Source organism: Oncorhynchus masou, chromosome 1 (assembly GCF_036934945.1).
Source record: "Oncorhynchus masou masou isolate Uvic2021 chromosome 1, UVic_Omas_1.1, whole genome shotgun sequence".
In the NCBI taxonomy this organism is placed as follows: Eukaryota; Metazoa; Chordata; class Actinopteri; order Salmoniformes; family Salmonidae; genus Oncorhynchus; species Oncorhynchus masou.
Window position 1 is genome coordinate 31584308 of NC_088212.1, and position 121007 is coordinate 31705314.

General features: G+C 43.4%; 3 protein-coding genes and 1 pseudogene across 8 annotated transcripts; 3 read left to right on the forward strand and 1 right to left on the reverse strand.

Moving 5' to 3' along the window:
* Positions 1-6068: 6068 nt before the first annotated feature.
* LOC135542003 (MOB kinase activator 1A) lies at positions 6069-12135 on the forward strand. Its single transcript, XM_064968562.1, has 6 exons — positions 6069-6277; positions 6837-7003; positions 7246-7339; positions 9483-9616; positions 9726-9889; positions 10142-12135. The coding sequence occupies exons 1-6, from the start codon at positions 6264-6266 to the stop codon at positions 10217-10219; spliced, it is 651 nt and encodes a 216-aa protein (XP_064824634.1). The 5' UTR covers positions 6069-6263; the 3' UTR covers positions 10220-12135.
* Positions 12136-12434: 299 nt separating this feature from the next.
* Positions 12435-24416, forward strand: LOC135542015 (TRAF-type zinc finger domain-containing protein 1-like). Its single transcript, XM_064968573.1, has 12 exons — positions 12435-12716; positions 13086-13122; positions 13217-13352; positions 13489-13542; positions 13648-14089; positions 14286-14585; positions 14766-14830; positions 20522-20776; positions 21035-21173; positions 21786-21993; positions 23602-23653; positions 23745-24416. The coding sequence occupies exons 2-12, from the start codon at positions 13088-13090 to the stop codon at positions 23781-23783; spliced, it is 1725 nt and encodes a 574-aa protein (XP_064824645.1). The 5' UTR covers positions 12435-12716; positions 13086-13087; the 3' UTR covers positions 23784-24416.
* Positions 24417-26510: 2094 nt separating this feature from the next.
* On the forward strand, positions 26511-116260 carry LOC135542020 (smoothelin-like). 6 transcript variants are annotated; one of them, XM_064968598.1, is made up of 21 exons: positions 26511-26969; positions 53261-53424; positions 55135-55213; positions 55462-55540; positions 59385-59464; positions 69070-69172; positions 74205-75070; positions 76048-76093; positions 82744-83394; positions 88458-88528; positions 105337-105531; positions 105817-105892; positions 106263-106295; positions 107275-107457; positions 107584-107646; positions 107767-107842; positions 107976-108125; positions 108209-108335; positions 108624-108775; positions 110762-110943; positions 112577-112666. In XM_064968598.1, the coding sequence occupies exons 1-20, from the start codon at positions 26919-26921 to the stop codon at positions 110907-110909; spliced, it is 3393 nt and encodes a 1130-aa protein (XP_064824670.1). In that variant the 5' UTR covers positions 26511-26918; the 3' UTR covers positions 110910-110943; positions 112577-112666. The 6 variants fall into 6 exon arrangements, with proteins under 6 accessions (XP_064824670.1, XP_064824660.1, XP_064824704.1 ...); XM_064968588.1 differs by lacking the exon at positions 110762-110943 and having other exon boundaries at positions 112577-116260; XM_064968632.1 differs by lacking the exon at positions 106263-106295.
* Positions 116261-116811: 551 nt separating this feature from the next.
* On the reverse strand, positions 116812-117897 carry LOC135509129 (selenoprotein M-like; annotated as a pseudogene).
* Positions 117898-121007: the final 3110 nt, after the last annotated feature.

Genomic DNA, 121007 nt, shown 5'->3' on the forward strand with positions numbered 1-121007 from the left:
CATCAAATTCAGGAACGTAAATGCCTGCTTCTGTGCGCACACTATCTGGGTTCTTGGATCCATCTGTGAAAAGTGGTAAAAAAAGCATAAAAACTTCTACCAATGTAATTTTCAAACAGTGTCCCTATTTCACTGACTTGACCAATCTGACCAATCTTTCCTTTTCTCTACCAAGGAGATCTGAGACAATTGAACATGTGTAAGCAATACCACCAAAATCCCACCAAGCCTATCGAAGGGTAAGGTGGAGCTCTCACCATGCCACCACCCCTCAATCCCTCTCAGATCTCCACAACTGTCTAGACTCTGGGCAATAGGGGCTAGGGGTTGTTAGTGCACATGCCATGGGTATTATGTTAGTCAGTCAGTCAGTCTGTCAAAAAATGTTAATAGCGGTCAAATACTTACTTCCTCTGTCCTTGGGAGATTCTCAAATTCATTTCCTTGATTCGTTGCATCCTCTCTCCTCGTCTCTTTCTCAAAACCCATTGGTTGAGGTCAGAGGTCCCTCCCCTCTCACCTTCTTATCCAATGGGTTTTGAGAATTAGGCGAGGAGAGAGGACTTGAGGAATGAAAGAAATGCAAAGCACATTGGGGAAGAAGAGGCAAGGAGTGGAGGAAACCAGGACAGAGGAGGCAAGAATGTGATGTCTAGTTTTCACACACGTGTATACACACACACACACACACACACACATTGCTTGAAGTATCATTATTTCATTATTGGTTATTATTGTCATTTATTTTACTGACAGAACACATTGTATTATATTGTATTATATTATTATATCAGTGGGGCAAAAAAAGTATTTAGTCAGCCACCAATTGTGCAAGTTCTCCCACTTAAAAAGATGAGAAAGGCCTGTAATTTTCATCATAGATACACTTCAACTATGACAGACACAATTAGGGAAAAAAATCCAGAAAATCACATTGTAGGATTTTTAATTAATTTATTTGCAAATTAGGGGAGGGTTTGGTCGGCAGGGATGTTCTTGTCCCATCGCACTCTAGCGACTCCTGTGGCGGGCTGGGCGCAATGCACTCTGACACGGTCGCCAGGTGTCACGAGAATTTCTATCCCAATGTTCTAACTGAACTATTTTATATCTCCGTCTAATTCCTGAAGGTTGTAAAGCTCCAGTTCAAAGAAATAGACAAAGTTTCAGCCTGCAATAGATCAATTATTTATTCAGAGAGCGCTCTGTCTTCAAAATGAGAACATAGGCTTTTTATAGCACACACACAAATTAACTCACATCAGTAGAAACTCCACCTCGCTTTAGGTGGGCTGTATTTTTCCACAGTTCACATATATTGTTTATCACACTTCTGCAACATGTTTCATTATCTTCTGCAAGCCATTTCTAACAGTTTTTCTCCTCCCTAGGTTGGGGAGGCCTCTTTCCAGTTATTAGTTTCACCGTTATCACAAGTCGACAGTTCAGTTGTCCTTGAATGTCTCAACTATATCCTGCTCATGTTGCGAAATAGTAACACAATGGCCTAGTCTTAAAAGGTCAAGTCACACACATTATTGGATTATGACTCTAACACATTTCATACAATTGTATGGTTTCAGGGTGGAATACTTTAGTCATTATCTTAAACATACAAATTCTTCTATCACCAGGTGAACAGTGTTTCCTCCGACATATTGGTGCGGTTGGTTTCCTGGTTAAGCGGGCATTGTGTCAAGAAACAGAGCGGATTGGCTGGGCAGACAGTATCCTCGATGGGCCCATTGGCTGGGTTGTGTTTTGGAGGATTTGCTCTCGATTACATTGAATGAACTACAGGACAAAATACAAACCTTTCAACACAAAAAGACCTGTGGTGTTGATGGTTTTCTAAATTAAATGATAAAATATACCCCAATAACTAATGTGGAGTATGAAGCAACAGCAACCTTGGGAAAATCCTCTGCATTATCATTAACGGCAGACTCCTACATTTCCTCAGTGAAAACAATATCCTGAGCAAATATCAAATTGTCTTTTTACCAGAATATCATACGACAGACCATGTATTCACCCTGCACACCCTTATTGGCAAAAAACAACAATAAAAAGCCAAATCTTCTCTTGCTTTGTTGATTTCAAAAAAGCTTTTGCTCAATTTGACATGAGGGTTTGCTATATATATTGATGGAAAGTGTTGTTGGCGGGAAATATATGACACTATAAAATCAGTGTATGCAAATAAGAAGTGTGTGGTTAAAATTGGCAAAAAACACACAGAGCCCCATCCTCTTCAACATATTGTATATATCAATGAATTGGCATGGGCACTAGAAAAGTCTGCTGCATCCAGCCTCACCCTACTAAAGACTCTGAAGTCAAATGCTTACTGTGTGTAGATGATCTGGTGCTTCTGTCTCAAACCAAGGAGGGCCTACAGTTAATCTCAGTAAAACAAAAAATAATGGTGTTCCAAAAAAAATACAAATTCTACCGAGACATTGTTGCTCTAGAGCACACAAAAAACTAGACCTACCTCAGCCTAAACATCATCACCACATTTAACCACAAAGCTGTGAACGATCTGAGAGACAAGGCAAGAAGGGCCTTCTACGCCATCGAAGGGAACATACAATTTGACATCCCAATTAGGATCTGGCAAAAAATACTTTAATCAGTTATAGAACCCATTGCCCTCTATGGTTGTGAGGTCTGGGGTCCACTCAGCAACCAATAATTCACAAAATGGAACAAACACCAAATTGAGACTGCATGCTGAATTCTGCAAAATAATTCTGCAAAAGAATCCTCTGTGTACAATGTAAAACACCAAATAATGCATGCAGAACAGAATTAGGACAATTCCTACTAATTATCAAAATGCAGAAAAGAGCAATTAAATTCTACAAGCACCTAAAAATAAGCGATTCTCAAACCTTCCATAACAAAACCCTCACCAACAAAGAGATGGATCTGGAGAAGAGTCCCCTCAGCCAACTGGTACTGGGGCTCTCTTCACAAACACAAACAAACCCCACAGAGCCACAGGACAGCAACACAATTAGACCAGCAAATTATAAGAAATCAAAAAGATAATTACTTGACACATTGAAAAGAATCAACAAAAAAACAGAGCACACTGTAATTTTATTTGGCCCTAAACATAGAGTACGCAGTAACAGAATACCTGACCACTGTGGTGACTGACCCAAAATTAAGTAAAGCTTTGACTATGTACAGACTCAGTGAGCATAGCTTTACTATTGAGAAAGGTCATCATAGGCAGACCTGGCTCTCAGGGGAATGAAGTCTATGGGCCCACTGCCCACAAAATGAGGTGGAAACCGAGCTGCACTTCCTAACTTCCTGACAAAGTTATGACCATATTAGAGACACATATTTCTCTCAGATTACACAGACCCACAAAGGATTTGAAAACAAATCCAATCTTGATGAACTCCCATATCTATTAGGTGAAATTCCACATGTCACCACAGCAGCAAGATTTGTAACCTGAAGCCACAAGAAAAGGGCAACCAGTGGAGCCCAACCAGCATTGTAAATGCAGCCTATATTTATCTGTTTATTTATTTTCCCTCTCATACTTCAGCTATTTGCACATTGTTACAACACTGTACATAGCCAATAATATAACTTTTGAAATGTCTATATTATTTTAAGACTTTTGTAAGTGTAACGTTTACTGTTAATTTCTGATTGTTTACTTCCCTTGTTATTTTCCCTTTTGTTTATTCTCTATTACACTTGCTTTTGGCAATGTAAACACACGTTCACCATGCTAATAAAGCCCTTTGAATTGAGGCAGTTCTGCAACATCTTTAATTGAGCCTCTCATTTTCCTTAATTTCTCTTTTATAAATAGCCCCTAAATAGCAGCTAAATATGGTAGGCTACAGTATATAGCTATCGATATTAGGCTACCCTGCATAATAAAACAATCCCTGGCATTAATTAATAGACTGGTTTTACGCACAACAACTTTCTATCCAAGCTGGGAGAGAGCACGAGACCTTGCAGGGGTCTGTAGAAACTGCTTTACGCCAGTGGCCTCCACTACATCCTCAAACACATAGACAACCCAAAGACATATGCAAGGCAAGGATATTGTTTGTGGACTTTAGCTGTGCGTTCAATACCATCATCCCAGAAATGCTACAAGACAAACTCTCCCAGCTGAGCATGTCCAGCTCCATCTGTCAGTGGATCACTGACTTCTGACCAATGGGAGCAAAACCCGTGAAGCTGGATGCATGCTCTCTCCTCTACTCGACTCACTTCATACCAATGACTTCAACACCAACAATGCATCTGTCAAACTATTTTGCAGATGACACCACCCCGGTTGGTCTCATCACTGACAGCAATGAGTCCATGTACCGTGGGAAGTTTGAAAAGCTGGTGGCCTTTTTCATTCGTAACTGACTTCAGAAAAAGCCCCCCCCCATCAATCCCCCCCCGAGATAGCAAGCTAAGCTGTTAGCACGGCTGAATCATTCAAATTCCTGGGGACCATCATCTCCCACAACCTCAAAGTGAGAGGACAACATCACAGCGGTCACCAAGAAGGCACACCAGCGGATTTATTACTTGCGGCCCACTCCAAGGGCAAATTGCAACGCATTGTCCAGTCTGCAGAGAGGATCATAGGCTGCCACCTGCCCTCCATCGAGGTCCTGCACAACTCCAGGGCAAGGAAGTGTGCAGGAAAGATCATTGCCTCCCACCCTGGTCATAGACTTTTCCAAGAACTCTCCTCTGACACGGGATTCAGGTCAATCATGACCAAAAAAACACCCGCTAACTGAATAGTTTCTTTCCCTGTGCTGTGTCCCTGACCGACCAGCCATCTGGCCAATAGAGCCTAAAGAACTATGTACTCTATGCTGCAAACATCATCAAGCCTTCTCTGACCTGTACACAAAATAACTGCACTATACTGCAGTTGTGCACTCTGTTCATCTCATTGCATCTGTCTGCATTTAGATATATTTATACTGATATTGTACATTTGTACATTCACTGTATATCCACTGTATATATGTACTGTATATCCACTACTCATTACTTTATAGCTCTATGTTCACTCTACCTATTTGTATATAATGAACTTCTTTCTCTAAATCTTGTATATCACTAGCAGCACCACATCACCAAGTAAAACTCTGAGTATATGTACTTGGTGAATAAAATTTATTCAGACAAAATGTATTTGGAGTCCAGATGAGGGTGACATCATGCATATCAACCAGAGCCATATAAACTAAGTATACCAAACATTAGGAACATCTTCCTAATATTGAGTTACATTTTACATTTACGTCATTTAGCAGATGCTCTTATCAAGTGCATACATTTTCATACTGGCCCTGGGTGTAAATCGAACCCACAATGTTGGTGTTGCAAGTGCCATGCTCTACCAACTCAGCCACACAGGACCTGCACCTGTACTGGTCCCCCATGGTAATCAAACCCACAACCCTGGCGTTGCACGCAAAATTAGCAGATTTGCATGAAATTAGTTATAAAATTTCTAAACTTCTCTCCGCCCCATTGTGAAATGAGTAGAATTGCATGAAATTAACTTTAAAACTGTAAATGTTCTCTCAGCTGTCAAGAGGGGGCCACTAAAATGTTTTGCGCATGATGTGGGGCGGCCCACAATCAAATCTCGCTTAGGGTCCGCAAAGGATAGGACTGGCCCTGCCCATAAGTCTTCAATTGGGTTGAGATCTGGTGAATGAGATGCCATGGCATATGGTTTAAATCATTTTCATGCTCATCAACACATTCAGTGACCACTCTTTCTCTGTGGATGGGTTCATTGTCATCCTATGGAGGTAGCAGTGGTAGCCAAAATAATGGCCTGTCCAGTATTTTAATACATTTAAAAAAAGGATATATACATATACATTAACTTAGGAACCACATCTGTGTGGAAGCATTTGCTTTCAATACACTTTATATCTATATTTGACTCAAGTGCTTCCATTATTTTGGCAGTTGCCTGTTTACCGCTCTGGCGTCAACATGCCGAGGAAGATTCTCGCGAGAGAAAATGTTGCGCTATCTACGTAGTTACGTACAATTTTTCTTTCTTTTCCGTACATCTTGCACGACGACAACACACTGACAAGTAAGAGGTTTGCAAACTTCGGAGAATTTTCACCAGGGCAGTGGAATCTAGAAACACTATATTTTCACCAAAAAGTAGTGAAACCTTGGAAACGACAGTTTTGCTTATATCTACGATATTCGTTGGTCTACACACGGAGTTTTCAACGATGAGCTTCCTATTGTAAGTAACGTTTGCTAGCTAGTTAACGCGTTAGCTTTGTTGGGTTGTGCTCGTAGCTAGTTCGCTAATTAGCAAGCTATGCTGTTAGCTATATTTGCATAATTTACGATTCAGACTAAGACTAGCTAGAAATGCTGTAACCACAGATTATCATAATATGTGTTGAAACTATTGATCATTTTAGTTAACGGTAGCTAGCTTGTGACTGACTAGCCACTGACGTAACGTTCCTAGCTGGGTTGAGAACATTAGCTAAATAACAACAAAATTGTTAGCTAGCTATGTGTGTCACATATCAGGGGAACTAATAATTTACATTTTTTTTACCATGTAGCTAACTAGTAAACAAGTCAGTGGCAAGCAATTATAGATAGCCTGGGTGCCTTCCTGTTTTGTTACAGTCAGCTAATCAGAGGAAAGTGTTAAACAGGAAGGTTCACACAGTATGATTTCATGTCTTGAGTAGTGAGCACATAGCTACCATCTATTCATCACAGTAGCCACAACTTAGAGTAATATCAACAGTGATATTCTATCTCCCCCTCATCCCTTCATCCAGTGGCAGTCGTTCCTCTAAAACCTTCAAGCCGAAGAAGAACATCCCAGAGGGCTCCCACCAGTATGAGTTGTTGAAGCATGCGGAGGCAACACTGGGGAGTGGGAATCTGAGACAGGCTGTGATGCTGCCAGAGGGGGAAGATCTCAATGAGTGGATTGCTGTTAATAGTGAGTGAAAGGGGTGATTGAGGGAGGAGAGCATGAGAGATTGAAATGACACAGACTTCATGGCCTATAGGCTGTAGCACAGTGTCTATATATGTGGCCTGAGATGAGATTTGAGTCTGACTGTTCAGTCTGTGGTAATTGCCTCTTTCATATCAAGTACTTTGTCATTGGGCATTTAGTTGCCTGTTCATTTGTACTCTTACATGAAATAATATGGGCCTTTGGTCTTCTCTCTGTTTCAGCTGTGGACTTCTTTAATCAGATCAACATGCTCTACGGCACCATTACTGAGTTCTGCACTGAGACCAGCTGCTCTGTGATGTCTGCCGGCCCCAGGTAATACAGGCAGACAGAAAATTCAAATGGAAAAGGAAGCTGCACACTCATCTATCTTTGCTGTGGATTTATTTGACCAATGATTCAGCTAAAGAACCTTCATCAGGGTAACATACAGACATTTGATGCATGTGCCGTCTATTTCAATTCTAGTATTCTCTGAAATTGCCTGAAAAGAGTGATGAAAATGTTTATTTATCCATAAGCTACTGCTATGGTCAGCCCAGCACAGACTATCCCCACATAGACATGTTTTATTTTGGTCCCGAGTTTTAAACTTTGGTTCAGTGTGTTGGTTTCACTTCATGTTTTTACAATGTAAGTGCATTACAAAATACATAGTTTCTGGAGGAGGCCCGTATTCACAAAGCATCTCAGAGGTGTGCTGATCTAATCATGCAAACTTATTCGTTACGATATAAAAGGAGATGCTGATCCTAGATCAGCTGTCCTTCTCTGATGTGCTTTCTGAATACTGATTCCTCTGTCAACTGAATCCACTTAAGTACTGTCGTTAGTTTAGTGGTATCTAGTTTTGGCACTTCCTCAGTTCCTCCCCCTGCTCTATTTTTGGTCTCTAATCGGGAGGCCTGCCTGCCATAGATGGAGCCCCATCTGTGCAAAAGACTACCATTTTGATCCTGTATGAAATCTGTTTTTCATCAATATAGCCACGTAGAACACTGAACGTCCCCTATGTCATTGCATGCTTGGGAATTGTGAGCCAGAACAACATATCCTCGTGAATACAGTCACCCGACATGTATAGGGAACAAAAATCAATGAATGGCCGTCTCGGCCCTCACAGCTAACGTCAATTTAGAGAGCAAAAGCTGGGGAGTTTTTGAGTTGTTCAGTCAGAGCATAAATTATCTAACAGTCTTAACTGACAAAGGTATTGATGTGAGTTTCTGTGCCTGTCTTGCCACACATTGTTTTCACCATATCAATTGTGGCCCGTAACATCAGTCTCTGCAATAGTGTGTGGTTTCATAGCATAGCGTGCCTAGCTACTCATCGTGGGAATGATTCAAGTGCTGCCTTTTCCCATGATCAAAGGGCGCACTCTGGCTGAATTTTGTCTTTTAGGTTTGAATTATTTTCACTTAGGTTTTTAAGATTAACCACATTACAATGATTTTGAGAGAGATACATTTTGTGCTCCCAATCGGCCCGTAGCATTGTTACCGGCTTGCTCTATCCAAACGGTGCTGTCCCTTCCTCTCTCCCGTTTCACCGTTTTCATTTGGTGGTGGCGCGGGCACCTACTCAATGAGTACCATTCTGGCTTTTTTGCGCTTAGGCTTTGGTGGTTCAGGTTGAGGCTCAGAAGAATAATCATCAGAGATGTCATGATTAATTTCTTCCCTGCCATCTGAGTCATTTTCATTCAGATTTAGTAGCGATGCTAACACAGCATGTGCATCCATTTGTCTTGGGCTTCTTGCCATTGTAAATTCCTCACGCTCTCACTGTGTACTCCAAGTAGACCAGAGTAGACTGAGAAGACTGCTTGGATTTGGTGGGCTGATATAAGGTACATACCATTTTGAGATTAGAAATGATAATGGATCAACACAATAGAATGGCCCACCCTGTTCTTCATTCACAATTAGGGATTACATAACGATGCATGTTCACTTCCCCTTGTTCATCAACTCACCCATCATACTTAACTTTCATCTGTTATGTGTGAAATTAGTTTTGGTTTAGTTAAGGTTTAGTTTTGAATAAATTATCGGGGTGATTATCAACTGGGCACAATACTTTCTTCAACTGTCTTGAGAAGGAGGGGAGCAGCAGGCCCTACTGTCAGGAAAAGAAGGGCAACGAGGAGGAAACATTGCAAAAAATGACATGCCCTCCTCAATCTGGTTATTACTCTGGGTTCTGTTTTTGATATTAAGATTCGAACAACTACCGTGTGTTATATAGACTTATTTTGTCTTCATAAAGAGGGGGTTTAATTAAATGGCAGAGTAACATTTTTTGTTTAATTCATGAGCAGTCCAAATGACTGCTTTAGCAGGTCTAGTATTAAGCCATGTGTGACATTGTCCAACAATCAGTGATGTTGAATCGTGCCAAAAACAGAAGGAGTGAGAATTGCATGTTATTAAAATTCCATCTCACCTCCCTCAAGGTATGAATACCACTGGGCTGATGGCACCAACATCAAAAAGCCCATCAAGTGCTCTGCTCCCAAGTACATAGACTACCTGATGACCTGGGTGCAGGATCAGCTGGATGATGAGACACTCTTCCCCTCCAAGATAGGTTAGTTGAAAATTCACATTTGTGCGGATGAATTTTAAACCTTCACAACCTTAGCCTAGACCTTTTGGCTTTGAGACAATGATAGAACTCCTCTGCTCTGTCTCCTCAGGAGTGCCCTTTCCTAAGAACTTCATGTCTGTGGCCAAGACCATTCTGAAGCGCCTGTTCAGAGTCTATGCCCACATCTACCACCAGCATTTTGACTCTGTGATGCAGCTGCAGGAGGAGGCCCACCTCAATACCTCCTTCAAACACTTCATCTTCTTTGTCCAGGTGACACTGCTAATACATTCGAAATATCAAATATTCTCTTTATTGGTGGTTAGAAATGATTGTCATGATTCTATCACAGGGGTTTTTCATGCTTCCATGGATATAGTATTATATTTCCATTGATGCATTGTGCAATTATTATTCAGTTAACAGGTGTAATTGTTACTATCCTGTGTAAATATAGCAGGAACCTTGATTTGATATCCTATCACGGTTACATATGGTTTTTACCTTGGTTGTGTGTCTGTTTAGGAGTTCAACCTCATTGATCGTCGTGAGCTGGCCCCTCTGCAGGACCTCATTGAGAAGCTGGGCTCCAAGGACAGATAAACTCCTTCCTCTCTCCATCTCGCTCTCTCTGTGCCTACCACCTCTCTGGGTTTCAATAATTGTCCACTCTTTCACTTTGTGCCTTTTTCTTTCTCCCTCCATTCATTACCTGTATGTTTTTGTTGTTCTGTTCCAGTTTCTTGCTCTCTAGTTGTCTGTCCGCTTTGTTTTAGAGCTTGTATTGTTAGAGTGAGCTCTATCTAGTCTTTCACGAAAGATACCAGAGTGTAGTATGTAAAAGGTGTATTTTGTAATTTTGGTAAACAAGCTATATAATTGGGACCTACTGACCTGTACTGTCGACCAAGATGTTTAAAGAGTTGAAATTGACTCCAGCATTTCTTTCCTATAAGATTTGGGTCAGTTTAAAGTATATCTATATTCTAAAACAGTTTTACATGCTTTCTTTTTTTTTTTTACTCGTGTTTTCAGTTGAAGTTTTGGTCAATAATGTACTTCGATACAGTTTTTTGGATCTGTGTCTGACACGGTTTTAGATTTGTAGATTTTTGCAAAAGAAGTTGCAAAAGCCAGGGAATATTGATCAATAAATATTTGCTGTGACACTTGATATACTTGTGAAATAGATAATCCTCCATAGTTCATAAACAATCAGTGATCATATTTGTATGCTTTACTTGACTACTTAGACATTATAATATATGGTATTTTAAGAGAAATCAATCAAAGTATCAGAGGATACATTTGAAAATGTATATGAAATGTCAAAAATGAAATGTAGTATAATGTGAATATTTAGATTTGAGTCATTCTGTCATTTCACTCAAACAGCACACATGTGCCTCTGATGTTTTAACTGTGTCAAATTACTTGGATATCTTTGTCCTACATGCTGGTACTTAATTTTAATATCAGTATCAAGTCAAACATTGTTTTATTGTTTATTAAACAATTTTACTTTAGTCATGTATGCAAAATGCAATAATAGCAATAGTGCTTGCACCGATACATGACAAAGGTCAATGTACAGGATATACTTTTTTTTGTTGATATTTTCTGTTATTTGTCTTATCTGAGTGTGACACGTTAATTCACCCAAGTCATTATATGTTCAATCTTGGCACACAGGGCTAAAGCAGCAGGGCTGTTTGTTGTGCCACCTTGACACATGCAATTTTGATCACCAAAATGGAATATTAGGCAATGTAAATACATGTTACACTGCTTATCTCTCTTTTGGGCCCCAGTTTGGAAAGTACATCCTTGTAGAAATATGGTCTACTAGTCAACATTAAGCAGTTGTGAGATTGGCATGTCTTTTCAAAACCCCAGCATGTTTGTGATATTCATCATCTTTCCTAATATGTGCTCATATGTTTGATCTGTCTGGATAAAGTGACCTAATATACCGCCGGTATGTGTACTTAACGATTTTATTGCATTCAACATTGTAATTTTGAATGTGGAGTTAGTCCCCATGGGTAATGAGCTGTTGGGAATAATAAGACCATACACACTCCATATGTTTCTGGAATGTATCAAATGTAGTTTTATTTTTTGGGGAAAAGATGCCTACTTTTGGTTTTTATTTTGATCTCATGATTTATTTTACAGATTTACTTCATTTTCTCTACCTTTTTCTCCCATATATCTAATGCCATAGAGTTAAAAAAAACATTTTTTTTATTGCTGTAAAATGAATTGTAACTTTGAGTAAAGAATTCAAAAAGGGTTAGACTTTTTATATATATTTAGATGGTTATAGACCTGTTGGAGGTAGCCTAATTTGTGGGAAATGAATGTTACAACTGTGAGTCCAATACTCTGCTGTAAATAAGATAATTTACAGTACATTATGTGAACAAAACTGTGCCTTAGAAAAGAGAAAATAATGTGTCTGAAATTACAGTATTGATGGCACAATAGTTTGATAAACATTAAAAGGAATTTGTGGAGATTGCATGTGTCTGTTTTGAAAGTTTTAATTGTGTACGAGAGCCTCACAACAATTTAATTGGTTGCTCAAAGGATCAAAAAGAGTAGGGAAACTAAATGACACTTTTCTTGGTAACTTTGCTTGATGTAAGATCGCATCTACTATTCGGAAGTTACCCCATTGAAGTTTACATTTATAAGGGTTAAGGTTAGATAAGGTAGGGGTTAAGGATTTAGGATATGGACGTGCCATTGATCAAATGAGAAAATTCCACTCGGGTGATCTCATTGGTCAACTGTCTTTCGATGACTAGCGCATCAGAGTTGTGCGTCACTAGTACTTTCAAGAAACGCTCTCACTTCGCTAGCTAGCACCCTAAAAATGACTTGCATTAACGAGCTTGGAAAGTAGCTAGCTCGGGTCAAAATCATACAAAGTTAGCAGCAAAATAGTTTTATTGTCACCCTAGAAGTTTACTCTGACATTTAGCTTTTCAAATGGCGATTTAAAGCCGCCCTCCATATTTAGCTATCGTCTAGAGATACCTGAAGTTCCGTTAGCCAAGTACAGTAAACAAACAAGGGACTGAACTCCGCACAGGTAGCTATGTGACTTTCTCATTTATAGATACCGGTACAATCTGTTAAATCGAAACTACCAGCATCGAACTGAAACAATAGCTAGCTACTTTCAATGTTCGCATGGTCATTGTCAGCCAAATGACGATACTAGCTAAATGGGGACGTTTTCTAGCTAGCTAACGTTACTATTTAGTTTGGACAGATTGCTAGCTAGCAATAATGTGGGTTGTGGGTCATTGTAACGTTATCTGTACATTCTGTAGTAAACTTGTTTTAAAAGGCGATATTTGATGCCACAGGTTTTCGGGGGATTGTTTGCCGCCAGAGTTTTTCAAATGCCTATTGACAATTTCAACCCCTTTTTCTTTCCTTCTTATTTCAATGCAAGCCATGGCAGATGAAAGCACAACGTTCTGTGCCAATTGGTAAGTGTGAATATTCAGGGAAGTTGAGGGACAATGTGGATAAATGCACATTAGGGCTCTTTCCCTCTCATTCTTTCTTTCTCTCCCACTCTAGTCAGCATGACATTCCAGAGGCTAATTTCACTACTCATGAGATTCACTGTTGCCGGAATATTGCTCTGTGTGAGGTGTGCCAAGAGCCAGTGCCCCGTTCAGATCTTAAGCAGCACAAGGAGCAGGAGCATATGCAGGTACAGTGCTAAACATGGAGAGGGCGGGAGGTGGTTAGGCTAGTCAAAAGTTAGCATATTCAAAGCTAGGGAGACATCCCTAAGTTGCTGTACACTTGTTGCAAAGGAGGCTTCAAACTTTTTCTTTAAATTTCAGGTGAAATGTAAGTGTGGTTTAAAGGTTGAGAAAAGCCATATCGAATCCCACCAGGTATGTGAAACTTGTATCAGGATGGAGACCTCATCTACCTGACGTGATGGTCATGTATTACAAATTCAACTGAGACGTGGCTTTTATCTGACCTCTCTTTTTCAGAGCTCTGACTGCAATCAGCGGATGGTGCCATGTCAGTACTGTGACCTGGAGGTGGTTTTCAGTCAGTCTAAGGAGCATGAGGATTATTGTGGTACGCGCACAGAGCCCTGTCCATTCTGCATGTGCAATGTAATGTTGAGGGAGCAGGCTGTCCACCCAACCTGGTGTGGTAGCCTCACGCCTCCTCAAGAGAGGAACAACAGCCGGGCAAGTCACAGCCCAGCAGAACCCCAGTCCCCAGGAGCCTGGTTTGAAGCCTACTCCATCCGTAACCTGTTGAGGGCCAAGGAGGGAGGAGGCCACAAGAACAACAATGCCAGTGCATCTGACCGCAGGGCTCTACCACGGCCCCTGGAGGCCAGAGTGCACAACAGCACCCGGGGGCAAGTGGGCCTGGGAGGAAGGGGGGACATTGCCCCGAGGAATACAGACTTCAGCCACTGTACGTCAGCCAATGGCTCATACAAAGTGTTCAAGCTTTTCTTGTCCCTTTACATTTTCCAAAAAACATATTAGAATTTATATTCTGGTATTGACAAACTTCCCTGGCCTATATTAAAGTGGAACATTGTTTAATTGGAATATTTTTTTTGTGTGCTTTGTAAAAACATATCTCACTTGTGGTTTTACCTCCCCAGTGCTGGAACAGGAAGCATCAGTGATGGCCAACAACAATTACAGCATGGCATCATTGGCATGGCCTGCAGGCCAATCACTGGGAGAGGACTCTGCCAACCTGGACTACCTGCTGGCCCTCAGCCTGCAGAGTGATGGGGACACTGGGGATCTAGGGGGAGGAGAGGGGGCCTTGTGGACGGATGTTTGGGACCACAAACTTGGAAGGATGTCTAACACCGGCTCCCTCATCTCTCCCATCTCTGCCCCAAACAACTACCAACATATCATCACAGGCACCAGTACAGACCTTGACCAGACAGGTGAGATACTATACAAAATACCACTTATTGTCCCAGTTTGTTTTCATGTGAGAATTATTTTCTGTTACAGTATGTTGCCCTCCTCTGCCTTTTACATTTTGACACTTCCACCCCTCTTCTGAATAAATCTTGTGTTTTCTACTGTACCCATTATTCCTTTGCTCTTTTTCTCCTATTTAGACACCATGTTGCCCTGTGAGTTCTGTGAGGATCTGTTTCCTGAAGTGGACCTCATTTTACACCAGGTTAGAAGGATCTTTTGACTCTTAGCCTACAAGTCAGGCTAACTCAATGGTGGCTGAGTCTGACGAGACCTGGGAATAAATGTCCTTTATAGGCTGCATCAGTTAGTTATAAACTCAGCCCCCCCTTATTTCCTTCCTGTGGATGTTTCTCTTTTGTTCACTCCCTCTGGTCTAATTTCCTAGTTTTCCCTCCTGATAACAGTTCATACTTGGTCACCGTTCATTTTGTCTTGCACTTGGTATTAGGATTGGGCGATGTCAACCTTTGTCCTATTGTGATTATGTACTTATAAAACGTGATGTACGATGGTATTTCTCCCTTTTGATTCAGAGGGGTTGTGTTAAATGGGGAAAACACATTTCAGTTTAATGCATTGTTGTGCAACTGACTAGGCATCCGCTTTGTCCTCCAAAAATACATTCTATAAAAACGGCTGAAACCACAGTAATGCTATAGCGTGAAATCACATGCTACAACTGGATGAATCAGGAAGAATGATAATGTTATTGAAAGCCTTGGCAGAGGCGAAGTGCAGGCAAATATTTTCTAATATCCCTTTCTGGTGGAGCGTGTGTGTCTGTCTCATGCACATGATGGAGCAAAGTGACAGTCAACTGATAATGCACAGGCGGTCTTACCTTAGTCAGTTAGGTTATAGTCCATGAGCCAGGGCGTCAGTCGGGCTGACTTGGGGCCGACGATGTCTCAGGGATTTCTTTGAATGTCTAGGTCTCTAGAGGTGGACAATGTTGGATAGCAGTGCAGCAATCGTAGCTCTCTTTGTGCTATCACGCTTTCTTTCATCACTCCATCAGATGCGTTTTTTTCCATAGGGATTTTACCCTATGACAAACAGTCAGTATACAACAAGCTATTGCTCACTTAGACACTTTAGTCATATCATTGTAAAGCTTAGATTCATCAGGCACATTTTTCAGAACTTTGACCTGTTAAATATCATAATTACCTGTTATAAATGGATTTAAAAAGCAAACCATGATACATCTTCAACTTTGTTTGACAAGTGGAAATTGTATAGATACACTAGCATTCAAAAGTTTGGGGTCACAGAAATGTCCTTGTTTTTCAAGAAAAACATTTTTTTGTCTATTTAAAATAACATCAAATTGATCAGAAATACAGTGTAGACATTGTTAATGTTGTAAATTGTAAAAAAATTGTAAATTTTTTTTTTTTAAATCAGTCGTTTCCAGCGTGCAGAGGCCCATTATCAGCAACCATCACTCCTGTGTTCCAATGGCACGTTGTGTTAGCTAATCCAGGTTTATAATTTAAAAAGGATAATTGATCATTAGAAAACCCTTTTGCAATTATGTTAGCACAGCTGAAAATGTGTGCTGATTGAAGAAGCAATTAAACTGGCCTTCTTAAGACTAGTTGAGTATCTGGTGCATCAGCATCTGTGGGTTCGATTACAGGCTCAAAATGTCCAGAAACAAATAACTTTCTTCTGAAACCCGTCAGTCTGTTCTTGTTCTGAGAAATGAAGGCTATTCCATGTGAGAAATTGCCAAGAAACTGAAGATCTTGTACAAAGCTGTGTACCACTCCCTTCACAGAACAGCGCAAACTGGCTTTAACCAGAATAGAAAGAGTGGGAGGCCCCGGTGCACAACTGAGCAAGAGAACAAGGACAAGCCTTAATTTCTCATCATAGTGATGTAGAAAACACAACCATGTGTGCCAGATATATAAAGATTATTCACAGAAATGTGTTAATGTTCCCAGAAAGCTGTCTGAATCACTGATTTCTGAAGATGCTACGATCAACAATTGCAATATTTAATCTTCAACCATGGTAAATGAATACATACATCTGAATAGTCATGGATGTGATTTGATTAAAATGACATACGATGTAGCTGTTTTCAGTATGAGGACTAAACCGTGCATTCGGAAAGTATTCAGACCCCTTCACTTTTTCCACATTTTGTTACGTTACAGCCTTATTCTAATATGGATAAATAATCAAAAAATATTAATCAATCTATACACAATACCCCCTAATAACAAACTAAATACACGTTTTTAGATATTTTTGCAAATGTATTTTTGCAAATGTATTAAAAATGCAGTCCCTTTACTGTGAAACTCAAAATTGAGCTCTGGCGCATCCTGTTTCCATTGATCATCCTTGATGTTTCTACGACTTGATTGGAGTCCACCTGTGGTAAATTCAATTGATTGGACATGATTTGGAAAGGCGCACACCAGTCTATATAAGGTCCCACAGTTGACAGCGGATGTCAGAGCCAAAACTAAGCCATGAGGTCGACGGAATTGTTAGTAGAGCTCCGAGACAGGATGGTGTTGAGGCACAGATCTGAGGATCGGTACCAACACATTTCTGCAGCATTGAAGGTCCCCAAGAACAGTGGCCTCCATTATTCTTAAATGGAAGAAGTTCAGAACCACCAAGACTCTTCCTAGAGCTGGCAGCGCGGCCAAACTGATCAATCGTGAGAGAAGGGCCTTGGTCAGGGAAGTGACCAAGAACCTGATGGTCACTCTGACAGAGTTCATCTGTGTAGATGGTTGTCCTTCTGGAAGGTTCTCCCATCTCTGCAGCACTCCACCAATCAGACCTTTATGATACAGTGGCCCGGCGGAAGCCACTCAGTAAAAGGCATGTGACAGCCTGTTTGGGGTTTGCCAAAAGGCACCTACAGGACACTCAGACCATGAGCAACAAGATTCTCTGGTCTGAGGAAACCAAGATTAAACTCTTCGGCCTGAATGCCAAGCGTCACGTCTGGAGGAAACCTGGCACCCCTCATCACCTGGTCAATACCATCCCTACAGTGAAGCATGGTGTTGGTAGCATCATGCTGTGGGGATGTTTTTCAGTGGCAGGATCAAGGCAAAGATGAATGGAGCAAAGTACAGAGATCCTTGATGGGTCTTAGACTGGGTCTAAGGTTCTTCTTCCCATAGGACAACTACCCTGAGCACACAGCCAAGACAACATAGGAGTGGCTTTGGGACAAGTCTCTGAATGTCCTTGAGTGGCCCAGCCAGAGCCTGGACTTGAACCCGATCGGACATCTCTGGAGAGGGCTGAAAATTGCTATGCAGTGACACTCCCATCCAACCTGACAGAGCTTGAGATGACCTGCAGAGAAGAATGGGAGGAACTCCACAAATACAGGTGTGTGATGCTTGTAGTGTCATACCCAAGAAGACTCAAGTCTGTAATCACTGCCAAATGTGCTTCAACAAAGTACTGAGTAAAGGGTCTGAATACTTATGTAAACGTAATATTTCAATTTTTTATTTTTAATACATTTGCAAACATTTCTAAGCCTGTTTTTGCTTTGTCATTATGGGTTATTGTGTAGATTTGAATCAATTTTAGAATTAGTCTGAAACGTAACAAAGTGTGGGGGAAAGTGAAGGGGCTTGAATTCTTATCGAATGCACTGTATCCCAAATACCTTACATTCCATTACAGTGTCGTAAAATCCAATGTTGTGCCTGTTGGCTTATTACATTACTTTTAGTATTCTATTAACGGACCAATCTGCTTTGGCCCCATAGTAAGAACTTTAATGAACTACAAATAATAGTTTGTTGCTCACATCAGGTGAAAACGAATTGGCATTCCAATGGAATTTTACATTGTAATGTATTTAGCAAGTGTCTAGTCCTCTACTACATTGCTGCACTGCAATCACACATTTTCCAACTCTATGGACATAAAAAGAAATGTGGGCCCAAGTGAGCCTGATGACACACATTTGTGGGTTTGGCTCATGGACTATTATAAATCAGGGTCTGGATAGAAGTAAAGTCTACGGTCTTCAGAACTGGATAATTGCTTTGCATCGTCCTCTTAAAGGAGAATTTACCCAAAATCAAATAACTCCAAAGGGATTTCATACATCGAAACTATTTCAGTGGAGTTAGCCCTCTCTCTCCCTGTAGTGCTGTATTGAAATGGCTGCAAAAACGGGACTTGTGACCTTGCTCTGCTCCGTTGCCAGTGAATTTTATGTTTCAGAAATCTGCAAAATGTGGACAAATTCGTTTTATTGAAAGTGTTCGGCCGAATGAGCTATTTTTGTCATGTGCTATCGCTTTTGAGCCACTAAAGGTGTACTTTACCACCTAAATCGTTTGCAGTGTAATGCTCATGTACACCGTCATGGGGAGACACTGCTACGTAGAAATGTCATGATATGCCCTTATGTGGAGCTTGAAGTCACTTTTTTTTTTAAATGGGGGGGGAGAAGGAGCTGGAGCGAAAGTTGATTTTTAAATTAGGCATATCGCAGGTAAAGTTAGTTATGCAAAGTGGGGGGAAATATGGTAGAGAGCTGTTATTCGGTCCCTAGCTGTACTTTATACTGGAAATCAAAGGAAGAAGGCACCAAATATCACTGTTTTCTGATAAAGATACAGAGAGATGCAGAAGATGGTTATTAGCAATTCGATATTAGTAAAAGTAAATAATTATACGACCAACCTTTCATTGCTCTGTATGTGTGTATCCAGCACTTCATCAACGATGGATATGAACGAGATATCCAATCTGTATTTATGGGGACAGAAAACCAAAGGATCCTAAAAGATAGGGAGAGAGCAAACTCCACTGAACTAGTTTCAATGTATGGAATCACTTGGGAGTTTCTGGATTTTGGGTAAACTTCTCCTTTTAATGGGCATAAAGCTGTGATTGAGAGTAGCCTAAGCCATTCGAAGCATGCATGCACAAAACAATGAAAGCCTAGCCCAAAGTCATATTAATATCAAATGGAGAGACAAGGGAATATAGCCTCCTTTTTTTTAAACAGTTAAGCACAAGGGTAAATCCACTTGAATTCAATCACTTTTTGACAGCACCCCTTTTGATTTGAACAAAACCTTCCATACATATTTTTCCATTGTAGAAGTCCTCAGAAAATGACCTTTTGGGCTTGACTGCCAAAACATTCAGGAAATAAAGGTGTTCAAAGTTGACTTATTTTGCATACCATACCATGAGACATCCATGTACCTTTATCTCATGAATGTTTTGGCATTCAGGTCCAAAACGTCCCTTTATGACCACTCTTTCTATGGGTAAACGTATGCAAAGTTTTAAAATCAGGTTATTCTGACAAAAAGGGATTGAATTCAAACGGATTGTGTCTGTTCTAAAACAAATTCTCGGTTTCAGCTATAAGGCCCATGCACCCGAGAGAGAGAGACAATATTTTCTGACTGGACATTTTGCGCCTCCCTGTCTAGCCTATATTCCTCTGTTCTGTAGGCCAATATAACATGTGCGATTCATTGAAATAGGACAAGGCAGATTACTCAATGTCACTTGTGTGCTGCCCTTGCCAGTCAAGTTCAAATAGGATAAACCATTGTTCGTCACATCACAATGTCGTCACCATCGACGATGCCTGTCAATCATCGTCGATAGACGATACTATGGTAATATCACTCAACCCTACTTGGTATCCCACCCCCGCACCTTTTTAAATGCACAATTATGTAACGTCGATAGTTATGGTGGAATGCCACAATATGTAAATGTTTAGAACTGTTAGTCATTTTCTATCTGAGGGCTGATTTGATAGTGTGGATCATGTGGTAATTACCTGAGGGTAGGTAGCAAGCCACCTGACCTATCTGGTGAGCAGAAATACATTTTTCCCACCATGGCTGTTTTTGTCTTTCAGACTGGCTGTAGTCCAGCCTCAGCCTTTGCATCTTTCAGCAAGCGTCCTCCATCTCCACGCTGTGATGACAGGATTGCTAGGGGTGCTGTTGGTCTTCTGCACTTACCACCTGACACCCCTAGCTTCCCCACCTTGCCCCTTTCAGTCTCCCCGCTCTCCTACAGTTCACCTGCCAGTCCACTAGAGGGGGACGTGGTTATTCCCTGTGAGTTCTGTGGCGTGGCCCTGGCGGAGGCCGTTGTCTTTCACCACCAGGTAGGCCTATGTTATTTGCTCTGCAAGATGTAGTACTGTAAGAACTGAAGATCAAAGAGTGTATGCCAATAATTTTGAAAAGTCCTTAGTCACAATACAAATGAGGGAGAAAAGTCCTTTTGACGGGTAGAAAATCTGGTAACTTTGCTCCTATACCTGTGTATTAACAGTGCAATAATACTTGAGTAATTACCAACATGTTGCTCCATAGTAATTTCCTAGTAATCGAGTAGAGCATGACACTTTTTTTTTTTACAGGATAAGTGTGACCTCCGACCCTGCTCTGTTCACTCAGTGGATAAGGTCAGCAAAGTGTCCTTTCAGAAACCATCTCTTCCTCCAAAAGAGAGCTGTGGACAGAACTCCCCTGAGGTGCAGAGGAGACTCAAGCACCAATGTAAGACATTGAACCCCATGTTCACCAATGCTCAATCATTTTTAACAAAGTCAATGTTGCTTGGGTGACATCTATCCACCTATGTTTTATATTATTATGTTATTTTACAAGGATTGAAAACACATTCTCATTTACAGCAATGACATGGGACATAGTTGCAGGGGAAAGGGAGGGAGATGAATAAGTCAATTGGAAGCTGGGGGTGATAAGGTGGCTATGATGGTATGAGGTCCAGATTGGGAATTTAGCCAGGACACCGGGGTTAACACCCCTTCTCTTACTATAAATGCAATGGGATCTTTAGTGACCACAGAGAGTTAGGACACCTGTTTAACATCCCATCCAAAAGACTGCACTCTACACAGGGTAATGTACCAATTACTGCCATAGTGTATTGGGATATATTTTTTTAGACCATAGGAAAGAGTGCCTCCTACTGGCCCTCCAACACCACATCCAGCAGCATCTAGGCTCCCATCTCGGGACCAGCTCTACTTCGCTTCAGACAAGGCAGCAGTGGGATGCAGGGTGGTATGCTGCTATGTGAAATTTATACATCAAATTCAGAGAGACTGACTAATTTTGTGTGTGTGTACTCGCTTGCATCTAAAGTGGACTCCTTGAGTGGGCTGGACAGAGAGAGGCCCCTGGTGCGAAGCCCAAACGAATGGCAGAGAGACCACAGTGGGCTGCCCATTACAGGGAAGATCTCAAACTGTGATCCCCAGGTGAAGAACAGGCTCCAGCATGGCAGAGAGACAGATGGAGGCCACTCACTTTTCAGTGAAGGCCACAAATCCAACTCTGCAGCAGCTGTGGGGTAAGAACAATGACATACCTTCCATAATGTAATTTTAACAAACAATTTGTTTTGGTACAAAAACATAATTTAAAATGGTTTGGAAACCTAATATCTGGATTATGTTTTGTGTTACAGAATTAGTGTTAAGCGTTTTCTTTAGTATAATATAGGGATGGTAATTAAAGGATGTAACGATCGACCAATACACATCGCTCCCTGGTTCAAATGTTTAATATATGAGTGCACATGTAGGAGCCCAAACCGATCCACATTAAGCATGCATCGGTTAGAGAAAAATGACTCAAACCTTACAAATCGCCTATTTACCAATGTTTTTACTCATTGTTTTATTCCAAAAATACCTCTTATCTGTTGTGACTGAATTGATGCCGCCTTCAGTTCAGTAGCCTATCGAACTTTCATGCATGTTCTGCATATGACTGTCAGATAACAACTGTGTACATTGTGCAGGAGACACAGCTGCACGCGCAAACGAGAGGTAGACCTATCCCCTGTTCTAATATCTGACACTTCAGCATTCAGATGCTTGTACAATGGCTTTCACAATGTCAAATGATAGGCTTTATTAGTTACAACCTATGTAGTTTGCTGTGTCATTGTTACCGAATGCACAGTAGAAAGTTTTTACCGGAGTTGTGTAGTTTACCAGAGTGGATGTGTTACGAATCCCTTTTGGCCCGACAGTCTAGGGGGGATGGTAATGAGACCCGTAACATAACTCATGCAAATTATTATTGTGACAAAGTAAAAGTGTGAACGAAATAACCACGACAACAGAAATCTACCGTCAAACTCCAGGTTTATTTATAAACACACGGTAATGGGGGGAGCAGGAAAAGGGGCTGAGCTGGACCCAAGGAAAGAAACAATAAGTATACAAAAACACCCCTAAGCTAGACTAGCCTACTTTAACAACAGCTAACTAACTAACCAAAAATACAGTGTGTGGTCCGCCCAGTTCTAACTAGTGTATTTGGTCACTTTTATCCAATACTTCCAATACGGGTACTACCTTTCCTCCGGCAATATCGTTACCCATTATAAAGGTCACACCTTTCACTGGCAACATAGGGCGTACCCCCACTCTGAATATTCCACTGATTAACTCAGTGTACTTTCACAAAGTGCAATGGCACTGGGACAAAACCCATTTCAATACCCTGCACTAACACACTGGAACCACAGTATGTATCGTCAGATAAGGGCAACACATCAGACAACATAAACGACTGCGCCGCACCAGTATCTCTAAGGATTTTAACCGGTCGTTGAGACGCTTCGTCATTCGTTAGGGACACAAACCCCTCCAATGAATGGTTCATAACTGCGGTCGGGGACTGAGACTTTCAAACTACAGTTACCCTGAGGCACCTGTTTTGTTGCAGACCTCACAACCGTACGAATTAGAGCAACACCTGTTGGTGGCAGACAGATCCACCTCTAACCGAATTGCACCGAATCATTTCAAACTAAAAAGTATCGTTCCTGTATCATATTGGAGCCAATGCATCTAGATAGGTGTCAAATCGTTCATGAAAGGAGAGATGCACGTCCCTAATGATAATGCTTCCAAATTAAATTAAATATTTTACCTCTATCCACCAGACCACCCCTAAGAGAAAATAATGGGGGAAGAAGGAATGCAGGGCCATCAAAGGTAAACAAACAATCATTGTTTCTTTAGAGCTTCTATGGGGGTCATCTTTTAAGTAAATTTGAATGTTTTCTGTGACCACATTCATTTTTAGGTGCCTAAGAAGCAAAACAAAGAACATGACGAGGAGTGAGGTCGAGACTGTCGATGGGAAGAGCACCAGGCAATCACCAAATGCTTTTCGTGTGAGCTGTGGTCTGTCACGCTAAAAGTGGTGTTTCTGGCTGACAACATTGAAGACACCTCCGAGGTCTCACCATGCTTAGGTTGGTGTTTAACACTGATGCCCAACTGCGCAGCAGATTACGTGGTGCACAACCAGTGGTTGAATCAATCCAATATAGTTGGCCTAAAACACGACCCGTCTCTTTATTGCCTGTGTGTCGGTATGTATCAGTCGCTCTACCTTTATACTTTTTTTTTTAAACAGTCAAACTGACATTTTTGTGATTCCAATATTTTGTTATAACTTTAAGCTTATTGTAGTCCTTTCAGTTTTAAACTTTTAATATAAATTGTATAGAATCTAAAACCCACCTTATTATATTCTTGAAAAAACTATGTAAAGAAAAAAAAAGTATATGTAAGACATCTTGAAGCACCACAAAGTAATTGTACTGTTCTCTGAATAAGGGAAAATCAATGACAAATAAATACATTATCTAAGCATTATTTGTATTTCAGACTGCACCTATAAGTGTTTTTATTCAAATACACTGATGTCATCTTCATACTTTTAATAAATCCTAGTATTGATGCATATGTGCTTGTTGATCACTCTTAATGTAAAATAATGTTCTCAATACAAAGTATTTATTCATCACATGGCCATCCTAGAATTGTAATAGGCTAAAATTCTTTGAAACCTTCACATCACCTACACATATCACATTGGTTACTGCAGTATGACCAGAGAGTGAGATTTGCAGAGATTCAAAATTAGTACTTGGTCAATGGTCCTCTATTTTCCCCACCTGTAAAAGTTTAGTTTGCAGACCATTGGCATTCATTTCTTCAGTTCAGTGTTGGCTGTATCCCTCATTCAATAGGTTAAACATAATCTCAATTATACTGAACAAAAATATAATATAACATCCAACTATTTCAAAGATTCGACTGAGTTATAATTCATAAGGAAATCGGTCAGTTGAAATAAATTCATTAGGCTCTAATCTATGGACTGTATATGACTCAGAATACAGATATCTTAACAAATAAAAGGGTAGGGGCATGGATCAGAACCAGTCAGTATCTGGTGTGACCACCATTTGCCTCATGCAGTACATCTGCTTTGCGTAGTGTTGATCAGGCTGTTGATTGTGGAATGTTGTCCCACTCTTCAATGGCTGTGCGAAGTTGCTGGAAATTGGTGGGAACTGGAAAACGCTGTCGATCCAGAGCATCCCAAACATACTCTATGGGTGACATGTCTGGTGAGTATGCAGGCCATGGAATAAGTGGAATGGTGTACAGATCCTTGTGACATGGGGCCATGCATCACGCTGAAACATGAGGTGATGGCAGATGAATAACACGACAATGGGCCTCAGGATCTCGTCATGGTATCTCTGCATTCAAATTGCCATTGATAAAAAGCAATTGTGTTCGTTGTCCATAGCTTATGCCTGCTAATACCATAACCCCACCTACATGTGGTGCACTGTAGCCTAGTGGTTATAGCATTAGGCCAGTGACCAAAAAGCTGTCGTTCTGCCCCCGAGCAAGGCATTCAATCCACTGTTCCCTGGGCGCTGAAGACGTGGATGTCAATTTAAGGCAGCTCCCCGCACTTCTCTGATTCAGAGGGGTTGGGTTAAATGCGGAAGACACATTTCCGTTGAAGGCATTGTTGTACAACTGACTAGGTATCCCCCGTTCACACGATGCCAAACACGTGGTCTGCGGTTGTGAGGCCGGTTGGACATAGTGCCAAATTCCCTAAAATGATGGAGGCTGCATATGGTAGATAAATGAACATTCTATTCTCAGGCAACAACTCTGGTGAACATTTCCATAGTCAGCAAGGCAATTGCACGCTCCCTCAAAACTATAGACATCTGAGGCATTGTGCTGTGTGGAAAAAAACAAACATTGTAGAGTTGTCTTCTATTGTCCCCAGCACAAGGAGCACCTGTGTATTGATCATGCTGTTCAATCAGCTTCTTGATATGCCACACCTGTCAAGTGTATGGATTATTTTGACAAAGAAAAGCTCACAAACATGGATGTAAATATTTGTGTGAAAAATTAGAAAAGCTTTTAGTGCATATGGATAATTTCTATGATATTTTATTTCAGCTCATAAAACATGGGACCAACACTTTACATGTTGTGTTTATATTTTTGTTCAGTGTAAGTCAAAAGTTAAGCGTTGCCTTCTGGTAGTTCACATATTGTTCACTGGTGGGCAGGGTCTACTCATCTATTTCTGCCTTTGAAACAATTCAGCACCTGAATGTCTACGAAAGAGGTTCATGAGGTTCACATGATATATAGCCAAAGATACCATCACGTTTAGGCGAAACAATATTTTCCAAGCCAAATTTATTATAGCCTACTTTATTGACCATATCTAGTAGATATTGGATTTCAAAATTGTTAGATAATATTTATAAAATACATGGTATCTAATGAAGGCAACATAATGATATTGTTTATCTAAATATTTTTGTCCTCTTGGCCTAGTTTTTTTTTTCAGAACTTATTTACGTCTATTACTTATTGACTAATAATTACATCTTGAGTACCCACGAAGGGCCGCGGTTTTGAATATGTTATTCAATTGGTCGATGAGTATTTCAGGGGCGGGGCAGACATCAAATCTAGTGGGATTCTGTATTTCAAACTCTGGTTCGTTTATTCTAAACATTTTAGGAGTGAGAGAAAAGTGAAGGAAGCCAGAGAGTTGAGGTTTTTAAATGTTTTTAATCTCAATCACTCCAATCGTTTTTTTATTGACATAATCCAAAAGTTATTTTGAGGCAGGGGTTTTCATTGTGATCAGACTCTCATAAATTATTTGTAAAGTTGCTTTGAAGAAACTCCGATTCGAGCAGGTGGAGCATCTATTCCGACACGTCAAAAGGGGACTTGGATCTTCTTTTGGGATATAATTGTTGCCAGCATTTGTATGCTACTGGCCTACGTTATTACATTGATAGGTCAGTTATTTGTTTGAAGGACGTTTCCAAAACAAAAGCCGGCTTTTTGTTCGTCGTTGAGTTTGCTCGTTTTACCTTTCACCTGTCATTATAGCCTAAGACCGAACATGTCTGCTGAAAGGTTTTCAACTTTGGATGAACCGTCGCTTCGGAATCTGGTGAGTGTGGTGTGAAATAAATACTGCTTTATTTGTGTAGGTACTTCGGCTCATATTACACTTTACTAGAGGCTAATATGAAAGTTTTTTTTTTTACACACCTGAGAATAATTGGGCATGGAATCTCAGGTTATCCCCAGTACCTATGAAAAGGGCGCGACAATGATTAGCCACAATAGTGGAATCTGCGATTTGCCTTCAAAATAAGTCACGCATTAAGTGATGCATATGGATACAAATAGTGTAATCATGCCATGTTTGGACTAGAATTATAAATTGTAATGTTACAATTTAAATTGGAATCCAATTCATTTTACAATAAACAGAACGTTGAAATCACACTGTGGATGTATTAGACTGCATAATTGCATTGGGGGAATAATTAGTGTCAGAAAGCATTCCACATTTTGTTGTTACAGGCTGAATGTAATATTGATTATATTTAGATTTTGTGCCACTGGCCTACACACACTACCCCCATACTATGAAAGTGCAATTATGAAAACATTTATATTAAGTTGCATGGACTCACTGTGTGCAATAATGGCGTTAACATGATTTTTGAATAACTACCTCATCTCTGTACCACACAAATACAATTTACTGTAAGGTCCCTCGGTCAAGCAGTGCATTTTAAACACAGATTAATCCACAAAGAAAAGGGAGGTTTTACATTGCCTCGCAAAGAAGGGCACCTATTGGTAAAAAAAAAATGACATTGACTATCGCTTTGAGCAAGGTGAAGTTAACAATATACCCAGTCACTACAAAGATACAGGCGTCCTTCCCAGAGTAAGGACACCACTCGGGGATTTCACCATGTAGCCAAAGGTGACTTTAAAACCGAGTAATAGGAGAAGAACCTAAAACACAAGGCTGGAGTTTCTGAGTGGCCTAGTTACAGTTTTGACTTAAATCGGCTTGACAATCAATGGCAATTCTTGAACATGGCTGCCTAGCAATGATCAACATCCAACTCGACAGAGCGTGAATCATTTTTAAAAGAATGTGCAAATATTGTACAATCCAGGTGTGCAAAGCTCTTCGAGACTTAGCCAGAAAGACTTCCAGCTGTAATCACTACTAAATGTGATTCTAACACTCCAATACCTTGACTTTGTTGTCTTTAAGGCATTTTGCAACAACTTTGGAAGTATGCTTGGTCATTGTCTATTTGGAAGACCCATTTGAGACCAAGCTTTAACTTCCTGCCTGATGTCTTGATGTTGCTTCAATATATCTACATTTTACTTCCTCATGATGCCATCTATTTTGTGAAGTGCACCAGTCCCTCTTGCAGCAAAGCACCCTCACAACATGATGCTGCCACCCCTGTGCTTCACGGTTGGGATGGTTTTCTTTTGATTGCAAGCCTCCCCCGGTTTCCTCCAAACATAACATTGGTCATTATAGCCAAACAGTTGTATTTTTGTTTCATCAGAGCAGAGGATATTTCTCCAAAAAGTAAGGTCTGTGTGCCCATCTGCAGTTGCAAACCGTGGTCTGGCTTTTTTATGACAGTTTGAGCAGTGGCTTCTTCCTTGCTGAGCGGCCTTTCAGGTTATGTCGATATGGGACTAATTTTACTGTGGATATAGATACTTTTGTACCTGTTTCCTCCAGCATTTTCACAAGGTCCTTTGCTGTTGTTCTGGGATTGATTTGCACTTCTCACACCAAAGTACGTTCATCTCTAGAAGACAGAATTCGTCTCCTTCCTGAGTGGTATGATGGCTGCGTGGTCCCATGGTGTTTATACTTGCGTACTATTGTTTATACAGATGAACGTGGTACCTTCAGGCGTTTGGAAATTGCTTCCAAGGATGAACCAGACTTGTGGAGGTCTACAATTGTTTTTCCTGAGGTCTTGGCTGATTTCTTTTAATTTTCTCATGATGTCAAGAAGAGGCACTGAGTTTGAAGGTAGCCTTGAAAAACATCCACAGGTGCAGCTCCAATTGACTCAAATTATATCAATTAGCCTATTAGAAGCTTCTAAAGCCATGACATCGTTTTCTGGAATTTTCCTAGCTGTTTAAAGGCACAGTCAATTTAGTGTACATAAACTTCTGACTCACTGGAATTGTGATACAGTGAATTATAAGTGAAATAATCTGTAAACAATTGTTGGAAAAATTCCTTGTCATGCACAAAGTAGATGTCCTAACCGACTTGCCCAAACTATAGTTTGTTCACAAGAAATTTGTGGAGTGGTTGAAAATGACTCCAACCTAAGTCTATGTAAATTTCCGACTTCAACTGTATCCCTCGAGCTCAACCCTGGACCTCGAAGCCAGTTCCACTCTCATCAGAGACTGATTTTGTCTTGGGACACCAGGTGGGTGCAATTTTAATTAATAGGTAGAATAGAAAACCAGCAGGATCTGGAACTCGTAGGGTAAGAGTTGAATACCCCTGGTATTTATGAATGGACAAAGCCATCGATCACGTGACACCAATTATTGCTATGTGAAGACTCAATATCGCATTGAAACCAAATGAAGTCGGTTGAGATGGCGTCTCATTGACTCCAGCCACCCAATCCCATAGACTGTTCTCGCTGCTCTGCAAGCGTTACTGGAGCTGCCTGATACCAAGAGGCTCCTGAACAGCTTTCTATCCCCAAGCCATAAGACTGCTAAATGGCTAACAAAATGGCTACACGCACGGTCTGCATTGACTCTTTTTTTATTTAAAATGTTTGCTCTGACCATACATATTTAACCCTACCATTCCAGTATCCCGGCACATTGTAAATATGGTATTGGCATTGTCCCTGTATATAGCTAGCTTACGTTCTCCTGTTCTTATTTATATTTCTTGTGTTTTTGTTCTTCTTTACTTGTTTTTTTTTCTATAGTACTATACATTACAGTGTTGGGAAATAGCAAGCGAGAAAGACATTTCACTGTGCACATGACAATTGAAACATAACATGCGCAGTTTGAGTTACTCCAGGATGTTACGTTGCAGGCTAGCTAGTATAAGATGGCGCTGCAGTGGATAGCAGCCGTTTTACTCTATTTTAAAAAATAAGAATTTATGCTGAGCCTTACTTTTTTTCAACATAATGTCTCCGTCATTTCCTATGACCAAAAACAGCTTCTGGACATCAGAACAGTGATCACTAACCTCGATTTGGATGACAATTTCTACTTGTCGGCAGCTCTGGACGTTCTGCTTACCAGGCCCTAATACCCAAGACTCTAAAGAGAAAACAACGGCGCACAAGATGCAAATGAGCCGGCATCCTGATGTGACTATGTTGGCGAGCAAAAAAACTGCCTCTACCCACTGTTCTATTGGCGAACGTACAGTCATTAGAGGACTAACTGGACGAGCTCTGCTTGAGACTATCTTGTCAACAGGACCTGAAGAACTGTAATATTCTGTTTTTCTGAGTTGTGGCTGAACAAGGACATGGATAATATACATCCCTGTTTTTTTTCATGCCTTGTCTCGACCGGACAGCAGCCTCTGGAAGGGGGGTGTATCTCTTTGTTAACAGCTGGTGCACAATCTAATGTTAAGGAAGTCTCGAGTTTTTGCTCGCCTAAGTTAGAATACCTCATGATAAGCTGCAGACCATACTATTTACCAAGAATTGTCATATTTTTCGTAGCTGTCTATTTACCTCCTGAGTCAAACTCATTCCAAGGAGGGGCGAGAGTTTGCAGGTTTTCACTCCACCCTTGTACTTGACTGGGTGCTTCTCTTGGCCTCTGATTTTAATGCAGGGGAACTGAAATCCGTTTGATAAACTTTGACCAGCATGTCATTGGTGCAACTATATGCGACACAACTCTTGATCACCTTCACTCCACACACACAGATGTGTACAAGGCTCTCCCTCGCCCTCCCTTTGGCAAATCTGACCATAAATATCCGCCTGATTTCTGGTTACATGCAAAAACTCAAACGGGAAGTACCAGTGACACGCTCAATACGGAAGTGGTCAGATGAAGCGGATTCTAAGCTACAGGACTGTTTTGCTAGCACATACTTGAGTATGTTCTGGGATTCATCCATGTGACGGTTTGTGCCATCATTCTGTTACCAAACTTAGCATCTGCACCGTTTTTAATTACAAATTTAACATTAAAAGTCATCCTTGTGCATCGAGTTGTAAGGTTTGTTTAACTTTTGTTTTGGTTTGGCATATAATCAGATTCCCAGCATCATTCTGTTCCAGTGGAATTGCCATTAGCTAATGTGGCTCACGTCACAGTGGTGTCAAAGTCCCGCAATAAGGGCTATGATGCTAATATTTGTGTGCACTCTTCAGCGTTGTGTTTTCTGGGTGTCACTGAGTAGGCTGATGCCTATGGAGTGTGCACACATAAAATGGTGTAAGGCCGTACAGTTCAATATGAATGTTGACTGGGGCACTGATTTGCATAGTCAGTTCTGCAATAAGAACTATGATGCTAATATTTGTGCAAACGCTATTCCATGGAGTTGTATTCTGTGGGTGTCACTGAGTAGGCTGATACCTATGGAGTGTGCATCCATAAAATGGGGTAAGGCTGTACAGTGTACATAATTATGCCACCTATGCAATTATGCAGTCCAATACAGTGCCTTCAAGAAAGTATTCACACCCCTTGACTTTTTGTTGCGTTAGCCTGTATTTAAAATTGATTAAATTGAGATTTTTTGTCGCTGGCCTACACACAATACACACAATACTCCATAATGTCTAAGTTTTTGAAATGTTTACTGAAATGTCTTGAGTCAATAAGTATTGAACCCCTTTGTTATGACAAGCCTAAACAAGTTCAGGGGTAAACATTTGCTTAACAAGTGACAAGTTGCATGGACTGTATGTAATAATAGTGTTTTAACATGATTTTTGAATTACTACCTCATTTCTGTACCCCACACATGCAATTATCTGTAAGGTCGAGCAGTAAATTTCATATTGATAGATGGTTAAAAAAGAAAACATTGAATATCCCTTTGAGCAAGTTATTAATTATACTTTGGATGGTGTATCGATAGACCCAGTAATACATAGGTAAAGGCATCCTTCCAAATTAATTTGCCTGAGAGGAAGGAAACTCAGGGATTTCACCATGAGGCCCAATGACTTTAAAACAATTACAGTTTAATGGCTGTGATCGGAGAAACAGAGGATGGATCAACATTGAAGTTACTCAACAATACTAACCTAATTGACAATTTGAAAAGAAGGAAGCCTTTACAAAATAAACATTTCCAAAACATGTATCCTGTTTGAAACAAGGCATTAAATCAATACTGCAAAAAAAATGTGGCAAAGCAATTCACTTTTGTTCAGAATACAAAGTGTAATGTTTGTGGCAAATACAACACATTACTGAGTACCACTCTCCATATTTTCAAGTATAGTGGTGGCTGCAACATGTTATGGGTATGCTTGTAATCGTTAAGGACTGGGGACTTTTTCAGGATAAAAATGGAATGGAGTTAAGCAAAGGTAAAATCCTAGAGGAAAACCTGCTTCAGTCTGCTTTCCACCAGACACTAGGAGATGAATTCACCTTTCAGCAGGACAATAACCTAAAACACAAGGCCAAATCTACACCCAATTCTGCATTTTTGTTTTATATATATTTTTCAAACATTGTTTTCTTAAAGATGAATGTAAATGGGCTACAATTTACCTATGGAGATTAAGGTGAGTCTCAAAATGTTCAGACGACAGTGTAGGTCTATGCTTGATGTATGGTAGATCCTAGCCTACATGTCAATGTCAATTTTCTATAGACTAACATAGTAGTTTGGTGAGCACGTAGTAGTGCTTGGGAATTTTGAACTGTTTTGATGAGCACACACATTCCTCAATGCACCCCTTGACCCCTTAGGATGCACGTATTTGTAGCAGTTTGAGCTACTGGTTCTAGACACCTGGTTCTAAATACTTCTAAATGAGTCTAGACACCCATTTAGAAGTATTTTAGCCAGATTGGTATTGCCTTGCTGAACACTAACAGACGTTACCTTTAAAAAAAATCCCAGTTGTGGTGGAGGTGACATGACAGACAATGTTGCTCAACAGGCTTGGTCATAAAATCTTCCAGACAGAAATGCTGATGGACAGGACACCTAGAGACAGGGCTTAATGGTGTTTACTTAAAGGCCCAGAGCAGTCAGCATTCAGCTTTCCTGTTTCATATGATATTGTACAACAGCTGATGACACCAACTGTCAAAGTGTGTTATTTTCTGAGAGTTGCTGGTTGAAAATACAATCTACACAGATTGTATCAGCTGGTTTGCATGGGGGAGAGTTCTGGCTTTTCATGGTGACATCACCATGCGATAAATTGGTTATTAGACCAATAAGAAAGAGTTCCAAACCTCTCTGCCAATAGTTTTCAGCTTTCCCCTCCCCACTCAAACCACCCCGACATTCCTTGCAAATGTCTTGCTTGAAAAAGTGTTTTGCTAAAAAGCAAATTTTGCCTATTTAAAAAAAAATGGAAATCTGTTACAGTAAATTACTTAATTGTTTCCTAGAAAATGTGGTATTGATATGAAAATTGCTGCAATGGGCCTTTAAGGAAACTGCTGTAACATTAGTGTCTTATGCCTCATAACACCTGTCTGTGTGTGATCATTGGAGATGTATTAGTCACCTGGACCTTATCAGACACTCTTACTCTGTATCTCCCACACACATACAACCATACAACCAACTACTGTACACACTTCCACACTCATTACACCTTGGAATGAGGATGGTATAACTGCTCTATTTCCAGCATGTATTCGAGGAACACAAAATTACATCAGTCATATCAGTATCTAAGTCACTGGTAATAATCCCCCAGTGACATCTGATACTGCTGAAAAAGAGAGAATCCTTGCCTTGTCTAGTGCTGTTCTGTGCTGGTAAAACACTTAACATCTGGGCTAGCTGAGGTCAGTTTGATTAGCTGGCCAGCTATCAGATGGGGCTCAAGTTCTCCTTTTGTGGCAAGAAATAATGCTCAGGGTTGTTATCCTTATAGGCCACTTTCCCAAGAATTGGTGTTCAGATACAAACACAGTCTGTCTACATGAAAAAGCAAAAAGGCCATCTTAAAATAACATGATTTGCACTGTTAAAATTGCTCATTTTGGTAGAGGAATGCAAGCTGTTTGTGCAGAGGTGGATAGGGGTGTGATGATTTGTTGACCTGCTCAGGTTTATTTGATATATTTTCCTGAATGCCGTGACTCATGAATCCCCTTCAGAAATATCAGATGGGAGGTATTGTCTAGGCAGGGACTGTGTTACTTTATCCTCGTAAATTTCGAGAGGGCAAACTTTTACCACAGGCAGGAATCTGGCAGAATGTTAACAGGACTAACATAATATTCCATCTCATGACGTTCTTTAATGTCCTCAGCTTGAAAATGATCTGAATTCAGTATGGAATATATATGGAATAGTTAGAGACGGGAATATGCACATCTGTAGCTTTAATCGTTTTTCCTCTTCGCACTTCCACACTTCCCGCGTCACTGACCATATTTCCCAAATGAAAGGCGTATGTATTTTCCAGGATGGGAAGAAGATTGGAGGTTTACAAAATGTTGATCAAACCACAGCAGAGGAGGAATTGGAGGAACTTTCCTATACAAATGTAAACCCATGAGCCAGTAGAACGAAAGTAGACTGACAGTGAAGGAAAATATACCCTAAGAAATATACAATATCGACTGAACAAAAATATAAACGCAACAGGTAAAGTGCTGGTCCCATGTTTCATGAGCTGAAATAAAATATCCCACAAATGTACCATACGCACAAAAAGTTTATTTCTCTCAAATGTTGTGCACAAGTTTGTTAGTGAGAATTTGTCCTTTGCCAAGATAACCCATCCACCTGTCAGGTGTGGCATATCAACAAGCTGATTAAACAGAATGATCATTACACAGGTGCACCTTGTGCTGGGGACATAAAAGGCCACTAAAATGTGCAGTTTTGTCACGCAGCACAATCCCACAGATGTCTCAAGTTTTGAGGGAGCGTGCAATTGGCATGCTGACTTCAGGAATGTGCACCAGAGCTTTTGCCATATAATGTAATGTTAATTTATCTACTATAAGCTGCCTCCAATGTCGTTTTAGAAAATGTGGCAGTAGGTTCAACCCGGCCTCACAACCACAGACCAAGTGTAACCACGCTTGTCCAGGACCACATCCGGCTTCTTCACCTGCGAGATGGTCTTTGACAAGACACCCGGACAGTTGATAAAACTGTGGGCTTGCACAACAGAAGAATTTCGGCACAAACTGTCAATAAACCGTCAAAGGGAAGCTCATCTGCATGCTCGTCGTACTCACAAGGATCTTGACCTGACTGTAGTTCTGTGTCGTAACCAACTTCAGTGGGCAAATGCTAACCTCAGATGGCCACTGGCATGCTGAAGTGTGCTCTTCATGGATGAATCCTGGTTTCAACTGTACCGGACAGATGGCAGACAGCGTCTGTGCGAGCAGTTTTCCGATGTCAACGTTGGGAACAGAGTGTCCCATGGTGGCTTTGGGGTTATGGAATGGGAAGGCATAAGCTACGGACAACGAACACAATTGCATTTTATCGATGGCAATTTGAATGCCCAGTGATAACGTGATGAGATCCTGAGGCCCATTGTCTTGCCATTCTTCCACTGTCATCACCTCATGTTCCAGCATGATAATGCATGGCCCCATGTTGCAAGGATCTGTACACAATTCCTGGAAGCTGAAAATGTCTTTTCCATGGCCTGCATACTCACCAGACATGTCACCCATTGACCATGTTTGGGATGCTCTAGAATGACGTGTACGACAGTATGTTCCAGTTCCCACCAATATCCAGCAACTTTGCACAGATATTGAAGAGGAGTGGGACAATATTCCACAGGCCACAATCAACAGCCTGATCAACTCTATGCGAAGGAGATGTCTCGTTGCATGAGGCAAATGGTGATATCTTTTTTTTAAGGTATGCATCTGTTGGTGACAGATCTGTACTCCTAGTGAAATACATAGATTAGGGCCTAATGAATTTATTTCAATTTGACTGATTTCATTATATGAACTTTAACTCAGTAAAATATTTGAAATTGTTGCATTTATGTTTTTGTTCAGTGTCGTAGATCCATTTGGTGTATTTAGGCTGATAATGGCCATTATAATCACATAATAACAAAGAATGGAATTCTATGTCTCTCACCAGACCCCAGTGCAGTATGTATGGGACTAAGTTAGGCCTTCACTGGTGCCTGTCCCCCATGGCTCCCGTTGTCCTCCCCCCCTCATCTCAGATGTGACCACAAACAAGGGTCGCAGAGCTCCCAGCCACCCCTGAGCTCTACAAAGATGCTTGATGTTTTAAGTGTCACTTTTTTCCATGGAAGAATCATCTCCAAAGGAAACAAAAGGCTGTTTGGGGCTTATTGCTCCAGTTGAGTTGTTTATATGGAGGTCTGATCTGATTTGGCCCTGCTGTTGGAGAGAAGGATGAATGGCGCCAAATGTTTTTTTTTTCTTCAGCTGAATTTTTTTCTCTCCCAATAAAAGAGAGCCCACAGCATCCAAATAAAAATAAAAAAAAGACTCCAGCAGCAGGGTAGCAGTTTGTGAACATAGGATTTGTAACCTGTTGCTACTCAGGAAGATGCTTAAAAAAAACAATTGACAAGAATTTAACGGTAAAACTGTGATTGGCCTATATTTACAACAGGCACTGTGTAGTCTGGGGTGTGGTTGCTACAAAAACACATTTGGAATAACCTCATACACACACACACTGCTGTGCTTAATGAACTAAACAGCGAGGAGGTCATATGGTGGTCTCCTTAACGGTACTAATCTCATGAATACTCTTCAATTCAGTCCACTGCCAGCTGCCTGCCTGCTGCTATATTGCTCATTTGTTCCCCTCCACAGCAACCAGGAAAAATCTTTTCAGTTGGACTCAACTCCTTGAACACACACACAATCATCAGTTGGTGTCTTCTCTGGCTTTTTGACACCAAACTACTGGATGCTGGTTCCGAAAGCTTAAGTACATCTGTCTAGTGTGAAATGCAGAAAAAGAAGGACATGGTCACAGAGCAGTGACAATTGCTAGGGTCAAGATTCCTTTGAAAATATGTCCTCTAATACTCATAAATGAACATGGAGTCATTTTTCATTTCTGACCTGAGTGTTTGTGCTGATCTGAAATATTTATGAAAGCAGCAGGGGGGAAACGCTAAACTTGTTATTGCTATGTCTTTCATGATTAGCTGCCCCAAAGGAAAGAAAAAAGGAAGCTGTTTAAGAAAATTGGGAAACAGACATGTTTTTTTCTGCCATGCGTCCCCATAGAACCATTTTTTGATTACAAGCAAGTGTCGCTTTCGAGTGATGTGTGCATCCCGGCACCAAAAAGCTCTGTAGCAGGATAGCTAATGCTAAAGTCAGTACCTTAACAAACTTAAAGATGCACTTTGCAAAAATTGCTCCGCCATTTCCTGGTTTCAAAAATTTGAATAGTTCACATAATTTAAGTTTTCTGTGACCAATACAAGCAAGTATAGTGTAGAGAATCATTGTACCATTTTAAACCATAATCCAAAATAATGTAATTTGAGCTGTTTGAAGCTGGTGTACAAACACAAAAACTAAACTTAAGATTGGGAAGCATAGAAATAGTGGATATAGAACAGATCAACTGCTTCTTGGACTTGCTTTTTTTAATGTAACCTTTTTTTAACTAGGCAAGTCAGTTAAGATCAAATTCTTATTTACAATGATGGCCTACCGGGGATCAGTGGGTTAACTACCTTGTTCAGGGGCAGAATGACAGAGTTTTACCTTGTCAGCTCGGGGATTCGATCCAGCAACCTTTCGGTTACTGGACCAACGCTCTCACCACTGGGCTACCTGCCGCCCCAATGAGAATGATAGATTAATAACACCCATTTCTATGTTAATTTGCTTAAACTGCCATTTAAAGTTGCATTTGATTGTATCAAAACAAAGATGTTTCTGATGACAAGCCGCATGCGCAACTTTTTATTTGAACCTTTCCACGCGGCTGGGAAATGGGTATATAATAATCCATGATATCAAATAAATAGTGACCCAGTTTTTCAGTTAAGCTGGTTAGCTGTGTATGATGATTGTTAGTCATTATGCTCTAAGCTGTGAGCCAATGTGACAGACCTGTAGGATGGGCCAGCCCACAGGTGTTTTAGACAGGGGTACTGTCAGTGCTGCGATCCCCTCCCTCTTGCCAGGGGCTGCTTTGTCACACCAGCACAGGAGGCAGGGCGCACCTGCTCACTCACATGAGATTGACAGTCTGACAGATCCCTGGCATCAAGCAGCCTACCCACTCTTTCTGCGATGCTTTGACCATGCAGCGGTTACTCTCTCCCTCCTTCCTTCTGTGCTCTAGTCTGTGTGTGCAGGTGATCATCTGGTGAACAAACCTTTTATATCTTATCTCGGAAGTTCGGATAATTAGCTGAAGATAGTGTACAAGCTTGGGCACTGAGCTCAACTTTCTCTTTGAACTGATGTTGGTGGTAAGATGGCACCTTCTGTGTCTCTAGTGCCAGATTTACAATACAGGGCTATTAGATTTTCTTTTCACATTGTTCTTGCCAGCATAAATCCAGCAACTATGGGCGACGCCTAACCAGGCCAGTCCAGTACAGCTCGGTTCTGTTTTGCTCAGTAGCGTGAAAAGCGTATTAATCTGTATTGTGTTTTGTGACCGTGATGCATTTTTTATCACTGGATAAAGGGAAGGAAAAGGGGGATACCTAGTCATTTGTACAACTGAATGCGTTCAACTGAAATGTGTCTTCCGCTGTTAACCCAACCCCTCTGATAGACATGATTGATATGAGGTCTCTCTGTCCCAGGCGCCATGTGGGCTGATCAGCCATGTAGGATGCCCTGCATGGTGATTTGTGACTGGGTTTGCAGGCTCTGTGACTCACCCTTTCTCTCCAGCGAGATATTCACATGTTAAAAATAGAGTAATTACACTGTGTGGTTCAGGTCCAGCGATATATGGGACCCCTGGGCTGGAGGTTTATGGCTCTCTGGGCCCTTCTGTGTTGACAGGGGCTTGGGAGGTAAAGGGTGGAGAGAAGGAATGGGTTTGTTTTGGAGACTCACACACCAGTCCCATGTCCTCAGGTCCCAAGAGGCCTGCTCGGAAATGCCAGCTCCATCATCAGAGAAAATTGGAAGAATTACACAGAATTATAAAGTCAGTAATTATTTATATATGTTTGAGATAAAAGTGGGTATTCTGTTTTCATGTTTGTCTTTCACAGTAAGTCTGTTACATTCAGAGGCCAAGATTTTGGTTACAGCACACTGGCATTGGAAGGATATAAATTAATTTTTGACTGAAGCCAACCTTTGAGGCATCAAGAAAACCAGCCCTGCCCTGGTTTCCCTTCTGAGGGGCTGCGAGAGGCTGAGGGAAGATGGTGTAGTTAATACTCCCGTGTTTTCCATGTAGGCCCCGGTTTCAAGCTGCTGCCTGCCTTACAGACACTCTCACAGCTCCAGGCTGACACACATGCGCGAGCCGATAGGATTCCAGGTAGTGTCCGAGCAGAAACCATCGAGTCTTAGTTTACAACAACCCAAACAACTGCTGATTAGTAGCTGAAATGACTTTTGACCTCTGGCTGTTTAGAACATTTTATGGCTGGTGTTTTTCTCACCCAGAGCGAGCATAGCTGTAAATTATGTGAGCAGAGTTCAGACGGCAGACCTGATTCTCCAATGGACCTATTGTCATTGTCAGGCGTTACTAGTCACTTTATGTTGGACAGAGCGCCTCTATTAGTATTCCGATTCTCAAGTAGAACAAATGTATTCTCTACCTAGTGGCCACTGTCTTACATCAGACAATGCCCAATGACTGTGTTGTCATTGGACTTGTGTGTGTGACAGCCACAATGCTTTGTCCCACTACTTAACTGACAACAGTGTATCAGGTCATTGACTGACAGCAGTGTGGTGGTGGTGTCGTACATACGCTCTGACTATAACGTTAGAACGCACTGGAACCAGAGCCAGGGAGATGAGGCAGAGCATATTTATTTGATAAGAAGGGACATTTCTGTCTCTGCCAAGTGCTTAAAATAGTATTTTTGGCTCAGAAGTGGTGAGAAAAAATGCAATGAACTTTGAGATGGGCTATATTTATAGTGTGGGTTATTTTTAGTCCATTGTATTGCACAATGTTTGATACAAGAACAATTGCTTTGAGTAAATATAGTATGGATGTTTAGTTTCATTTAGTAATACTATGTGCTGTAGACTTATGTATAAATTGAAACAAAATACCATTATATTCAGTCAAATTTTCTATTTGTAAATCGTGACTCCTTGTAAACCATAAGTGTACATGAAGTTCTTTATATATTGGCAACAGAATAAGTTATGTTACCCATTTGTCCTGCAGTTCCTGGAGAGGTAACAGGAAACGACCAGGCTTGAGCGATAAATTGAGGCTTTGGTCCCTTTCACTACCTGTCTCTCGGTGCTCTGGATATCTGTGTGTATGTGTTCCTCCCAGTCTGACTATGATTGCTGCAGTTCGGTGCAGTGTTGACAGACTAAAGGGAGGACATCCAGAAAGCTGCAGGTTGAAAAGCAAGAGAGACCTCTACACAGCTGGTCTCTTCTGCAAGACTCTTAACCTGAACCACATCTGTAAGTGGCCAATGCATAACGGCATGTAATAATAAAACATATGTATAATCCCTCTTGAGAGAGGGGTGTCAGACAAGCTTTTAAGTACTAATTGATAGGTTAGTTAGCACTAAATCTTAGTCTTAGAGATATTCCACTGTCAGGGCTCAGCCCTGGTCTGGTCTGGCTCTATAAAGTGAAGCAGCAGGCAGGGCTTTGGGGGCTGCTCCCTGCTTGTCTGCAGCAACACCCAGTCAAATGGAAAGCTCTGGATAAGGGATCTTCTTCTCCTAGACGGATGGATAGGGATCTGGTTTGGCCCAGTGTTCCCAGTCTGACTTCACGCTTTGGGGGTGTTGAGTTTGGAAATAATGTCTGTCTTCTGCTTTCTCTGGCAAATACCTGCGTCAGATTCATGGAGCAGGTGTTGTGATCCCAGTGGGGACATTAAACAGATATTTAGAGTCCTGTGTGACAACCCTCAGCCAGCCGTTGTCAGTGACTGCTGGTCCCCCAGCTGCCCTCTCCCCTCAGCCTGGCCATGACAGCCCTGACACTCCATGCCCAGCCAGCCTGGAAACTTACTGCATTTGTGGGGGGAAATTATGATGGATGCAGAACTCTCCCCTGTCCTCTATTACATTATCTTGTCTCTTTTCATCACTTCTAGGATAATCTTTGGCTATAGCTCCTTATCAGCTCTCCTCTCTTCCACCAGGAGCTGTATATCAGACAGGCCTGTAAAGATCATCTCCAGGTGTAAGATGGGGATTTGCAGACCCCCTGTGACACACCACACACATAGTGATGTCATGGTCTCTACCCTCACTTGCCATAACCAATGTCAAGCATAACGTATTAACATGAAAATACTTTTGCAAAAGAAGCCATAGTCAAAACTAAAAACAAACCGGACAGACAGGCTAGTTATTTACAGACAGGGAGAGAGTGAAAGCACATAACTGTGGTTTTAGCCTTCATGTCTGGAATCCCTCAGGATAGAGACATTTCCTGAGATCCACCAAAGATGTCCTCGAGCGGATGTTGATATTTTGCTTTCCTTGTTACAGTGTTTAAAATGGTGGCGCTCCCAAAATAAACACAGCTGATTTGTAGATTGTGGTTTTTTTTCTGTCTGCCTGCCACTCTCAGCTCCTGTCCATGTTGCGGTGGAGGAGAGGAGGAGACTGGACTCACTGGGTTTATGCATCCAGCTGATCACCATGTTCCAGTTCTAGAACCTACCAGTGTGCTACAATCTCTGTGTTCCATCCCATGGTACTTCCCTCTGTTGCCTCCCTGATTAAGACAAACAAGTCAGTCGTGCAGAGCTACCCATCATGCTCCAGCTGGTCCAAGTTGCCATGCTCTGGGACTTTAGAGTGGACAACGTCAGCAAGAGTTAAGAACCAGGCCAGCTTAGAAAGCTAATGTGACATGGTGTACAATGACGTTCTTTACAAGATGAGGGGTCCTCTCCCTTTCTTTTGTGCCTGTCCACTCCTCTAATGTAAAGGCATGATGACAGCATTAATACGTTGCTCTAAGCTGCGTGTAATTGTGAACTTGGCAATACGTTTAAGATCAGGTCGACTTGAACTCCCCTCTTATGTGCTGCACAATACGTTTAAGATCAGGTCGACTTGAACTCCCCTCTTATGTGCTGCACAATACGTTTAAGATCAGAACTCCCCTCTTATGTGCTGCACAATACGTTGATCAACTCCCCTCTTATGTGCTGCACAATACGTTTAAGATCAGGTCGACTTGAACTCCCCTCTTATGTGCTGCACAATACGTTTAAGATCAGGTCGACTTGAACTCCTCCTGCACTTATGTGCTGCACAATACGTTTAAGATCACTTGAACTCCCCTCTTATGTGCTGCACTTGAACTCCCCTCTTATGTGCTGCACAATACGTTTAAGATCAGGTCGACTTGAACTCCCCTCTTATGTGCTGCACAATACGTTTAAGATCAGGTCGACTTGAACTCCCCTCTTATGTGCTGCACAATACGTTTAAAATCAGGTCGACTTGAACTTATGTGCTGCACAATACGTTTAAGATCAGGTCGACTTGAACTCCCCTCTTATGTGCTGCACAATACGTTTAAGATCAGGTCGACTTGAACTTATGTGCTGCACAATACGTTTAAGATCAGGTTGACTTGAACTCCCCTCTTATGTGCTGCACAATACGTTTAAGATCAGGTCGACTTGAACTCCCCTCTTATGTGCTGCACAATACGTTTAAGATCAGGTCGACTTGAACTCCCCTCTTATGTGCTGCACAATACGTTTAAGATCAGGTCGACTTGAACTCCCCTCTTATGTGCTGCACAATACGTTTAAGATCAGGTCGACTTGAACTTATGTGCTGCACAATATGTTTAAGATCAGGTATGGAGATAATGGTTAGAAGTAAGTGATAGCAACAAAGAAAATGGAATTCGAGAACATGGTGATTTTGAGTGGGAGGCAGAAGATTGACACCAGTGAAGATGAATAGATATCTAAGACAAACTAGGCAGGTCTGAAATGTCTTTACTTGGGGGAGGAATTGGATAAGGATATAAAGCGGATATTGGACTGGACAATGAATGCTAGTGTGATATTTGAGGGAGGAAAATGAGGATGAGATATCAAGATTTTATGTTAAAAATAAAGAGATGGTTGAAATCAAGGAGGGAGGTGCAGAAGACTAAGGGAGAGGACAGTGAATGTGAAAATGTCTGAGGATTGTAGGGATGGGGATATGGCATGGAATAGAACCGTGTATCCTTGAACTCTCTTAGTTTGCCTGTACACCAGAGGAGGCTGGTGAGAGGAGACATATTTTTTAGAGAGTTGGTCCAGATCACGTGAACCATGTTTTCATTGGACATACAGTATTTAGAAATTCTATACCCCCCTTGGATTTCTTCACATTTTATTGTGTTACAAAGTGGTATTAAAATGGATTTAATTGTCTTTTTTTGTCAACTATCTACACAAAATACTAATGTCAAAGTGGAAGACAAATTCTATAATTAGAATATTAATTAAAAAAAATAAACTAATATACACTACATGACCAAAAGTATGTGGACAAATGCTTGTCGAACATCTCATTCCAAAATCATGGGCATTCATGTGCAGTTGGTCTCTCCTTTGCTGCTATAGCAGCTTCCACTCTCCTGGGAAGGCTTTCCACTAGATTTTGTAACATTGCTGCGGGCACATAGGCCTGGCTAGCAGTCGGCATTCCAATTAATCCCAAAGGTGTTCGATGGGGTTGAGGTCAGGGCTCTGTGCATGCCAGTTAAGTTTTTCCACAACGATCTTGACAAACAATTTCTGTATGGACCTCGCTTTGTGCATGGGGGCATTGTCATGCTGAAACTGGAAATGCCTTCCCCAAACTGTTGCCACAAAGTTGGAAGCACAGAATCGTCTAGAATGTCATTGTGCGCTGTATCATCAAGATTTCCCTTCACTGGAACTAAGGGGCCTAGTCCGACCCATGAAAAACAGACCCAGACCATTATTCCTCCTCCACCAAACATTACAATTGGCACTATGCCTTGGGGCAGGTATTCGTCTGTCAGACTGCCAAGTGGTGGAGCGTGATTCATCACTCCAGAGAATGCATTTCCACTGCTCCAGAGTCCAATGGTGGCAAGCTTTACAGCACTCCAGTTGATGCGTGGCATTGCACATGTTGATCTTAGGCTTGTGTGCGGCTGCTCGGCCATGGAAACCCATTTCATGAAGCTCCAGACGAACAGTTATTGTGCTGACGTTGCTTCCTGAGGCAGTTTGGAATCGATAGTGAGTGTTGCAACTGAGGACACACTTGTTACGTGCTACGCACTTCAGCACTCGGAGGTCCCATTCTGTTAGCTTGTGTGGTCTACCACTTTGCGACTGAGCCGTTGTTGCTCCTAGATGTTTCCACTTCACAATAACAACACTTACAGTTGACCGGGGCAGCTCAAGCAGGGCAGACATTTGATGAACTGACTTGTTGAAAACGTGTCATCTTATGACGGTGCCATGTTGAAAGTCACTGAGCTCTTCTGTAAGACCATTCTGCCAATGTTTGTCTATGGAGATTGCATTACTGTGTGCTAGATTTTATACACCTGTCAGCAACGGGTGTGGCTGAAATAGCCAAATCCACTAATTTGAAGAAGTGTCCACATACTTTTGTGTATATATAACTCCCTGAGTCAAAACGTTATAAACACCTTTGGCAGCATTTACAGCAGAGTCTTCTTCTGTAAGTCTTATGAGAGATTTGCACACCTGTATTGTGCAATATTTGCCTATTTCTTTTCAAAATTCTACAAGCTCTGTCAAGGTGTTGGGGATCATGGCTGAACAGCAATTTTCATATCTTGCCATATACTATATGTTCAAGCAGATTTAAGTCAAAACTGTAACTCTGCTAATTAGGAACATTCACTGTCTTCTTGGTAAGCAACTCCAGTGTAGATTTGGCTTTGTGTTGTAGGTTATTGTCCTGCTGAATGGAACATTCCTCTCCCAGTGACTGGTGTAAAGCACACTAAAGCAGGTTGCTTAGCTCCATCCATTTCTTTCATCCCGAAAAACTCCCCAGTCTTTGCCGATGTCAAGCATACCCATACCACGATGCAGCCAGCCACCACCATGCTTGAAAATAAGGAGACAGTTACTCAGTGATGTGTTGGATTTGCCCCAAACATAAGGCTTTGCATTTAGGCCAAAAAGTGTATTCCTTTGCCATGTTTTCTTTGCAGTATTACTGTAGCACCTTGTTGCTTGCATATGTATGTTTTGGAACATTTTTATTCTGTATATTTGTAGTCTTCTTTTCACTCTGTCATTTAGGTCATTATTGTGGAGTCACTACAATGTTGTTGATCCATCCTCAGTTTTCCCTAAGCGGTTAACTTTCTGTCCTGTAGCTCAGTTCAAACAGACTACTGCATCATGTGTCTGGGTGGTAATACATCATCCACAGCATCATTATTAACTTGACCATGCTTAAATATGTATTCAATGTCTGATTTGTTATTGTTACCCATCTACCAATCACTGCTCTTCTTTATGAGGCTTTCGAAAAGCTCCCTGGTCTGTGCTTGAAATTCAATACTTGACTAAGGGTCCTTATAGATGTTGTATGTACATGTATGGGGGACAATCCCTATTATTTCACACTGAGTGAGTCCATATAACTCATTATGTGATTTGTTAAGCCAAATTTTACTTTCATTTAGGGTTTGCCTAAACAAATGAGGTGAATGCTTATACAACCACTATATTTGAGGTAATTATTATTTTTTTATTTTTTTTTATTTTCACTTTCACATTATGCAGTGTTTTGTGTAGATCAATGGCAATAAATTACAATAATCTATTTCAATGCCACTTTGTAACACAAGAAACAGTTCAAGGGGGTGTAGACTTTCTATTGAAAGGTTTGCATTGGACCTTTGAAGATGCCCTCGCTGTAGGACTGAACCTACAGTGCAGCTGGGGGCACTGACCTCACGTCAACACTCATGCCGGTGTGCCTCGCTAATGATTGACTACCTGCACATGCAACACTACCAGAACGTGTGACTGTACTTTGGACCCTAACACACCCAGCATGATCAGGCCCACTTGACAGATCACACAATAGCATGAGGTCTCCAATCCTCTCTCAGTGCTTCATTACTCTCCCGTAGGGCTTTCCTTCATATCCTGTACCCTCCTCTGACACACACACACACACACACCTACCTATATCTACCATCTCTTTATTCATGCTCTCCAGAGTGGAAAGAGGGACACTGTTCCTCCTGGCCTGGCCTTCTGACTGTCCTGCCATGTAGCTCTGAGGTGGGATATTTTCCCGCTTGCGTGGAACTTCCCTGACAACACAGGCCTGCACGAAGAGGATCTGTTTTCCCTCCCTCTTTCATATCTCATCTCTCTTTCTTGCTCTGTCTTCCCCCTCTCCAGACAATGGCTGCACAGTATAGTGAGGTGCAATCTGACCCTGGATTCTTCGGTACATATTAGAGGCCTTTGTTTTGGGTGTGGTGGTACTGTATGTATGACTTGAGTTGTTTGCTAGTGGCAACAGGGAATGGTTCATAAGGTTTTACTTGTCTTTTATGATGGAGTTTGTTCTCTTTTATGACCGTCGATGGCTAGTGGAGGGATGCCAAGGTAATAACATGATGTTGGAGAGCAGGACGACCAAGGCCCTCCAGTTATATATGTTGTTTATCTCTGTTGTCTCGATCACTCTCTCCTCTTGTTTGTTTGTTTCTGTCTATCTCTTGGCTTGTGCCAGGCTGGCTTCCTCAGTGGCAGCTGGTAATCTGCTTAGGCTCTGACTCTCTTTGAGTGTCCTGTGACCTTATAAGGACAAACTGATTCTGTGCTAACACTGGATTCTAAAGCAATGATCCGATCTGCTGCTTTGGCTGCACTCTAACCCCCGTGCTGGAAATTATTACACCCTATCCACCATACACACAAACACCCGCACACATTTGTTTTTAATGTTTTTCAGCCGTACTCACTTGAGTTCTTGCTGGCTGCCTGTCAGGGTTCCCACCCTAAACACTAATTTTGATATACCTGTCAAATGAACTAAGTAAAAACAGTTGAACTGTAAATGAGAAATACTTTTTCATTTACAAACAACCGCTGTCAGTCAAAAGGTTAACGACACAGCCTGAGGATCTGTTGTGCTCTGAGACAGTTGTGGGAGGAGGAGAGGGGGATTCCTGCCAGACGTAGGCTGTGATGTAGCTAGAGACGAGTGGAGAAGCAGCATGACGTTGCTCAGGCCGTGTGATTGTGAGTCACTCAGTACCATGGAGAGGCTGGTGGCTGGTCCTCCTCTGCCCTGACTCACAGCAGTGAGACACTGTGTCTTTGTCAGTCTGCTTGCCTGGCCGTCAGCCTACAGGGAGAAGGACCACAGCAGGGCTATATGTCTTTTGGTTAAGACACAGACTGCACTGAACATAAGTGTAGAACATTCAGTCCTAACTCCTGACTGTGTCTTTCACGTTGTGGTGGTATGTAGATGCTCTGGTTTGTTTTTCCTACTGTAGTGTTTCACCCCAGGCAGAGACTGGCATGGGCTGGGTGCTGGGCATCCTCAGGAGCCTTTCCCCAGCTGGTGGGCATTATGAGCGGGCTCTGGTGCACCATAATCACCCTCTATTTGACCGTTATTGATTGAGCCACAGCTGAATGCCTTTATGGACAATTTGGGAGTTTTAATTCTATGGAGATGTATTTATTTGGTGTGCTGTTAATCTACAGGAAGTTGACTCACAGAGGGCTGCGTGCCTTAACGAGGTTTCTTATGAAAAATTAGGATTGTCTGTTTCTTTTCCTCGTGTTTACTACAGTATATTTACAGAGTCATTTGGCAGGTTTCCTGTGGGCCATTCAAACAGGGTTCTCAACTTTGCTCATAACTTCAGAGGTTTGATGGAGGAAATGAAAAGTGTTGAAATGTCATTTGTTTGCTACTTCAATAACCTGACTTCGAAGCTACATGGTAGAATCCACTGGCTATCACATGATTGGCTGCCTGCCCATCTTCGTCACCCTCTTCTCTCCTGTCTGCGACACCCCCCCCCCCTCCTGTTTCCTAACGCATCACTCCTCGTGCCCAAACCCTACCCCTAACCACCTGAATCAGGAGACTCCACCAAGGCCACAGTTCAGTTTCCTGAGAGACTGGTTGTGTCATAACATGTCTCTCTCTGTTGTGACTCAGTGTGCTGACGTTCTAATGATGTTTACTGTAGCTTTCTACTGTGTGTGAGCCATTGCTAATCTCTTGTACTTAACTCATGCACATTTCCTCCGGATGTCGTGAACTGTGACATAGCATTTTGGCTTCCTTCCCTTCCCACCAGTGTCACGGTGCTCAGGACAGAACAATCCGGTAGAGCGGAGTGCTCTTGGTCCAGCAGAGAGCTCAGTACTGGCTACAGAACATTCAGTCCTGTGAGCATAGTGCCTTGGCTCAGGAAACACTGCCTTCTCCATCAGTATTGTTTGGTTTGACCAAAGTGACGGTTGGCAACCCGGGAGCAACAGCGGTTCAGTTTGATAAATGCACGTTGGAGCAGGTTCTGAACTGTGGACCTGTTCAATACTTTCCTTCTTTGATTCTCCCTTCTCTCCTGCCATATTCCACTACAGTGGGTTCCCTGTATATGAGTTATACACCTCTAGGGGTCAAAAGTCAAAGAACTCTGTGTGTGTTTCCATGTCTGGTTTTGCAACAGTTATTGTGTTTTTCTTGGCAGACTCCCAAGTGAAAGGTGTGTTTTATTTGCTTTATCATTACTCAACCTTCCTGTACCGGCCCAGTCATTGGCCTGCTGCCAACAGACAGTAATATCCTCGCCCCCGCATGTCTGGACCAATCAGGGATGATGTTAGGTTAAGCTTGTCAATTTACTGGCCAGTTGGAGGCTGTTTGGAACCCACCTGATACTGTTAGCTGTAAGTGCTGTGGGCATGGGGGAAAGGTCAGAGTCCTGATGATCACAAGTTGTGGATTATGTTTCATCTTGTACCATCACCTTGTGATCTTAATCCCTGTCTGTCTGTTTGTGTTGGGCAGGATTGGGGTAATTCATCTGGGCAGCTGGTAATGCCAGCCAGACCACTGTCAATCTGCAGTCCATCACATTCTCTGTTCACCGGATTAATACCGTTTTTTTTATGGCATTCTTCATATTGGTGTTGTTTTTTTAAACGGATCATCATCAGAAATGGATGTAATTTGGAAGTATTTGATGACCTCCCTCCCACACAGGCAGCGTGTGGTGGAGGACTTGGTGTGCTTGATTCATGCTCTAGCTAGACTACCTCTCACCTTTTGTCTCACATTTTTCTCCCAGGCTCCAGGCTCTTTCTCTGTTATCTGAAACATGTATAAATACATCTCTAATCACAAGAAATCGATCACAACATCTTGGTTAACAACTTGGCAGCATAATGGGACATGTAATCAAATCATGGCATTCGTGCAGCAATAAGCTCAATTGTGCAGAAAGGGAGAGCTGTCCGTGGTGTGTGCGAGAGAGAGTGTGCGAGAGAGAAACAGAGTGGAAGTGACAGTGTGTTTTTCATTTACTCCTCTTCCTTCTCGACCCTCTCCTTCCCTGGCCATGCTTCCAGCCCATGTGCATCTATGTAGGCCTGCCTGCCTGCCTGTCTGCCTGTCTGTCCCAGTGCCTGTCTGTAGCTGATTTCTCTCTCCTCCTGAGTCAGCAGGAATGTGAGGAATGACTGAACCTTTCCCACCCTACTCTTGTCTGCCCATTTTTAGGCATGACCGACTCTCTCTTTTTGCTTCATTCCTCTCTCTCCCTCTGTCATCCTATCCCACCATTAACTACTAATGTATTTTGCCTCCCACCTCTCCTTCCCTCCCCGTCATCCTTTCTCTTCTCTTACCCTCTCTCTGTCTCTACTCCTCTTACACATTTTCTCCTCGGTCAGCTCAACACTCCAAATTTCTCCAAATTACATGCGAGCTCCCTTGAGCGAGAGGCGCTTAGCTCTATATTCTACCAAACCGCAGAGAGGCCTCGAATCCAGCGACCCCGTACCCCCCCCAACCCCGTCCCTCCCCATGAAGAGTACTGTATCTCCTCTGGTTCCTCCTTTACGATTCATAGGGCTGTTCACGGGTGGTCTGTTTGATCTCCGGTTTACAACCCCCATGCCCCCACACTACTATTGTAAGTTAGTACACCATTATGACGTGGCTGGGCCATGTGGGCTGGTCCAGGAAAGTCTCTGCCAGAGGAAATGGTGCTTTTCATCCCTTGTGCGTTTGTTGACCGGTTCCTTCAGTCAATGCTGGAGTAGAGCTCTGCTACCTGTCATACCTGACAGAGGACGGCTCCCTCTCCTCCCTTTTCTCTCCCTACTCCCTCCATCACTTTGTGCTGCTATCACTCACATTAATGCAGGCAGGTTGATTGGGATGAATCGTGTCCTGGAGACAGAGCGGAGCAATTTCCACTACATGGGCCACCTGCAAAGTCAAAATTGACTATATATCCTAATAATTCATGAAAGCAAAAATGTGTTTTTTGGTCTTAATTTAAGGTTAGGTATAAGGTCAGCAGTGTGGTTAAAATAAAATCAGATTTTATGACTTTGTGGCTTTGCCGGCTAGTGACTACCCTGCAGAGCTGCCTCCAGTACATGAGTCATCCCAATAAATGTCAACCTGCTTAAATAATGCAGTTGGCTTTCCCGGCTTCTGTGTGTGTTTGCACACATACAGACACATGCACACATGTACACTTCCTGTCTCTGTATAATAAAATAACTCTAACAGATGGAGCAACTTGAGGATGGGCACACACAATAAATTCTCGAGGCAAGCCAAAGTTGATAGCCCAAGTCTACACCCCTTCGTCAGTGATTATACAACAGTAGGGATTCTTTAATGACTTGTTTTGTCATTTAACAACAGACTAATTGTTTTCATGCACATTTTTCACTTGAGAAATACTGCACCAAACATCTTATTTAGATGTAAAATTGTGCGACTAAGATCCCCATGGCAAAAATGTAAAACATTTATGACAGATTTCTTGAGTTGTCTTAGATTAATTCAGACTATTTTGAGTAAGTGTAGACTGGTTACAGCATCTCAAAATGGACAACCAGTACTATTGCTGCTTTTTTCTCATTTTTTCAACTGAAGGCCTTTTAAGGGAGTATACAAGCACACTAATTCAGCTAGGCGTCAGTAGACTGAAGCATGCTAACGCCTTCTGCCTGGCCCAGACTCCCTCCTACAGTCCAGTAGGTTTACAGTCAGCCTGGCCCAGCCTCTCTCCTAGAGCCCAATAGGTTTACAGTCAGCCTGGCCCAGCCTCTCTCCTAGAGCCCAATAGGTTTACAGTCAGCCTGGCCCAGCCTCTCTCCTAGAGCCCAGTAGGTTTACAGTCTGCCTGGCCCAGCCTCTCTCCTACAGTCCAGTAGGTTTACAGTCAGCCTGGCCCAGCCCTCTCCTAGAGCCCATTAGGTTTACAGTCAGCCTGGCCCAGCCTCTCTCCTAGAGCCCAGTAGGTTTACAGTCAGCATGGCCCAGCCTCTCTCCTAGAGCCCAGTAGGTTTACAGTCAGCCTGGCCCAGCCTCTCTCCTAGAGCCCATTAGGTTTACAGTCAGCCTGGCCCAGCCTCTCTCCTAGAGCCCAATAGGTTTACAGTCAGCCTGGCCCAGCCTCTCTCCTAGAGCCCAATAGGTTTACAGTCAGCCTGGCCCAGCCTCTCTCCTAGAGCCCAATAGGTTTACAGTCAGCCTGGCCCAGCCTCCCTCCTACAGCCCAGTAGGTTTACAGTCAGCCTGGCCCAGCCTCTCTCCTAGAGCCCAATAGGTTTACAGTCAGCCTGGCCCAGCCTCTCTCCTAGAGCCCAATAGGTTTACAGTCAGCCTGGCCCAGACTCCCTCCTAGAGCCCAATAGGTTTACAGTCAGCCTGGCCCAGACTCCCTCCTACAGCCCAGTAGGTTTACAGTCAGCCTGGCCCAGCCTCTCTCCTAGAGCCCAATAGGTTTACAGTCAGCCTGGCCCAGACTCCCTCCTAGAACCCAATAGGTTTACAGTCAGCCTGGCCCAGACTCCCTCCTACAGCCCAGTAGGTTTACAGTCAGCCTGGCCCAGCCTCTCTCCTACAGCCCAGTAGGTTTACAGTCAGCCTGGCCCAGCCTCTCTCCTAGAGCCCAATAGGTTTACAGTCAGCCTGGCCCAGACTCTCTCCTACAGCCCAGTAGGTTTACAGTCAGCCTGGCCCAGACTCCCTCCTACAGCCCATTAGCTCAGCAACAGCTGGGAAGCTGTATGTTTCTCATCCTCTGCTCCATTCTCAGGTGGTCCTCACTCTGTGCTTTATTGAAGTTAAATCACTTGTCGCCAAACTATAAAAGCTCATGTAAGCCCCACTGACCCCATGACTCCCCACCACACTCTGTAAGCTAAGCCACAGCCCACCTGCAGCAACAGCACAATGCTGCCTGGCTCTCACAGACATACTACTGACACTTCCTTCTGCTCATGCTCCATGAAATTAATTTTGACTCATTAAAGTAGAATTCCATGTAACTTTGTGGTCTACGACTGATCAGAGATCAGGGATAAAATGTTCAAGATGCAGGGGATTCTGCCGTGTGTACTCAGCGGGGCAGGGGCGCCAGAACTCTGGCCTCGTGTAAACGCACATCTCTTAGCGAGCTTAAGAGTGGTTTAATTACAGAGGGCCAGAGGGCTACCATGCAAAGCAGGCTGGGGAGAAGAGAACAGGGTAGGGCCTGTTTCCCATGGAGAGACTGGGATGAACTTGAAGAGGCAGTTCCAGAGGGGCTTCGACTGCCCTGCCTGCCATAGTGGTTTGACTTTACAGGACAGAGGACACGGCGTGATATAAGCCGAATTCAATATAATTCCAATGCAAGAACTTCCCTAAATTGTGCCCCCGCACTGATTTCAACTGCCCCCTTAGTAACTTTATCCTGGTGCTGAGTCTGTCTCTTAGATGTGTGTGTCCCTATGTGCTTGCTCTCCATTGCTGACACTCCTGCTCTTCCCCTCTGTGTGTGTAGCTGGATGGGACGATGGACCTGGATGAGCGGCGGCTGATCCGTTCAGCCATCAGAGAGCTGAGGAGGAGAGAGATAGAGGACATGGAGGCAGCCCTGGCCAGCAAACGCTTCCGGCACAAACGCCTCAACCAGAATGACGACAAAGAGAACCAGCTCACAAATAGGTCAGCCTCCTCAATCTGAATACACACACACACACACACACACACACACTCTTGCATACAGACCCATTATCCATGACAGATTGTAGCAGTCCAGATGAGCTGCCTGGAAACTCTGAGACAACAAGCACAGAAACCCAGATGCAGCACTCCCTCTCCTTCTCCAGGGAGGCCTTCTGGGAAGTTGGGCCACAACAATGCAGATCTGGAAAAACCATGACAGAGTCCATAAAAAACAGGGGAGGTAGAAGAACTCATATGCAATATTTTGTTATGCAAATACACACCTGTGTAGGCATAACGTTTAATAAGTTGTGTGTACTGTATGTATTCTCATACATTTACTCATACCTTTTAATTTCATATTCCTAACAGTATCACTGTCATGTAGCCTACAGAGGAATCCAGACATTCTATTGGTCGGCTACCAGCCACATCCCTGGAAGTAAAGACGTCAATACAGTCGTTTACCTGTTTTTTGATTTCTTTTGTATTTCATTAGTCTTTATTGACCCGTTACAGCAGGCTTGAACGTTTTACCGGTTCAGCGATGCGCGGCCGCCAGAACCCGTCACGCCGCGCAGCCATAGCAGACGGAAAAACTGACGAGTCTGCAGTCGTTGCCTCCTGTCATCTGTTTTTTTACAGCTGTTTGTTTTTCATTACAACCCAATCAGAAACAAGACTAACAAGACAACAACATCCCTTCGTGTGCCAATCATCATCACCATTGTACTTTTTACCGGTTTTCATTGGGCTGTAATGGTAGTGAGTGAGTTCAGGCTGGAGTGTCTAGGCTCAACCCTGTGGGCCATGCTGGCTTGCTGCTCCTCTCTGCTAATTAATGACTGGCTCTACTACAGCAGCTTACTGCAGCCAGCCGGGGAGGGCCCCAGCAGACAACTGCTCCTAGTTGACTCGTGTTCTGGCTGCAGATCCACAACATGAGGGGGACGCTGGCCCTCCTACATCTCTGTTCCTACTGGATCACATTAGGGACAATGACTGTTAAATGGGATCCGTTTGCTGGGTAGTTGGATTACTTGGGTTACATAAATAACAGAGGTGCCCCTTTTTAAAGCTGGAAGAATATGTCTATTTTCCACATGCACGTGTCCATAGAGGCTTGCCAGCACACACACACACACACACACACACACACACACACACACACACACACACACACACACACACACACACACACACACACACACACAGCCTCCTGAAAGCAATATTATCCTTTTCTACTCACTGCGGGAATGTCAAATATTCTATTCCAAGTTCCACACATCCTCCAATTCCAATGAGGCGAGGAGAGAGGGAAAGGGAGGGGGAATGAGTCAGAGAGGAAGAAAAAAGAGGCAGAGAAATGGAAAGCTATATGAGGACAGAGAGGAGGAAGACATTTTTGCCTGGCAACGTGCTTCTCTCTCCTTTACATGTCTATCATGCTGTCACTTTTTCAAGGCTGGATTTGGGAATCTTTTTCGCAGAAAAAAAAAAAGTTTTGTTCCCGGCCAAGAAAAACTGTCTGGCGTCTTGATTTACTCCAGGAGTGGAGCCAGTGAGGCACACAACACTGCAGGATGCCTCTGAATGTGGATTACACTGCCCTTCTGGCCACCTTAACACATGAGCAGGGTCAAGCATCACCAACTACCATGGAGGCAGCACTCTGATGTGTCCGTGTGGGTTTCTGTTTCTGTATCTCAGGTCAGATTTGGGTGACTCCCTAAACATGCTCTCTGTGAAACTACAAGCCATCCAGGACATGGAGGAACTGACTGGACTGGTGAGAACAGTGATGTACACCACACACATTACTTGTGAATTTACAGTTAGACATCATCAATATCAATATTTCACAAATCTCTATGCACATACTGCCCTAGATTAGTAAATCAATTACACATCAGCCAGTCTCACTCATCTGTTTCTGCATCTCTCTATGTGGCCCTCTGAGTTTGTCTCCCCATCCACATGAATGGTTCTGAGCATCACTCTCCCTGTGTTGATGGCTGTCCTGTCTGTGTATTCCAGCTGCGCGGGGCCACTGAGTATGAGGAGAGGAAACTGATCAGAGCTGCCATCCGCCGCCTCCGAGACGAGGAGCAGCAGGGTGAGTACGGAGGAGGAGGAACAAAGATGGAGTTAGAGGAGAAGGAACAGATTTTTTATTTTACCTAGGCAAGTCAGTTAAGAACAAATTCTTATTTTCAATGATGGCCTAGGAACAGTGGGTTAACTGCCTGTTCAGGGGCAGAACGACAGATTTGTACCTTGTCAGCTCGGGGATTCGAACTTGCAACCTTTCGGTTACTAGTCTAACGCTCTAACCACTAGGCTACCCTGCCGCCCCTAGATGGAGGTAGAGGAGGAGGAGAAGGAACAGAGATGGAGGTAGAGGAGGAGGAGAAGGAACAGAGATGGAGTTAGAGGAGGAGGAGAAGGAACAGAGATGGAGTAGAGGAGGAGGAGAAGGAACAGAGATGGAGGTAGAGGAGGAGGAGAAGGAACAGAGATGGAGTTAGAGGAGAAGGAACAGAGATGGAGTTAGAGGAGGAGGAGAAGGAACAGAGATGGAGGGAGAAGAGGAGGAGAAGGAACAGAGATGGAGGGAGTGAGAGGAGGAGAAGGAACAGAGATGGAGGTAGAGGAGGAGGAGAAGGAACAGAGATGGAGGGGAGAGGAGGAGGAGAAGGAACAGAGATGGAGGGAGAAGAGGAGGAGAAGGAACAGAGATGGAGGTAGAGGAGGAGGAGAAGGAACAGAGAGATGGAGGGAGAACAGAGATGGAGGGAGGAAGGAACAGAGATGGAGGTAGAGGAGAAGGAGAAGGAACAGAGATGGAGGAGGAGGAGAAGGAACAGAGATGGAGGGAGTGAGAGGAGGAGGAGAAGGAACAGAGATGGAGGTAGAGGAGGGGGAGTTGGAACAGAGATGGAGGTAGAGGAGGAGGAGATGGAGGTAGAGGAGGAGGAGATGGAGGTAGAGGAGGAGGAGAAGGAACAGAGATGGAGGTAGAGGAGAAGGAACAGAGATGGCGGTAGAGGAGGAGAAGGAACAGAGATGGAGGAGAAGGAACAGAGATGGAGTTAGAGGAGAAGGAGAAGGAACAGAGGTAGAGGAGGAGGAGGAACAGAGATGGCGGTAGAGGAGGAGAAGGAACAGAGATGGAGGTAGAGGAGGAGGAGAAGGAACAGAGATGAAGGAGAAGGAACAGAGATGGAGGAGAAGGAACAGAGATGGAGTTAGAGGAGAAGGAGAAGGAACAGAGGAGGAGGAGGAGGAGGAACAGAGATGGCGGTAGAGGAGGAGAAGGAACAGAGATGGAGGTAGAGGAGGAGGAGAAGGAACAGAGATGGAGGGAGAAGAAGGAGAAGGAACAGAGATGGAGGGAGAAGAGGAGGAGAAGGAACAGAGATGGAGGTAGAGGAGGAGGAGAAGGAACAGAGATGGAGGGAGAAGAGGAGGAGAAGGAACAGAGATGGAGGTAGATGGAGGTAGAGGAGGAGGAGAAGGAACAGAGATGGAGGGAGAGGAGGAGGAGAAGGAACAGAGATGGAGGTATGGAGGGAGGGGGGAGTTGGAACAGAGATGGAGGTAGAGGAGGAGGAGATGGAGGTAGAGGAGGAGGAGATGGAGGTAGAGGAGGAGGAGAAGGAACAGAGATGGAGGTAGAGGAGAAGGAACAGAGATGGCGGTAGAGGGGGAGAAGGAACAGAGATGGAGGAGAAGGAACAGAGATGGAGAAGAAGGAACAGAGATGGAGTTAGAGGAGAAGGAGAAGGAACAGAGGTAGAGGAGGAGGAGGAACAGAGATGGCGGTAGATGAGGAGAAGGAACAGAGATGGAGGTAGAGGAGGAGGAGAAGGAACAGAGATGGAGAAGGAACAGAGATGGAGTTAGAGGAGAAGGAGAGGAGAGGAGGAGGAGGAACAGAGATGGAGGTAGAGGAGGGAGGAACAGAGATGGAGGTAGAGGAGGAGAAGGAACAGAGATGGAGGTAGAAGAGGAGGAGAAGGAACAGAGATGGAGGTAGAGGAGGAGGAGAAGGAACAGAGATGGAGGGAGAAGAGGAGGAGAAGGAACAGAGATGGAGGTAGAGGAGGAGGAGAAGGAACAGAGATGGAGGGAGTGAGAGGAGGAGGAGAAGGAACAGAGATGGAGGTAGAGGAGGGGGAGTTGGAACAGAGATGGAGGTAGAGGAGGAGGAGATGGAGGTAGAGGAGGAGGAGAAGGAACAGAGATGGAGGTAGAGGAGAAGGAACAGAGATGGAGTTAGAGGAGGAGGAGAAGGAACAGAGATGGAGGGAGAAGAGGAGGAGAAGGAACAGAGATGAAGGAGAAGGAACAGAGATGGAGGAGAAGGAACAGAGATGGAGTTAGAGGAGAAGGAGAAGGAACAGAGGAGGAGGAGGAGGAGGAGGAACAGAGATGGAGGTAGAGGAGGAGAAGGAACAGAGATGGAGTTGAGAAGGGAGGGAGGAGAAGGAACAGAGATGGCGGTAGGAGGAACAGAGATGAGGTAGAGGAGAGGAGAAGGAACAGAGATGGAGGTAGAGGAGGAGGAGAAGGAACAGAGATGGAGGTAGAGGAGGGGGAGTTGGAACAGAGATGGAGGTAGAGGAGAAGGAACAGAGATGGAGATAGAGGAGAAGGAACAGAGATGGAGGAGGAGGAGAAGGAACAGATGGAGGAGGAGGAGAAGGAACAGATGGAGGTAGAGGAGGAGGAGATGGAGGTAGTGGAGGAGGAGAAGGAACAGAGATGGAGGTAGAGGAGGAGGAGAAGGAACAGAGATGGAGGGAGTGAGAGGAGGAGGAGAAGGAACAGAGATGGAGGTAGAGGAGGGGGAGTTGGAACAGAGATGGAGGTAGAGGAGGAGGAGATGGAGGTAGAGGAGGAGGAGATGGAGGTAGAGGAGGAGGAGAAGGAACAGAGATGGAGGTAGAGGAGAAGGAACAGAGATGGCGGTAGAGGAGGAGAAGGAACAGAGATGGAGGAGAAGGAACAGAGATGGAGAAGAAGGAACAGAGATGGAGAAGAAGGAACAGAGATGGAGTTAGAGGAGAAGGAGAAGGAACAGAGGAGGAGGAGGAGGAGGAACAGAGATGGCGGTAGAGGAGGAGAAGGAACAGAGATGGAGGTAGAGGAGGAGGAGAAGGAACAGAGATGAAGGAGAAGGAACAGAGATGGAGGAGAAGGAACAGAGATGGAGTTAGAGGAGGAGAAGGAACATAGGAGGAGGAGGAACAGAGATGAGGTAGAGGAGGAGGAGAAGGAACAGAGATGGAGGTAGAGGAGAAGGAACAGAGATGGAGATAGAGGAGAAGGAACAGAGATGGAGGAGGAGGAGAAGGAACAGAGATGGAGGTAGAGGAGGAGGAGATGGAGGTAGAGGAGGAGGAGATGGAGGTAGAGGAGGAGGAGAAGTAACAGAGATGGAGGTAGAGGAGGAGGAGAAGGAACAGAGATGGAGGTAGAGGAGGGGGAGTTGGAACAGAGATGGAGGTAGAGGAGGGGGAGTTGGAACAGAGATGGAGATAGAGGAGATGGAGGAGGAGGAGAAGGAACAGAGATGGAGGTAGAGGAGGAGAAGGAACAGAGATGAGAATGAAGAGGAGAAGACTTACAGTACATACATCTCTCCAGGGGGGCAGGCATACAGCACTCCCCTGCTACCTGATAAGTTGATGGACATGTTTGGATACTACTCTATAATAATCCTGTCCCCTGTTGGCCAGAGGTTCTCCCTTTCTCTATTTTCACCCTCTTGTTCTCTGTCCTTCTCACCCTATCTGGCTTGTTCATTCAGTAGTAAACTCCTGTCTTGACAAATAAACCACTTTAGCTTCTCCATAAGTGTGTCTCCTCAGCTCCCATTGGAGATTTGATAGGTTTGTATTGTCTCCCCCCTCATCAGTCAGTGTGTAACCAGTTGGATATGGTGTGTGTTTCAGGTGCAGGGCAGAAAGGGGGAACCACTGGCCGATGCCTGGAATCTGAGGGCCTGGATCTCCTAAACAGCCTGGAAACAGGGGTGAGTGAGTGGTGAGTGAGTGAGTGAGTGAGTGAGTGAGTGAGTGAGTGAGTGAGTGAGTGAGTGAGTGGAGGTGGCAAACAAGTTTGATTATGACAGCTGTATGATCTGACTGACTGTCAATGCCTCACACTTTTTTTATATGAAGAGAGATCATGTTGCAACTTACACGTCAACTTTAATTAGCAGCACAGACTCAGTTGTGGGTGTTGAGTATATGTTTGCAGAGAACAGTGACCATTTTTTCTGCCACAATGAAGAATGCAGACAACAACAACACCCAGGCATGTGACTCCGTCAGACACTGTCTGTCTCATGACTGTGTCTTCTCTTCACCATGTTCCGAACACATAAACTGACAGACACGCAGGCGAGCTTGCGCCAAAGTGGCTGCCACGACGCAAGGAATGTATTTTCATTCTTCATACCTCATTCATTTCTGGCTAAGTACACCCAGAGACTGAGAGGAGAGGAGATTTGTTCAGGCTCTGGTGTTTGGTATAGGCAGTAAATCCTTGGTGATAAGAACACCTTGCGAGTCAGGCCTGTCATTCTACACACTACTGGTTACCCAGGCTGTCACTCTCCAAACTCTCACATCACACTGAAGGGAAATGATTATGTTTTGATTATGTGTGGCAACCAGAACTTAGGCACGCACAGACACGCCCATCTGTCCATCTGTCTGTCGGAGATTGGAAGGAAAGTGTGATGGTAGTCTCTCTCCCATTCTATATTTCTCCTTCTCACCTCTCTTGTTTCTTCCTCTTTCCCCCTTTCAGATTTGAAGCTTTGCATGTCAAAGCCCTTTACACATTTGGTTAGGAGAGGCCCCCTTGTGGTCAGTGAAGTGAACTACTGTATTCGTAACCCTAATAGCTTCAGTTAATTTCAATATGACAGTTTCCTGTGAAAGCATTGCAGATTGACTGATGAGTTTATGTGCTGATAATGCTGAAAGACGTAATAGTAACAACGTAATCATTTTTCAGAACTGCTTGCCTGGGTCTAGATGCTATCTTATCACTGTTGCACGATCAGTTTGTCTGTACTCCCTGCTCTGTTTTCTAAAGACAGGATCTCTGTTGGGTAAAGTTAATTCCTATTGTATGCCGTCATTCCTGTACGAATTGGGTTGGTGATGCGGGTTAGGCTGCATGCTCAGCCGGGAATCTGTACCAACATGAAAAAAATACTACAGTTTACTATAGAATACTACAGTACTTATTATAGAATCCTATAGTAAACTGTAGTATACTCTAGAATACTATACTACAAATTGTAGTATCCCTCGATCATGTGTTGTACTTACTATAGAATGTTAATACTACAGTATTATCTGCAAAAAAGCATTGTTGTAAATACTATAGTAATGTCCAGAAAAACACAACAGTCTGTAAAAACATGACACTTTTAGTAGTGCTGAGTAAATTGGTGCTTCTTTTAGGTTAGTTCGATTTCAGTTTGATTATTAAAATGACTTTCATTAAACATTTCAGTTGTTTTGTATCAGACCTCAGGATAAGACCCAGATGCAGACAGTTTGAAAGTAGCAAAAGTGTATTACTAGAACGGGGCAGGTAGAGGTCAGTAATTCAGAGCAGAATCTGAAAGGTACAGAATGGCAGGCAGGCTCAGGGTCAGGGCAGGCAGAGGTCAGTAATTCAGAGCAGAGTCTGAAAGGTACAGAACGGCAGTCAGGGTCAGGGCAGGCAGAGGTCAGTATTCAGAGCAGAGTCTGAAAGGTACAGAACGGCAGGCAGGCTCAGGGTCAGGGCAGGCAGAGGTCAGTAATTCAGAGCAGAGTCTGAAAGGTACAGAACGGCAGGCAGGCTCAGGGTCAGGGCAGGCAGAGGTCAGTAATCCAGAGCAGAGTCTGAAAGGTACAGAACGGCAGGCAGGCTCAGGGTCAGTGCAGCAATACTCAGTTTGCTGCACTGAAAGTAAAGGGGCTGAATAATTTTGCACGCCCAATTTTTCAGTTTTTGATTTGTTAAAAAAGTTTGAAATATCCAATAAATGTCGTTCCACTTCATGATTGTGTCCCACTTGTTGTTGATTCTTCACAAAAAAATACAGTTTTATATCTTTATGTTTGAAGCCTGAAATGTGGCAAAAGGTCGCAAAGTTCAAGGGGCCGAATAATTTCGCAAGGCACTGTAAATAAGAATATGTTCTTAACTTTTTTTTTTATATGCTAGTTCTCCTTTACTACAGTATTTAAACTATAGTTCATTGTAAATACTACAGTGTACTACAGTAAATCCTACAGTAAAAAATACTACAGTATACTACAGTAAAGTCTGCAAAAACACTACAGTGAATACTATAGTATTTATACCATATTTTATTTATTCCATAGTATAAAAAAGTATGGGAATGTATAAACTCAGTAATGTGCTCTGGATAAGAGCGTCTGCTGAATGACTAAAATCTCAATGTAAAATGTAAAGTACTTGTGGCTATACAGTAACTATGATGTAGCAATGCTTAACGCTCTAGTAGTCTTGTGTTGCTTCCGAACAAAAGGCTTTAAGATTAGTTTGTCACCTTTCGTTCCTTCGTAAACTGTATTTCCTTTAGGTCTGGTTTTGTTTGTCATATATTTTGGCAACATATACTGGATTTAGTATTGTGTGAAACTATGCAATTGTAAAAAGTTGGAGGTAACAATTCAGACCACACATCTAGCAGATAAGAATTATTGGTTAGAACAATCTAGAAAGGTTGTATGATATACTCTGTATGTGTCTGTTCTTGTTCTTGGCTGTCTAGTTGTCAATGTTGGAGTGGGTCCCATATGCATTGGATATCTGAGCCAGTGTCTGTGTTTCCTTGAGTCTGTATGTTTGGAGTCTGGCGTTCTAGTCAGGAAGAAGCAATAGCTTTTTTCAGGTCATGTGGCACAATGCCTGCATCCTCTCAGGTGGAGGGTCTGACATGGCCCTCGTGCTGTCGGAAAGGGGCTACAGGTGGGGTGGATGGGGTGAGGTGATGGGGGCAGACAGACTCATCCAGCCCACCAGCTGTGCTCCAGCAGTCTGTCTTGAGTCAGTCTGCTCTGTCTGTAATGGGGCTGTAGCCAACAACAACAGCAGCAACTGGCAGCAGGGCTCCTTCCATACATCACAGGAGCGGATCTCTTTGAGCTGCGATCAATTGTCCCCAGGCAGATGGAGGCCCCAGATAATGGTCTATAGTTCACATAGATATACAGTACCAGTCAAAAGTTTGGACACACCTACTCATTCCAGGGTTTTTCTTTTTTCTACCATTTACTACATTGTAGAATAATAGTAAAAACATCAACACTATGAAATAACACATGGAATCATGTAGTAACCAAAAAAGTGTTAAACAAATCAAAATATATTTTATATTTGATATTCTTCAAAGTAGCCACCCTTTGCCTTGATGACAGCTTTGCACATGTTGGCATTCTCTCAACCAGCTTCATGAGGTAGTCACCTGGAATGCATTTCCATTAACAGGTGTTCCTTGTTAAAAGTTAATTTGTGGAATTTATTTCCTTCTTAATGCGTTTCAGCCAATCAGTTGTGTTGTGACAAGGTAGGTGTGGTATACAGAAGATAGCCTTATTTGGTAAAAGACCAAGTCCATATTATGGCAAGAACACCTCAAATAAGCAAAGAGAAATGACAGTCCAACATTACTTTAAGACATGAATCTGGCTCACATGAGGACCGCCACAGGAAAGGAAGACTCAGAGATACCTCTGCCTCAGAAATTGCAGGTCAAATAAATGCTTGACAGAGTTCAAGTAACAGACACATCTCAACATCAACTGTTCAAAGGAGACTGCGTGAATCCGGCCTTCATGGTCGAATTGCTGCAAAGAAACCACTACTAAAGGACAGCAATAAGAAGAAGAGACTTGCTTGGGTGAAGAAACACAAGCAATGGACATTAGACAGGTGGAAGTCTGTCCTTTGGTCTGATGAGTCCAAGTTCGAGATTTTTGGTTCCAACAGCCGTGTCTTTGTGAGACGCAGAGTAAGTGAATGGATGATCTCTGCATGTGTGGTTCCCACCGTGAAGCATGGAGGAGGAGGTGTGATGGTGTGGGGGTTCTTTGCTGGTGACACTGTCAGTGATTTATTTAGAATTCAAGGCATACTTAATCAGCATGGCTACCCCAGCATTCTGCAGAAATACACCATCCCATCTGGTTTGCGCTTAGTGGGAGTGTCATTTGTTTTTCAACAGGACAATGACCCAACACACCTCCAGGGTGTTTAAGGGCTATTTTACCAAGAAGGAGAGTGATGGAGTGCTGCATCCGATGACCTGGCCTCCGCAATCACCCGACCTCAACCCAATTGAGATGGTTTGCAGCCAACAAGTGCTCAGCATATGTGGGAACTCCTTCAAGACTGTTGGAAAAGCATTCCAGGTGAAGCTGGTTGAGAGAATGCCAAGAGTGTGTAAAGCTGTTATCAAGGCAAAGGGTGGCTACTTTGAAGAATCTAAAATTCAAAATATATTTTGATTTGTTTAACACTTTTTTGGTTACTACATGATTCCATGTGTTATTTCATAGTTTTGATTTCTTCATTATTATTCTACAGTGTAGAAAAGATTAAAAATGAAGAAAAACACTTGAATGAGTAGGTGTGTCAACTTTTGACTGGTACTGTGTGTGTGTGTGTGTGCGTGTGTGTGTGTGTATATATACAGTGTGTGTATATATGTATACAGTACACACACACACACACAGCGAGAGAGAAAAGGTCTATGGCAGCAAACTAAAGACACACGGAGTGTAGTGATCAGCTGCTGACACATAGTATATGTCAAACAGTGTATCTCTTTCAAATGAGAAATATGTATATACATGTTCAAGAATGGAGGGAGTTTTTATTTTATTTTGACTGTTGATGTAAGCTTAGTTTTTTGCCAGACACCATTAGGCCTGCTAGTGGTTATTGATGACTATGTTTATAATGAATGTGCTTGAATTGAGAGAGGATAGCTGAGGTAACAGTTTCCATATGGTAAGGAAAGAGAAGTTTGCACACCTAGCAGCTCAAAAATGTAATTACATGTATGGGTGAAGGAATGTTGGCAAGAAAAAAACAACTTTTTTGTGGGACAAAAAAAAAAGTTTTTTTGTTTGGTATTCAGCAGTGCAGCTGTTTTATGCTAAATGTATATTTTGTCTGAAGTAACATGCCAATTAAGGCAGACTCAGTAATCATAAAAACAATGGAGTTTACCTTGGTCAAAAGAGCGTGTCAAAAGTTAACTTGGCAACCTGCTAACCTGTAAAGCCTGTCGGATGTTTCCCAGTCAAAACTGCATATTTTGTGATGTTTTTGTTAATTTTGGTGTTCGGCAGACTGCGACCACCTCTGCAAAAAACGTAAAAATTAAATACAGATTTCTTGATTTATTTTATCTTGATTCTGACTATTTTGAAGAAGTGTTACTGGCTATGTTGTTGCTACAGTAGCTCAAGGGGGACCAACAACAGTAATAGTGCCATTTTTCAATTGAAGGTCTTTAGGGAGTATGCCTAGAGTTCTGCTAGGTGCAAACCCAACCTATGTATGCAGACGTCTTAAGGATTGCGATATCGAGAGGAAGGAGAGGGGGAGGGAGACTTAGAAGGAGCCCTGTAGAGACAGAAGGGGAGGGAAGGGAAGTGGAGGGAGTGGCCTGTTGGTGGGTGTGTGTGGTATGTAGGAGTGTGTGTGGTGACTGAGGGAGTGGAGAGGTAGAGTAGAGGATGTCATGACTACTAGAGCGAGAGCAGAGCGAGAGAGAAGACAGACAGACAGGTAGCGGAGCCAGTGAAAGAAGGTAAATGACACATTCTAGTTCTTCCACGCTCACAGACCTCGTTCTCCTCTGAATGCCTGTCCTTTTTTCAGACTTTGTTCCTCCTTATCAAATTCCATCTACTTCTCTTTGCACAATTTGTGCCTGTTTCTTTTTGTTTCTCATTGCGCTGAGACCCGAGGAGCTGCCTCTAAGGTTTAATGTTTCGTATAATTGGGCAGTCATTTAGACAGTTTCTATCAGTTGGTTTCATAAATCCATAGTTAATAGTATACAGGTGTGTATTTTTGGTACATTGCAACTTTAGAAAATGGTAATGTATCAGATCTGCCTCCATGGCCAGGTGTGTGTTGAATGGAGCAGGTGAGGTAGACCAGACTGGGGGCAGAGACGCTGGTTGTTTACTAATCTGATATGATCATAAACCTGTAATAAACTGAGACTAGCAGTTTATGATGACAAGCATAATGGTAAGTAAGATCTGCTGTAGTGAGAGGATGGATGATGGAGAAAGGGGAAAGAAACCGACACGCAAAGGGAGATAGATGGCAAAAATAGTTGGATGGAGGGAAACGGCTTTAACTGGACTTTGAATGATGTGTGGGTAAGTGAAAAACGGGTGTCACGATCGTCGTAATGAGTAGACCAAGGCGCAGCGTGAATAGCGTTCCACATATTTTTAATAAACTGAAATGCACCAAACAGGAATAAACAAGCATAAATGAAACGTGAAGCTACTGGTGTGCACTCAGGCAACTCAATGTAGACAAGATCCCACAAACACAAATGAGGAAATGGCTACCTAAATATGATCCCCAATCAGAGACAACGATAAACAGCTGTCTCTGATTGGGAACCATATCAGGCCAACATAGACATACAAAAAACCTAGATGACCCACCATTGTCACTTTCACTCCCCAACCAACATGCAGAATAAACAGCTTACTATGGTCAGGGTGTGACAACGAGGCTTATGGGTGTGTGATGCAGAAAGGATTGCTACTTCATTCCTGCTAATGTATTTCACTTACTGGAGGTTGGCCTTGTGTGTGGTTCCTCAGGCTTTGCCATGAAGTCATGGAAAAGGACCCTGTCAGACTTCCCTCAGAGAGCCATGGAGAGGAGAGCCTGACCTCATCGCATTCTGATCTCATTTGCACAATAATGGATTCTGCTTCCTTGGAAAATGTCCATTCTTACCCAGGTAGCTGAAGTAATCCCTTGTTTAGTTGAGCTGCCTCTGCTATGCTCTACTCTGGGTGGTGCAGTAATCCGTAGTAGTCTACCTCTGCTCCGTGCCTGTTTGTTCCGCCTGATTGTTGTTTCTGTGGCTCTGAGTGTTCAGATGAGTCCAGATGGCCCACGCCTTGGCTGTGGTAAGGCCAAAGGACAGTTGTCATTTTTGTGCATTTACAAGCCAGAGCTTTCACAATTAAAATCATGACCGACCCAAACACTCGTGAACCCGTATGGTGAGGCCACGAGCACTACAGGAGAGAAGCTCAGCTCCGATTCTGAGGCCTAAGAGCTGATGAGGCCAGGGTGCTGCAGTGGGACTGCTTCGGTTCCATTCTGTCAGGTCTGCACTGTCAGCCTGGGCCAGAGGCCAGTGATGACAGTGTGGGATTGGCAACAGGTCCTGGGATGGGATTATCTTGGGTGTATTCATTAGTCGCAGACCATTGCAAAATGTTTGGTCTGTTTCATATTTTGCAACGAAGACCATTTACCTCTTGCTAACAGAAGCAAACGGAATAAAACGGAACGAAACACGGAGGGACCTACCTGAATTTGTCCAATAGAAACGCAAAGCAATTTCCGTTTGGAGTAACGGTGTCCGTTACAAAACGTTTTGCAACATACCAAACATTTTGCAAAGATCTGCAACTAATGAATACACCCCTGCTCTCTCTCTTTCTCTCTCAAACATCACTATCAATGCTTTCCTTCTTTCTGTCTCTGAGAAGTATGTTCCCTGTGGTATAAGCGAGTTGTGAAATGATCACTGTCTGGGTGTTTGTCTCCTGTTCGTGGCAGCTGAGGGGAGGAAAATGAAGAAGAGGGATAGATGTGGAGGAGGGGGGGGGTATTTCCAGCTGAAAAGTCATTGTTTCCCCTCAGCTTCTTTGAATGAAGAACCTTCCTCGGGGAGAGAGTATTTTAAAGTAACTTCTCTCATTCTTCTACATTTCTTCTCTTTGACATTTTCTCTGGATTAGCTATTCAGGTTTGGGGTGCTTTTTTTTTTTTTGCTATAGTGACTGTCTGGTCCTGGCTCATCAGACACAGGCTAACAAGTGATTAAGCTCTCCTTTTACATCTCCCTCCCTCTCTTGCTCAGGTGTGTTTGTGTGGTACCAGGCTTTGTGTTTGTTCACTCCCTTACCTTACACTCTCTCACTTCTCTCTGATCACAGTCTGATTTGATTGACTCTACTCACAAGGCTGTGATTTTTAACCTCCTCACTTCTGACACCTTTATCAGCCCCAGGATAACGTACATTAAGCAAATGTGCCGTGTTTGTTTAAAGATGGTGGATTTGAATCAAGTATGCTCCAGGCCTGTGTCTTGTAATTCACGTGTGTGTGTGTGTGTTTTGTTACACTGGGTATACTGGGTATACTGGGTACACTGGGTGTATTAGTAGTGGCACTCTGCTGTAATTCTGGCATTATGTTGTTTCAGGGCAGAGTATTTCTCATGATACCCGTTTATAGACCAGTGAACCAGACACAGATCTGGTTGGACTATTCTTGGATGCAATATGCCAAATACCTTGTGGTTGTAAAGAAAAACTGGGAAGTTATTTATATATTTCTAAATAAGTGTGTGTAGAAAGCCCATAAAACCACCCAATCCTTTTCCACACAGATGCACTTCAGTGGAGAGGTTTGGGGTGCACTGGAGGGAGAGTGTGGTTGTGTGTGTGTCCGTGCGTGTGTTGGCCTTGGTGTTTGTACAGCTGCTCCTCCTGTAGAGTCTCTCAAGGTCAGGCAGCAGGGGTCTACAGCAGTGGCAGCCTCTACATCGCTCCCTTTCTCTCTCCTTCTGTCTCCACCTCCCATTTCCTCTCCATATGCCTAAACGTTGTGCTCTCGATTCTACCGTCTCCCTCCTACTGTGTCTTTCCTCTCTCATGGCAGATTTTGAGGCCCTGTGTGTTTCTCATGTCTGGGCTGGCTGTGCAGTGTGTACTGCTCTGTCTGTACAGAGGACCAGATGTTACTGACACGGCAGCCCAAGGTGGAGGAGTGAGGGGTCAGAGAGGGCAGGCAGATGCTAACCCAACCCAGCAGAGTTCAATCATTACCCCCAACAGAAGGCCATGTCCATACAGCTGGCTCACTTACTCCCTTGGTGTAGAATCCAGCTTCAAAGTATTATGGGATGGTTGATTTACCTGCCTGGCTCTCAGGGTGTGTTGTGCTACGCTGTCTATCTCCCGGGGTGAACAGGGACAGGGTAGAGGCAGCCAACAGCTGTCTTATCATCTCATCTGTAGGCAGGGCCTCATCATGGCCTCTCTCTTTTGAGGAGCGTTTGACCCTGACACACAACACTGTTCTGATTGGCCTATACAGACAGAGGACTTTGTGCACCTGATGCTTCTACATATCTTCTGATCAGACCACTGAGAGGGATGGGTTCAGCTCACTGTTGTGGCTGACTGACTGTGTTCTGTCTGTCATACTGCCAGTGAAAATAACTAAATGCCCTCGTCTCGACTCCGTTGTCTCTGCATTGATGCGATGATGTATTGAAAAGCACCAAGTGTCTCTGATTTACTGTTGTTTCTGCAGGACACAGAAAGGGAGAGCTTTGGTGAGCGACAGAGAATCAAGTCACAGATCCGGGAGCTGCGCAGCCACCAGACGCAGCAGGGCAGAGAGCTACATAGGACAGGTGAGCAACGTCAAAGACCATCTGAATGAGTGGTTGACTGTTCCTTTCCTCTCAGCCTGTCCATAGGTCCAACACCACACACACACACACACACACACACACACACAGGTGCACTCAGACACATACAGTTTATATGCTTCCTGCCATTTAAATCTCTGTTCTATATATGACATGCTTTTTTGATAACGTTTGCATTAGTTTAAGGGTCAAGTTTGGATTGGCAATTTTACTTAAACACAACATTGATTGAAATAATTTCTGGGATTTCCACACTTATGCACTTAGATGCAATTTCCTCTGGCCTGCAAGTGAAAATAGCCAGCCAATAGAGCCATACTGCTGCAGGGGAGTGGAGCTGAGGTGGTCGGTCGGTCACATTGGTTTAGCTCCTCCTTTTTATTTTGAGGTTAGAGGCACCACAGTCATGGGACTAACACTCTGGTTTTGGGTGTGTAGTCATTTCATTAACCAATGTTAGCAAACACAGTGAATGCTTTACTGTAGGTTGGCTAGCTTCATCCATGACCTTTTGACTTGTACACCCACTCCCTACACAAAGTGATCGAAATGTAAATGTTTAAATGAGAAAGGACCAATAAAGGGCTAGAGTGAAAGAGCAGGATATAGGAGAGAGGAATATTTGAGTGAAGCATGCAGTAGAATAGATCATTTGTTTACACCCATACTGATTTGAATGCCTGAATGTAAAGTGAGTATTTGTTGAACAAATATACCCGCCTCTAATACTTAAATCATTGTAGGCGTCCCAAATAGCACCCTATTCCCTATATAATGCACTACTTTTGACCCGAGCCCTACAAGCCTATGAGAATAGGGTGCCATTTGGGACGCACAACGAGTGGTCTGGCCTGCCCTTGGACCTCAGCATCCCACTCATCAGCCAGTGCCTGGTAGTAGTGGGGTTATGAGACGGAACAGGAATATCATCTGTTCAAGGGGGAACACACAGCCAGTAGTGATACCTCTGCTATTTAAACCACATACCAGAACTAGAACAGAATCCTTTCTTGACATGGACCAGAAACACCCAGCTCTCCTTGCTCTGCCCTCGCCCTACAATTTGTACCGGGTTGAAGTCAGGGCCAGCAGCTGGCAGTAGCAGACCTCCACAGAGCAGAAGGATTGAGGGTAGGAGCTGTTTGAAATGGACGCCGATACACAAAGACACAGGAAGTTAGAGGCTGGGAACAAACAGGATAGGGTGGGGTGGGTTCTGCCAGTGGCGAGGGGGGTGAGATGTCCTTTTTAACAGAGAGAAGGAGAGAAGTGGCTAGAAAGAGAGAACTTAACTTTGAAGATTAGGGGGGTACAATGGCACACACATACCTCTCTCTCCTTTTTCTCTCTCTCACACACACACACACATGCTTAAATATACAGCAGCATGTCTTGCACACGTATACATGCTCACAGTCCACAGTGTTGGTGACAAGGCTGTGATTTAGGAAATTACCCGTTTGAGAGACATGGCACGTTCCACTGAGCCACTCTGAGTGACAGGGAGCCAGACTCCTCAAATTTGAACTTGTCACTGAAAAGACTGCTTTTGTTGTTGTTGCTATTTAAAGAAGGGTTAGAGGAGGGGGGCTCTCTGCTTTATGCATGAGTGTGGTTATTTAAAACCATTCTCCAAGAGCAGTAGGGGTTTTCCCAGAAACCCTCACAACAGGGCACAATGGACTGGACAAACAACATCCCTCTAACTTTAGTTCTCTTTTCATTGGAGTTGACTGGGGCCTTCATTAGATCACGTGGTCTATTTTATAGGGCCTCGTGTGAGAAAGGCAGCCATGTTGTGATTTTTGAAGTGAATGCCTATAATAGGCACGTTTCTTATTCAGACCCCAGTCAATAACTATTTAATCAACCAATCAAGTGAACCTCATCCTGCTCCTGGCTCTGGGATGGCTTTCGAGGGTCTTGAAAAGGCTGTGGAGGCTGTGGACGTCTTAGGCCAGAATGGGGCTTTCCCTCACTGATTTGGTTTGTAAATGACAGACCCGCACGCTTTGTGAACTCTGGATTGAACACATGGCTAGGGTATGCAGAGATGTGTTATCATACAATGATGTGTCTCTTGTAAGAACACTGTGATTTTCCACTTAGTCGGTGTCTTTTACGCAGCTTGTCTGTGGTCTCTGTACAGCCACCCAGAGTTAAAGGCACTGAGCAGTGAGCATCACAGGGTAAGAGTTAGGTTGAGAGAGCGAGAGACGGAGTGAGATACTCTGGATCTAGGAGGGGGAGGATGTGGGCACTGCAGTGTTGTTTGGAGTGTGGTTTCCTGATGAATGGAGGAGGAATGGAGGATGTTGGATAGGGACCGGGGGAGGGGAAGTACTTATCCAAGTCTCTATTTCACCACTTCCCCCTACACTTCCTACTGCTCGGTTACCACCTACTGTTGTGGCGCTTTCTCTCTCACATACGCACATGCACACGTAGACATCTGGTCCAGGAATTGAGTCAGACCTGGAGGAAATGCCTACATCCCATTATGTCTCCATGTGTCTCCTCTCGTATACCCAGTGACGCTCACATGTCTCTCCCACGCTCTTGGGGATTTGGCATATGCAGAAACCTTTCATATCCATCAGCAATCCACAAGTTCTCCAGCAACCAACCTCTCACGTGACCCCACATTCCATCTTTTTTTTATGTTTGGTCAGAGAAACAAAAAAAAAATGCAAGAACAGAATTGTACAGAGCAGAGTTGTATTTCCATAGTGTTCCTCTGCACTATAATCAAATCAAATTTTATTGGTCACATACATATGGTTAGCAGATGTTAATGCGACTGTAGCGAAATGCTTGTGCTTCTAGTTCCGACAGTGCAGTACAGGAGAGGGCTGAGAATGCGTCTTTGTGGGGCCCCAGTGTTGAGGATCAGCGGGGTACCTTCACCATCTGGGGGCGGCCGTCAGAAAGTCCAGGACCCAGGTGCACAGGGCAGTGTCGAAACCCAGGGTCTCGAGCTTAATGGCGAGTTTGGAGGGTACTATGGTGTTGAATGCTAAGTTGTAGTCAAAGAACAGCATTCTTACATAAGTATTCCTCTTGTCCAGATGGGAAAGGGCAGTGTGATTTTGCGATTGGGTTGTCTGTGGACCTATTGGGGCGGTAAGCAAATTGGAGTCAGTCTAGGATGTCAGGTAGGGTGGAGGTGATATGATCCTTGAATAGTCTCTCAAAGCACGTCATGATGACAGAAGTGAGTGCTACAGGGGGCGATAGTCATTTAGTTCAGTTACTTTAGCTTTCTTGGGAACAGGAACAATAGTAGCCATCTTGAAGCATGTGGGGACAACAGACTGGGATAGGGATCGATTGAATATGTCCGTAAACACACCAGCCAGCTGGTCTGCGCATGCTCTGAGGACACGGCTAGGGATGCTGTCTGGGCCGGCAGCCTTGCGAGGGTTAACACGTTTAAATGTTTTACTCACCTTGGCCACGGAGAAGGAGTGCCCACAGGCTTTGGTAGCGGGCTGTGTCAGTGGCACTGTATTGTCCTCAAAGCGAGCAAAGAAGTTGTTTAATTTGTCTTAGAGCAAGATGTCGATGTCTGCGACGGAGCTGATTTTATTTTTGAAATCCGTGATTGACTGTAGACCCTACCCCATACATCTCGTGTTTGAGACGTTGAATTGCAACTCTACTTTGTCTCTATACTGATGCTTTGCTTGTTTGATTGCCTTGCGGAGGGAAAAACTACACTGTTTGTATTCGGTCATGTTTCCAGTCGCCTCGCCACGATGAAAAGCGGTAGTTTGCACTTTCAGCTTTGTGTGAATGCTGCCATTAATCCACGGTTTCTGGTTAGGGAAGGTTTTAATAGTCACAGTGGGTACAACATCTCTGATGCAGTTGATAATAAACTCACTCACCGAGTCAGCGTATGCGTCAATGTTATTGTCTGAGGCTACCCGGAACATATCCCAGTCCATGTGATCAAAGCAATCTTGAAGCGTGGAATCCGATTGGTCAGACCAGCGTTGGATAGACCTGAGCACTGGCATTTCCTGTTTTAGTTTCTGCCTATAGGATGGGAGCAACAAAATGGAGTCATGGTCAGATTTGCCAAAGGGAGGGCGGGGGAGGGCTTTATATGCATAGCATTCGATATGCTGATAGAATTTAGGAAGCCTTGTTCTCTTATTAGCTTTGTAAAATCCTCAGCTACAATAAATGCAGCCTCAAGATATATGGTTTGCAGTTTACATGGAGTCCAGTTCTCTCAGGGCCGTCGAGGTATCTACTTAGAGTGGGTGTGGGGGGGAGATAATGTGGACGGTATTTGATTGTAAGGAATTCTAAGGTCCGGTGAACAAAAGGACTTAAGTTCCTGTATGCTGTTATGATTACACCCTGAGTCGTTAATCATAAGGCATACACCCCCACCCTTCTTACCAGAAAGATGTTTGTTTCTGTCGGCGTGATGCATGAAGACACCTGGTGGCTGTACCGACTCTGACAACATGTCTCGAGTGAGCCATGTTTCCGTGAAACAGAGAATGTTACAATCTCTGATGTCTCTCTGGAAGGCAACTCGTGCCATATTTTCACCCACCTTGTCTTCTTATTTGGGGAATAATATACTTGAAAGCGGTGGATGGTGTGCTTGCCTTCTAAGTCTGACCAGTAGGCCGCTCCGTGCGCCTCTCCTGCGGCGACCGCGTTGTTTTGGGTCAGTCTCTGAGATTATATCCCATGTCCAGAGTGGAGGTCCGAACAAAGGACCCGCTTCAGGAAAGTCGTATTCCTGGTCGTAATGTTGGTAAATTGACGTCGCTTTTATATCCAATAGTTCTTCCTGACTGTATGTAATAACACTTGAGATTTTCTGGGCTAACAATGTAAGAAATAATACATAAAAAAATGATTTACTGCATAGTTTCCTAAGGACCTGAAGCGAGGTAACCATCTCTGTCGGCGCCATCTTGCTCTCCAACTAGATCATGGGTATGTTCCACTGTGTCCACTCACTGATTGTGGTGGTTGTGTTCCGTAGGCTCCAACTCAGGCATGGTTCTAGTTCTGGACCCCCTGGTGAGGAAAGAGGTTTCCGGCCCTCTGCTGAACCACCCAAAGATCTGGGACCCTGTGACATCATCAGAGGTGGATGTGGTCCTGTCCCACCGCCAGTGCTCTGACTCGACATCCTCGGACCACACCCTGGCCTCCAGGCCACGTCTCGACTCAGGAGCCTCAGAGAAGAGCCTGGGTCTGGGCTCAGCCTTCAGAACCAGGGTGGACTCAGGAGCGTCAGAAAAGAGCCTGGGTCTGAGCTCAGCCTTCAGGACCAGGGTGGATTCAGGAGCGTCAGAAAAGAGCCTGGGTCTGGGCTCAGCCTTCAGAACCAGGGTGGACTCAGGAGCGTCAGAAAATAGTCTGGGTCTGGGCTCAGCCTTCAGGACCAGGGTGGACTCAGGATCGTCAGACAGAAGCCAGTGTTCAGTCCACAGAGGCAGACTGGACTCTGGGGCCTCCGAGTCCCGCTTCAGACCGAGACTAGACTCTGGCACGTCAGACTCCAGCACGGGACCGCCAGCCCCTCTAGGCTCTGAGACCTCTGACAGTGCAGGGCTGCTGTCACGGAAACGACTGGACTCTGGGACTTCTGACCTGAGCGTGGGTGTGTCTTCTGTTGAGCGGGGCCGTGTGGAAGAGCCAGAGGTGACCATGAGTAGCTCCTCCTCCAGCACAGATTCAGAGGCTGAGAGCACCAACCACCATTCAGCCCAACCCCGCCAAGACCGCTCCACTACCAACTGTGATCAGCCTGATGGGGCCGTCCTATCCAGGAAAGCCTCAGACTCCCACAGTACCCTGCTCAATGGCAGTTCCAAGGGAAAAGGAGACATCCAGGAACAGAAGGTACACTCTTGTTTAATCTTCCAGGGTGATGCTTGCTGGTATGATCCGATGTGTCTCTAGGTCGAACAGGAGAATATGTAGGTATATGTACACCACTAGAGGGGGATGTTGAGCAATGGTGATGAGGCTACAATGTTCGCTCACTTTCCTAGTGTCCCTCTCCTACACCTCTCTGATTCAGAGGGCTTGGGTTAAATGTAGACAACACATTTCAGTTGAATGCATTCAGTTGTGCGACTGACTAGGTATCCCGTTTCCCTTCCCTTTCCTTCCATCCCTCCCTCTATTTTGAAATACCAGTTCTCAGTACCTTCATCACGTCAGCAACTATAAACATTTCATCTTTCTCTGTTTGTCTTTAATAGCTTCGTTAAGCTATGGTTAATTTACTACACAAATAAACTCAGCACCTCAGAGCCGGGCCCAAGTCCTTTATTGTGCTCAACTGGTTCTGGTTCCCCTCAGATCTGTCTCCCTCACCTGCTGTCAGAGGGAGAGCCGCTGGGGCTGGCTAGAAACAGCCAAACACACAGGCAGGAGAATGCTGCCACATTCTGAGTCTCTTTATTGTTTGCTCAAAGCTCTCATCAGGGACTTGGGTCACCATGACACCACATCGTCGCCCTTATCGGGAGTGTTTACCCAACACAGACTACAGGCTCTTTTATAGGGCCCTGCAATATAATATGCTTGTGTTCTGTATGTTTACATTACGCTGTGGACGTTCAGGCACATCATGGCCCCTTGATCAGCCCAAAAAAGAACAGAGACACAAACTTGTCTCCCTCGCTCCAAACACTGTTACATAATGCAAACACTACCCTGGTCACCTGTATGTGTGTGCATGTGGTTGCCACCATGACCAGTTTGATCCTCTATGCCCCCAGTGCCTTGTGCCATCCCATGGATCTACACTATTGCCCTGTGATGCTGTTTTATTTTCATCTAAACTCTCTCTCTCTCTCTCTCATTTTTAGGTCAGAGATACTTTATTCACTACTCTCAGCAAAGCAAGCAATGCAGGTGAGCATGTTTACAGATAAAACACTGAATCTATGTGTGTACAGTGCCTTTAGAAAGTATTCCTACCCCTTGACTTAATTGACACTTTGTTGTTGCAACCTGAATTCAAAATGGATCAAATATATTGTTGTCACCCATTTACACACAATACCCCATCATGCCAAAGTAAAAACATGTTTTGAGAAATATTTGCTTATTGAAAATGAAATACATAAATTTCTCATTTAAATACTGTTCCTATTCACACGCCTTTGCTAGTACAGTCCAAATTGAGCTGCATCCAATTTCCTTTGATCACCCTTGTGATGTCACTACAACTTGAGTCCACCTGTGGCCAATTCACTTGTTTGGACATGATTTAGAAAGAAACACACCTGTCTATATAACGTCCCAATGTTGACAGTGCATGTCAGAGCAGAAACTATACCATGAAGTCCAAATAACTGTCCGCAGAGCTCCAAGATATTATTATGATGAGGCGTATATCTGGGGAAGGGTATAAAACAATTTCTAGAGTGTTGACAGTTTCCATGAGCACAGTGGTCTCCATCATTGGGAAATAAAAAAAATAAGGAGCTACGAGTCTATGCCTGGTGCTGGCTGTCGGACCAATCTGAGAAACCGGGAAAGAATGACCTTTGTCAGGGAGGTGACCAAGAACCCAATGACCTCTGTTGTAGTCAGTTTCTATATTTATTTGGTTATGCAAATATTTGTTTATTATACAACGGGTGGGTCTAATCCTCAATACGGAATGGTTTAACCTCTCTGGTACAAGTGGGACGATAGCGTCCCATCTCGACAACAGCCGGTGAAATTGCAGGGTGCCAAATTCAAAACAACAGAAATCCCAGAATTAAAATTCCTCAAACATACAAGTATTATACAGAATTTTAAAGATAAACCTCTTGTAAATCCAACCACAGTGTCCGATTTCAAAAAGGCTTTACGGAGAAAGCACACCATGCGATTATGTTAGGTCAGCACCTTGTCACAGGAAACCCTACAGCCATTTTCCAGCCAAGGAGAGGGCTCACAAAAGTCAGAAATAGCGATTAAATTAATCACTAACCTTTGATCTTCATCAGATGGCACTCACAGGACCTAATGTTACACAATAAATGTGTGTTTTGTTCGATAAAGTTAATCTTTATGTCCAAAAACCTCAGTTGAAATTGGTGCATTATGTACAGTAATCATTGTCTCAAACAAACATCTGGTGCAAATGCAGAGAACCACATCAAATTACAGAAATACTCATTAAAGATAAAAGTGTTTAACATACATTTAAAGATATACTTCTCCTTAATGCAACCACTGTATCAGATTTCAAAAAGGCTTTACGGCGAAAGCACACAACGCGATTATGTTAGGTCAGCGCCTAGCCACAAAAACTATATAGCAATTTTCCAGCCAAGGAGAGGGTTCACAAAAGTCCAAAATAGCATTCAAATTTATCACTTACCTTTGATGATCTTCATCTGGTGGCACTCCCAGGTCGCCATGTTAGACAATAAATGTTTGTTTTGTTCGATAATGTCCCTCTTTATGTCAAAAAACCTGTTTTGTTGGTGCGTTTAGTTCAGAAATCCAAAAGCACAATGTGCGCTCTCAACATCAAGACGAAAAGTCAAAAAAGTAGAATAAAAGTTAGTAGAAACTTGTCAAACGATGTTTAAAATCAATCCTCAGGTTATTTTTGTCATAAATAATCAATAATATTTAAACCGGACAAAAGCTTAGTCAATAGAAAAGGAGAAACAAGAAATGCGTGCTAACAATCACGTGCAGGACTCATGGCTGGAAATTTCCACTGGCCTCTCCTTGAAAGTGCTGGATCTCCCTTATTTGTCAGAGTAAAAGCCTGAAACAATGCCTAAAGACTGGCCACATGTAGAGGAAGCCATAGATATTCGTGAACAGGGTTGTACATCTTTGTATGGTGGATAGGCATTCAATGGAAAAACAGCCTTTCATAATAATAGTACTCCCTGGTTGGATTTTCCTCAGGTTTCGCCTGCCATATCAGTTCTGTTATACTCACATACATTAATTTAACTGTTTTGGAAACTTTAGAGTGCTTTCCTGCTCGGTGCATGTTTTAGTTTTCACCTTAGTACTACACAGCTTATTCAGATAATCAAAGTTTGATGATGCCTTGGTTATAAATCCGCTGTGTACTGCCAGGGGGGGGGGGACCAAGTTTGGGAAACCCTGCTTTACAGAACTTCACCAATCTGGGCTTTATGGGAGATTGGCCAGATGGAAGTCACTCTTGAGAAAAAGGCACCAGCTTGCAAAAAGGCACGTTAAAGACTTTGAGAGCACAAGGCAAAAGATTAACCAGGCACAGCTTATCACCCGTCTAACACCATCCCTACCGTGAAGCATGGTGGTGGCAGCATCATGCTATGGGGAAGCTTTTCAGCAGTAGGGACTGGGAGACTGGTAAGAAGAGAGGGAACAATGAATTGATGAGAACCTGCTTCAGCGTGCAAACAACCATAGACTGTGGCAAAGATTTATGTTCCAACAGGACAATGACCCCATACAGCCATAGCAACACTGGAATGGCTTCAGAACAATAATGTGAAAGACCTTGAGTGGCCCAGCCAAAGCCCAGACTTGAATCCCATTGAAAATTTGTGGAGAGACTTGAAGATTGCTGTTCACTGCCGCTACCCATCTAATTTAACAGAGCTTGAGGAAATCTGCAAGGAAGAATGGGAGAAATTCCCCAAATCCAGACACGCAAAGCTGATACAAACATACTCAAGACGACTCAAAGCTGTAATCGACGCCAAAGATTATTCTACAAAGTATTGACTCAGGGGTGTGAGTACTTACAGTGCCTTGCGAAAGTATTCGGCCCCCTTGAACTTTGCGACCTTTTGGCACATTTCAGGCTTCAAACATAAAGATATAAAACTGTATTTTTTTGTGAAGAATCAACAACAAGTGGGACACAATCATGAAGTGGAACGACATTTATTGGATATTTCAAACTTTTTTAACAAATCAATAACTGAAAAATTGGGCGTGCAAAATTATTCAGCCCCTTTACTTTCAGTGCAGCAAACTCTCTCCAGAAGTTCAGTGAGGATCTCTGAATGATCCAATGTTGACCTAAATGACTAATGATGATAAATACAATCCACCTGTGTGTAATCAAGTCTCTGTATAAATGCACCTGCACTGTGATAGTCTCAGAGGTCCGTTAAAAGCGCAGAGAGCATCATGAAGAACAAGGAACACACCAGGCAGGTCCGAGATACTGTTGTGAAGAAGTTTAAAGTCGGATTTGGATACAAAGATTTCCCAAGTTTTAAACATCCCAAGGAGCACTGTGCAAGCGATAATATTGAAATGGAAGGAGTATCAGACCACTGCAAATCTACCAAGACCTGGCTGTCCCTCTAAACTTTCAGCTCATACAAGGAGAAGACTGATCAGAGATGCAGCCAAGAGGCCCATGATCACTCTGGATGAACTGCAGAGATCTACAGCTGAGGTGGGAGACTCTGTCCATAGGACAACAATCAGTCGTATATTGCACAAATCTGGCCTTTATGGAAGAGTGGCAAGAAGAAAGCCATTTCTTAAAGATATCCATAAAAAGTGTCGTTTAAAGTTTGCCACAAGCCACCTGGGAGACACACCAAACATCTGGAAGAAGGTGCTCTGGTCAGATGAAACCAGATGAAATCACCCTGAACACACCATACCCACTGTCAAACATGGTGGTGGCAGCATCATGGTTTGGGCCTGCTTTTCTTCAGCAGGGACAGGGAAGATGGTTAAAATTGATGGGAAGATGGATGGAGCCAAATACAGGACCATTCTGGAAGAGAACCTGATGGAGTCTGCAAAAGACCTGAGACTGGGACGGAGATTTGTCTTCCAACAAGACAATGATCCAAAACATAAAGCAAAATCTACAATGGAATGGTTCAAAAATAAACATATCCAGGTGTTAGAATGGCCAAGTCAAAGTCCAGACCTGAATCCAATCGAGAATCTGTGGAAAGAACTGAAAACTGCTGTTCACAAATGCTCTCCATCCAACCTCACTGAGCTCGAGTTGTTTTGCAAGGAGGAATGGGAAAAAATGTCAGTCTCTCGATGTGCAAAACTGATAGAGACATACCCCAAGCGACTTACAGCTGTAATCGCAGCAAAAGGTGGCGCTACAAAGTATTAACTTAAGGGGGCTGAATAATTTTGCACGCCCAATTTTTCAGTTTTTGATTTGTTAAAAAAGTTTGAAATAGCCAAAAAATGTCGTTCCACTTCATGATTGTGTCCCACTTGTTGTTGGTTCTTCACAAAAAAATACAGTTTTATATCTTTATGTTTGAAGCCTGAAATGTGGCAAAAGGTCGCAAAGTTCAAGGGGGCCGAATACTTTCGCAAGGCACTGTATGTAAATTAGATATTTCTGTATTTCATTTTAAATATATTTGCAACAATTTCTAAAAACATGTTTTCACTTTGTCATGGGGTATTGTGTGTAGATGTGTGAATTTTGAATTTTGAATTCAGGCTGTAACACAACTAAATTTAGAATAAGATCATGGATTTTTTGTCCTGTAAACTTTGTAAATTAATAGTTAGGGTGAAATGGTGGACAATGTGCACAATTATCGATATATTTTATACTAGTTATCGTCAAATAATTATTTAAAAACCTCTCCCATGGCTGCACCCCTGCCCAGTCGTGTGAAATCCATAGATTAGGGCCTTTAAATTGACTGATTTCCTCAGTAAAATCTGTTTATTTTTTGTCAGTACCTGACCAAATTCACATAGAAATGTGTGTTATATATATGTCATTCTCATCTAAGAAGCGGTAGATCTGTTTTATGTGCGCTAGTTCTATACTTACCATTATTACATTTTGTTTTTGCTTTTCAATTTTGGTTTTGGACACCAGCTTCAATCAAAATACAATATTTTTGGTTATAGAAAATATATTTCAGTGGTTTAGATGGTACAATGATTCTCTACACTGTACTTGCTTGTTTTGCCACAGAAACTGTAACTAAGTGAACTATTAGAATTTTAGCCACCGGGAAATGGCAGAGCGATTTCTGCATAGTGCGTCTTTAAAATATTTCTGAGATATGTGATTTAGTTGTTTTATTTTCTCAAGCCTAAATGGTCAACAATGTTTTTTTTTGTGTGTGTGTGTACTCTTATCATTTATTGGACTGTACAAAATTTTCTGTACATTCTGTCGCAATAAAAGGGGTGTCCTTTCTACTCAGGAGCACTTCTAGTTTCCAAATCCACAGAGTTTTACACCCCAGTCATCGCTGCTAATTTTGTGGCCCTTAAAGCCCCCATGCAGTCTTTTTAATTGTGGTTTGAAATCATCACTCTGTCTAAATCACTCTGTGTGTTTATTTCATGAAAATATCTCCAATATATATTTTTTTATCATTTATTTCCCTGAGCCTCTTTTGGCCATTGGAATGCTCAGTCTGATCATGTGGGAGTTAGGAAACAAATTTGAAGATATTTACATACTCAGCCCTGATTTTGTCATTATGGGGTATTGTTTGTAGATGTAACAAAACAAAATATGGATTAAGTCAAGGGTTATGTTATACTTTCTGAAGGCACTCTAGATGTAATAACCTGACATTTAAAGTGGGAGCCAGCCAGGATGTGTGCCTCATTACTTGTGCTTTACTGTTAAACTCCACCGGCAGTGTTGATAACATCACACCAGAGGACCTGTGAGCTGGAAGCCCTTGGTGCTGCTGAGTTATAGCTGTTCCTCTAATATCAAGACGCCCTGCTCCCTAAGTCCTATCAGTTGAATGGCTTCCATTCGAAGGAGCCTTCCGGGGCCAGCATGGCCGTATAGGGCCTTTCATACAGGGGAGGATGAGGGTGCACCGATAGAGGACAGGATAGAGATAGAATATGGAAGATACGAGTGCACAGGATCGTGTGTGTGTGTGTGTGTGTTTTGTCTTTTAACTCTCTATCCCGTGTAAACACTGGTCTGTGTCCGCAAATGTTTTGCCTCCATAAGGGAGACGTTGTCTTTCGCTCCCTAGTGCTTCTTTAGAATCTCCTCTCTGTGGCCCCAGGCTCCTAAAAGCTTGTGAATCTCAAGCACACTAAATCGAGATTATTAAGCGGGAGGAAACTGCTTCCCTAAAAGAGTGTGTAGCTTTTCGCTATATGTGATGAAAGCAGACCATCATTTTACTGTACATAAAGGAACAGGAATCCAGAAACACTCAGGCAACCTAGACATCTGTCAGCTTATGGCCAAAGCTGACGCACTGAAAAAGAGGGAGAATGAGGGAGGGAGGGCGAGTGAAGAAAAGGAGGGTGGCTGGGAAAAGGAAGAGAGAGAGAGGGAGTGTGAGAGAAGGGAATTAAAATCAAGGGATTTGTAGAGAGCTTTAGGATGAGGAGACAAAGGCAGTGAGTGTGCTGCTTTGAGTTTTGGGGATTTTAGTCATATTGCCCTGCTGAAGACTTTGAAATGTTTCCAGTCTTTGTGTGTCAGCTGTACCGGGGAGCTGGGTAATTAACTACTGAGTTTGTATTACTTGACTGTGTCTGTGGTCCTCTGTTATTTGCTACTGTGTGTAAGTCATTTCCACTAATGTGCTGTCTGTGTTTTGCAGTGCCTGAAAAGGAGCCGGTTGTCTTGGCCCCGTTTGGCCGGGCTAACTCTGTGCGGGACCGTATGCGTAAGTTTACAGAGCCCAGCCCAAGCCCCAGTGTCCCGTTCCTGAAGAGGGGCTCTCAGTCTCTAAGGAATGGGACAGCCCCCAGTGCCCGAGTCCTAGGCAGAGCCACCGAGCTGAGTGAGGGACGAGCAGCAGGGCCAGTCAACCAAACAGCAATGACCACAGCAGTATCCATCAGATCCCTTACAGACAGGCATGGGAGACCCCATGTAGGTTCTACATCGTACCCTTCATCTTCCTCCTCCTCAGAGAACCTTGTCCAATGCCAGGGCACAATTCAGCCAGGGGGCGTGGCCACCAAAGATCTGCAAACCACTGCTCATTCCATGAGCACTGTAGGCGGGGCGAAGCAGCTGGCTAAAAAGCTGCAGCACTCCTCGGGCATCTCAAAGGAAGACAAGACCCCAGGGAACCAGGGAGAGGCAGACCCCGACATGAAGACCTTCCTAACTATCGAGATCAAAGATGGACGCACCATCACCTCCTCCTCCTCCTGCTCCTCCTCCTCTTCCTCTAGAGGCAACGTGGCCTCCATGACCCCCATGGCCCAACGCATCACCACCAACTCCCTGGGACAGAGAGCAGGTAGGAGCACTGCCTAATGGATGCTAGATAGACTTCTGGTTCCAGATTCTTTATATGTACAGACCATAGCTTTTGATAGATTTGTGTTAAATCCAAAAACAGTTGATATTTGAAATGATGCATTACCAGTGGTACCAGGCGGACTGAGTGCCTTGAGCCTACATCAGTCATAGACTTGCCTTTAAATCTTTTTTTCCCTTTTTAAATCTTAGAATAGATCAGAAAACATTAACAGTGGAGCCATTTTTCATCCCTTCAGCCCAGTGTACTGCATAGGCACTGTGTCTGTTTGTGGAGACAGATTGTGTAGATACTGGATGTTTCCTGTTCTGTCCCAGCTCCACCTCTGCATGCTAATGTCAGCCTTGAGATCAGGGACAGGGGTCAGTCCATAGAAATAGAATGCATTTGTATGGGTAAGTCAGCAGGGCTGAACCCCAGGCTGGGGACAGATCAGGGCCAGGGTTAGGGCCAGGGAGTGTATGTGTGTGTGTGGGAGCAGGGTTCTGCTGTGGACGAGCAGCATTGTCTCTATGATGGGCAGGCACGCTGTGTGGAGGTGGAGGGGGTTGGAGGGTGGTATGGGATCAAGGACACACAACAATGGGCAATTATTGAGTAAACTGTATGGTCTAACAGCACAATACACTGTAGTCTTTCTGTTGCATTCCTGCAGATTTGGCGACATCCACAACAGACTATGGTCTGTATACCACTCTGTAAATGTCATACAAACACTCACACTGTACTCTAGTACTTGGGCATACATTGTCAACACAAACGTTGAAAACAGGTGTTATCGCTAAACGTAACTTTATCCTACTCCTGAGGGGTATCCTACGAAGCAGGTTTTGAGGAGTTGGCAAGGTATCGTTATCAACTCTCAGTTCAACTTGGGATAACCAGTCATATGAAAGTGGCTCACCTTTTAGCCAGGTAAAGTTCTATGGCAAGAAATCCTTCAGAACTAACCTGCTTCGGGGCAGGCTAACTCGCGGCTAACTTCACTTACCCTGAAAGAAATGACTGAGCCGAGAGTTGAGGACCAATGAAATCGGATTCTGACAATTGATTCAATATTTTATTAATAAAATGTTTTGTTTTTTATATGTTAAAATATATCACTTTACACATTTAGTAAACTTCACACAATGTAACACTTAAACATATATATTGATATGAGTGGGGGAAAAGGTGCTTGTGCATTGATAAGCACACCGAAGACTGTATTAACGATAATAATAAGTAATAAAACAAAGACTGTATTAACGATGATAATAATAAGTAATAAAATAAAGACTGTATTAACGATAATAATAAGTAATAAAATAAAGACTGTTAACGATAATAATAAGTAATAAAATAAAGACTGTATTAACGATAATAATAAGTAATAAAATAAAGACTGTCTTAACGATAATAATAAGTAACACAAAATAGACTTAACGATAATAGTAAGTAAAAAAATAAAGACTTAACGATATTAATAAGGAATAAAATAAAGACTGTATTAACAATGATAATAATAAGCAATAAAATAGACTGAATTAACAATAATAATAATAATAATAAGCAATAAAATAAAGACTGCACTTCTAAAAGCCTATTTCACACCATGAATTTGCAAGGTAACATTTCCATCATTTTGTTTTCGGCGCAAATTAAAATATGTTTCAGCATTATCTCAGTTAAGATTTTCAACGTTCAATTAGCCATCTGCGACATGCACGCACAATTACAAGCCTGCTAGTGTTAGCGGCAAGCAGACAAGCAATATCCACCTTCCTAATACGTACAGTATGAAGTCTGAGCTGGAATGTGAAGCTAACTGGAGCTGGTTAGCTTCAGAAAACCCTGAGTAGATCTAGCTTTCTTCATAGGATACCCCTCTGGACACCTACTTGTCTGTGTATGTTTCTGTTCATCTTTCTGTGTATGTGTATGTTAGTGTTTTGATGTGTCTCAGAAGCGGCCTGTTCACAGCTGCTATGGACATCTGTCCAAACAACCAGTCTTGTGCTCCAGTACTTTCCAACCACTAGGACCTCCAACCCAAACAGTTTACTTAAGACCCTGCCTGGAGCAGGACTATTACAGCACCCAGTCAGACTCTGATTAGTCCCCTCGCCTCATCTCCCTCCTCCCAGACCCTCTGACATCTCCACTGAGCTTCTTCAAGAGGCCGGCGTTAAGCCCAATTTTGCTCTAATGCCTTTGCGTTCCTTTTTTGGAAGCTCCCTGTCACTGACTGAAGACCGGTTTTGAGAATGTCTTGTGTTCACCCAGCAGCTCCTAACAGTCCTGAGTGTACAGTCAGAAGACTGGAATGGATCAAACAGGCACTTCTGTTTTACAGATGTGGTTAAACTGACATAGCTGCTGTCTTATGTGTAAAACAGTGTAAACATATATACAGTGCATTCGGGAAGTATTCAGACCCCTTGACTTTTCCACATTTTGTTACGTTACAGCCTTATTCTAAAATTGATTAAATTCATTGTTTTCCTCATCAATCTACAGACAAAACCCCATAATGACAAAGAGAAAAAAATGGGTTTTAGACATTTTTGCAAATGTATTCAAATTAAAAATGACGGAAATACCTTATTTACATAAGTATTCGGACCCTTTGCTAAGAGACTCAAAATTGAGCTCAGGTGCATCCTGTTTCCATTGATCATCCTTTATGTTTCTACAACTTGATTGCAGTCTACCTGTGGTAAATTAAATTGATTGGACATGATTTGCAAAGGCACTCACCTGTCTATATAAGGTCCCATAGTTGACAGTGTATGTCAGAGCAAAAATCAAGACAGAAGCCACTCCTCAGTAAAAGCAGGTAGCCTAGTGGTTAGAGCATTGGGTCAGTAAACGAAAAGTTGCTGGATCAAATCCCCGAGCTGACCAGGTACAAATCTGTCATTCTGCCCTGAGCAAGGCAGTTAACCCACTGTTCCCTGCGTGCCGAAGACGTGGATGTCGATTATGGCAGCCCCCCGCACCTCTCTGATTCAGAGGGGTTGGGTTAAATGCGGAAGACCCATTTAATTTGAATGCATTCAGTTGTACAACTGACTAGGTATCCCCCTTTTGCTAACCCTAAAAGGCACATACAGCCCACATGGAGTTTGCCAAAAGGCACTGAAAGACTCTCAAACCATGAGAAACAAGATTCTCTGGTCTGATGAAACCAAGATTGACGTCTTTGGCCTGAATGCCAAGCATCACGTCTGGAGGAAACCTGGTACCATCCCTACGGTGAAGCATGGTGGTGGCAGCATCATGCTGTGGGGATGTCTTTCAGTGGCAGGGACTGGAAGACTAGTCAGGATTGAGAGAAAGATGAACGGAGCAAAGTACAGAGAGAGATCCTTGATGATAACCTGCTCCAGAGCGCTTAGGACCTCAGACTGGGACGAAGGTTCACCTTCCAACAGGATAATGACCCTAAGCACACAGGTTCACCTTCCAACAGGACAACAACAAAGGTTCACCTTCTAACATGAAAACAACTCTAAGCACACAGCCAAGACAATCCAGGAGTGGCTTCAAGACAAGTCTCTGAGTGTGCCAGCCAGAGCCCAGACTTGAACCCTACCTAACATATCTGGAGAGACCTGAAAATAGCTGTATGTCGACGCTCCCCATCCAACCTGACAGAGCTTGAGAGGATCTGCAGAGAATAATGGGAGAAACTCTCCAAATAGAGGCGTGCCAAGCTTGTAGCATCATTCCCAAGAAGAGGCAAGGCTGTAATCGCTGCCAAAGGTGCTTTTAACAAAGTACTGAGTAAAGGGTCTGAATATCTATGTAAATATGTTATTTCATTTGCAAAAATGTCTAAAAACCTGTTTTTTCTTTGTCGTTATGGGGTATTGTGTGTAGATTGTTGAGGGGGAAAAAACAATTGAATCAATTTTAGAATAAGGCTGTAATGTAACAAAATGTTTTACGTTCTGAATATTTTAGGAATGCACTGTATATTTTTTTAAATTCATTTTGGAATGGAAAAACGCTTAATGAACTTATCTATATATTGTTTATATATATAAATATAATATTAGAATACTATCAATCATCTAAATAAAAGCTAGACAGTCAGGGAGAATTTAAAATTGCCAAAACATTGAATTTAGCAGTATTGATTTTATTATGTTTGAACAAAGGAACACAGCATTAGCCATGTCAAAATGCATAGAATTGCAGGAAATTAGCTTTAAAACGGCAACATTTTCTCTCTCCGCTCTATGAGAAAATGTGCTTTAAAACTGAAACTATTTCTCTTCATCTTCATGGAGAAATTTTGAGAATGACAGGTAATTGGCTTAAATATTAAAGCATTTCCCTACACTGCCAAGGTGGAGGCCTCTAAAATGTTCTCCACCGGGCTGACCGTGCCCATTACCACGCCCCCCTGCCACACCCAACCACCGAAGCTCCTTTTTGATCCAGAAAAAAACGTATTATGTTGGTCCCCAGTTTACTGTGTGTTAGTGTTGGTGCACAGGTCACATGACATTGTATGTGTGCAGAGAAAGATGGAACATGGGTGTTTGTATTCGCGGTGGCGGGGTCCATAGTGTGACTCACTACCATCCTTTATGACACCATTTAAAGTTTTATTAGTCATATGCACAGGATACACATGGTATACTCCGTCCAAAGAAATGCTTACTCGCAGGTTCCTTCTCAACAATGCAACAACAATAAGAAATAATACAAGATAAGAATATTATATGAAGTAAATGGCTCAGTAGAATATGTTTTGGTTTGTTGCATAAGTATAATACAGGAAGGCAACATGACGGCTTATGTAAGTGAGGGATGGTCCCCTCATGGACACTCAGAGCCATATTCACATCATCATGTACAATATACAAAAACATATATGCTTTAGGGACTTGAGTCCATTTAACATGTAACTATTTATGGTTAAACTGGTGGTGTGCTGTGACATTGTTTTATAGAGCTTTTGACACTTCAGCTCCATGGAAGTCTCTCACTGTATGGCTATCTCTCTCTCTCTCTCTCTCTCTCTCTCTCTCTCTCTCTCTCCCTGGCAGAGTTGACCATGGGTCTGAGAGCGACCCCCTTCAAGACCCCCTCCAGCCTCACTTCTGGATCCTCATTCAAGGTACTGTAACACTCCACTCCTCCTGTCCTGGCAGAAACGCAGAGTTAAAGACACACTACAGCAATTTTTTTGACTTATCCAATTGAAACACAGTATCCCAAGTATAAATACAGTAATGTGTACAGTACACACTGAAGGGTAAAACATATATATTTTCAGCAAAGCATTTTTTTTGACACAACTGCAAACTTCAAGGAATTGGGCATTTAAGGAGATGGTCTGATGTGATGTCATTGGCCTCCCCACTTGCTTGACGAACAACATAGGAGCAATAGAGAACAAAAAAGGAAAGTCCCTCCCACTTGTGCCATGACATGTCATACCTGGACCACCTATTGAGGTGTGCCTTTTGTTAAGTAAATCAGATGTTAAATGAGGTGAAAAGGAGACTGGAGTAGGACTTTAAATGACTGTAACATGTGTCAAACCTGAGTTTTGCATGTGATGCCTTTAAAAACGATCAATAAATGTACGACTATAAGTTGAACAGTCATGGTTTTCCTCTTGCCTTAAAATGTCATACATAATTCTATTATATTCTCTTTTTTTAAATGTATCATTGTTGTCACAAAGCACTTGCTTTGCCCCTAAAAGCAAGTGCCTCATGTGCCTAATAAGAGCGTGAGAGGGAGGGAGGGAGAGAGCGCGAGCGAGCAGGGCGGACGTGGTGTTTATCAAACAAAGAGTGTCCTTGTAGGGTATGAGAAACAGACAGAGAGGGAGGGAGGTGCACTGGGCACTTCATTCTCTCTATGCCCCATCCCATCCCTCCTGAGATTTATCTCTGCACCTCCCTACAGTCTATGCCACCTCTCTACAGTCTGTCACCTCCCTAAAGTCTATGTCACCTCCCTACAGTCCATGCCACCTCCCTACAGTCCATGCCCCCTCCCTACAGTCCATGCCCCCTCCCTACAGTCCATGCCCCCTCCCTACAGTCCATGACACCTCCCTACAGTCCATGACACCTCCCTACAGTCCATGACACCTCCCTACAGTCCATGACACCTCCCTACAGTCCATGACACCTCCCTACAGTCCATGACACCTCCCTACAGTCTGTGCCACCTCTCTACAGTCTATGCCACCTCCCTACAGTCCCATGCTACCTCCCTACAGTCCCATGCCACCTCCCTACAGTCCATGCTACCTACCTACAGTCCCATGCCACCTCTCTACAGTCCATGCCACCTCCCTATAGTCCATGCTACCTCCCTACAGTCCATGCTACCTCCCTACAGTCCATGCCACCTCTACAGTCCATGCCACCTCTCTACAGTCCATGCCACCTCTCTACAGTCCATGCCACCTCTCTACAGTCCATGCCACCTCTCTACATTCTATGCCACCTCCCTACAGTCTGTGCCACCTCCCTACATTCCCATGCCACCTCCCTGTAGTCCATGCCACCTCCCTACAGTCCATGCCACCTCCCTACAGTCCATGCCACCTCTCTACATTCTATGCCACCTCCCTACAGTCTGTGCCACCTCCCTACAGTCCCATGCCACCTCCCTGCAGTCCATGCCACCTGTCTACAGTCCATGCTACCTCCCTGCAGTCCATGCCACCTCTCTACAGTCCATGCTACCTCCCTACATTCTATGCCACCTCCCTACAGTCTGTGCCACCTCCCTACAGTCCATGCCACCTCTCTACAGTCCATGCTACCTCTCTACAGTCCATGCTACCTCTCTACAGTCCATGCTACCTCCCTACAGTCCATGCCACCTCTCTACAGTCCTAGCCACTCAACTAGATGATGACACAGGGGTCGTTCCACAAAATGGGTGCCTTTTGCGTACCAAGGATATTTTTCAGTAGAAATTGTGCACCAATATGGCATTTTAAAAGCCTGTTCTATAAATTAAGTGACCTTTTATATAGACCACATAGAGAATTCAATACATCTGCAAAATTCAGCAAATTCACAAGTCCCTCCGTCAACCCTGTGTCATTTCTAGGAAGATTTGAACCCACTTAATTCCAACATTTCACCATCATTGTAAAGCCCTAGATGCTCTGACAGTCATTTCTGAAGATTATTATTTGTTTCATGTGATTATTGATTCATCTACGTCTGTCCCTCATTTTAAGATAATTTAGTCATGTGAACTAAACTCTTGTTTTAATGTGCTGAATCTATTCCTTACAAAATATATATTTTAAAAATAAACTTTGAACCTAACATTGAATCCAATAGTCAAATCATATAGTAAAAGCATGTGAGCTGGTTCTACTCTTTTTGGTAATTTCCTGGTGTTTTGTGGTGGGAAACTGAGTGGGTATGATCATAACATGGCAATCATGTTACCCATACATTTTCATTTTCTCAATTGCCTCTCCCTGTTGCACACAACAGTCTTCTTTTCCCCTACTGTAACAGGCACTTACTATAGTCTTTTTTAAATGTTTTATATGAAAACGTGTTATTTGCTATACATTTGAACATGCACTGTTAATGACAGAATGTTACAATTTAGATGAAAGTTACACTTCTTAAACGGCACTTCTTAAAAGGAATAAGCTCTATCATGAGTGAATGAAGGGAAGTGAATGTAGGGTAAGGGAAAAGTGTAGTCTAGTTTCCTACCTCCTTAATGGTTTTCTATTTCACCCCCCACCCATGTAGAGCGGAGCAGTAATCTGGTTAGGGGATCAGGGCTGGGCTGGGAGGACGCTGCCTGGGATTGGGGCTGGGAGGGGGGAATGAAAGATGTTGCAGAGAGACTGTCTCTATCAGTTAACCCTGCAGTTACACACAGACAGACTGAGCCAGATGAAGGGGCAAGAAGACATGTATTCATTCTACTGAAGATGAGGTGTATGCTTGACCCGTGCTAGGCATAATCAGGACTAATAGGTAACTCTGGTCGAGAGGCTTGCATGTCTGTGTATGTGATGTGTTACAATTGAATTGAAAACATTTCCCATTTTCAGTGGTAAACTTTGGTGGCTCGTTGTGAAAGTCATGGATACGACCATTGAATTATTTTGATGTCCTTTTTGTAAGGACTTACACCAAGACAGTTGCACTACATATGTGCACTTGTCCTTGTTTCCAAGTACTGAGACCATGTGTTGAAGTTTAGAATGTGTTTGTGAATAAGAGCACAAAACGTGTTCCTTTTTGTGTAGGCAAACAGGGGACACATTTTCAGCCAAAGCAACCAGCATGGTATATCAGCCGGGCTTATTCAGGTTATTAGAGACACGTGGAAATAACTCTGCTAATGAGATTTGTGAAGGGAAGCTGATGCTAATTTCGCTCTAGGTTAGCATCAAGCAGGGATGCTGCACTGTACCTCTGTCCTGGGTCTTGGCCCCACCACCTGTCCCACATAGTCTCTCAGGCCCATGGAAGTTCAAGGGTGCGTGACAATGATGGACGATGGATTTGTCTGGATTGGCTTCCAGTCCCACCATTAACAGGCTGTTGTGTCTTTGGCATCATTAAACTGAAGATGAATCTTTATCAAATGACTCTCTGTAATTATTATTACGCGATTAAACTGATTAATCATGTAACTGTAATTAACTAGGAAGTCGCGGCACCAAGGAAAATATCCAGATTACAAAGTTATAATTTTCCTAATATAACTTTTCAGATATTTTCATATCTTAGTCTCATTCCAAACGTCGTAAATTGTTGGTTATGTGCACGAACCCAGTCTTCACTATGAGTCATCCATACATAAATTGTCTTAAATCATGAATTTACTAACTAAGTAATTCACAGAAATGCATAAACAAACAGGAGATAGTTACAAAGAAATGATAATGGAGTTTCCCTAGTGGGCTAAACCGGCATGGCGGCTTGTTAGACAAACGGGGAGTGGGGGTCAGCTGAGAAGTTACCACAGAGTTGATAATTATAACAATTGAAATGCTAATCCTTTGCACATGAACGCTCACTCATTCGAGACCAATTGCAATCAATATATATATTTACGCTCAGTGTGTCGTCGGGATCTCTGTTGAAAAGTTTGTTTCTGTTGGAGAGTCTGTCCGCCCTCTCTCGTGGTTAGAATGGATAGTTCAGTGTGACCTTCATTCATGTCGTTATGGATAGATGTTTCGGCGGTTGTCGGTCTTCGCGTTCAATGATACCGAATTCCTAGCTGCAGACTAGTAATTAATATCAAAGACTTGTTCTTATTCCGTCGGTATCGATAGTCTAAGAGTTTAACCACGTGGGATGGTTAAAAGATTCAGCAGTCTGGTCTCAAACCATGGCCCTCTTGTTATCGAGGTAAGCTGGTCTGCAACTTTTGTCCTCTCGTAATTGAGAGAAACATGGTCTGTTGAGAAATTCTGAAGGTGAGGTTTTATTCGGAATTGCAGAAAAGAGCCTGTCCCAGGATGCCCGACCCTAACTGGGCTCATGGGCGGTCCTCTGATTTAGTTAAACTCAAAAGGGAATTGGAGTTTCCTTCATTAAACAGTCCAAAATCACATTACACAATTTTACCAACAGTATCATCTTCACTCATTCATTTTATACAACAATTAGATGTAAACCTCATATCTGAGATTATTAAATAAACAGTGTTATGGTAATGTGGCCGCACTGTCTCCCATGAGCTCCACAAAATTACACCAAACGGACCAGTTTGTAGCTGGATTCTTCACCGATCTTTTATACCTTCTCCGGAACACACATGTTGTTCGGACCTCAAGTTCTGTGAGGTGGAAGAAATTCCTTTGTTCTCTTCTATGAAAACTCTACTCTCTCGCTATACTGTGAGATAATCTCCTCCAGGACCACAGCAGCCTGGGTGAAGGAGACAGGGAGAGGGGGATGGGGCTTGCTGTACCCAAAGAGGGCAATGTCATGACAAGGCATTGACATTGATCCTCATTCACATTCCTCTGTCCTCTATAGGATCGTAGGGTTGTATACACACTGATGGAACAGTCCTATTATGGAGGTCTTGCAATCAAAGCTGTGTGATAAGAGGGTTGTTTTGGATGAGTTAGTCTTTATTGGTGTTTGGTAAAGGAGCAGCCATGGGGTACACAGACTGTTTGTGATCTGTGTGGGTGGTCCTCTGCTCCTCTCTGGTGGTATGTACTCAACCCTTATCATCGTTATCACCCCTATACACAACCAGTTACTTAATGACGGCTCAGGTTCAGATAGGCTTTTGGACTGGGATAATGCAGATAAGGTAGCATTGAATCTTACAATGGGCAGAATAATAAAAAGGCATCAACTCTGAAGAAAGCGAGCAAGAAGCAGGTTGGGGAGGGATGATAAATAATGGTAATTGGAAGGATAAAAAAAAGGTGGGAGCGTTAAGGATGGAAATGGAGGGTAAGATCAACAAACAGGTGGAACGGAGACTTAAGCTAAGTGAGAGTGAGAAAGACGGAGTGCTGTTGGAATAGCTCTGGGTGTATGTGGCAGATGGGACCGGCCGTTGGTGTTATTGATTCCCACGTCGGCCCTGGCTTAAGTACCCTCACCTGTGCTCACTCATCTCTGCCACCCGTCCAGGCTGTCTGTTGACCCGTGCCCTCGGGCGTAAATAATGCCTTCGTTCTATCTCTGCGGTGACGACGGACAAGCAGTGGCACTCCTGCGGGCATGGAGATTACAGCAGAGCCCTGGGTCACGCTGGTAACGCTGGACAGGGGTTTATGGCCACGGTCCCACGGTGAATGATCAACTGTCAGTCCTGGCCACTCACTGTCATACAGCACACTAATTTCCCTATTGTCAGCACAGCCTGAACAAATACTGAGCACGGGTTACCCAACCAGCACACATGTTCCCTAGTATATGGCCCCTGTACAGGGCTTTCATGGAGGACAGGAGAAAGGGAGAGAGAGATGAGGTCTCTGACTATTTTGGAGATGATCCTGGTCTGTTGATTTTGTTAGTGGAGCTGTAAGTCAGATGCAGTGTGTTACTGTTTTATCCCTGGTGTTTTATGGCTATATGACTTAAAGCTGTGGCATGAGATCATTTATCTCACTGTGCTGTTCTTCTCTGGAGGGGGGGCCAGGGTGAAGTCCCAGCTGAGTTTTATTGGGGTGTTCTGGATTAAGCTGCTGACTATTTTTAGACACTCTCTTGTAAATAACTGCAGCGGGGTCACAACTAGAGGTCGACCGAATATGATTTTTCAACGCCGATACCGATTATTGGAGGACCAAAACAAGCCGATATCGATTAATCGGATTATTTTTATATATATATTTGTAATAAATGACAATTATAACCATACTGAATGAACAATGAAAACTTATTTTAACTTAATATAATACATTTATAAAATCAATTTAGTCTCAAATAAATAATGAAACATGTTCAATTTGGTTTAAATAATGCAAAAACACAGTTTTGGAGAAGAAAGTAAAAGTGCAATATGTGCCATGTAAAAAACTAACTTTTAAGTTCCCTGCTCAGAACATGAGAACATATGAAAGCTGGTGGTTCCTTTTAACATGAGTCTTCAATTTGTATTTCATATACCTTTGACTATTGGATGTTCTTATAGGCACTTTAGTATTGCCAGCCTAATCTCAGGAGTTGATAGGCTTTAAGTCATAAACAGAGCTGTGCATCCAATCATTGCTAAGAGCTGCTGTTTGAATGAATGCTTACGAGCCTGCTGCTGTCTACCACCGCTCAGTCAGACTGCTCTATCAAATATCAAGTCATATACTTAATTATAATAAACAAACAGAAATATGAGCCTTTGCTCATTAATATGGTCAAATTGCTCATTAATATGGTCAAATCCGTAAACTCTCATTTCAAAAACAAAATGTTTATTCTTTCAGTGAAATACAGAAGCGTTACATATATATATATATATTTTTTTTTTACCCCCTTTTCTCCCCAATTTCATGGTATCCAATTGTTTTAGTAGCTACTATCTTGTCTCATCGCTACAACTCCCGTACGGCTTGGGCTTGGGAGAGACGAAGGTTGAAAGTCATGCGTCCTCCGATACACAACCCAACCAAGCCGCACTGCTTCTTAACACAGCACGCATCCAACCCGGAAGCCAGCCGCACAAAACACCGTGCACCTGGCAACCTTGGTTAGCGCGCACTGTGCCCGGCCCGCCACAGGAGTCGCTGGTGCGCGATGAGACAAGGACATCCCTTCCGGCCAAGCCCTCCCTAACCCGGGTGACGCTAGGCCAATTGTGCATCGCTCCACAGACCTCCCGGTCGCGGCCGGTTACGACAGAGCCTGGGCGCGAACCCAGAGTCTCTGATGGCACAGCTGGCGCTGCAGTACAGCGCACTTAACCACTGCGTCACCCGGGAGGCCCAGCGTTACATATTTTATCAAACGGGTGGCAACCCAAAGTCTAAATATTACTGTTACATTGCACAACCTTCAATGTTATGTCATAATTATGTAAAATTCTGGCAAATTAATTACGGTCTTTGTTAGGAATAAATGGCCTTTCAACAGTTCACAACGAGCTAGGCAGCCCAAACTGCTGCATATAGCCTGACTCTGCTTGCACTTAACTCAAGAGAAGTGACACAATTTCCCTAGTTAATATTGCCTGCTAACATGAATTTTTTTAACTACTTAACAGGTTTAAAAAATATACTTGTGTACTGATTTTAAGAAAGGCATTGATGTTTATGGTTAGGTACATTATTGCAACGATTGTGCTTTTTTCGCGAATGTGCTTTTGTTAAATCATCAAGTTGAAGTATGCTGTGATTCGATGATAAATTAACAGGCACCGCATTGATTATATGCACCGCAGGACAAGCTAGTTAACCTAGTAATATCATCAACCATGTGTAGTTAACTAGTGATTATGTGAAGATTGATTGCTTTTTATAAGATAAGTTTAATGCTAGCTAGCAAATTACCTTGGCTTCTTGCAGCCACAAGGTCCTTTTGATGCTGCACTCACGTAACAGGTGGTCAGCCTGCCACACAGTCTCCTTGTGGATTGCAATTTAATCGGCGTCCAAAAAGGCTGATTACCGATTGTTATGAAAATTTGAAATAAGCCATGTTGATTAATCGGTCGACCTCCAGTCACAAAGACATTGTCACTTCTCTGATTTACACAGGTGTGCCTTAGGGCATGAATACAGTCACTTGCTTATTATACAGATACATAACATTCAGAGATATAGAGAACATTCACATGCACAACACATGCTCCCTCTGTCTCTATTTATCCCTCTGCCTCTTTGTCGCTCTCCCTCTCCAACACACATGCTCACATATGCACAAACAGACTGTGTTTTGACAGACACACACACACACAAACACAAACCATGTTGCAGTGTTCAAGGTGTGTGTGTGTGTGTGTGTGTGTGTGTGTGTGTGTGTGTGTGTGTGTGTGTGTGTGTGTGTGTGTGTGTGTGTGTGTGTGTGTGTGTGTGTGTGTGTGTGTGTATGTGTATGTGTGTGTGTGTATGTGTGTATGTGTGTGTGTGTGTGTGTGTGTGTGTGTGTGTGTGTGTGTGTGTGTGTGCCAGACTAAAGTGATGTCCTAGATAGGGTCTGACCCACTTCTCCTGGCCTGCCTGGCCACAGTCTCTCTGGCCTGCTCCCCGTTCCTGGAAGCCGTTCTGCTGTCCTCTAAATCCCAGGATCAGCAGTTCAGTTACACACAATATCAATATTAAGGAATGCCTAGGGGTTTGATTAAATCACCAGGGTTGGGGAAGTTCCATTTAAATTCCAGTCAATTCAGGAAGTACAATGATATTCCATTTCCAATTCTCATCAATGCTTTTCAATTAGGAACATTTTGAATTAGAATAAGAATTTTGTTTACTTTCTGAATTGAAACGTAACTGAACCCAACCCTGGAAATCACCATGCCAAATAACTACAAAAATGCTGGTTTTCAGTGAACACAATTTTAGCTATATTGCTTAAGAACCATTTAGGTGTGTGTACCAGAGATTAAGAACAACATTACGTGCTAAGAGGGCTTGCTTGTGTTGCGCTAACCTTGTTCACCTGATATCACTGTAGATCCCTGAAGTTTGAGTTCAGATGATTTGATTCATGCAGACCTATAGTGCTGTAATTTTCTAAAATTGGAATGGTTATAACCATTCCATACATACACACAAATGCATGCTGGAGGCACACATTCATATAGACACAGACTGTTCAACACTCTCCCAAAGCATTCAACTTGACACACAAAGCACTTGAAGAATGCACACGTTACAGCAGCTGGTCAGACCACTGTGATATTATATTCTATCAGCAAGTTCCAAAGCAAGCACACGGCAGAGAGCAGCTGGCCTTTAACAAGAGCCTTCCCCACGGCCAGGGTCAACCAGAACCAGGTTCAGGTTGTCTATAGCCCACCACATTGACCACCCTCTGTCTCTCTCTCACAGCTTGGTGTGCTTCTTAGGTTCTCCTAACCCTTGGTGACCTGTCCTCTGACCTGACCCATGCAGCTCAACTGACTCATAATGTCAAGCCTGAGAGGCTGCTGTCAAACACTTTAAGTAAAATTCTGTCGGCCCTGTCAGTCGACCAGTCACAGACACAGCCTCATCCAAACCCCAGTCGCCTGCCAATCGAGGTGTGAAGGACAAGGGTTCTAAATAAATGTGGAGTTGAGGGGGGGGGTTATGAATTGTTGTCACCCGTATTTCCCCTCCGGCCCCCCCAACAGACACCCAGGCCCTGACTGACTCAGTGGAATAATAGATGGGGCTAGTGATAAATAAATACACATGTCTATGGCACCTGAGGGAAACAAAGGGGTGGGGGCCTCTGCTGCCTTGGAAACAGGATTCTGTGAATGCTCATTGGCTGTCTGGGATTTGTGGGGGGTATAAAGAACTAGAGTTGTTTTGGAGGGTCTCTATAAACAGGCAGACAGAGAGATACTGTCCACTTCTCCCAGGGGATATGTACTGAAAACTCAACCAACATTGCTCTTGGATTGTTTAACTCTTAGAGCTCGATTTGGTTCCTAGCGCTTAGTTGAAAGAGAGGGACTTTGCATCTCATTGTAATGAGATACGACCTTCGGTGTAACTTTTGATATTGAGAGCAGTTACCCACCATGCCTGGAGTGAACCTGGACTTCCTGTCGGCCTCAGAGGCTCCACAGCCCCTGGTGGGCAATCCAGACAGCCTGTGTGCTGAGTCTGGTTTGGAGGAGGTGATTGGTGACCTGCTAGCCCAAGATCAGGCTGAGGAGGAGGAGAGTGAGGGTGGTGAGTGTGGGCTGGAGCTGACACTGCGCTGTGCCGTGGGGGAGATCCACAGTGACCTGCAGGCCTTTGGGAAGCGGATAGATGCACGGCTCGAGGAGGCTGCAGCGCGTGTGGCTCCTCTGTCTACAGCTTTGGCAGCTCTGCAGGAGGAGAACTTGAGGCTGCGTATTCAGCAGGAGAGGCTGGCCCGCCAGGTGGAGGCTCTGTGTCAGGCCCTGGGCCTGCCTGAACCACCACCTTACACAGCCTTCGTCCCGGAGCCAACACCCAGCACTCCCAATGACCTCCAACTTCCATCCAGCACACCCCTCAGCCCTAAAACACCTGATGGACGAGATTGTGAACCTGAGGCCACACCAGTCCCACACTGTCCCACCTTTGCCACACGTCGTTCTTCTTCCACCTCCTCACTGATAGGACTAGGAGGCATCTCTCACAGCAACAGCATGGTATGCCTGTCTCTCTCTATGCCTGTATGGATCCCCTCCTGACAAAATATTTAGAATCAGTTCCAGCCTCTTATTCTTTACTGACACTCTCTTCCCTATCCCTCTTTGATGCCTAGATTTTCCTCTAATCTTGGATGACAGGTTTTCGCATCTATAATAAGCATCTGATCAGTCTAGGTTAGTTTATGGTTTTAGTGTTCAGCTTGACAGCAGATTAGAGCACATTGTCAGTACAGATGTCTGGTTACATCTCCGGGTTAGGGGTATCATTGTGAAGAAGAGGATTTAACCGTAACCGATCATCTCGCCAGCTTTGTCTGCATGCCTTTAGCCCCTCCTTCATGCCTGTAGCCCCTCCTTCTCTCCTGCTGTCTTTTTCCACCCTCTACTTATGAGGACAGTTCCAACATGATCTCTATCATCCCACATCATCCCCTCCCACCCACATCATCCCCACCCACCCACAAAGCATGACCTTCTCTCTCTTCTCTCACTGTTTCGTGCCAGCCCCTCTCTCATTGTCTGTGAGTGTGTGACACCTGTGAGTGTGTGACACCTGCATTTTTAATATGCATTAATCCTATTGGGTGGATGTTGGGGTTTGTGGAGGTGCCCTCACTGCCCTGGGTGTTTGTGCAGGTGGTCTTGTTTGTTTCCGTGTTCTGTCAGGGGACACAAGTATCCTGTTTGCTGTCATTTAATCTTCTGAGTAACCGCCTGGTCATGATGAAAGCCTCTGGTCTACTGCCCAAACACTGGGCTCCTAAGATCTCTGTGGCACTCTCCTCCTAAAATAGGTCCCTAACATTGTGTTGGACTTGGACTACCCTTCAGTCTTTTAGGAACTCCTCACCTCTCTTTGACATTCCGATTTGATTTGGGATATCCTGGTCATACTGAACCATACCCTTCTCTGTGGCCAACTGATGGCTCACAGCCTGGGTGCTCTCTCTGATTACATCTCAGCTATGTGACACACCAATGGCACTCCATCCGACCCCCCTGTGGTCCAGACCCTTTGTAATTACAGGACTTGATGTGCTCCTCAGCCTTCTAGAGGCAGTCAGACTGCTCTTGAACCCTGCAGCCTGATGTAGTCCAGGTCAAGAAGGTCAGCTCTGCTCTGTGTTTTGACTGGGGTAAAGGGAACCCAGCCAAGAGCTGACAATGTCGAGGCTCTCTCTCTCTCTCTCTCTCTGTCCTATGTTATTTACCTTCAAATTACTCTGATGGTATTAATCTGGTATTATGTACATATTCTTATTCATTCCTTTACATTTCTGTGTATAAGTAGTTGGGAAATTGTTAGATTACTTGTTAGATATTACTGCATGGTCGGAACTAGAAGCACAAGCATTTCGCTACTCACATTAACATCTGCTAACCATGTGTATGTGACAAATAAAATGTGATTTGATTTTGATTTGAACACCGGTACTGCTAACACTGACACAGATAGGCTCTGAAACCTGTTGACCTCTCTGCTCTGTTGGTTGGGAAATCATACTGTATGTTGCTGTAGATTGGTGTGTGTGAAAGTTTGACAAGTCTGTTATTCCTAATAATGTAATGTATTCTGAGCTGCTCTGAGTGACAGAGCATCCTGGCTCTATAGTGTTTATTGTTGTATGTTGATGACATTTTGAGGGATATTGAAGGGAATTGATGTGGTATTATTCAGATGGACAGGGTCCTTAGCCCAGTAATGCTCCCAGACCAGCTGGTCCTGTCCGTCAGGCCTCTCCCACCCAGAGGGAAGCTGTTCTCCTTTAGTTCAGTCATGTCACAGACTGACAGATGACTGGCATGCATGGAAGCTGATCTTACCCGACCCCTACGCTTCACAATGCCGTACTATATAGATCCACCTCTGCCTTAACACCTCTTACATAACCGAGTCCCGTAGGTCTAGAGTGTACGGACACTCTCAATGGCGTAGTGTTAGACTCAACCGGACACCCTTAGCACAATGTCCACTCTCATGCCCATGAAAGAAGACAAAAAGTCCTGTCTCTTTCCAATCATCAATGAATTAGAGATGCGGTTCTCTTTTCCCAGCTCTTATATTACCCCGTACTAAAAGTGTACAGACACGTCACACAATGGCATAGTGTTAGGCACACCAGCCACTCTTAAGCTATGTCCACTCTCACACTCTCACAGAAGAAAATAACCCCATCTCTTGCCCTAGGGTACTATAACTGGAACCCTAATCACTAATGAATTATATAACAAGCCATTTAAAGTGGATCTGTCCTCTCCCTCACCCCTAACCTCACAATGTCCAAGCATCTGTTCCAGTGAGGCCCTGTTTGTTTTGGTGTTTTTATGCAGGGCTGTGTCCAATAACATTCCACTGCGGTCAAGTGGCTCTCACTCTGAGCTGTCCCATGGGTCAGACCCCTGAATCTCAGTCCAGACCTCCAGGACCAGAGGCCACCCTGGATCACACAGTTCTGTCTGCACTGGGGCTGGGGGGCACCCTCTCCCTGGCTGGTCTCTCTGGGAGGAGAGGGGGTGGGGGGTGGGGGCTGATGGGGTCAGTGCCAGCAGTCTGGGGCTAAATCTGGACCTGGACATCTACAACAAAAGCATTAAAGTCTAGCAGACCAGCCCAGCCCAGCCTCTATAGTCTGCAAAAGGCATGTGGCACCATATGAACATCTATTTAAGAGGTGTTATCTATAGGCTTCATGGCCTCTTAAAAGAAATGGTTACAAAGCCAGTGGTGTCTTAATGGAAGACTGTGCTGCGTTTATGTCCATGTCTCATCTCCTTTATTCGTCTGTCAGCAGTGGGAGCACACAAAAAGCCTACATCTCTCCTGTCTGTAACAGCACTGACTGAGGTGCACCATCTGCTCCTGGATAATGTGCTTGTGCTTTTACAGTACTGTAGTGTGTATACTACTATAGGAGTTAAGCTGGATTCAATCCTACACAGTTTACATTATTGCACCTCTACAGGCCCATAGCCAAAGAAGTGCTTTACTCCTGTCACATGACACGAGCTCTCTGTTCCTCATCATACTGCTTAGACAGACTGAGAGGGCCAATGATGAGTGAGCTAACTGTTGCTTGGCAGGGATGTCGAACTGCTGTATCTCTCTGTTTGTAAAACCTTGGGATTAATAATAATTGGGCAAAGACTCAATTTATGCAAAAGGCTCGTACAATTTATTCACGAGAATGTTCTAAAGTCAAGAATGCAAACACAGTCTTTATAAACACACACACACAAACAAGTTCAAATCTTAAGCTGCGCCGTGCTCAGACAGTCAGTGTTTTTCCACTACACAGATACGTTGTTTCTTTAATCTGCAACATGCTTCATAATCTTCTGCAAGCCTAACAGTTTCTCCACTCCACGGGTGGGGACAGAATGTCCTGTAAGGAACACAGTAGTACAACTTGTCTGTCGATAACTCCTCTTACCATTTGTTTCACACTTGCCCCCTGCTTACATACTAAAAAGGAGCAAAAGGTCCTTGTTCTAATTCTGACGAAAACTACATACATCATCAGATTATAGTTTCTAAAGATTTCATACAATTATATGGTTTCAGGGTGGAATATTTGAATCATTACCTTTTAATAAAAACAGCATGGGGATGAGGTTTGTAGATTGGGTGGGCTATTTACAGATGGACTATGTACAGCTGCAGCGATCAGTTAGCTGCTCAGATAGTTGATGTTTAAAGTTGGTGAGGGAAATAAAAGTCTCCAGCTTCAGCGATTTTTGCAATTCGTTCCAGTCACTGCAGCAGAGAACTGGAAGGAAAGGTGGCCAAATGAGGTGTTGGCTTTGGGGATGATCAGTGAGATATACCTGCTGGAACGTGTGCTACGGGTGGATGTTGTTATCGTGACTAGTGAACTGAGATAAGGCGGAGCTTTACCTAGCATAGACTTATAGATGAGCTGGAGCCAGTGGGTCTGGGGATGAATATGTAGCGAGGGCCAGTCGACTAGAGCATACAGGTCGCAGTGGTGGGTGGTATAAGGTGCTTTGGTAACAAAACGGATGGCACCTTGATAGACTGCATCCAGTTTGCTGAGTAGAGTATTGGAAGCTATTTTGTAGATGACATCGCCGAAGTCGAGGATCGGCAGGATAGTCAGTTTTACTAGGGTAAGTTTGACGGCGTGAGTGAAGGAGGCTTTGTTGTGAAATAGAAAGCCGATTCTAGACGATAGGGGACCTTCAATGCTGCGGAAATGTTTTGGTACCCTTCCGCAGATCTGTGCCTCGCCTCAATCCCGTTTCTGAGCTCTACTGACAATTCCTGTGACCTCATGGCTTGGTTTTTGCTCTGACATGCACTGTCAAATGTTGGACCTTATATAGACAGGTGTGTGCCTTACCAAATCATGTCCAATGAATTTAATTTTCCACAGGTGGACTCCAATGAAGTTGTATGAGCATCTCAAGGATGATCAATGGAAACAGGATGCATCTGAGCTCAATTTCAAGTCTCATAGCAACGGGTCTAAAAACTTATGTAAATAAGTTTTTTTCCTTTTTTTTTTTTTTAGTTTTAATACATTTACAAAAAAATCTAAAAACCTGTTTTGGCTTTGTCATTATGGGGTATTGTGTGTAGATTGCTGAGGTTTAAAAAAATATATAATCATTTTAGATTAAGTCTGTAATGTAACAAAATGTAGAAAAAGTGAAGGTATCTGAATACTTTCCAAAGGGGTGGGTGGGTGGGTGGGTGTGGGTGTGTGTGTGTGTGTGTGTGTGTGTGTGTGTGTGTGTGTGTGTGTGTGTGTGTGTGTGTGTGTGTTGTGTGTGTGTGTGTTGTGTGTGGTTGTGTGTGTGTGTGTGTGTGTGTGTGTGTTGTTATCGTTCAAAAGTTTGGGGTTACTTAGAAATGTCCTTGTTTTTGAAAGAAGAGCAAATTGTTTGTAAATTAAAATAACATAAAATTGATCAGAAATCCAGGGTAGACATTGTTAATGTTGAAAATGACCATTGTTGCTGGAAATTGCTGGTTTTTAATGGAATATCTACATAGTCATACAGAAGCCCATTATCAGCAACCATCACTCCTGTGTTCCAATGGTATGTTGTGTTAGCTAATCCAAGTTTATCATTTTATAAGGCTAATTGATCATTAGAAACCCCTTTTGCAATTATGTTAGCACAGCTGGAAACTGTTGTTCTGATTTAAAGAGGCAATAAAACCGGCTTTTAGACTAATTGAGTATCTGGAGCATCAGCATTTGTGCGTTCGATTACAGGCTCAAAATGGCGGGAAACAAATAACTATCTTCTGAAACTCGTCCGTCTATTCTTTTTCTGAGAAATGAAGGCTATTCCATGCAAGAAATTGCCAAGAAACTTAAGATCTCGTACAACGCTGTGTACTACTCCCTTCACAGAACAGCGCAAACTGTAACCAGAATAGAAAGAGGAGTGGGAGGCCCCGGTGCACAACTGAGCAAGAGGACAAGTACATTAGAGTGTCTAGTTTGAGAAACGGATGCCTCACAAGTCATCAAATGTCCTTCTTTTTCATTGTTGCAAGTAAAAAACACCAGCAAATCAGCTTCAAGGGATTTTAATTTTGTAAATCTGTTCCCAAGTATTACCACGCATAGAGACACGTGATCAAATAGAAATGTAAACAAGGTTTGAAATGGTTATGTTTTAGTCAAATATTATCTGTTTGGCCTTCTTGCGGTCAATTTGCAGCCTACAACTTATTTATAATTATGTTCCGGCCCCCCGACCATCCACTCAAGTACAAATCATCCCACGGCTGAGTCTAGTTGATTCTTGGAGTACATGCTCCCCCTCCCATCTCCAAACGTTCCAGGAAGTTTTCCTGAAATCCTCCAGTGCTCATTCCACCCTAAATGTCAGCAAACTGCTGTAAACACAGCTGTAGGGGTTGACGGATCCGAAGCCTCCCTTTTCTGTCCCTCCCCTGGCCTTGTGTGTTCTGGTCCCATGGTTTCTCACCAGCTGGAAAATGGTATTTGAGTATGATCGACCACCTTTTGTATCTGTTTATGTCTGTGCTGAAATTAACATTGACCCTCATCTGAGGATAAAAAATTGTTCGCACTCAGTCTAAAATGGATACCAATCCTGATTTAAAAAGCTGTATAACATGAAAATAACCCATCATGCCCTCTCTCTCTCTCTCTGTCTGTGTAGATGGAGACAGAGCCTGTGATGGCCTCAGAGCCAGTGTTTGCAGTGGAGCCCTCGGTGCAGGTGGCATGCTGTCAGGCCCCGGCTACTGTACCCAACGGCTCTTCTGCAGCTCGGGCCAAAGTCGAAGAACGCTCCGGAAAACTGACTGCAGAACAGCTGGCCGCCATCGACGATGAGGAGCTCCTGGATAAAATGGTACTTCCCACTCCCCCATATCACACATGCTTACAGTCCTCAAATCCCCAAACGTAAATGTGTTGCAATGTGGTGTTGTTGTTTTTGTGTATTAGTAAAGAGTTTAATCTGATCTGCTGAGAGAACTTCTATTTGGAACGGTCATACCTTTACATTTCAGTGTGTGTCTGTGTGTGTACACTACACTCTGTGTGAGTGTGCTGTGTGTATTTGTAGCTATATGACTGAGTTTGTCTGAAGACCGACGCCTCTCATTCCTTCCGTCTGTCCTGTTCTTTCCGACAGCTGGATGAGTCCAAGGACTTTGAGGAGAGGAAGATGATCCGACAGGCCATGAGAGATCTGCGTAAGAGGAAGAGAGGTGAGAGAGACCACAGCCAGACTAACCAACCTCGTGTCCCTTCCCTCTCTCCAACCTCTAACACCTTTCAATTTTTCACTCTCTGTACTTACTTGACCACTCTATACCTCAACCTCATTTCTTTATTTACCTCCTTTTTTTCTCTTCCTTATCCATCTCTTTGTTATTTTCCCCCTCTGGTTTCATATTTGTAGCTGTTGTCTTTTCTCCATCATTGTCTTGTTTTAATTATGATATTAACTGCTGGGTCTTTCTGCTGGTAGTTTGACCTTCATCAAATCTAGTCTGCATTATGTACCTGCCTCATCTCTCGCCATTTTCCATCCTTATTTTCTGATCTTATTTTCACGTTCTCCCATCCTGCTCTCAGAAGCCGTACTGGGATGTACACAGGAGGAAATAGGTAGGAACATCCTGTGTGTTTGCGGACTATGTTAATACAGTATATGCATCCGTGTTAGTCATTTATCAATGTCCCACTTGGCTGTATCCCCTCATTGTCAACCATACTGTCCCACCAGTGCTGTTTCGAGCTTGTCATTTGAGTTTTCTCAATGATAGACATTGATCATGAACTGACCAGCAGCAACCATGAACATGCGGAACCTGTATGGTGGACATTGAGGGAGCGCATGAGTCTTCATGTGTTCTGTAGATGTTGGAGTGACTACCCAGCACTCACCACAGTGCCATATGTGATCTATCAGGAGGATAAGGGACTTTATGATTCACTCACTGTCTCAGGGCAAACACACCTCATGTTGTTCCACATATGGATGGCTGGGTGCAAAGTGCTAACTGTTTGTTGAGACTCCAGACAGGACTCGGAACTCTGTATCAGAGAAGTTTCCATGGGCTTAGTAGCTAGCCACCCAGTTCATCCCTGTATTACCCTTAACCCTAGCCAATCTGTTGAAACAGTAAGTGAGAGGCCGGAGGTATTTAGTTCCATTATAATGAGCGCTTAACTGTGTCTCTGGGGATTAGGAAGGTATATGGACAGGTAAGACTGCTAGAGCTCCCAGGCATCGGGTAACAGTAGTGTTGGACAGTGTTCAGTAGCCTTTCTATGCCAGTGTCTCACTGGTCTGACGTGACGTTCAGGGTCTCTGTTTGCACTCTTTGATGTTTGTTCAGCACATGCCCCACCACAGCACGGCCTGGGGTTGGTTGTGTTTGTCTTTCACCTGTGGGTGGCTGTTTGTGTTCCAAGGCATTTGATGGTGCTTTGGAAAGAATCTTGAAATGTACCTCCGCAAACATTCAACCCATGTTTAGTTTGGCTTTGTAGCAGATGAGATGCTGTCAACTTGTTGAGTGCCTCTTCTCCCTCTTTTTCCACTGACCTTTTCCTCTTGCCATCCTCCTCTCCTCTATCTCAGACCAGAGAGAAAAGGAGAGAGAGGTTCGTCTTGTAGAGCTTCGGCAGCAGAGAGAAGAGCGTGCTCAGAAGGGTCGTACGGGAGGAGGAGGAGCTGAAGAGGTCGTGATGAGGAAAGTGGAGAAGTCAGCTGATGGCTCCACCCTCAGCCAAGTCACCAAGACAAACCACTTCGCCCAGTCTGGTAGGCCAATCACACACCATGTCTTAGGCTGACAACATGGCTGATACATTTGGGCAGAACACTAGCTCCTGCATGATCTTCCCAGGTCAGTTGAAATGGTTCTAATGTACGTGTTTGTGTGTCTAGGTGATGGCAGCAGGACAGCTCACAGCACCATCATGGAGGCCAGTTATGTGAAGAAAACAGACAGTGAGTCATCAATGCATCTTCCTCCTCATTTAAATCATCATTTGATTGCTATCTGTTCTCATCCATATATGGTGTTGTGTGATACCACCACCACCACCACCACCTCCCTGTGTTCTGTAGTGGGGACAGTCCAGTCAAAGTCCTACAGCTACTCATCTACCTCTTCCAGCTCCAGTTCCGCCAGGAAAGTGGGCAGGTGAGAACTGAACCCATATAATACTGTGCTGTATTGAATTCTGTGCCTAAACCCTCCTCCTCTGCAACCCCTATAGGATTAACTGAAATTGTGTTGAACTGTAATTTACCCCTTCTCTATCTTCCTCCATCAGTGTGTTTGACCGTGAGGATGACACAGCGTCCCGTGCTGCGGAGCGCCGGCAGGCTGAGAAGCGTAAGGAGCTGATGAGAGCCCAGAGTCTGCCCAAGACGTCCGCTGCACAGTCCCGCAAAGCCATGATCGAGAAGTTGGAGAGCGGAGGGTAAGGATAGAAAGAACTGAGAATAGCAAAGAATGAGAAGAGTTTAAACAAGTCTATACTAACATAAACCAATCCCCCTTCAGTCCAGGGAATAAAGCGGTTGCCAAGGTGAACATGGTCCAGCGCTCCGCTAGCTGTGTGGTGCCCAATGCCAACTCCATCAAACAGATGCTGCTGGACTGGTGCCGCGCCAAGACCCGCTCATACGAGGTGAGCCAACCCACCATGGCACTATGCTGAGTGTCCAGTCTCCTTAAAGATCTGAGGCATTCACACTTCACACTAGCTCATCCTGCTATGAGGCTTAGGCCTTTATATAACCCCTCTACTGAAATCAAAACCTGCCACCACGTCTTCTCTGGTCAGCAATGCTGTGTTCTCTCACATACTCTTGAGTCTAGTCTATGAGGTGACTAATGACATTTGGAAGTATTGGTTAATGCTTTGTGATTGAATATAGTATTCCTCTCCTCCTCTTCTTCTTCTTTCCTCCTGCAGAATGTGGACATCCAGAACTTCTCGTCCAGTTGGAGTGATGGCATGGCGTTCTGTGCCCTGGTCCATAACTTCTTCCCAGAGGCCTTTGACTACTCCTCTCTCACTGCTGCCAACCGCAGACACAACTTTGAGGTGGCCTTCAGCACTGCAGAGTGAGTACACACATACACTTGTAAACTGTACATCATGCATGCGCTCATAGACATACTGAATGTGATGTCTTGAAGTATGACATACAGTCAGAACTTCAGCCCTGGGCTAAATGGAAGCTTCACTCTTGGAGTTGCTCCATGGCCTTTTACAGCAGAATGGACCAGGGTCTGAGTGAACCATCCTCCGTCCCAAAGACCATCAATCGTCTGACCACCCCGAGGCTCTGTTCGTGGGAAATTAGATCCACTGTAGCTGTCAAGCCCCCCCCCCCCCCCCAATTGAACTCAAAATCCGTCAAACAACTTGAGAACCAGAACTACCCTCGCCTTTCTCTGCCCCAGACCCCCACACTCCTCTTTCTCTGCCCCAGACCCCCACACTCCTCTTTCTCTGCCCCAGACCCCCAGACTCCTCTTTCTCTGCCCCAGACCCCCAGACTCTTCTTTCTCTGCCCCAGACCCCCACACTCCTCTTTCTCTGCCCCAGACCCCCACACGCCTATTTCTCTGAACAGATATGATCCCTCTATTGGGTATGTTTGTTTGACCTCTGTAAAAATCAACACTGAGCTGCCAGCCTATGGATTCCTCAGGCTCAGCAAGACAGGACCTCTGGGTTCTCACCATCATCTCTTAGCCTTAATACCACCTAACTACCCATTCATGTACAGTAAGAATGCCTGCCTGAGGAAGGAAAAGAATGTGAATCCACAGGATTGGATTCATCAGATTCAGCGATTGGACTCAACTCACTGTTTCCAGGGACCCTACAGTAAGAGGGTTGGGGTGGGCCTGGGCCACTGCTCTTTTTTTATCACTCCTCTCTCTCATGTCTGTACAGTCAGATCCTGGATCTGTTACTACCACTACTACTATCTCCTGTACCTTTAAACCTCCACTCTCCATCCACTCTCTCCTCTCAGAGACGTTCTCCTCAGTAACCGCTGTGTGATGTGACCCTCCATCCACCAACCCTGATCTAAACCAGGAAACTCCTGAGACTGACCCCTCCCCAAACAACAACCACCAGGTTACTACAGTACAGGAAGAGCACTCGAGTGACTTCCTCCCAGATCCCTCTCCTTCCCTCTCTCCTTTAATCTGTCCCTCTCCTCCTCCTCCTCTTCCTCACTCCACCTCTGTCATCTCCTCTTTTGATGAGGTCATGTACTGCCGACCTCTGTCCTGTCACCCACCAGTGTCTGCTGTGTTCACCTGTCCTTAGAGCCACTGTGATGATGCTGCTCATGACAAGGACCATGATGACGTAAACACCGGATTGTCAAACACGTGTTCCTCCTAGCTAGACCCCCAACCCCCTCTTTGCCACTGTGCTGCACTGTCACTCCCTTACCAACCTCACCCCTCCCCCCTGCCACTGTGTCTCATCTGGAACCCTCTCTCACACCCCTCCAACACAAACACACCACCCTGTGCACCACCAGTGTGTTTCTCTTCTAGGTTCACCCTGTGGTCCATGTCTTTATGTCAGTGTAGGATTCTTCTTGTTTTTTTCTTGTCTCTTGTTTTTGTACTGGACAAAACAAAGCCAATGTTCTACCATTGATGTCTCTATAATCCCATGCCCAAGTCTTTTGTCTCAGTGCACAGAAAAAAAAACAACCCAAAAAGGCAAAATGGACGTCACCTGACGCTTCATTTGCCATTTTGTTGTGTCTGCGTGTGTGCACATATGTGTCATGTTGTTCATGAAGCATGTCAACTCATGGATATGTTTGTTAACACAGGGAATGTAATGTTATGGTGTGTTTTTGTGTCTTCTCTCTCCCTCTCTCCACACCCTGGCTATTCCTCTCACTTGGCTGCTCACTGCTCACTCTCTCATCCTCCTTCCTTCTGTCTCCCTCACTTCTACCTGTTCACTTTTCATATATCTGTATTTTCGGCTTTCCTCCCTCTTCTCTTTCTCTCCACCTCCCTCGCCCCCCTCTTTCCCCCTGCTCCCTCTCCGGGGTGCGGGTGCAGGAAGCTGGCTGACTGTCCCGAGCTGTTGGACGTAGAGGACATGGTGCGGATGCGTGAGCCAGATTGGAAGTGTGTGTACACGTACCTGCAGGAGTTCTACAGGGGCCTGGTGACCAAGGGCCTGGTTAAAACCAAAAACTCCTCCTAAGAGTCACACCCCTAGGACCCCAAATGCACTCATGGTGAGAGAGGGAACAGGCCCACGGAGGAACCTCACGCTGGTGCTGGGGGTTTATGGGGTGGGATTGGTGTGAGTGGGAGATTCTCAATTGAGCGAAAGTCTATACTCTACTCGTGTCCTCCGTCATCTTCTCCGGCCATGACCCAGAAACCAATAAGCGGTCGCCATATGTAGGATAATTCATTAATTGGTTAACCGAGAAGTTTCCTCATCTCCTAGATTGTCTCATCCAGCGGAGGATACCAGAGTTTTTCTCTCAAACCCTTGAATCAGCTGTTGTTTACTCGAAGAAGAAAAACATACACACATTTAAAACGATACGCTACTTATGCATTTATCCATAAAATATCTAGCACAACTAGCTAAATGTATTTTTACCACTTTACACATGACATTTGCCTGATGACGAGCTAGTTGCGAAGGAGAGTCTTATTTCATATATGAGCATTTGTTTCCACGTTTCCTCTCCTCGATGACTCCTATCCTCGATTTCCACTGACCTTTTTCAAAAGGAGGCGAGGAGAGGACAGAGAAGAGGACGTGAGGAATTGAGCAAATCCAATTGAGATTCTCCCAGTGTGTGACTGTGGGTGTAGGAGTGCATGTTGTCGGGGGGTCAGGATCAACAACAGTGCCACCAGTTCCATCATATTATGATGGTGAAGTCAGACAGGAGAAGAGTGAGCCATCCATTAATACAATCAAGATCATTATCCTGCAGGAAGTTATATAAGTTGTAGGAAGCGTACTCTTAGTGTAAGTCAGAGCTCAGTTTTCTCCGCCCTGTGAGCCAGTGCTGGGGTCCAGAGGCCCAAACATGGACTGTGAGTGTGTGACTGCAGTCAGAGCCAGGTTCCAGGCTCCAGCCAGGCAGAGGGCCAGCCATCAGCACACCCCATCTGCAGCTCCACACTTTAAAAGGAGCTGCCGCAACACAACACTGGAGTGGAAACAGAGATTGGAAACAAAGTGGAGAGGAAAAAGAAATGTCAGACCTGTGCTGTGTGACGCCTGTGTATCATCTCCCCTCATTTAGTGACTTCAAGTAGAAAAACATCAGTAATTCTGGAGTGTATAAAGCCTGGTCAGTTATATAAGCTGTTGCTGAATGATATAAATAGACTTATCTCCTTAGTATCTAACACAACAAAGAAAAACTTCATACAGAGTTTTACAGGGTTGACATTTGTGTTTGTCTTTGAGTGGCTAGGTTACTATCTGCTGGTATAGTAGCTGACTCCCTCCCACCTTGCAGCTGTTTCCCAGAGCTCTCCCTCTCCTCCTGCTCTGCGCTCCTGGTTGGGCAGCTCACACTGCCATACTGTTGACTTTGTCAGTCAACTACAGTACTTTTAGGGTTTTAGTAGTCAAGTGTGCCTCCATGTGGTTATATTCCTGCATTGCACATAGATTATTTTGTTTACCAAATAGCAGAATATGTTTGGAACAGATACTTTGTAGTGTCTCCCTCTTGCCTGGTTAGTTTGGGTGGATAAAAAAGCTTTTGTGAGAGCGGTGTTTGTGGAGAGAATGTCATATTTTATCCTTACCATCACTCTGTTCATCTCTCTCTTTCGCCATCTCCTCACCTCTCCCTTTCTCCATCTCACCATCTCTCCATCTCCGTTCCTTAGGGAATGTGCCAACTGCATGCCCCTTCTGGAGGTGGAGGACATGATGATCATGGGGAGGAAGCCTGACTCCAAGTGTGTGTTCACCTACGTGCAGTCACTGGTCAACCACCTGCGCAGGCACGAGATGAATCTCGCCAAGGCCTTTGCCAAACTCCAGGGCACCGACTTCTGATCTGCCCCTGAGCTCACAGTCTGTCCTCTCCCATCGCACCACTATACTGTACCCCTCCTGTCCTCCTGAGCCCTGTCCCTCAACACCACCCCTGTCCCAGCAGGCTGACAGCAGCCCAGACTCTGAGTGAGCGGTGTTACTGATTTGCACATCTCTGATGGCCAACGACGGAAGAGTGTTTGTGTCGCAGTGTTTATCTCTCATGATTATCTTTGTTGACAGTTGTGGCATGTCAGACAGAAATTCCCCTCCTCTGGACACACATTTGTTCAGGCTGTGCGAACCTTCCCAAAGGAAAACTCCAACGTTTTCATTATAGAGAATCTATTTAAGCTTTAATTGATACGTTATACTGAAATGTAGTTGTAGTCTATCAGTAGGCAATTCTATTCATGCTTTGGAAGTCCTAGGGTTATGGCACCAACAAAACCCTGCATGAAATGAACATGAGAAAAATATGCATTTTGTTGTACTCACTCACTCACCTTAATGCCGACATGTTTTTTCTGTGACAATTGCAAGATGTTACTCAAGCTGTTGGTGATGATGAAGAAAAATAATATGCATCTGTTTTATATTCCTTCAGTCCCCACTCTGGTTCTGTTTAAGGTGCTAACAAATCTACTTGCTTTTTAAAACACATCTACTTTAATTGTTTTAAATAGCCCTTATTATTTCTATTTTGTTGTTAATAATTATCATTATTACTATTTAAGTTTATTCATAAGCACTGGTATGGAGGGATGTTATTCAGTCATTGTGATATATAGTAGTTAGCATTATGACATTGGTGGATCTGTTTGTACAGCCCTATGCTGAGTAAGAACCATATCTGAATCTACAAAACCAGATGACGTTAAAGCCAGACTAGGTTGTAATATCAATTTTCTAATACTGAAATGTTAAAGCCAGACTAAGTTGTAATAGCCATTTTCTAATACTGAAATTTTAAAGCCAGACTAGGTTGTGATAGCCATTTTCTAATACTGAAATGTTAAAGCCAGACAAGGTTGTAATAGCCATTTTTTAATACTGAGATGTTATGAAAGTAGTTGTGTAACTATAATTAATTGTGTATTTACACCACTCATATTTACATCATTTTGGTCAAAGTGGAGAAACACCAGTGTTGAAAAGTAGGTTCCAAGTGCTTCTCAAACAGATAAAATCACACATTGGTGTTGTTTCTAGATTATCATGTCTTTATTTCAGCTCTTCTCCCTGTCCTTGCCTCAGTTTGTTTCATTGGGGCATCAAAATATAATCAGCATAGGGTTGTCACATTCATGTTTGAGATGCCAGCAAGAATAAGGCTGTGACCTCAACAATTTCCCTTCAAAATAAAAGTCCAGCAATGAAGATGGTAGAAAAATAATACAAATGGTCGAAACACATAACATTTTATTAGGACATTTTCTTTCTTAATAACATTTTTTAAAATTTTGTTTAACACTATAAAAAAAGGAAAACGCCCATACGATCAGACTGAGCATTCAAATAGCCAAAATAGGCGCAGGAAAATAAATAATACAAAATATTTTTCTTTAAATAAACACACAGAGTGATTTATTAGACAGAGTGATGATTTAAAAATACAATTAAAAAGACTGCATGGGGGCTTTAAGGGCCACAAAATTAGCAGCGATGACTGGGGTGTAAACTCTGTGGATTTGGAAACTAGAAGGGCTGTTGAGTAGAATGGACACCCCTTTTACTGTGACACAATGTACAGAACATTTTGTACAATCCAAAAAATGATAGAACAGAAAAAAAAACATTGTTGACCATTTACGCATGAATAATGTATAAAATATATTGATAATTGTGCACATTTTCCATAATTTTCTCCCTAGTTATTAATATACAAAGTATTCAGGACAGGTCTCAAAATCCGTGACCTGGATGTGCTTAGTTATTTTTGCCAGATTCACAATGGTGTCACATTCACACTGCCAGCACCATATGCTTTGAAGTTTTGTTTTTGTTTCATTTCTATGAATCAAACCTATAGCCAGAACAAAGTTTATGGTAATGTGATTATTTGATTGAATATGAAAGGTTTGTTGGCGAGGCCAACTTCTCTTCTCTACACCCTTTGGCCCAATGAAGGCTGGCTTTCAGCTCAGTCGATTCTATGACCGATGAGCAGGAGAGTATTACTGATAAAGGCTAAATGTACTTTATTTCCAATGTATATTTTCTGAACTTAAGTGAAGAAAAAAAATCTATATATGCCATTATATATTATGATTTATATATCAAGAATTGTAATACTTTTCAGTTAGATTTAGAACTGGTTTTGATGTAATTAACAGCTTTGTTCTCTGTACATCTGTAATTGAGACTTGAGAAAGTTACACTTTTTCAATATTCCGCTCGTGCCAATTTGGCAATCAGAGAGAGCTTTTTCAAACTAGTGAATCCTGTACTGTACATACAGTGCATTCAGAAAGTATTCAGACCCCTTGATTTTTCACACATTTTGTTATGTTGCAGCCTTATTCTAAAATTGATTAAATAAATACAAATCCTCAACAATCTACACACAATACCCCATAATGACAAAGCAAAAACAGGTTGGTAGAAATTTTTGCAAATGTATAAAAAGAAGAAACATAAGTATTCAGATCCTTTGCTATGAGACTCAAAATTGAGCTCAGGTGCATCCTGTTTCCATTGATCATCCTTGAAATGTCAGGCTCGAGGGAAAGATGAACAGAGCAAAGTACAGAGAGAACCTTGATGAAAACCTGCTCCAGAGCGCTCAGGACCTCAGACGAGGGCAAAGGTTCACCTTCCAACAGGACAACAACCCTAAGTACATAGCCAAGACAACGCAGGAGTGGCTTCGGGACAAGTCTCCGAATGTCCTTGAGTGGCCCAGCCAGAGCCCATACTTGAATCCAGTCAAACATCTCTGGAGAGACCTGAAAATAGCGGTGCAGCTATTCTCCCCATCCAACCTGACAGAGCTTGAGCAGATCTGCAGAGAAGATTGGGAGAAACTCCCCAAATACAGGTGTTCTATGCTTGTAGCGTCATACGAAAGAAGACTCAAGGCTGTAATCGCTGCCAAAGGTGCTTCAACAAAGTCCTGAGTCAAGTGTCTGATTAAATTTGCAAAAATGTCTAAAAACCTGTCTTTCCTTTGCCGTTGTGAGGTATTGTGTGTAGATCTCGTACATTTTAGAATAAGGGTGTAACGTAACAAAATGTAAATGCACTGTACATGCTTGGACACATTATAATTCCTTGTTTTTGTAGAAGAGTACTGCCCCCCCCCTGGTTCCTCTCTAGGTTTCTTCCCGAGGTTCCTGCCTTTCAAGGGAGTTTTTCCTAGCCACTGTGCTTCTATATCTGCATTGCTTGCTGTTTGGGGTTTTAGCCTGGGATTCTGTATAAGATCTTTGTGACATCTTTTTACATCTGCTGATGTAAAAAGGGCTTTATAAATACATTTGTACTCCACAATTAAATGTAAATTAACAATTAAAACCAATTTAAGTTCTAAATATTTGTTGCTGATTGTTTGTCTTTAATTTGTGTTACTGTAAAAGAAAAACTATTGTGTGTATGTGTTTGCAATGGGAATTTGTTTTTAGAATGGATAGTCTAGAAATGGCAAATGGATGGTATACACATTTTCAAAAATATTGAGTGACATTTTTCTTTTACAACTATTTGTCATCCCCTTCACTTGAATCCCCTTGTGCCTAAGCCCCACACACCAGGCGTCATTCAGTTCCACAGTGTACAGGAAGTAATTTTACACACGAGATCAGCAGAGAGACCGCATACTTGACACTTTGTGGTAAATCATACGCATCACCAGAAATAAATGGACAAACAGCAGAAAAAATGTACATGCAATTTTAGTGTGACCTTCAAAACCTTTTCTGATGCTACAGAGACTGTTCCCTCAAGTGCTAATCCAGGACATGCTTGTCATTCTGATCCAAAACATTTCTGTTATGAGATGCAGAAACAAACTGGTCTTGGACCAGACCTGGGGGAGAGTAGCCCTGTCTATCCAGGTCCACACTCCTCTTTACTGCTGTGAGGGTTATAGGTCAGAGTGTTTGGCCTCTCCGTGGACTCTGAGGAAGCGTTGTCTGTGGGGGCTGAGGAGGGGGAGGACTGGGATTTGGGGGTGCCTTTGAAGGGGCTGTCCTTGGTGGGGGAGAAGCAGAACTCCACTGGGACCTCATCCTCAGGCTGAGCCTTCTTGTAGAAGCCCAACTTCTCCAGCAGCTCGCTGATCTCAGAGAAGGCCATGTCAGACAGGGCGATGCACTGAACAGGGCAGTCATACAGGTGAGATGCATATCCTCACAAGAACTCTCTATACCCTATTCTTTCACAAGATATATCATTGCACAAATAGGTTTTTCATACAATTTCTGTGCAATGGTAGGCCCACCCTTTACATGCTTGCATCTCTATGACAAATATTTTATTAACCATTATAGCTCACTAGTGAGAACCTACAAACAGCACAGAAAATTATTAACACCAGAGATGTGATAAAAGATACATTAAAACTTCAGTGTGTTTCAGCAGCTCACTTACGTCCAGCTCTTCATAGTAGTGGTTAAAGAGGACAAGCTCAGGTTTGTCCTCAGGTTTACATTACCAGATTATGGCTGGGGTGGCATGGGTCAGGGGTCACAAACATAAAAAGAAGGCAAACTGGGAAATGCAATGCCCGTGGACAGGCTTCTGACACCCAGTCCAGGACAACTTCCTTCACGTAATTATTCGCCTACCTCCTCATGCCTTTTGCACACAATGTATATAGACTCCCCTTTTTTGTACTGTGTTATTGACTTGTTAATTGCTTACTCCATGTGTAACTCTGTGTTGTCTGTTCACACTGCTAAGCTTTATCTTGGCCAGGTCGCAGTTGAAAATGAGAACTTGTTCTCAACTAGCCTACCTGGTTAAATAAAGGTGAAATAAAATAAATAAACACCCTAGTGCCCTGCCTGCTGTCTTGTCAGACTAGCTATACTGAGCAAAAATATTAATGTAGCATGTAAAGTGTTGGTCCCATGTTTCATGAGCTGAATATATATAAGATCCCAGAATGTTCCATGAACACACAAGCTTATTTCGCTCAAAAGTTGTGCACAAATTGGTTTACCTCCATGCTAGTGAGCATTTCTCATTTGCCAAGATATTCCATCCACGTGACAGGTGTGGCATATCAAGAAGATGATTAAACTGCATGTTCATTACACAGGTGCAACTTGTGTTAGGGACAATAAAAGGCCACTGTAAAATGTGCAGTTGCCACAGATGTCTCAAGTTTTGAGGTAGCATGCAATTGGAATGCTGACTGCAGGAATGTCCACCAAAGCTGCTGCCAGAGAATTTCATGTTTATTTCTCTACCATAAGCTGCCTCCAATGTCGTTATAGAGAATTTGGCAGTACGTTCAACCGACTTCACAACCGCATACCACATGTAACCACGCCAGCCCAGGAACTCCACATCCAGCTTCTTCACCTGCGGGACCATCTGAGACCACCCATCCGGATAGCTGATGAAACTTTGGGTTTGCACAAGTGAAGAATTTCTGCACTAACTGTCAGAAACCGTCTCAGGGAAGCTCATCTGCGTGCTCGTTGTCCACACCAGGGTCTTGACCTGAACCTGACTGCAGTTCGGTATCGTGACTGACTTCAGTGGGCAAATTCTCGCCTTCAATGGCCACTGGCACGCTGGAGAAGTGTGTTTTTCACGGATGAATCCCGGTTTCAACTGTACAGAGCAGATGTCAGACAGCGTGTATGGCATCGTGTGGGCGAGTGGTTTGCTGATGTCAACTTTGTGAACAGAGTGCCCATAGTGGCAGTGGGGTTAAGGTATGGGCAGGCATAAGCTATGGACAATGAACACAATTGCATTTTATCAATGGCAATTTGAATGCAAAAAGATACCGTGATGAGATCCCGAAGCACATTGTTTTGTCATTCATCTGCCGCCATCACCTCATGTTTCAGCATGATAATTCACAACTCCATGTCGTTCACAATTCCTGGAAGCTGAAAATGTCCCAGCTCTTCCATGGCCTGCATACTCACCAGACATGTCACCCATTGGGCATGTTTGGGATGCTCTATATTTTAACTTGTACGACAACGTGTTCCAGTTCACACCAATATCCAGCAACTATCCACAGCCATTGAAGAGGTGTGGGACAACATTCCACAGGCCACAATCAACAGCCTGATCAACTCTATGCGAAGGAGATGTGGCACACTGCATGAGGCAAATGAGGGTCACACCAGATACTGACTGGTTTTCAGATCCATGCTCCTACCTTTTTTAAGGTATCTGTGACCAACAGATGCATTTTTGCATTCCCAGTCATGTGAAATCCATAAATTAGGGCCTAATGAATGTATTTTATTTGGCTGATTTCCTTATATGAACTGTAACTCAGTAAAATCTTAGAAATTGTTGCATGTTGCGTTTATATTTTTGTTCAGGTAGTAGGAAGTTGTTTCATGTGAGGTTTGGACATTGCGCTCCATACAGGACAGGGATCCTGAAGTGTCAGCACAAGATCTGTTCTTCGGGAACTTCATGAAATGGGTTTCCATGGTCGAACAGCCACACACAAGCCTAACATCACCATGCGCAATGACAAGTGTTGGTTGGAGTGGTGTAAAGCTTGCCGCCATTGGACTCTGGAGCAGTGGATATTGCGTTCTCTGGAGTGACGAATCACGGTTCATCATCTGGCAGTCAGACAGACAAATCTGGGTTTGGCGTATGCCAAGAGAATGCTACCTGCCCCATGGCATAGTGCCAACTGTAAAGTTTGTTGGAGGAGGAATAATGGTTGGGCTATTTTTCATGGTTCAGGCCCCTTAGTTCCATTGAAGAGAAATCTTAACGCTAAAGCAAACAATGACATGCTAGGCGATTCTGTGCTTCCAACTTTGTGGCAACAGTTTGGGGAATGCCCTTTCCTGTTTCAGCCCCAGTTTACAAAGCGAGGTCAATACAGAAATGGTTTATCGGTGTGGAAGAACTTGACTGGCCTGCACAGAGCCCTGACCTCAACCCCATCCAACACCTTTGGGATGAATTAAAATGCTGACTGCGAGCCAGGCCTAATCACCCCAACATCAGTGCCCGACCTCATTAATACTTTTGTAGCTGAATGGAGGCAAGTCCATGCAGCAATGTTACAACATCTAGTGGAAAGCCTTCCCAGAAGAGTGGAAGCTGTTATAGCAGCAAAAGAGGGACCAACTCCACATTAAATCCCATGATTTTGGAATGAGATGTTCGACGAACAGGTGTCCACATACTTTCGGTCATGTAGTGTAGTTTATAAATCAGTGAAAAGGCTGTTATTGATTTATTCTAAGGTGGCTAAATCAGATATAATCATGGTCAACAAGTTAATCCAGACCTTATCCAGTGCATGGCTTCCATATCACGGCAGAGTCCCTACCTACCACATCTCTGCACGTCTGCCATCACAAGCACCAAAATTAAAAAGATTCTAAAGAGGGATATCCTGGATCACAAAGGCTTTGACCTGAGGGAAGAAGAGTGTATGATTAGTGTATCTCTGCTTTTTTGGGCAAACCGCTATACATTTTACAAATCTATCAGCACTTGCATCAATCAACAAACCTATACAAGGTTGGCTGGAGTGGTGTAAAGCTCGCCGCCATTGGACTCTTGAGCGGTGGAAACGTGTTTCTAGAGTGATGAATCACGCTTCACCATCTGACAGTCGGACAGACAAATCTGGGTTTGGCGGATGCCAGGAGAATGATACCCTCCCCTATGCATAGTACCAACTGTAAAGTTTGGTGGAGGAGGAATAATTTGTTTACAATAACCATAGAATAGATTAGAATATATGAACACAACTGCATACGATATCCTACCTCCAGCTTTGCTTCTGCGAGACCATCCAGTTTCTTCAGATCCACATCATAAACCGACACACAGTGAAGTAAGCTGGCAAAAATTAATAAAAACATAATTTCCTTTGATTCCTGCGCGGCGAGTAGATTCGTGCAGAGCAGACGGTCTTGCTCTTTTGGATTCGTGCCGAGCAGACTGTCTTGCTCATTTGGTCTTGCAGCAGGTACTCTTGAAAAACACAATGTGGTACTCTAAGGTAATGTTCAACTACTGTCTAGTCTGGATCCTTTGCCACGTCAATTGCATTCCTGTGCCACATTCAGTTGCAAAACATTTTTGAACGTTGCAGATAGAAATCCCATG

Bases quoted from the DNA above. Each gene is read 5' to 3' on its own strand.
- LOC135542003 (XM_064968562.1), top strand. The intron at 7,004-7,245 runs GTGAGTGAAAGG...TCTCTGTTTCAG, and splicing joins TGAGTGGATTGCTGTTAATA to CTGTGGACTTCTTTAATCAG. The intron at 9,890-10,141 runs GTGACACTGCTA...GTGTCTGTTTAG, and splicing joins ACTTCATCTTCTTTGTCCAG to GAGTTCAACCTCATTGATCG.
- LOC135542015 (XM_064968573.1), top strand. From the start codon at position 13,088: ATGGCAGATGAAAGCACAACGTTCTGTGCCAATTG. The intron at 13,543-13,647 runs GTATGTGAAACT...TCTCTTTTTCAG, and splicing joins GCCATATCGAATCCCACCAG to AGCTCTGACTGCAATCAGCG. The intron at 14,586-14,765 runs GTGAGATACTAT...TCTCCTATTTAG, and splicing joins TACAGACCTTGACCAGACAG to ACACCATGTTGCCCTGTGAG.
- LOC135542020 (XM_064968588.1), top strand. From the start codon at position 26,919: ATGTCTGCTGAAAGGTTTTCAACTTTGGATGAACCGTCGCTTCGGAAT. The intron at 76,094-82,743 runs GTGAGCATGTTT...TGTGTTTTGCAG, and splicing joins CAGCAAAGCAAGCAATGCAG to TGCCTGAAAAGGAGCCGGTT. The intron at 108,126-108,208 runs GTAAGGATAGAA...ATCCCCCTTCAG, and splicing joins GAGAAGTTGGAGAGCGGAGG to TCCAGGGAATAAAGCGGTTG.